Source organism: Strigops habroptila, chromosome 3 (assembly GCF_004027225.2).
Source record: "Strigops habroptila isolate Jane chromosome 3, bStrHab1.2.pri, whole genome shotgun sequence".
NCBI classification, from domain to species: Eukaryota; Metazoa; Chordata; class Aves; order Psittaciformes; family Psittacidae; genus Strigops; species Strigops habroptila.
In genome coordinates, this window is record NC_044279.2 from 26,438,878 (window position 1) to 26,583,056 (window position 144,179).

General features: G+C 40.9%; 1 protein-coding gene across 2 annotated transcripts; it reads right to left on the reverse strand.

Moving 5' to 3' along the window:
• Positions 1 to 2,290: 2,290 nt before the first annotated feature.
• On the reverse strand, positions 2,291 to 92,949 carry MET (MET proto-oncogene, receptor tyrosine kinase). Of its 2 annotated transcripts, XM_030478386.1 has the most exons (21): positions 92,881 to 92,949; positions 73,277 to 74,491; positions 58,652 to 58,843; positions 46,930 to 47,064; positions 45,363 to 45,536; positions 39,385 to 39,545; positions 37,598 to 37,700; positions 37,253 to 37,389; positions 34,658 to 34,822; positions 33,563 to 33,662; positions 24,792 to 25,010; positions 18,871 to 19,017; positions 16,765 to 16,921; positions 15,805 to 15,945; positions 13,176 to 13,406; positions 10,729 to 10,809; positions 9,933 to 10,114; positions 8,248 to 8,357; positions 5,576 to 5,741; positions 4,532 to 4,668; positions 2,291 to 4,405 (listed from the first exon to the last, which is right to left on the reverse strand). In XM_030478386.1, the coding sequence occupies exons 2-21, from the start codon at positions 74,474 to 74,476 to the stop codon at positions 4,195 to 4,197; spliced, it is 4,149 nt and encodes a 1,382-aa protein (XP_030334246.1). In that variant the 5' UTR covers positions 74,477 to 74,491; positions 92,881 to 92,949; the 3' UTR covers positions 2,291 to 4,194. The 2 variants fall into 2 exon arrangements, with proteins under 2 accessions (XP_030334246.1, XP_030334248.1); XM_030478388.1 differs by lacking the exon at positions 13,176 to 13,406.
• Between the last annotated feature and the right edge of the window lie 51,230 nt (positions 92,950 to 144,179).

Below are 144,179 nucleotides of genomic sequence, written 5' to 3' on the forward strand. Positions count from 1 at the left end.
TCGGAATACTCAGTTCATGACCTGTTTGTTAAAAATAATGGAAATTGGAATTTCTCAGTAGATCTTTTGTTTAGCAAGTAAAAAACCCATTAGCATTTGTATTTCATTTATCTGCTATGACCTTTTCCTGTGATACAGTGTTATGGCTGAATTGCAGAAACAAAATTTCTGAAAGGAGAGTTTCATGTTTAGGTTTAAAATTGTTTTGATGCCCTTTTGCAGTTGCTCACCTGTACTGCTTCTGCCACTGTAACAAGAATTGCAAAGTACCTTTCCTCTTCATCTATTCACATAGCGCATGTAGGCCCATTCTTCATAATTGAGTTTGACACCAGAGACAGAAAATTAGCAATATGCAAAGCCTTAGCAATCCGGTGGTAGTGTGTACCATTTCCCTTGATTTTAGAAACATTTAGTATTGTTGGATGTATTAAAAATCTTCCTTAATATATGCAAATTATTTAAAATAGTTAATAATGCACTAAAAAAGTTTGTGTGAAATCAACAGGAAAATTTCTGTGGGGTGAGAATATCCCGCCCTATTTTTTTAACCTCTTGGCTTTTGTGTAGGGTATCTGTTATGCAACGTTTTGAGCATGGGCCGTGTTCCCTGTTAATATTCATGTGGGGAGAAGGCTGCCAATGGAAGTCAGCTGAAGATCTGCTGCAGTGTGTACCTGGTATAAACAAAGCTTTTAGGATGAAAAACTGAGCATGGGAAGCTTGAGATTCTGTTGACCCTTTCAAAAATGCAATATATAGCGTCCCTTAGAAATCATGAGGAGTAATCAGAGGAATGTGTTACGAATCTGGTATTTCAGTTCAGACCATCATTTGCTGGTTTAGACTGAAGTCCCTGGTATTAACAGGGAACTGTGGTAAAACCTTGGAGTTTTTTTACTGACTTTTCAGGGAAATCCTGAAAATGTATCAGGAAATAAATTGGATGTCAATAATTAGAATAAAAAACTCAAGACTTTTTAGCTGGTTTGGGCTTGTGACACAAGAAAAGAATATTTGCATCCTTAGCTGCTATTTTCAATGCCTTTTTTCCTCAAAGTACATTGAATTGAAACTGAGCATACACATTTTATTTTAAGAAGCAAATGTGTCTGGAGAAAATGTGTTTTGATATTGGTTTGCTTGCTATTTTGAAATTACAAGGGCATATAAATGCTGTTTTTAATCAGCTGAGACTGTGTTAAAATATTTCAGTGAGTCAAGTATAGAATGTCCCGCTGAGGTAAGATGCTGGAGAAACGTGCTTGTAGCATCATCTGCTTAAGGGTGGCATGAGACAGAGGGTGTTGCAGTGTTTGTGGGGTACCCATTCAAAATACACTTCAGGGAAGTGAACTTGTGGATTCAGTGGGAGGCATCTAATGTAGCTGGGAGGAAATATGTGGCAGAAGAGGAGGGCTGGCTCCTGTTCCTTAGAAGAAACAAGACCCCTGGGGGCTGCCATGCCTTCTCTCTTCAGGTGTCACAGCAACAAAGCATGTCACAGAGATGAAACATTTGACGGATGACTATGAGGGGCATAGGTTCAGGTGCTTGAAGTTTCTTGTGGATCATTACTGGTTAGGGACTCGGATGCTAACAATTTGGTAGCAAGTGCTAGCAAGTGCTAGCATCTTTGGTGGGCCATGCAGGTACTCTTTATGATGCCTAAATTTTGAGCACCAAATGTCATCCCCCAACTCTAGGATGAGTTCTGAAGATGAAGAATTTTCAGGCTTTGCATGGGTGCAGCCTGTGGTTAGGCAAGAGACTTTCTATTCAAACAGACTATGCCATATTGTTCGCAACAAATATTCTGCACCTTCCTCTTATCTATTAGTGGGTAGGAGGCTAATGAACCACGTGTTTGATTTATTGGTGCGTTCTCCATATTATGTTTCTGAGTTATCTCCTCCTTCACGCACAGTTCCACAGGTTGCTCTTCCCATGTCAGTCAGAAAAAGCATACAGACTTCTATCACCTTAACAGTCAAATGTTAACAGTGTAATAGCACTCGGAGCATAAAGTATTACAATAATTCCTTTTAATAACATGTTTATTAGGTCATAACAACAACTATAAACATAAGTACCATTCAGTTCTTTGCAGATATATGAACTTACTAACATCAAATCTTTACCAGAATCACGTATTCTTACAGGTGTCCCAGACACAACATTAACTTTATTAAGCAAAGTTCATAAATAGTAAAAATGTCCTCTATTTCACATTGCATCGTTCCTCAAGCATGTATGTACAAGTTTGGAGTATCTTCCCCAAATCTATGTGTCATAAACTTCCTTAGCTGTTTTAACAACCATAGAGATGATTTTTTTTGCCTGCAGCAAAGCCTTTTGTCCTTGAGCAATCTACAATTAGTATTGCTCTCAGCAGATATGAAAGTTCATTTCTGAAACGAAAGTGGTGATGAAGCACAATACAATATTATCTGCTCATAGTTTGCCTACACACTCTGCCCTCATTACAAATCCTTCAGTTGTAACACTGTCTCCCAAGAACAATGTATCTCCCTTATATCAGTTCTGTATCTGCACTACCTCTCTTTGAAGAGCTTAACATGGTTGGCTCACAGCAACAGAGACATTATACTTAGGGTGGAGTGTGTTTGCAGTCGGTTCTTTTCCTTTTTAATATTTACACAGTAATATTTTCTTAAGGTTGCTACGATTTATGAATCATGTACGTTGACATACATTTTCTGAAATGTTCACAGTGCAGTACTTTGTGGCCTAACCAAACTTTGTAAATGTCATTAAAAATAAACTTTTTTTTTAATATAAAAATAGAATACTTTATGTGTTTACACCAACAAACCCAGTTCTATCCTATACTAAACAAGCTATACAGTAGTATGCACAGAATTCCACAGGAACAGAAATGACATGTGATGCTTGCCCTACAGCTTTAGCACTCTTCCCTACTGAATGAAAGTTTTATTTACTATCTCTTATCAAAGTTGTTTCTCTGGTCATAATTTAGAAATGAACGTAGGTATCCTAATTTGCTGGGTTGTGTGATCCAAGAAGAGCCTGGTGGGGGGGCTCTGTTTCTTCTTTTGGTCAGTATTCTCAGCTTGTTTGGGCTGGCGCAAAGAAGTTATCAGCATTCCTGCTATGGCAGTGTCTTCTGAGGTCAGGGCTGGCTGCAACGCCTCCATTCCTTACTCACCTCTGACAGCAGCTCCACCCAAGGGTAGGTGGCAGAGCTTCAGCTGCTGCCATCTGACTCACCCAACAGCAGCTTCATAAGGCTGCCAGCCTGCCTGTCTCCTCTTCCTCTCCAGAGTAATGCAGCCTGTATTACTGCATCACAGGGATTAGCCTGGCATTGAATATGGATGGCTTCAAGTTTTTATTTTCAGAGAGTAGATAATTCTGAATTGAGTGAAATGGAGACTTTGCATTTTTCAGTGAGAGATCTGTCGATATAGGCTGTTTGATTCAAAACAGTGGCTGAATGTTGGAATAAAGTTGACACTGGAATGCTTTAAGCTAGATGATTTTCCCTTCATTTTATGTACCGTCTAACTACACCAACGGACTGGCAAGGCTGACATACTTATTTTACTGCACACTATTTTCTGATGTTGATTTCTGTTAAGACATTTACCATGACGTTGGCTCTCCTGGCTGCCTATGTTCTAAGAAACCTTGTTGATGTAGTGCAAAAATCCAAAGTTGGGACTGTGCGGGAGGAAAATACATTTTAAACTCTTGCAACTCTCATTGTTTGTTTTAGCCTTTTGTGTGAAAACCATTTCTGCACTGCTCATTATCCTAAAGTACATGCACAGTAATAGTCCTTCCAGCCGTACTGATTGGTATTCTACTTTCTCCTTCATGGCATTAATGATGAATCTTTGTTCTTGGGTCTGAGCACACATTAATGAGAGCCAGTGGGAACTAACTCTGGAGGGTAGCACACAGCTTTTCCATTTGGTAAATTGATGCAGTTGTTGTCCAAATACTTGGGAACTACTGTGATGGTTTATAGAATCGCATAGCCTTACACAATCTGATATCATGTCCTTGTACTAGTGCAACTTGGGCAACAACATAAACATGTGCAACAGTGTTCTCACAAAGACCGGGCAGTAAAAACTAGTGGACAAAATGTTTTGCTTTTTGTTCATACAACTAAGAATGGATTTTCCTCTATTTCAGACCTACCCGTCATGTGTCAACATCCATATCTGTGTTGTCTTGTGGTGATAGAAGAGAAGGGTAGGGCACAACGCACTTCACGTTGACATAAGTAGCATTGACATGAACATAGTGTTCCCCAATAAAAGTGGAGAAGATTGTTGATATTTTTGAAACAAGTTCAGAAAATGATGGACGCATCTCAGGTTTTGGATGCCAGCACTTCAGCATGACTTCATACCTGCCATTCAAATAAAAGAAGTGTTCAATTATGAAATCGTGTAAAAAGGAAAGAAGAAAACCCTTTTTCCTCCCACAGTCCCTCTTACTATAACGTCAGAATCAGCTTTACAAACTGTTTACTTACAGTGGGTCAGGGCAGTATTCAGGTTGTAGCAGCCTTCTTCCTTGTAGTAAGTAAACAGTTATATCAAAAGAATTTACATCAGGATAAGGTGGTGCCCCTCTTGTCATAAGTTCCCATAACAACACACCAAAGGACCACTAAGAAAACAAAGAAATAAATAGTAAGTTATAGGGTCGGAGGGCTTTACATTCCAGTTTTAGAAGATGGTTTGACAGATTTAAACATTCAAATGCATGGATTTTCCCTTTGAAAAGTTATTTTACTGCATTCAGCTTTCTTTTAAGTGGGCTAATAAATGCTGTGGGGACTTGAGGAGCCACTTAAAGTAGAGCCAGAGAAACTCAGCTAAGTAAATGAAAGAAAATAAAAGCCTATAGGCCAGCTACTTAGCTGGTATAAATTGGCAGACCTCATTTGAGGTTAATGGAGCTCTGCCGATTTACATGAGCTGATCATCTGACTAACCCTGTGTAAATACGTACTGAAGAGAATATACGTGGTGAAAATTCTACGCATCACAGGCTAATTTGGATCTGGATTGAAAGGAGAGCTGAAATACAAAGTGATCCAGCCAACTAATGACTTCATCTTATAATTTTTTTCTTCATAAATGGCTAGGTAATACTTGAGATTGCTGTAGGCAGTCAGTAAGTATTTATAAAGTAAATAAAGTCTTTTTGAGAACTATTAAATTTTACGAATCTCAAAGTTAACCTGTTCTGTCAAGCTTTCCAGAGCCCCTCCTATAGCAGGGTTCAGCTCCAACTTGGCCTCTTGGAATGTCCTTTAATTTCCCCTGGAGTGGAATTAAACTCTTGATTCTTTTCTGAGCCGTAACAGATATTCAGGTCAACAACTTGTTGCTTTGAGATTGGCACAAATACCCTTTTGGGATGTGGAGAAAGTTTCTTATTCTTACGTGAACTAAAGTTAGATTCAAATATACATTTTGGTTTGGAGTTAGTCCATTATTTAAATACTAAAGAGATGCCTCAGGCCATGTAAGAGAAATTAACAGGTGATGCAAATATGTTTGTACTTTACCACATCTGACTTTGTTGTGAACTTCTGAGTTTGTAAACTTTCTAAAGCCATCCATTTCACTGGCAGTTTAGCACCTGTTTTATTGTGCACACTGTAGTATTCTTTATCATAGACATCTCTAGCAAGACCAAAATCAGCAACCTTGACAGTGAATTTTTCATCCAACCTAGAGAAATGACAAGAAGTATTATCTGCAACTGAGCAGGCAAGATTTACAGTGATGGTAGATTATAATGACTTGTATTTTTGAGACAGTGACTTTGGATCTATTAACTAATGTAATAGTGAAAAAGTGCAGCGAAGTATATTTGACACCCATTTAACACAGTGAATGAACTCAGGAAATTGTGGATATTGCTTTGATAATACAATTTGAATTACAGTTCTTTTAAAACAATTACTTTGTATAAGAAGTTTTTTTGCTAATAGCCTATACATCCTGATTAAGTCTACATCGTTTCTTCCTCTGCTGTTTTTTCCTTCTGTATCCCTAGAAACCTTTCATCTTTATCTCCAAGACAAGGCACCACCTATCCTATTTACTCTCAGTTTTGATAACGAAGGACCCATCATTATCTCCATGACTGCCCATATATGATAATGTAGTTCCATAACTAAGGATGTGCTTGGTGTCTGCACTGGGGAATAATGGTGCATAAGGAAAGTTCTGCTGGGGTTACGGCTCAGCCATACCAGAAGATCTCCCTAGCTCTGCTCCTCCTAAGCTTGGTGTCTGTCCTGCTAGGTGGTATCATTGTTAGTAAACAGACAGAGCATGGCTCTTGGCATGCTTAAGCCTAGCCTTCATTATACTTGGAGACCTAGCCACAGCAAACACCTGCTTTGGGGCTTTTTTATAGAATCACACAATCTCAGGGTGAGGTTGGAAGGGACCCCTAAAGTTCACCACCACCTCTCCCGCTCAAAGCAGGGTCAGGTACTGCAGGTTGCCCAGGACCATGACTAGCTGGGTTTTGAATATCTGCAAGGATGGAGACTCCACAACCTCTTTGGTCAACCGGTGCCAGTGTTCAGTCGTGGTTACAACAGAACTGTTTCTTTCTATGTTTAAATGCAATTTTCTTTCTTTCAGTTTGTGCCCACTGCCTTTTGGCCTTCCCCTGGCCACCGCTAGTAAGAATCTGGTTTCACCTGCGTTACTCCACCGTATTAGGTATTTATACACATGGGTGAGATCACCCTGAGCCTTCTCCAGGCCGAACAATCCCGTCTCTCTCAGCCTCTACATGGCATTTCTTGAATTTATGAGGCTTCTGTCTGGACAACTCTCTGATCTGCTCAAGTCCCTCTGAATGGCACACAACCATCTCCTGTATTTACTGATGTAATAACTAAACCAGTACCAATGAAAGGAGAAGGAGGGAACTTCGACAGGTCAACAGGAGGCAGTACATGCCATAGCAGCTTCCTGCACCTCTTCCAAGGTAGTGGAATAGAGACAAGGGTCCATGGGGATTGCATTTGCATCCTGGCTTCCTTTCTGATGGATATTGCCTCTGTGGCAGGGACTGTGCTTCTGAGTGCTCGCTTGCACATGGCCACTAGGGAATGTGGGTCTTCAGCCCTACATCTTCTGCTCACATGGCAGCAGCTCTCCAGGCTCTGAAGTGCTGAGCCATTCAAAAGTGCAAAAGCAGCCATTCAGTTGGCCATGTGAAACATCCTGACAGCCGTTCCCTCCTCACCCAAGGAAGAGACAGTAGGCCAGAGGGAATGTCCTGTTGCCACTATTTGGACTTTGATCAGATGAACCGGGACTTTTATCCAGCAACCCAATTCCTTTCTTCTTAGGAAACCTGAAAATCATGTTGCTTGTGGCTTTTTTCCTCCCTTAAAAAACCAGCAGCTGTAAGAAAACATTCCTTTTCAGAGGCTGTTCAGCTGCACAAGTGTGCACCCTTTGAAAAAAGAGTAAGAAATCTGATGTCACAGGTAAATAACCTTTCTGCAGCTAGAGTTCCAGATTATGACAGGCTAAAAATAAACTAATGTTTAATCCTGTACCTCATTAATTCACAACATAGGTGATGAATTAGCATAATAGTATCAGCAACTCCTATATCAGTTAGTCTGTGTGTGAACTGAACTGTCTGGCTACCCAGACACTAGTAAGATTCTTTGCACGCTCTCATTTTTTAATGTTAATTTGTGTGTGCAGTTGAGCTGAAGGAGGCTCATACTTATGTAATGAAAGACTACTGGCAAGAGGTCTCACTGGTGTTTTCTTTGTGTTCCTGGTTTTCTCACAAAGTTTCCCTGTGTTCCTCTCCCTCCTGCTAGGTGCGGCAGAAGAGACGTGCTGCTTCTGAAGAGGTTGGGTGGAAGCACAGCAAGTTGAGACAACCGCAGTTTAACTTCCCTTAGGAGACGCCTTTTAAACTCTCTCACCAATGATTTTGAGAGGCTACACTTTCACCTCAGCTTTTCTTATTTCCCACACTCAAAAAAAGCTTATGTGTAAGAAGTGAGCCCTGAGCAAGCTGAGTAGCTCATCAGTATGCAAGACAAACATCAGTATAATTATGGAAAAGTGAAAAAACCACACTATTTTGACTAAAAAAGCAGAATCCTGGAAACTTTAATTTCTCTCATCTCACTGTCTTACACAGAAGAATGTGATAATGTGGCTGGAATTAGATGTTTATACTTACATACAGTTTCTTGCTGCCAAGTCTCTATGAACAAACTTTTTGCTTGCAAGGTATTTCATCCCTTTTGCGACCTGAAGGCCAAATCCAATTAAATCTTTTACTGTTGGGTTCTGTAAAACACAAACATTTGTGATATAATGAATGCAGAAACCCAAGGAGCAGACTGTTTTTTGCTGTGACTCTCAGGTTTTGACACACCTATCTGGCCACCAGAATGACCAAGACAGGTTTGCGCTTGTAGTAAAACTGGTGTAAATTTCGGTCAAGTTCTCACCTCCAATGAGGAAACACATTTTAAGAAATCAAAGAAGCTACAGGCTCCAGAAGCGTGGAGTTTGCAGCATAAGCAGCATGTCCGGGGCTGGGAAGTGGAACAGTATGCTGAAAGCTCAGCATCACAGCTGATACACAAAACTCACATCTGTGAACCTGTAGTAATAGCGTGCAACTCAGCAGAAGGTGCTAACTATGAACTTGGCGCTCATCAGCCTGAAGTGACCAAGAAAGGAGAGAGTCCTATGTGGGGCAAAATAAGTGCAAGCTGTCACCAGTATGATACCATGGAAAAGGTAAATGAGACTTTAGCAGTTACCAGAAGATTTTTCACAAAGATTGGTAACCCTTTCTGCTGGTCTACAAGAGGAGACCTTACTGAAAATAAGTATCAAAAGAAGTATAAACATAAACCTGTAATTCTTTCATCCAGCAGCGCGAATTGTTTTGTAATAGTAAGGTCCCACAGATTTTTGTGTTGTTGGCATTGCTCCATATAATTTTCTTCTCTGTAACAATCTGGTTCAACTGTGGTCATTATTCTATGTATTTCAGAAAGGACCATGGCACTATTGACAGAAAAGGGCCCTGGTGCTTGTAGAATGAAGGAAGCTCAAAAGGGAAGAGGTCCCTCCCTCAGAAGGTTTTAACTCCCCCAATAATCTGTCAAGATGCATTTTCTTTTTAAATGTGTACTGGCTACTGTTGACTGCCATAGTGACAGGGGCAAAATCCTACAGTTCAGAAATCACTTTCTATTGTCCTAGCACCGTGAAATGAGTAAAATACTACAGCATGAAGTGGGCTTACACTACCAGAGGCAAGACCTGTGGTCTCATACTTGAGAGAAAGCATTGAGGCACGTTTGAGAAATCTGCAGTCTTTCAATAGAAGCAGGTAAAATCTCCAACAATAGAGTACTTGTAGTTTCTGCAACAATTGCTGGTTTTCTTTAAGATAAAATGAAAAAATATTGATAATAACAGGATTGTGGCACTGGCTGGACATGGAGATCGCTCACCTAGGAGCTGGAAGAGCAGATGGTGATGACTGGCACAGCTGTGCTGAAGTCGACAGAGATACGCCAGTTTAAACCAGCAGATGGTTGGGCCCCTTGACTTAGATCTCATAAACACATTTGTTTATAAAGAGGCTTATGGATGGGAAATGAGAAATAGTTATTGCTGATAATTTCTGGGAAACATTCTAGAGAGGAATTTGAGGGGGAAGGGAAGGAGTGGCAGCGCCGTGGTTGGGCTCAGTGCCAACCTAAGCAAGTGCCAAAGGTTAAGGTGTAGTAACAGCAACAAGTTATGGATGTAACGTAATTATCAGAGCTTGTAACCTGTGGTGCTGGAGCAGGGCATGGCTAGGCTCGCATTACCATTTGGTAGACCTCACCATGTACTTACATGAGTCTCATTCCTAATGAAGTTTCGAAGATCTCCATGTTTCATGTATGGAAGAACAACTAAAGGAGATCCTTCATTGGGCAAACAGATGCCCAGAAGAGACAGGACGTTGGGATGAGTGAAATCTTTCATGATTATTCCTTCTTTCAGAAACTGAGCTACTTCTTCCAGGTCTGTTATCCCTGAGAAAACCAGTAATAAAATGAGTTAATTAAAAGAAACCCAAACAAACTACATTTCATTTCTGTACTGCATGTCATTGCACAACAAAGTGATAATGAGAAGCTACAAACATGCTTCCCACCTCCCGTATTACAATGAGGTTATGTGCATTGGTTTTCTTACAGTGACCAAATATAGTTTGTTGGTGATTTTAATTCCGTTTCTCCTTTTCTTATGATGAATTAGTTAGAATTGAATAACAACACTTGAGTAAAGCCTTTAATAAATGTTGTTATAGTATTTTCCTGGTTTTCCAGCAGCTTCGCCCACTCTTTAGCAATTTAACTTCCAAACCCAAATCTTCAGTAGTCAGAATAAAAAATGACACTGCCTTTCTCTCATTCTCCTGTGTCCTTTTCTTTGTAGCGGAAATATATGGGCATTTCATTTGATGTACAAATATATACCAATGCCTTGTGGTAAATTGAGGACACTAAAATTGCTTCAGAGATAAACCTGATCCAGCTGCAACTAAGAATCTTTATTTGTGAAAGTACAGTTCACTATAATAATTAGTTCACCCTGGTTACCTTTGGAATTATGATAATGTCTCACTATTAAACATGTAACTCACTATTCAGTGACTTCACAGCACAATGAATTTTCCTGCCATCGTTATCCAGCAATGTCCCATGGTACACACACCCAAAATGTCCTGTGTAAAAAAATGAGCAAGATTTAATAAGTAAAATTATCTTTCTGGTAGTTTCCACTGGGTAGCAATTACGCCTTCAAAAAGTGATCACACTCTGTTTCTGTCCAATTCCCAACACTTGTAATGTATACTTCATAACTAACACATAAAACCATCATTACATAAAATGAAAACTCTATTTGCAGCATAATTGGTATTTCTTAACCTAGATAGTATAAATAATAAGACCGGCGCCACAACTGCTTCATGTTCTTGTAATGACTATGCACACAAAAACCATGCCAGCCCATTCCCACCATACTCTCCTGTGAGATATATGTCAAAGGAGGGCACTGGAAGGCAGAAGGAATCAGTGAGGAGCTGACCTGACCACTGGATTGGTGGTTCCCAGTGGTCTGCAAGCCCATGCTAAGTGGTCCACTGGATTGTACAGCGCTGTCAGTGGAAAGTTGCACAAGGAGGGTCATTGTGGGCTTACAGTCTCTCAGGTCTTGCTATTCCATGGAAAATGTTGAGTGATAAAAGTGGTGTGTTGGCCATGAACAGGTTCAGAATTGCTCTCCTGATCACAGACTGACCACATCACTAGGCAGCAGTCTATGGTCTCTGCTGTGGCCTAGTTCTGACTGAGAAATGTCACTAAAAAATGGTGAGCTAAAAGAATTTGATGAGCTGAAAAAAATTGCCTTCTTTCTCACAGTCTAAGCAGTGAAATAAACTGCCAGGAACACAGAAATCCTTCCTGATCCTGTGCTTTCCTGCTAAGCAAATGGGGTAGTCTAAAGACACCTACTGTGGGGATACCTATGAGAAGTCAGGTTGACCTGCCTGGGAAACAGAGAACTTCGAGATCCAGGCACGTGCATTAATTTATCCAAATCAAATAATGGTGGCTTTCCTTCAGAGATGTACTATTTACACGATACTTTAAAAATATTAATATTGGCAGTTAGAAAGCAAAATAGGTTTTAGTCAAGTGTGAGTTCTGCAGAGAACAAGACTATCTGATTAATTCTACTAGTTTCCAGTCATAAGTGCTGGTCAGAGCCCAGCTGGCTTTGCTTTTGGCTTGGGATAAAATTAATACAAAGTTTATTTTATAAAAGCAACTAAAATCCCACCAGACCACAGATTGTTTGGAGCCTGGGCACAAATGCTACAGCTTGGGTTGGGTGTGTCTAAAATATGTTTGGGTTTGGCCCATTTCTAGTTATGGAGGAGAAAATTAAAAATGGTTAATAATATTGGTGTCATTCTTGATATTTTTCAGCACTTAAAAATGGGAAATTGCTTGGACTTTTCTGAAACAAGAAAGAAAAGAAAAAGTCCCACCCTTGCTTTGGGGATGATGAAGTGTAATACATGGAAGGGAAACACACAGATTGTTTGTTTAATTTATGACTATTTTCCTGCAGAAGAGGCATTAGGAATATAATTATAGCCAATTTTTTATCAGTATTCTGATACTTAACAAGAGACCTCTCATGCATGATCTGTAGAAGTACTGAAAATCCAGTTTCTACTTGGCTTACTAATAGGTACTTGATTGCACAGAATTTAACAAATGCTCCTAACAGAAATACTGGCTTGGGCTATGAAAGAAGGAGGGAACCTGCTTACAGAGAGAGATAGGAATGATGGGAGAAATTCAGAAAAATAAGGGACTCGCTATATTAGGGACAAAACTAAGGGGAAGTGAATCGGGAGCTATGCATTACTGCAGCTAGGATGAGAAAGAAATGAGGGGGAATGGAAAGACTATGGTGGGAGGAAACAGGCAGCAAATTCCTCAGAGCTGGGGGAAACTTGCGGCGAGAAAAGCAGTGTATGGCCCATGCAATAAATGGCCCATGGGGACATTTACTGGCTACACTAGTGCCTGCAGTTCTCTGTGTTGTGTCCTGCAGCTCTCAGGCTCCAAGTTTAAGTCGCTAGTGTCCTGTCTCAGCATCCCTTGCCACTTAGGTGTGTGCTTTAGGTTTGTGCAATATTCTGCAGCACCCTCGCTCCTGCAACTGTAGCCTCAGGGATCAGAAGCCCTGGCTGAGCTTTTCTGTAGCCTTGAAAGGGATGAGAGTGCGGCAGCAGAGGGGGAACTAGCAAGTCTCTGAGTTTAAAGGAGCCCCATCAACTGGCAGCCTCCTCCCTCCCTCTGGTGTCTTCTCCAACTGATGAAATGAACAACCCTTCATCTGACTTCACAGAACAGCCCCTTGGTTCCCCCCTGATTCGGTGCATGGGATGCAGTGCTGTAAGAGGTAAAAAGCTTGAAAAAGCTCAGTGTAAACACCTTATTCAAAATGGTTTGTAATGAATGGGTGTGCAAAAAGAACAGCAGTTTGCCAGGTCAGAGTCACAGTACCCACCTCTTCCTATTACTTCGCTGAAGTGCACGATCAGGCTGTCAGCACCAATAACCACATGCTGCACTTCTTTGACCAGGTCAGGATTTAAGGCACTGATGTCAATGTGGACATTAGTTTGGAGAAGTGGACTGGCTAAATCTGAGTCTCCGCTAGACAGGATTGGGGAGAGGTCAGAGTGAGGATATTGGGCGGGTCTGCACGATCCATTCTGAGACATGCTTGGAAACTGATCTGCAAGATGAACAGGAACCATTATAATCCTTTCAGACTTCTTGGAAAATGAAGAGGTTTACTGCATTGGTAAGCAAGGTTCCAGTTTATCAGTTTGGAAGTGGCTTGGCTTTGTGGAAGTTTTGGTCACAAAGGGAAAATGAAAATATGCATTGCTAACCTGCCAAACTCCAGGAAAACCATGTCACTAGAAACTTCTGCTTGTCTCAGCTCTACTTTTATGAAAGCAAATGGCAAAACTTCTACTTTTCTGAGGGGATGGAATGAAGCCTTGTCACTTCTTGCCAAGTGTAGATTATAGCATTTCTAGTAATTGGGAGTAACACGGAAAAATGACAGCAATATGGCAGGACGAAGTCGTGAACAATTAAAAACATGAAACTTTTTACTATTGTCATGTTCTAATCTGGTAGGGAACTTTACATGTCATGAAGGTTTCCAAACTGCTGGTGACTAGCTATATTTATCCAGTGGTAAATATTCAACCAGGGAAATGCCTAGAGGTGATTCATATCCTGTAACTGCTGAAGATAATACAGTTGGTGCTACTCATGAAAATAACATGAGCCAGCTGATTCAAAATAGCAGAAATTAAAATGTATCAGTCAAGCAAGGAGTATTTATTGAGAAAATTATTTTTATCAACAGCATGTTGTTCAGGTATTTTAAATTGCTTTTGTTTAAAAGATTTTCTCCTAGTATTTTGTGTAATAGAATCAAAAAAACCTAAGTTTAATTTACACCAATTTCATTCCAGAAGGATTCCGGTGGAGTCAATGAGCAGAATTTAGCCCAGGGTAAAAAAGAAAAAAGGAAAATACATTTAACAACAGAAATTATCAGATATTTTATCACAAAAAGATGTTGTACAGACATGTTTCATATATTTATGTATAAAACTTAGGAAATCTTCATATTGGCTGTTATCACTCTAGGTGCTGAGAAAAACTCAAGTGCTGCTTTATCTAGAAGCAAAAATACACTCTCTTACATTTACAAGGCCACATTTATATCACCAAGGGCAAGTACCTATTTAATAATGACAGTAAAATACCCTAGCCATGGTTGTGAAATAATTTTTACAGCTGCTACATGTGAATTTGCATGTTTTCTAATGTTCCTGTCATTTTATTCTTTGACAGTAATTAACATAAACATTCCTATAGAAACATTAAGTGAATGCATCTCCTGCTTGGGTGTGCTCTCTGCTATGCCAGTGCACAGTGGCCCCAGGACCACTGCAGGTTTACCTTCCACCAAGTGTCTTTGCATGGTTTCGTTTCATGTACCACTTTCCCTTCTGACCAGTGGCACAGGTTTCCTTTTCTTTTGGGAATCTTTAAATCAAGACATTCCCTGTGTAAGCTGGCAGCAGCAATTAAAGAATCATAAAGGAAGCTGGGAATGGGCCTGGCTCTCAGACAGCTCCACAATTGGTGATTGCAAAGGTGGAATAAGGATTTGGAGTGATTTCTAGTGAATTGTATACAGCAGCACCTGAAATAGCACAAGACTTTGTCTCTACCAATACTAACAAATATATGTGATACCTCAAATATCACAACATGGTCACTCCTATTAGTTAAAGACTCTTTAACAGTAATCACAGAACATGGCCTCCACATGTCTAAAGGATATGTTCAGCCTAAAGTGGTATGATCAGTGCAGCAGAGTACTCTTCTGGAGAACACCCACTCTAAAATGGTGTTACACGGCACAAAAAAGTATTCAGCACAGGGTTATTCTTCCCTCATGCCCACAGGCCTGAAAACGAACAGTGTGTTTTCTGAGACTGGCATCTCAGCACACATGGACTTCTACTCAATTTGCTGCAGTTTTCACATCCCTTTAGCTTTATTTTTAAAATCGACACTTCTGTGCCATGCAATGTACCATTTTATAGGAGGGGCATGAACAGAAGAATATCAGCTTACAAAGCTCCATGTCCCCTTGCTGACAGAACTGCTTTCTAATGACTGCATGAAGCCACTGAGACACTCTAAACCTACAGCCACTGGGATATCCTTAAAATCGCTTTTTTTTCAGAGTGGATTTGTGCATGGTGTGATAGACCTCATGATAACACAAAATCATTAAATCCACTAGCTCCTACTAAATCTTGGAGCATACTTACGGAGAGTTTTTACTAATAGTATTTTATTTATTCCTCCAACCTGAGTAAGAGAAAAATCCTTTTCACCTTAATCCTGGGAAGTACCTGAGAAGCTCAGTTCAAATAGCAAGCCTGTGAACACATGGAAGTCCTGAACAATGAAGACACAGACAAACCAGATGAGAAACTGAAATTCAGATATTGATCAAAATATCTACCATCTGAAGACATATGAAAAGCAAGACGTATAAAACACCATCCATAGGATTCGTAATAGAGGTGTACCTTCTAGAAAAGTTGATCGGTAGTCTACAGATTCGCTTGAAACCATTTCTGTGGTTGGACTTACACTCCTCGCGCTCACCAGCCTGTCCAGGTGAGGAGTGTGCACTCTGCCATCATAGCGCACTAGCTCGCTTCCCAGATCTGAAGGGAGAGGAGGAAGAAATATTAGAAAACCCTTATGTTTCCTGTGCGTCAACATTCATTTAGGTATTTATTTAAGTTTAGATGTCCTGCTCTGCTGGGAAGAGGGTTGGGTTCTTGCTGAGGCAGATATGTGCAGGACCTGAACTTGAGCTATTTGTACAGCACAAGATTTGCTGTAACTTGTGTTAAATCCCCCCGCTTGGCCACACTGGGAGATCCAAGAGACCTGTGAAGCCTCTGGTGCCTGCTTCATGATCTCACTGTGACACTGCATCAGAACAAACCCTGGTTATATATCAGCTTCCCCACTCCTCCTCCCTTGCACAGTGCAGCACTTCCCGCTGGAAGGAAACCCCGACATGGGGGCCAGAGAGGAGGCACACTCTGACCAAGTTCCTGATTTGGGTGAACTGGAGACCAGGATGCCGCAGCGCTTTGTGTCTCTTGCACAACTTAGGCACAGCCTGGACGACTACAATGCAACTAGATGAAGCTGAAGTACTCGTGATTCCACACACGTCATTTACTCATCCCCTCTTCCAAGGATGATTGGTGAAAAGAAGTTGCTAAGTTTTCTTAATATCTCAGAGTTCCTCCCAGATCCTTCTCCTTCAGGCATAGTGTGTGGCCCTTCACCCAGTTTGGGCAAGAGCCAAGGGCTGAAATGCAACTAAACATTGGACTTGATTGTGAAACCTCTGCTGACAGGTTACAACAGGGCACTGCATGGCAGTTGAGCAAAGCATGAATTGATGTCAGATTTTAAAATCTAAGACATAATAACGGAATTATTTAATGGAATTGACTATGATGGACCTTTAATTTGTTTCTTCTTCCTTCTCCAGATGAAAAACATCAAAAAGATAAATATTAAAACTGCTGTTGAAACAATTCCAGCAATTAGTCCTGTGAAATTCTGATCTTGCTGGATTAGTACTTTTCCGATAACTGTTGACAAAACTTCTTGCTTCCACTGAAAAAAAACCAAAGAAAAAAATAGTATAATAGTATGATGATTTCAAAAGACAAGAACTAGATTATTAGTACTAAAGCATGAGATTATATATCCCATATGTATTAAATCTTGATTTTGTGATGCTGTGCTATGATAAGACACTGGGAGTGGGGAAATTGTTATATTGGTGTATGCAAAGGCAGATTTACATTTTGATGATTCATTACTTGTCTTCAAGAGCTCTGGTAGTGACACAGCTATGTGTGTGCTACACCACACACACAGCACGCACACACACACGCACTCTGGATAACAGTGTCCCACTGTTACTTGTTAATTCTAAATGCTAAATTCGTACTTTTACTCAAGTGGTGCACAGAAATGTATGGGCCTATGGATATATGAGCTGAGATGTATGTTTAAAAAAACAGCCCAAATGTCTTTAGTATGTGTCCTTCTGGCATAAATATGCTGTAACGTCAAACTCTCTGTTGACAGCGTGCCTGCATTTTAGTTCCCAAGGTCACGTGAACCTGTCCCTTGCCAGCTTCTCGCTTGTCGACAGTTTAAAGAAACAAACCAAAACAAACCAGAAAAAACAATCCCAAAAACCAACAACCAAACAAACACCAAGCAGCAAACAGGGAAAAGCTGTTTTAGGTCACACGGCGCTAGCTCAATCAGTTGGAATGCATTTGGCCATCTTTTCTCTTCCTCCTGTGGAATTCATTCCTCTGGGTACTGTAATGATGGATTTGCCCGTCAAAAGAGCAAATTTTCTTCTTCGCTGGGCAGACTGCAATTTCTGAGGCTCCTTGCCAGTAAACAAGCAGAAACCTTATTTAACCCCTTTATGTTGTGTTCTTTTCTACATACAGAATACATGTCACACTTATCTTTTTTTAGAGGTTAAGGAAATCTCACATCATAAAACTGATTTAACATAGTGCCAGTCCTGGTTGCATATGTAAAAATATGAACAGGTACAGAATGCAACATGTGCACAAGTATTTTATGAAACTAGGAATCTACAGGTCTGGGAAACAGATACACTATTAACTGTATTAATAAAGCAAATCAGCTATTACTGTTTACTTAGATTGTAGTAGCACATAGGAATACTATTTATGGCCATCAATAGGGTGGAATACCATCCTATTGAGATGAATGCCATAAAGACGTAGGAAAAATAGATGGTCCCTGCTTCATAGAGCTTACACAGACTTTAATCCTAATCATGCTTACATGACTGGCAAGTCTCCACTGTTTTCAGTGAATCAGAGTCCATGATCAGCAAATTTTGTAGTTTAAAGGTAATCACATTCTGCTGTGATTTTCCTTTCATTTTATATTTAAAAAAATACAAAGATACTGGAAGATTTGTGTCTTATTCTATGAATCAGAAGGTTGAAACTGCCATTTATATTTGCAGTAGCACTCTGAATGACTCTAGTGAGACCACCTTTAGAACAATAGTGGAACTCAAACATTTGTCCTAAGTGTCTGCATCTTACAAAAACAATTGAAATGAAATTGAAAAAGCAGACAAAAAATTCTTTAAGAAAGGATCTGCTCCTCTTGACTGCAGCAGAATGTTTTGCTGAAAAAAGGGCTTGTGAGGTCCACAGTAAACCTCCTCCATTACAGCTTCCTGTTCTTCCCCATGTGTTTCTTCTTGTGTTTAGATTAATAACTACCATTCTATTTCTGTGCTTAGTTTAGGTCCTACTTTGTGCCTAAGGCTCGAGAACATCTCTATACAAACAGGTAATAACAACAATGATGATAACATTTCTTTAAAAACAGTCAATATTATTTGAATTTCCATCCCAAACACCCCAAACAGGGATAGAGGTATCTCTGTAAACAGGCTTAGGCTTGAATTTAAAGTTTCTAGGTTCAATAATGACATTGAGAACGATAATAAAAATGGCATTAATATCTCATGCATGGTGTAGCTGCCTCACCTCTATATTTAGCTCACTGTTGGATTTCAGGAGATCGCTAGGAACTGTACACAGAATTGATTCCGATTGCAGGAGGAGGTTTTCGCAGCTTTTATTTCCAACTTTTAGCACCTCTCCTTTAACAGCTTCTGAATCAATATAATTTCCCTTGGAAAAAAAAAAAATCAATTTCATATTACATAACCATCTCGTAAAAGTTAAGGAGAAGTCCTTTTATTACCTTGGAAAATGTTTTTAATGGAAAAACAATTGTGGAATAAAGGACTAATGCAAATTTACATTGCCCTGTCAATATGCATGTATCAATATGCACGTAACTTCTACTTTTTTCATGTAAATAGAAGTTTGACAAACAGGCCAGAGAGGGATGATAAAGTTTGTGGATAAAATCTGCTGCCACTAATATTCATACAGCCCATACTGACTCCTAAAGATGTAAATGGCTGAGGGATAAATCCTCTTGGTCTCCCAAAAAAATGGCATTATATTATCCACAAACTAAAGGCATCTCAAAGATTTTGCTTTGCAAGTGGTTATGGTAGCAGGAATGAAGCTTTCAAAAAGAACTAATTAATTATAATCAGAAAAATGCAGAAATCTGTTAAAATTGCGTTCACAGACCAAAAGGGAACAAACCCTGGTAAAGATGACAGTAGGAAAAGTGCACTCCCTACTCATAAAACCTGCTTTCACATCCCAGACTTGGATGAAATATTATTCCTTCTGGTAGTGTCCAAAGAACAAGTTCAGGATCTTTTGTGCTCAAGAGTGCACCAGGATTTAAGAAGATGCTCTACCCCATATACAGCCCAGTTTAAGATGAAACAACAGGCATATTAAGCATGATTAAAAGCGAGAAGGGAAGATGGGGAGTTACACTGACACAGGCTGTTTATGAGGGCTGGATCTGGGAGATTTTCGTGAGAAGGGAGGAAGGTATCATGTCTGACACTGCTATGAGGCCCCACACACTGGAAAGAAAACAAGAATCCCATTCTGAGAGGCAAAAAAAAGCTTACTTTGGCACATGTTTTAGGTCTGCTGCAGAATCAGACTGAACCCTGGCAAAATTTTAATAAACATACAGGACAGCCAGTTTAATGTCCTATTTTGACTGGCAAAGCCACACACCAGGTAAACGCTTTTAATTGCTAGTAAAAAAAAGTCAATTTTGCATTCTGTTTTCTGCCTACTTGAAGCCATTCTGTTTGGTGTTAATTAAGTAAATATGCAATGGGCCAGGGAGCATATGATTGACTGCTTATTGCTTATTAGTATGGAGACTTGCTGCAGATTGTGAGCCATTTGTGTTCAAATCTTTCCTTTGAACGTTGTACCTCAGAAGACTTGAATTTGAGTTTTCCATCTTCAGGATAAATACGTTATCGTGGAGAGCGCGGGTAAGTGGCCTCTTTTTCTTCTACATCAAATCTTAGAATTTTTTTCTTCACCAAAGATGAAGAAAAGGTGAAAATTATACTGTTGTTTTCTGAGGTGGTCCTTAGCCAGTTATAATGAAGATAGTAGCTTTTACTTACTACCACTACCATTATATTACCATTAATATATCACAGTTTCAAACACATTCACTATAATATCAATATATTAAGAGTCTCGAAACTCTTTGAGCAGTAGTTTTTCTCTGACCACAGAATTTCCCTACAATTTTAAGAAAAGTAGAAAACTGGTTCCTGTGAGAACTGGGAAACAGTATTTCCTACTTTTAAATGCATATTACTCTCTTCTCGCTGAGCAATGCCCTTGATCGCAAGCTGGAGAAGCTCACTGGACTGAGTAGGTGTTGCAAACCAAACTGATATATCAACAACTGATAACTGATATATCTCACAACTTTAGAGAGATGGGAATAATTTGGGTTAAAGTTTAGAAGCAGTAGAAAGGACAACAAATCAAGGTGTGGCAATTCCGAGATTGGTGTCAGGAGAATTTTTGAGTCTCCTAAGCAGAGTGGGTTGACTCGGGAAGAATGAGGAGTTACCACAGCTGCAGAGCTTCCTCTTTAGCTTGCTCAGAAATACCAGAGTTTCCATATTGCACACTCTCAGACCAGATACTGAGAGAAACATAATTTTCTGTGTGAAGTGGAAGAAGATTGAAAATACAGTGACTTATAAATAGACAAGAAAAGTTCCTTAAGGTTGTTTCATAAAGAATGTGTTGTACTGGCTTAGGGATAGAGTAGGCAACTTAGTAACTGTTGTCCTCTGAGTTTTAGGATGGATGTACCAGAGGACAGCCAAGATCTCAGATGTGCTGTGTAACATGAAACGACAATTGTACTACTTATTTATCTAGCAGAAGAATATATTTATAAATACACTTTAGCCACCTATCGGCTCATTCCTAGGCCTCCTCTGGAAGCAGTCACAGTATCCCCACACTATCCTGGTGCACAAGCACAACCCCAGGCCAGGCCAGGCCTCTGGGCAGGCTGAGGTAGGAAGCTGTTTGTTTCCTTATTTATTTGTTTGGGTTTTTTCACAGCTAGGCCACACTGGGCTGTCAGCAGTCCAGCTTGCAGGTCTGGGTCAGTGGCTTCTGTGGGAGGCAGCAAGTAGATTCTGTCCTTTTCAGCAGACTCAGGTCTTCAGACATAGCCAGCAGCAAAACACCAGAACTTCTTCTGCCCTGAGAGCTTCCCATGTTGGCGGGAGATGGGAGCGCTTCTGAAGTGCTGTCTTCATGGTATTGAAGCAGAGAAGTGTGTGAAGCCACTGTGCCATGACCCCTCTGACTGGGGCATGGGGGGCACTGAGAGACTTTAAAGAGCCACATACTTGGCAGAGGACGACAGTGGTGATGTGGGACCTTGAGAGGTTTGGTAGTGTGGAAGACAAAAGGGCTGGCACTGAAGACATGAAGGGCTGGCATTTGCGGTACACAGTGCCCTGTGTTTTACATGGAAGACTTAATGTTTTCTTGTGTGTAACGTTTTCTTACAAAATCATCTTATGGTCATCAGGGGAAACCAAAGAGAACTTTTCAATCGGTACCCACTGTCATTTGATGGAAGCCAGATATGTCACACTAGATTAGTTTGATTGAAAAACTTGTGATAAAAGCTCCCTCCGCCCCTCTGAAACTAATTAAGAAAAAGATAAAAGAACTTTGGTATGGTAGAACAGACTGTTCACTGTAGCAAGCTGCCATTTAATTTCATGCTGAGCTTGCTTAATTACTGCACAAAATATAACCATGAGGCACGTAAACTTCTGTGTGTGTGTTTCCGAATGCGGGTACGGGACAAGGGAAAAGTGTTGCCAATATGGCTTGTAATGATCTTTTGGCTCCTGATTATAATTTCTGAAAGTCGCCTCACTGTTTTGATAGAAGCATCCCACTATAGCTAATTCTATTTAGAGGAAGATGTTAAATTGGTGCTTGTTCATGCTTTGTTCTAGGAGACCAGCTTTCACTAATGTTATTATCCAGTTGGTTGCTGGGATATAACCAGGGCATTAGGTTTAGGTTGACATCTGCCTTGGGTACCATGACTACAGGTGACATCAATACTACAAAATTGTGTCTTTGGTCAGTTGTCAGTGGGACAGTCCTCAGCCAGCCCTTCTCAACTGAATGGCTTCTTCCCAGCAGTATAGAGCACTAGAGACTTCCCTTCAGGAGAATAAAAGGTTCAAGAATAAAAGAAAGAAGAGAGTTAAAAAATCAACTAATTTTTAACTCTCCGTGTCTGGGAAGGTTATGGAGCAAGTCCTCATGGAAGCATTTCCAAGCAGAGGAAGGACAAGAATGTGATTGAGAACAGCCAGCACAGGTTTCCCAAGAGTGGATTTTGCCTGAGCAGCCTGATCGCCTTCTATATGGAGACGACTAGCTCTGTAGCTGAGTGGAGAGCACTGGATAATGTTTACTTTGATTTTAGAAAGGTTTGCAACACAATCTTTCCTAGCAAGGCAAAACATATTTGGATGACATGGACTGGATGGATGGGCTCTTAAGGTGAGTGAAAAACTGACTAGCCATCATCTCAGATCTTAGCAGCCTAAAAACTGGCATTTGTCAATGGCTGATACTGGGACCAGTACTGCTTAAAATCTTCATTGACAACCTGGACAAAGGGACAGGATGCACTCTCCTTGTGCTTTCAGATGACATCAGATTTAGGAAAATGACTGATATACTGGACCACAAGGTGAAATAAGGCAGCAGAATGCCATTGTAGTGATGAAGGCTTACCACATACTTTAGCAACAGCAAGGCTGGTAGATTGAAAGTGATTGTTCTCCTCTGCTCAACACTTTTGACGCCACACCTGGAGAACGGTGTTGAGTTTTGAACTCCGCAGAACAAGAGAGATACTGACAAACTGGATGAAGTACAGCAGAGGACCACTAAGCTAGGAAGGGAGCTGAAGCACAGGATGCACAATGCAAGGCTAGTGGAGCTGGGTTTTTAAAGTTGTAAAATCTCAATTCTTGGAGATTTTCAAAATTCATCTAGACAAGGCCACATAGGCAACCTGACCTAATTTTTAACTTAGGCCTGTTTTGAGCAAGGGGGTTAAACTATAAAGACCTCCAGAGGATCCTTCCAATGTAAATTATTCTACGATTCTTCTCATATTAGTTCTCTTTCCAACTGGTTGATATACATGACCTGGAAAATACTGGAATACACTGCTGTCACTGCACAGAGGCACTGAGCCATGCAGCAACTGTATATTCACAGCTCTCTGTTGACCTGCACACCAGAACTCTTTCTAGCATCTCTTCATAACTGAACAAGAGAGTTGCTCTGCATTGAGGAAGGAGTGATTGTACGGTCAAGAGTTCCTAGTAGAAAATAAAACAAAAACAAAAATCAGACTGATTATTCTTTGGAATTTGCCTAAAGAACTTTGTGGAGACAGATAAATATTCAGAGCATGGCTGACAGAAGCTCTGAAGTAATCCCCTGTGATTTCCTGCAGCTCAGAAGCTGGCCCACTGGACCATAGAATCATAGAATCATAGAATAGTGAGGGCTTCAAGATTTCATAACTGTCACAGGGGAAAAGAGTTTTGGCTTACAGAACTATGGAAGAGCTACACGAAGAGATGACCCCAGTGTAATGACTGATTCTCTTCTGTAAAGCATTTTTTATAGGTCATATGCTATACAAATTATAGATATATATAAAATACATGTAGATAATAATACATTTTCATAAACTTTCACTGTAAATTAGAAATACCTATATTTCTAAGCACTAGATTTCAAGAAATCAGACTCTCGCAGAATGCATTTAACTTTCCCCACAGCACTGTTTTAGAGAGCAGCCTGTGCCTGCGAGGGCCCCGAATTCCTAAGAGATGTTTCTCAGAGCCGTGTAGGCTATTCTCAATGCTCTTTTAAGAGGCTCTCAGCATCAGCTTTGCATTTTTCATGGATCTGTAAATATTTAGGCTACAGTGGTGACTGATCTTCATAAGTGACTCTGTGCACAGGCCATAGTTTCCCTCAACTCTAGAGAGCCAAAGCCACTGGCCAATTTCTAAAGGCAATTCCATGTCTTTCATGAGGAAGGACACAAACCCATGTGGCAGAGAGCCAGAAATTGCACGCAGACCTGAAGAACACTTCAGGTTCTGGCCTGCTGGCCATGTTCAATCCTCAACTGGTGATGCAGCTCATCGCAATCAGAAGCTCAGGCAGCATGGTCCTCCCACGAGGATGAGGAAGGCCCCTCTCCCACCCCATCTGATGCCAACAACCACCCTGGTATGTATCTTTGTTTTCAGCTCTGCATCTTTAAAATTGTGATGGCTGGGGGTTCGGGTGAACACAGTACTGAACACACTGCTCTCTCTGCCCTTGCTTCTCGGAGCTTCCGTTATTTCATCAAAATGTCTGTTCCATGCTATGCTGCTGAATAATTGAAAAACTTCAACATTTCTTACCTTAATTTCCAGAACATTATGGTTGCCTCTTGAGATGAACACTGGCTTTTCAAAATGCTTAAATACAGGATTATTTACATAATCAAAATCAAAGTACAAAGAGCTGACACCATCAAAAATAAAGAACACTTTGGTTACAAAGGGTGGTTGGAGATTGAAGGCTTTCAGTGAAGGGGTTGTACAGCAGATTATCTCTGAGCTAGAGCGGTGGCTACATGCCTGTAAGAAAGAAAGAAAGAGGTAATTGCAGTAAGTACGTGCATAGGAAGTCACTGATGAACATAACCGTTCTTTAACAATACACATATATTGAAAAAATAAACAGCAGGGGTCTTGTTCTTTAACTAAAGCAAAATCTTGATCAGTGCTACATGGCATTTATTTAGAGCTGGGACAAAACTATAAAAACTACATGTCAATGGTGTTTGCACTCTTGTTGAGGAAATGTTCAAGTAAACAAGCTTCCTGGCCTGATTGTTCACAGCACTTTTAAAGTAAATATTTTGCAGATAATTAATGGAAAATGATTTCCAAAGCCAAGAACCATCAGGAAGCTAGCCTGGTGTACTGAGCAGCCATAATTCAGCTTACCCAGCCTATGTCAGAGTGACTGAAACATGGATTTCTCTTCCTTTTTTGCTACTAAAGCAAGAACAAGGGACCAGAGGAGAAGGTAAATACAGGGCCAATGAATCTGTGTGAAATAGAAGAAAACAGAAGTAAAGCACCATTTACTGACAATGTAGCTAAGTCACTAAGATTCTGGAAAGGCACTATGAACTCTGTGAGAAAGTGCTTTAAAGCCAAAGCCACCATGGGATGCTGGGTCATGAAAGCTCAGCAAAGCGTATGTGTAAGGCCCCAGACGTGTGGCATTTGGTGCTTAGGTACACGAGTGTCATGCAAGTCCCTCCTGGAGTGTTGACTACAGGACGTGCTTCACACTGCATCTCAGACCAGCAGGGATGAGATGTTTGCCCCTCAATGCAGTGCAGGAGCTGCGTGACAACAGGCATGAAGCCACGCTTGCCCCACACTCCGCTCCGGAGGTGCTTCCTGGGGGAAACTGCTGGTGCACCCCACGCTCCAGAAGTCCTGCCAGAGCATGCTTTGTGCCATGGGGGTGTGATCCAGTGTGAAATGTCTGGCCAAGGTGCTTCCCTCTATCCCATACCACCTTGACACAGGACTTTTGAGACACACAAGATGGACCCAGGTCTTTCCTAAAGGGTTGCTGTGTTGCAAGCAAGGATAGAGAGGATTTGCAGGCATCCTGATCTGAGGCTGAGTTTAGGCAGTTGCAGGGATAATATGAATTCTTGCAGATGGGATTCAACAAGCCTGCATCCAGACAGCTGTGTTGCAGTTGTCTAAACTACCTTTATAGTCAGCAGAGGGAAAGAGGCTCACCTAAAGTGGGATTCATCTGATCCATTTTAGACAACAGCTTTAATTAGATTAATGGTGCTCTAGAAGGGTCATCTTCCTCTCTCGACTGTGAAGATTTCTATATAACTAATTTGATTATAATGTCAACAGCACATCTACAAGCATCAGTGGGAGGCATGGTGGGTGCTGGGCAGCATCATGCAAACCGCAGAGTGGCTTGTTTGTGACTGTACCATGTACTCCCTTCTCTGTGCCTCCCTTTCCTGGTGCCTACCATGGCTATGGTTGAAGGACTCTGGCACAAACGGAGTTGCTTCATCTCCACAGAAGTATTTCTGTTCAAATTGTACAAACCTTCTGTAAGTAGTTCCCTGACAGCAGAGATTACACTTTTTTTTTTTCAATATAAATAGAGTGGCTGACATATGCCCCAGTAAGAATGGGGCTTAGCTCCTCGTCATCATAAATCTCACATTTGTTCCAGAAAGAATTTTCCTGGAAACGCAGCAGTGCTGTTGAATACCTCTGTGCATCTAGAGAAGGCAAAAAATATATATTTTTCTGTTTTGTTTTTCAAATTAAACTGGTTCGCACTATGAAATGTTGCTGAAGGAGCTGTGAAATTAGTTTAAATTTGTCTGTAATATGCTAAATTAATGCAATGTAATTTTGCTGTTTCAAATCAGTGACATAACCATTCAAGTTGTATCAGTTATATACCCACATTAGTGTGAAAAGCAGGATAAAGCTGTCTACAAATCAGCACCTTTTCTTACCGACACAGCAATTCATGTTTCTGTGCATAATATTGTGAAATCTTGAATCTGCCAAGGGAAACATTTTCAAGGCTCTGAAACTGAGCACTAGAGTTTTAGAACTCTACTACAAAGGTTACCTGCCTGTGAGCTGTGAGTTCGTCACTCAGTTAAGTAACTTGTTGCAGCTCTCAGTGATGCTCATGGGACTTGCACCCACGTAACAAACAGCTCATATCAATCCCTAGCATGAATTCAGAAATATTTGTGCATCCCCCATGATAACAAGGTAATCTCTGAGACATAAGACAAGAAAGATTTTCACTCCATTTGCTTACAGTATTAGACTGTTCTCTTTTGAATACCTTGTTATACACCATTGAACATAGCTCAGGCTTCATTATATCACATGGACCTAGAAATTCATTTGAATCACTATGGTAATAATAAGATGCATCATTAGTATAATGGATGATCAAGCCATACTTTTCCATGATACATGAATATTCATAAAGATATACATCATAGTGTGTCGATTCTAAAAAGGGATTACTAAAATATATATCGTTATAAAACCAAATATGTCCCAAGAAATCATTATATTTATTTGATTAATGTAAATTCATTAGACTTTTTATCTACTGTAGAGTAGTGATGTCCCTTAAATGAATAGCAGTGGTATTCATAACTTTGTTTGTGGCTATCTATTAGAATCAGATACTTTACTTTATCAGGCTGGTCTCTGAAGTGGAAGCTTTCAGAAAATGATAAAAATCTAATAATACTCTTTGGAGGGGATGCAATGTGACTGATTGGTAAGGTCAAGAAAAATCTTATTTGCGATGCCCTTATTGGTACATGATTTGACATGACATTTTTACCTTGAAATTGGTTTTAGCAATTGAAGAATATGACGGTTTAGTTTTCAAGAAATATTGGATTGAGGATCTATAGGAAAAAACCCCTAATTCAATCTATTGCCTTCTCAATTAAGATACTGCCTATCACCCAGCACCTTTAACTTTTATTTAATTAGGCTTTAAAGTACATTCACTTTAAAAGCTAAGCCTATATTCTTCTTGTGACTATAATCTACATCTGAAGACAGTAAGGAAAAAAAAAAGTAAAAATTATAGAGCATTTCACAAGCATAAGTAAATACTATACCCCAAAGGGAATAATAATCTATTGCGCAATGCATATGACTCATCACTTAAAGAAATGTATTCTTGTTTCGTTTGTAAAATATGACCCTTGAGGCAATTAATTCAAACCTGACCTACATAATCTGAACCTCCGTGCCCAATTCAATTTTTTTTTTCATCTCATAGAACAACAAGAAAAGTATGAGGGAGGATCTCTGAGCTTCAGAGGTCTCCCAGTAGCTGACCCAGGTAAGAGAGGGGCAGTTGGATGTGTATTACAGGATCTGCAGCAGTCAGAAGGCAGAAAAGGGCCAATCTGTCCTTTCATAAAAAGTAAACTTTTGGATTTCAGTGAGGAATGAAAGATGAATGAGGTTAAAGACAGACTGAGAGACTCTCCGACCGTCTTTGCCAAAGAACGATTTCTAAATAGAAAAAGATGAGAATTCAGGTCCAACTTCAGGAAAGTTTATTCAGAAGGCTTTTCTGTGCAGGTGAGAAACTGAGCAGTGACACTCAAGCACTTCAAGTTTTGCAGAACTCACTGGCTTTTGCTGCCATTTCAGGTAGTACAATGAATCGCCCTAATGGATTGGTAGCATTTGTATTCTTGTTGTCTTCTTGGATGAAGGCATGCGAGATGATGCTTCTAGTCTGTCAGATCACTGGACCAGAAGGTAGAGTAAAACCTCTCTTGCTCCTGGGTCTGAAAGCCAGCCCTTCTCACAACATGATCGGTACTGACCAAGAGTCTAAATTCCACCCTGGGCTTGGGATGGTCTTGCTACCACCACATCCCTGGCATCCTGGTGATTTCAAAGCATAGGCTTTTCCCTGACACCAACTGCTGCACTCTTTCCTTGGCAGGAGATGTGCATGAGATGCAGTTTTGGCACACAAACAGAGGCCAATTGTTCCCCTTTGTGAGGGAAACTTCACTGGGCTTCTGCGGCAGCTTTATGGCACAGAGTCAAGACAGATAGAGCATCCAACCCTGACTGTCTTTGGATAGGTAGTCAGGAATATCTTCAGTAAACACACGCTCACCATCCACAGTTTCCAGAGAATTTCTTCTATCATTATTTAATAAATCTAAGGAAGACACTAGCGAGTGAATTCTAGGCACTTTGATGAGTATTATATGTATGTTTTTTTCATGGACTTGTAAATATTGAAGGAACGTTAGGGTGTTTTAAAATTCTCCTGCAATACAGCAGGAAATGGCATCTATCAGGGAGCAATTAAGAAATGCTAAATATCATTCAAGAGACTACTTACTGAAGAAATAATTAAAAGTCTGTGGAAATAGATGATCTTGCATAACTACAGAGTCAGTTTTTCAAGATCATGCATTTATGAACCTTAGGGAGAAGCTTGCTTCTCCCTAATTTTACAACCATGCCTATCTTGGGATATTCATGGTTAGAAGAGATTAAGCAGTTGGAATTTATATCCAAATGCTACAGCAAAGGATTCTTGAATGACCATATATTCACTATTGGGGAATCAATGCAAAGTACAGGCTTTCAGAGAGAAAATATTGGCCTGAGGTCTTCAGAAGCACAACTTACAGTAGAGGTTAGAAGACACTTATTTTGTAAACAGGCTTCTGATCAAACACCACTCCAAACTGTGCAAAGTTTGTTTACAGGCACAATGCAAAGTGAAAGGAAGGAATGAGCTGGTTCTTTCCTTGTGCACCTCCCAGAGGAACTGGACACATGAGCAGAAGTGAGAGGGTTTCTGTATCCTTATGCATTATCTAGAGCTCTCGGGAATTTATGCAGCACTGCCTAAATTTTTTGTTCCTAGTCAGAAGTCATGAGTCAAAAGAACTCATAATATAGAAATTAAAAAGAAACACATTGCAATTATTGAAACAGATGGTTCGATAAAGCTAAAACCTTTTTTTTACTCATTGAAATATCAAATTCGAAGAAGGCAAAATGTATTATTTTGATAGTGCTAACATAAAATGTAATATAAACACAAGTAGTGTGAACACAGTATTGAACAATTTTAAGGAAATTTAAATAAATATGAAATGAAAATGATAAAGCTGAAAGAAGGCATTTTTGCCTTTTGGAAGAAAAAAAGTTTCAGAAATACTGAACTTCAAACATGAAAGCTGAAAAGCTCAACTTAAATGTTTCTTCTATAGGCGCCTGGCGTATTGCCCCCAAGACTTTACAGTCTCAGTGAAACTGCATTTCTTACAGTATGTTGTTCCAGAAAAGCTCTTTTACCAGTTGTACCACTCATTTCTTCCACTGGGATGGAAAGAAACAGGCAGAGAAGAGCAAATGCCCCAGGGCACATCAGCTGTCTCTGCTCCCTGAGGCTTTGGGATGTAGAGCATCCCCAACAGCTCTTGCTGCTTACAAAAGTGACCCTGCACTCACACTGTGACTCCATTAGGGCTCTAGGCCACAATTAAGCCTGAGGGACAGACAACTTACAGGAAAAGGTGAAACCTCTTTTAAATTGAGCACTACCAGTTTTAGGCAAATGGGAGAAGGCCTTGGAGGTGGCGGAAAGAAAGAGGAGAGCTCTAGGAAACAACACTTAGCAGGAGAATTTGGAGTGGTTTGGTTTGTTTTAACTGGAGAAGAGAAAGACTGAATCATAATGTAGTGCAAATATGAAAAATTAGCGGGAGAGACTGGTAATCTGTTGTTTGTGTCCACTGAGGGTTAAACAAGAAGATAGCTAATTAGCAGGCAGGATTTGGGTTAATTATTAGAAAGGAGTCTTTCCAAACCACTAGGTAAGCAGGTAGAGCAGCTCTCCAAAGCTTGTTTAAGCAAGGTTGTGAAATTTCTTTCACAAGGAGCTTTATTAACAACCTAGACAAATACCCATCAGGCAGTGGTCTGCATATATTTGCTCCTGCCGCAGGGAAGCAGGGCCAGGCTAGGTCTTTGTGGTCCCTCCCAGCTGTACTTTCCTTTGATGCTCTGGGATGTGTTTCAGTGCTGGCTTTGTTTTTCCCAAGAGCCAGAGTTTCTGAATGCTGACAAAAGCAGCTTCTCGGAGGAGGCTGGTGAGAGAAAACTGAGAAGAAAAACGGCTTAAATAACTATTAAAAAAAATGACTCAGTTAGCTGTCCTCTCCCCAGCTAGGGAAACAAAGAGATATATAACCTCAGCTATAAGACTTCTTGATCATCTGGTTTATATTGTACTGTTTGTCTGGGTTTGTTTTATTCAGGACCACACCTGTTTTCTCCTTTATAAATAGGATAGCCAGTCATTGCAGTGCTCTGGATCCCTGCAGGAAATAGTTCCTCATCATTGTTGATTCTTGTTTTGACTGGATGAAAGTTTGTTTTTTTGGCATCTCGCTCATGCATAGGGCCCAGCATCTCCAGAGCAGGATGGGGCAGGCTGCACCCATAGGCATCCTCCACAAGCAATTTCCTCAGTTACACAGTGCAATCTTGCTTTGCCACTTAGAAATCTTCCCCTCTTCCTGAGAATTAATATCCTTCCTTGAGAAATAAGCTTGAGGCAAAGATTAGTGGCAGAACAAATGGCAAGCAGAGCTGGGCTGTCACAGAGGTAGGGAAAGCCACTGAGTGCCAGAAGCCTTTAATTTCAATAGAGCAAAATATATTGCTTAGGCAATGTCAAATTGTAAAACACTCTGGATTAGATATTCCACCCTTTGTGCAGGGAGAATGAATTTGTGTACAGTTACTTTTACACTGGGGCAGATTCTTAGAGATCAGCAGTGGTAGGGGACAGATATCCTTATAGAAAAGGGGGAGTCAGACCTGCCTCTTATTGTGTGTCTGCAAATATCATGCACACTGCAAGGTATGACAAGATAAAGCGAGATAATTCTGACTGTCTATGTCCACTTGTTTTTTCAACAGCAGATTAAAAGGCAGGATGGCAGCAAACCACTGTTCAAAGTAAAGGTTGATCCCGAATATTTGGGGAAGAGAATAAACTTTACAGTGTTCATTGCCTGGAGCTGCCAGTCACTTTCGGATAGTGAATTTAGTTGTTTAAAACTTCCAATACTTTCAAATTCTGAGGAAGTCCCAAGTGACAAGCAAGGTATGCAGAACCGGGGCCTGAAGAGGAGCAGCATTGCATAGTCTCACAGAAGAACAGAGAAAGATGAATGATCTTTACTTCAAATGAAAGTCTGCTCAAATCTGTATAAAGCAAAATCCAAAGAGCCGATTTCAGCAATGATCTTTTATTTGAACATCTTTTGTACTTAGAAATAGTCATGCCCACATTACTTAAAACCTAATAAATTGTGAGTTTGGTTGATTTCACTGAAATGTTTTGTTTTCCAACTCATGGATAAAGTGTCTTTTCAATAACATCGAACATCGTATTTCATTGCAAGGGCACTGATTTTCAGATTAAAACCTGAACCCATTAAGTTATAAGCCACGATTATATCCAGCTGAAATTCAGGTCCTGACACTTACAGTATTATACAAATTAGGATCATGAAGAATATTATGACCTTGAAGCTATAAAAGATTGCAAATTTGCAGACATACCATTTAAAATGCTTTGAGCAAACCTAGGTCTAATACTTAGAATTCAATACAGGAAACAGTGTATGATGATCATTAGATATAAGCCAGGAATATAAGCAGTCACGTAGCATGTCATAAAGACTGTAGGTCAATTTAGCTCCGATTAGGCTAAACAGACCTTACAGGCTAAGAAAATGTTGGAGGTGCAAGACAAATGTGTAAGCAAAAGCCTACAGGAAACAGTTTCAGTACAACTAGCCAATAAATGTCATCACTGCCTTATGAAAATTAATGTAGATCACATACATGGTCATACCTGAACACTTAGATTTAGACACTGTATTATCAATGCAGGTAACAAAAGAAGGCTCAGATCCCTGGCTTAATCTCTGTTCATGCAGAGGTACCCAACTGCAAAAGCCTTAATGTGTCTTAAAAGTTTGTGGCTGAACTTTGGTAGGTTAGGAAGGATTTTCCCCAGTAGGTAATTTGGCAATCAGAAATTCTTCAAAATAATACTTACTTTTGCTTTTACGTATTTACTTTTCCTCTTTCTCTGATGCTTGTTCCATTTTCCTCCTATATTCACAGCCACCATTTAAATACATTTCCTACCTATCACAGTAGCACCTGAACTTGCCATGTAATGTGACATACCTGTATTGCATTGTTTGTGTTTAGTCACTGAATTTGCATTGTTAAACTGCAATATAAAAATCTTGTTATCGGATACTGTAAAAACCTTATTTCTTTGGAAGAGGTTCCTTGGAAACTGTTGTTCTATCGCCAGCTTAATTTCAAATTTGTTGCTGAGTTTTGCCTATGCAGTGGAAACAGTCTGTGCAGAAAACACCAACATGTCAGTGGAAGCCCTGAAGTTCCAAGGCAAAAATCAAGGTTTTTTGACTGAAAATTCTGTGCCATTCACCACACAAAGATCACAAGACAACAGATTGTCTTCTCCAAGACTGACTCACCACAGAGAAGTTCATTCCCAGTTTAGGTACAGTAATCACCATCTGAGGAAAGCACACTGAGTTCAAGTTGATTCCCTGAGCTGTGATTGTGCTTCCACCACTAGGAAGGATTAAAAAAAAAAGGAAAAGAGAAAAGAAGATGAGTAGGATAATGATACATCTGCTATGATAATCTTAATTACAAATTATGTTTTAGAGTAAATGACAACATAAAGCCAGAATTAGGGATATATGTGGTGAATGCAAATACATGGCTCTTAGCAGTAAGCATAAAGCCTGAATTAGGGCTATATGGGGTGAATGCAAATATATGGCTCTTAGCAGTAAGCATAAAGCCAGAATTAGGGATATATGGGGTGAATGCAAATACATGGCTCTTAGCAGCAAGATTATTTTTCTGGGAGACAAATTTTACACTTGCTATAACAACTAATCAAATACAAGAAAAGAAAAATAATTTTTAAAATTGTGGCATGGCAGGATATAAAACAAATGTGTACATTTTAAAGGAGGGTGTATACTTGTGCTTAGCATTTGCTAACTTACATAACTTATTGCTTTCAGCAGTGCTGAAAAAGGTGTCTTTTTTACTGCTGACATTTTTTTGGCAAAGGAAGATGGCTTGGATTAGAGCTACTGAGACCATAAATATGTCACTTAAAAACACACATATGCTACCATACGTATATATTCATAATATTTATGTAGGCCTGGATTTAGACTGTTTTAAAATCCATTTGCTCTCCTGAGTCCTGCTGACTTGTCACATTAAATGATTTTCCTCACTCATCAGTGTGATATCCAGACGCAGTGTAGGAGACACGCTTAGCTGTGCAGTACGTATCTCAGCAGGACATCACAGGTACACTCAGCAGCAGCTAGGAGTTAAATCACATAAAGAAAAGAGGTGCCCTTCCCCCTTCTCCTTCACCTCTGAGAGGAAATGATCTGCCCTCTGCAACTGCACCACAATAGAAGCAATTGGCATGGCAGATAGAGATAAAAATGCAATTTCTTTTGATAGATTGCTGTGCAGCGTAGCCATTCTTCTTTCATTCCTTACTTTTCTTATTTCTATAAGAAACTTTTACTCACCTAAGAAAAGATTTGGCAGGATGAATTTTTAAAACAACAGGGTCTTCTCTGTATGTGAAATGACCGCTCACGTCTCGAATGGCTTTGTCGATTCCCACCCTCACACGATATTCTTGGGGAATTCGTTGTGCTGGAGTGTAGCACTCCACAGTGCTCGCTGATACACTAGAAGGACAGAAAAGGGCTCGCTTGTCAGCATTATAAAACATGTACTTGGTTTAAAACACTGCCCTTTAGTGAGCCCCAACCTCGCCTAAGGATCCACTTGTAAAAAAATGTCACCAAGACCCCCACTGGATGATCATACTGCAACAAACAAGCATAGTGTGAGGGAGAAACACCAACACTGCTTAGGCTCAGCGTTGACTAACACCTTGCCTACTGGAAGGTGTTTCCTCAGTGCTTGTGACAGCCACATCAGCCCCTGCACCCTGCAAAGGCAGCTTCCAGCCTGCAAAACAGTAGCATACTCCAAGTTTAAGGAGAATGACTTGTTCTGCTGTAACCATGGGATAATGTCATTCTCTTTCAAATCCACAGGGTTTACTCTGTGTTAAAAACGTCAAGAAAAGGTGCTGGTGGAGGATGTACCAGCATGTCCTGTCCTGGGGGCACCTGCTGACTGGGGGCACTGCCGAGGGGTAGGCAGAGGGCAAGACGAAGGGAGAAGAAGGTGAAAATGCAGGAAGAACTGGCTGAATTCAGCACAGCAGCAGAGCCCCTGGGATATTCACCTTTCCCTGGCTCTCTCATGCTTGGCCCTGGAAGTCCTCCTCCTACACTGAGCTCAGTGGGTGAGTGGGCAGCAGAGGGGTGAAGGATCCTGAAGCTTGAAGCACATGAAGTATGGCCGCAGAGAGCAGGGCACATGAAAAGCAAAGATAACAACTGATTGGAAAAACAAATGTAACTCTACCAGCTGGTTTCAGTGATTTCCAGGAGCCCTCCACATGGGGCCATTCTGCAGGGATGTGAGAGATTGCCTCCAAATTAGATAAAAGGGGCATTTGCTGGCACTTCTGTAGCTTTCCAGGAAGGTGGGGTTCACCATGTGCTGTAGGGTTCAATAGCTTGTTCATATGTATCTGGAAGCTTCTTACCATCTTTTAAGGGAAAAATAAACCCTTGATCTTGCTGCCCTCAGAACTGTGGAAAGCTGCCCTTTTAGGTAGAGAAATAGCTGCCTTGAGAAACTGGCTAAGCCCTGTGTAGAAGTCTCCAGGGCTGGTGAGAAAGAGGAGTGCTGGGGATGCTTACTGGATAAGCCCTCAACCACAGTTCGATACCTAGAGGTCCACCTGACCAAAGCAGATGTCTGCCTCTGAGCTGGCTGTCATCTCACCCCCACAGCAGATTTCTCAAATGGATCAGACGAATCATTCCCTAAAGGTTTATATATTTATCCATTAGCTGACCAGCTGAAATGATGACATCAATAAATGCCACCCTAAACTGTTAAGCAGCCATTGAACAGAAGTGCTGAAGATAGATCTTGGTAGTGATTAAATATCAGACTTGAATACCAAAATCCCATTCTTGATTTAGTCAGTCTTAGCTGATTTGATCAAGAGCATACAATAAATCATTTAGCAGCAAAGAATAAAATTTATCTCTCCTGACTTTGAGTCTGATGTTAACTAATAGGCTATTGCTTGCCCACCTTCTCTGCAAGTGTGATGTTTCACCACTATGACTTTCCATAATCATTAAAAGAGACTCAAAATTTAGAGGAATTGCTGGACATCCTCTTCCTGGAACACAGTGAGCTGGATTCTGCTCTTTGCCACAGAGGTGACCATTCTGGAGCCTCCTGCTGTACCTGAAAACAGGACCAAGCAGGATTTGCCCCATGGTAGAATGGCTACCAAGTTCACAATGTTTCTCTGCCCTTAGCAGAGAGTATGTACTTAGTATTTAACATTTATATTCAGCTGGGATTGAAGGCATTTCCATACAGAGGATGTCAAAGATTCTTGACTGAGCTCCTACTGGATCCAGTACAGTGCCACAAGAAATTCCGGCTTAATCCTCAAAACGATTTTATGTACACCAGGAAAAGTCCCAAACTGATGCTGGTTTGGAGGCTGTTCACTGATAGTAGTGCAGAAATAGCTGCTCATCTGCATGGGATACACATTCCCACACTGGTCAGGTTTCCACAGAACAAACCAGTAGGAAATGGTAATCTGCACCCACTGGATGCTCACTGGGAGCTGCTGCACAAACAGCAGCTCTTGCTAATACAAAAGAGGGGGCTGACTATATGGAAGTTGGGATGACAAAAATGATGGGAAATAGGCAGTTTCTAGTCCATTAGAAGCCAATTTGCTACTTCTCTATGCAACCTTTTAATGAGGTTAATGAAGGCTTCACACAATAAACAAGTCTTCCAGGGAACCGTTGTCCCTTCTAGAAACCTTTCAGACATCCTAACCTCAGGATGTAATCCGGAACTGAATGCTTATTGCAGTATCATTTGTCTGTTATGAAACACAAGGGGAGGAGGGCAATGCACGTTTGCATTTTTTTTACTCCAAGACATTTTAATCAAGCCATTCCAGTGTTAAAGCCATAATTTTTTAGTAAGTACATTACCTTTGCAAGGTGCACAGCTTCTCACCAACAAAAATCCTTCTGTTTTTTCCACTGTTCAGATATTTTCCAGATATAGTTAGCAATGTTCCTCCAGATTTGGGGCCATAGGTGGGAGACATACTTGTTATTACAGGATTCTGGGCAGGGGTAAAAATAAGAACAGTGTTAAATTATTTTCAAAATGTGAAGAGGAAGACTCTTAAAACATTTATTAGCATTTCCATGAAGTAATAATAAAGCAAGTAAGAATGTAGAATTACCATACCGGATTGGACTCACGAGGAACCTCCTTCCAGCTAATATTGAAACTAATTTTGACAACAAAGTTTGAATCATAGTGCTTACCACATACGAAAATGTATTGAATAGTGTTTTGCCATGTCCAACAGAAACACTACTGGATATATTAAAACTTGGATTTTTTGCAGCGGGAACTGTGCATTCCAACCTTTGGAAAACAAGGAAAAAGATTGGATTACATCTTTTTTTCTGGCTTGATTTTCTGTATTAAAATAGAACCACTTTAAACTCGTAACAATGGAGGATCCATACCAAACAAATCATCTATCTATGCGTGTCAGAAACATTTCAGAAATAACAGCTAAAAGAAACGTGGTCGTCTTTTTTAATACTAAATACAAACATTGTGGTGTTTATACTTGGCCAGAGAAAATAATTTTAGTGTATCAAATGCATTTTGGATAAAATGAAGCATGCTAGAGAAAACAAATACCTCCCATTCAATGGCTGAGTTGGTTTTTGGAATTTTCCTTACGTGCCAAATTTTGGCAGACAACAGGATTAGAAAAAAATGCATCATATACACAAGTTTGTTGTATAAATTTAAATATTACCAAAAATCAAACTTGAGCTTTTGTGGCAGCATTTGTCAATGTATTATATTACATCTACAAAGTCTCACATATAGAATTACAGAATCAACTAGGCTGGAAAAGACCTTTAAGATCAAGTCCAATCATTACCCCAGCACTGCCAAGGCAACCACTAAACCATGTTCCTAAGGGCCTCATCTACACAGTTTTTGAACACTTCCAGGGATGGTGATTCCACCACTTCCCTGGGCAGCCTGTTCCAATGCCTGTGCACCCTCTTGTTGAAGAAATTTTTCCTAATATCCAATCTAAACCTCCCCTGGTGTAACTTGAGGCCATTGCTTCTTGTCCTATCGCTTGTTGGTGTGGAGAAGAGACTGACCCCCACCTTACTCCAAACTCCGTTCAGGTAGTTGTAGAGAGCGATAAGGTCCCCCCTGAGCCTTCTCTTCTCCAGACTAAACAACCCCAGTTCCCTCAGCTGTTCCTCATAAGACTTGTTCTCCAGACCCTTCACCAGCTTTGTTGCCCTTCTCTGGAACTGCTTCAGCAACTCAATGTCTCTCTTGTAGTGAGGGGCCCAGAACCGAACACGCGTGCTAGTCTGCTTAAATAATTTTGTTTGCATTAAGACTGTTCAGAATAGTAGATGGGAGAGTCCTCAATACTTCTGCAGGGTGACCTTTTTGCCGAACGTATATGAAAATTGGGAAGCTGTGCCATGATTTGCACGCTGCTTTGGTAGTAGACAGTCATATGCTTTGAACTGAGAAAGGATGTTCATTGAATCTCGTAACCAGAAAAACCTCTGTTATTATCTCATTGTCCCAAATACTTTTTTCTTCCTGAGGAGGAGGAGGAGGAGTGGTGCAGCTGAGGGTCATGAGCCACTGGATGACGAAATACCCGCATCTTCTCGCATTTCTCTCCAGCAGCTTCACAGATCAGGAGGATGGAGGTGACATAACTGAGCCCAGTGGGATCCTGGCCAAAGGAACCTGCCTCCTTTTCAAACCTTTGAATAGTTTCATTCTTGCCGGCTCCCACAGATGTTGAACAGCATTTTGCAGACAAACCAGAAAAAGCTGCTCAGGAGCTATCGGCATTAACTAGATTTATTTGATCTCCATTTCGAGCCCTTTTTTTCTTGGGGAGCTTATCAAACCAAGGGGTTGTTTCCTGTTTGAAATCTCAGAATCAGAGATGACACTTTCAGACTGAATGTTTATATTGAAAAAAAAATCCATACCACATAAAGAACAACTGTATAAAAGGAAATTCTTATTTTAGGTTTCTTACTTGTTTTTGTTGCTAGATTTTGCTTCCAGGGCACAAATTTGTCCTCCAATATGGACTACTGTATTTTTTAATTCAAATTTATTTTTTTTGCTGAATCCGAAGTCCCATCCACACAGAGTCAGTTTTGTCCCGCCTTCCAAGGGAGCACTGCTCGGAAGAATCTGTTAAAAAAATATTGTGTTAGTTAAATCAGGTTTTCTTGAACTTCAAATGAAGTTAAAGAATGTGCAAAGGAATAATTTTAGAAAAGCATTTCTTCTGGTAGACTATGTCCTACCATTCATCTTAATTGTTCTTCATCTTTCATTTGTCACATTATGAGCTTTCTCTGACAGTAGCAATAAATAACAAAACCTATACTAGAAAGCTTTGAAGGATAGCATTTAGGGGCACTGGACAAGCTGTGCATTGTAATAGTCATTTAAATCCTGCCGTTCTTGTCTTTCACATCTTATTTCTGGCATGTTAAACATACAATGTACTTATTTTTTTAGAAGCTGAATGCTGAACACAAAAGAGCCCCAAAATGACCATTTTTTGTCAGCTTGATAAAAGTTGGGTTCAGAGTGAAGTAGCTTCAAAGACACCATAATCCGATATCGCATTGGCTGAGACAAAGTTAACGTGACTTCTGCTGTTCTTTCCTTAAATCTTTTACATTTGGTCACCTCTAATTCTGAGTTAAAAATAAACTACCCCTCAGAAACACAGAGACAATCTACAAAGGAAATGTTTTTTTTTTGTTTTTTTTTTTGTATATTGTAAATTGTCCTGTTAAATATAACAATGGTGGGAAAAAAGTAAGAACACTATAGAAGTCTTACAAAACTCAGTAAAAGTACTGGTCAGCACTGCCATTAAAAAAAATAAAAATGAGAAGACATTGGTTCAGGGTTTATGGGGACTTTTAACAATACTGCTTAATTTTGCAAACATACCAGTACCACTGGACAAACAACAGAGAATGAAAGATTGAATTTATACTTGTAGCCATAGTGCCTAAATGTCTTCAACTTATGCTTTAGTGATACTAATTTTTCCCCTAAAATGCAATACAGCTGTGCCTTTCAAAGAACCCGACTTAATTTTCAAGCTGAAAGGAAAGTGTTTGAGAGATACTTGGCTATTATTTCATCTGGAAATCCAGTAAGACAGCACATTTCTTTTCAACTCTCTTGTAGCTATACTTCAAGACTCATACAAATGAACTATTGTAGATAGAAAGGCAGCTGAAGAATACTTCAAAAGAATTATACCATATATTCTATATGGGGAAATTTACTGCCCCCATTAGAAACCAGACAAAGAGTCTGATCCAAAATGCACTGAAGCCAGTAGGAATCTCTTCCATTTTAATGAGCTTTGAATCAGTTCTCAATAAGTGAAGAAGAGGGAACCTATGCAGGAACAGTACTTTTGCACAAATCTCATAAAAAAGCAGTGATGCTCGCACAGCCCCCTGACACACAACACTGCAGCCAAGAGCGTGGAGCAGTACCCCATGGAGTCTGTGCTATTCCCAAGTTTAACTTTCCCTTATTTCTTTGGGGTTTTTTCTTCAAAATCTGGATTGACTTCAGATCCTAGTTTTCCACTTTGCCTAATATCTCAGCACACTATCTATTTTTGGAGTAACAAAACCCTAGCAGAAACTGAAATTGCTCTGTGGGGGTACAGGATGTCTCGACGTTTTGTACAATAATGCATTGACGTGTGGCATTTGAAGAGTTTGAAATGTAATCCACAAGTTAGCAAAATAAGGGTGTTAAAATCAGGCTTCACTAAGCCATACAGAATCAAAACCGAAGGCACTTAACTGGTTTTGAGTGATCTTATCTGCCAAAAGAGACTTGTGATAGCAGACCATGTGCCTTAACTGAGGAAGAGTAGAAGTGTTTACTACATTCTGCCAGCAAATTTAGGAGGCAAGACCTCTAAGTAGATAGCAAGCTCTGCAGAAATTCCCCCAGTGTTTTTATTCATATGTTAATTTTTGTTCTATTTGTTCTGTACAATGAAACCTCTGAAAGTTAAATGTGATTTCCCAGACTTGTTCTTGGGAGTTTACAGGCATGAATAGTGAACCAATAGTGAACCTCCTGGACTTTGAACAGAGGTATACATAGGCATCTTCTGTGTGCTTATATTGCACAGGAAGTAACAGAAAGTAAACAAAACCCAAATCAATTATAAATGCCATGAAATTCAGGGTTCAAAAGTTCTCCATAGCAAGGAAACTCCACTGATAACATGGATCAAGTCCTGCTGCAAGGCCTGCCATTCTGCTTGTCCCTGCTGCTCTCTGGACTTTGGGTGAAGGCAAATAAAGTTAACTTTTCTTTTTCCTTTCGGAAAAAATTAGAGCATTGTGTTTTCCTTTTGTTTATGTTGACAGCCATTATGCTAATATCCACTCACATACTTCATAAATTGTTGGAAGAAAGTATCTATTTATTAAAGTTTCATCAGCCCATTCATTCTAATTAAGAGACAGGAACATGTACAGGCCACATGTGAAATTTCCAGCAAAACCTCCAATTTAAACAGGCAGCAGAAGGCCTGATGTTCTCGATATGTCTGAGACAAAAGCCAGCTAGACCAACTTAGGTTAAAAACTTTAAAACCAGCAACAAACCATGGCAGATTTTTGACCACAACAAAGAATCAAAAGGGAGACCAATTTATTTCTTCTTACACACCGTTCACCTTTCAGTGTGACCTGAACGCCGCAGGCAGATGCCTGCAATTTGTTCCAGCACCAAGTGATCTTCAAGGAGACTCCCTTGAGTCCCCCAGCTCTCCTCTAGCACTGCTTGCCCAGGCTGACAAAACACGCCGCGCTGTTCGCAGAGGCGGTGGATGGGAGTAGGGTACAGTGTCAAGGTGTGGGGTGGGAGCCCATGTCCCAGTGCCAGCCCTGCTGTGCTGTTGGTAGCAGGGCGATGCCTGGGCAGAGCCCTACAGTGCAGGGCTGCTCCCCACCACCCACGGCTCCAAGGAAAGTGCTTAAAGTAGGGCAGGGAGACAAAGGTTTCCGCAGGAGAGCACCGGGTTTCCTCTCTGTCATCCCTCCTGAGATAAAAATCCAATTATATTTTTTCCACTGTGTACCACTCTGTGTAATAACCCGGGAAAACTTTGTTGAAGACTTAGCTAGTTAACGTCCACAGGACCAGACCCTTGGAGAAGATCCCTGTTCCCCTCAGGTTAAAGCGATCATATGACATATCTCAAGCAATCTCTCCTTCTGAAAGCTGCAAAATATTAGGGGGATGTTCGGACTGAATTTCAGATACTATGCAAAACAGGTCATCCTCTGTTTGTTAGGAACAAAACAAGCTTGTTTCTCATATTTTATGCATATGGGTTTAAAGACAGATCAGAAGATGATGAATAATCTGTTTCATATTTTTTTCAGTAATCATGTTAAATGTCATGGTCCAGTAGAGCATGAAATCTGTCTTAACAGCTAGCAATCCAAAGGGATTTAAGTACTCAGCTGCATTTTTTCCCTTACGAGCCCTCTAGAAGCAACTTCTACCAATGTAGGCATACTGTAAGTCGAGATTCACTTTAAGATCCGTCAGTGCCACAGATGCATATTCATTACAAGGGTAGACTGGGCTTGGCAGGGCTGAGCCACATGAGGAAGGGGAGCACCCGCTGCCCCACATCCAAGGCATGCTCCCCTGGATGAGTCCTCCCAGTGACTGCATAGGGACTGCAGAGGTGGCCCTGGGGACACACCTCTCCATCTAAGCATCTCTGCATAGGCTCCAGGCGCTTGGTTCTTAAAACTGCTGAGTGTACAGACTCATAATTGAAATTAAAGAGGGCTATATGAGCTCAGCACCTCTGAAAATCAGAAAATAAGCAGTTCAAAGCCTTAGAAATCTTTTAGGAGGCACGGCAACATACAGCTGCTGCTGGAAAGTTTTTCCAAGAAAAAAACATTAAGGGATGCTCCTTGTGCTTGAGTGCAAGGGCAGACAAAACAAGCTGTGCAGGACAGGTAAGTCACTTGGGCCTGCAGAGGTCTTTGAAAATGTATCAGGACTAATTCTCAGTGTATCCCTTTGAATTGGTCTCATTCAAAGTAAGGCCAGAAAGGACTATTTGATCATCTAATACAGCCTTTTGAAATAAATGTGTTCTTGTATACAGGGAAAGTAAACTATTCATATTCTGCATTAGCAATTTTTTTACATCTCCTTTGCCCAAAAGTAAATGGCAACAGAAGGCAAGGCAAACACACACACACCGCTTTCCATCTCTTTTATGTTTGATTTCTATGACGCTTCATTGTTCATTGAATTTTGCCTGTTAGTCCTAAATTTTATATCTGAAAGATAAATATGGAAAAAAAACCCCAACTCATAAACATGTGTTTCCAGATTATTAGCTGTTTTGCCTGCCTACTCTTTAAAAAGTTGTTGTACATAACATCATCTGCCTGGTTGAAAGAAATACATGATTCTTAAAAAAAACCCCTTTTCTCTCCCTTTCTCTCTGAGATTTTAGCATGACAAACTTTCTTCTCTGTTTATTAGCTGTATGGCTATAAAGGAAATCTATTTTTAACTACACGTTGTAGTTTAAATGCACTAACAAAAGTAAATGGGTATAAATGCTACCAGAAAGTTTTATGCTTGTCCTTCTCTCAGTTTTCTGGTCTGTTAACTGCCCTACAAACCTCCGCCTTCACAGCTCTGTCACACTTCACAGGGGATGATTCAGTTACACGTACAGCCGGCCGGTATGAATCCTGCATTAACCATAGCTAAACTAAAACAGGAATGCACCAGCGCGGCTCTCAGCTCATCCATGCAGTTGTGTTCTCGCACACTCTTGATGGGCTTTGGCTGGCTGGCAGCAGCCTCCCACTGTCCCCTGTCCCAGGCAGGGGTGCAGCTACAGGCTCATCCCCCTCAGTGGCTGGGGATTCTCCCCATGGGATTGAGGAGCCAGGGAGGGAAGTTACGAAGAAACATCTCCCCCAGGGTGGTTCTTTGATTAACTGCTCTGTCACAGAGCTGAGGTAGGAGACAGAGGGACTTTTCCCTACACCACACTTTCCTCTAGCACTGGAGCTGCATGGAGATGGAAGAGGAGCAGGGCTGGAGAGCTCCTGCATGGGGTCAGGCTGTTGCAGCTGTGCGTGGGAAGTGCTTTCCTCTACCTCCTCCCTTTGACAGGGGTCTGAGAGGAAGACTGCTCCTTTTTCACTGGCCTTTCCCATCAGATCCCTGCCAGGCTGGCTCAGACCCATGTTGTTTCCCCCCCAAGGGAGCAAGCTTTGCAGGGCCAAGGCTCTCCTGGGGCAAGCCAGGATGATCAGACAGACCTGTCCACCACAGAATCATAGAATGGCTTGGGTTGGGAGGGACCTTAAAGATCATCTAGTTCCAACCCCCCTGCCATGGGCAGGGACAACTGATCAGGTTGCTCAAAGCCCTGCACAACCTGGCCTTGAACAGTGCCAGGGATGGGGCAGCCACAACTTCCATGGGCAACCTGTTCCAGTGACTCAACACCCTGACAGCAGAGAGTTTCTTCCATATATCTAACGTAAAACTACCCTTTTTCAGTTTAAAGCCATTCCCCCTTGTCCTATCACTACTTGCTCTTATAAAAAGCCCCTCTCCAGCTTTTTTGTCAGCTCCTTTAGGCACTGGGGAAGCTGCTGTAAGTTCTCCTCAGAGCCTTCTCTTCTCCAGGCTGAACAACCCCAGCCTATCTTCACAGGAGAGGTGCTCCAGCCTTCTGAGCATCTTCTTGGCCCTCCTCTCATGAGCCCGTCGCATTCGGTGAGAGTATGTACATCCAGCCAAAGGCTTTACGGACACTGTGTCTGAGGGGAAGTCAAAGAAAGTAGATGCTTCATTTATCATAACTGCATAGAAATAAACAGAAAATGTCCACAGAGCACAGACCACATTCTTCCCTCAGAGACAAATACGTGAAATCTCCCGTTTTACCTCATAAACCTTAGGCAAGCAAGTCTCCTGGGTCCAGGTGCCGCCGGGGCAGGCGGCAAACCGGACGCACTGCTGGCCACACCAGCCACACTCCATGAAGGGAGGTGCCAGCAGGCACTGGCTGCAGGACCTGAAGTGATGGCAGCCTGGCCCCTTCAGCGGGATCTTCGTTACCTGTCGATGGAAAGACATGATGCACAGATCCTTTGAATACATACACTAAGTGGCAAAGAGAGTCTCTTTTTATGCAGTGTGCCACGGTGCTACTCAGATTTCAGATGTGCAAGCCGCGGTTCGACTTCTCTTTAGCTCAGTAATTATAGGATCTTATAAGTAATTTAACTGACATGATTTTAAATTCGCTTGGGAGAAACCCTAAAGGCATCTCACTGTTATATACAGTTACTACCAGCATCTGGTGTTTACAGCAAGATAGCATTTTTTGCTGATGGAAAAAGAAAATAGCAGTGTGCTCCTCCCAGTTCTGCATTAGTTCGTGGAAAAACAGTGTATCTCAGTATGCCTTAGTTCATATGTTTGTAAAAATAGGCACAATGGGTATTTCAACTTTGGCAAGGCTGTATTAACGTCTGTGACACGTTTCCAGCATTTGACTGCCCATGTACCTGTTTTTTAACACCTATAATAAACCCCTCTATATTATACCTAAAATATGAATTAAAATGTATATTATCTAAAATATCAGACTATTCATTATAATAGTCACTCTAAATAGATAACAATCATTTTTAGTCAAAATAATAAAATTAGTAATTACTACCTAAGTACATCATACTTTACAGCTCAGTCCCTTCCTTAAACTTATTTTGGATATTTTCTTGAACATTAGTCTTATAAATATCTCATACATTTCTAATAAATGATTAATAACCATCTTTACTAATGGCTCATGTATTTCTGTAAATTCTTATAGAACTCAAGGGGTCAAATTATTGCTTACGATTATGGTTTAGGATTATCTGTAACATTATCTGCTGATGTTTTAAACCTATTCTACAATGCATATCTACTTCTGACAATAGCATATTTATGACAGCTCTTCATCTTTTATTAACCCTTTGTAGACTACATGCTAAAGTAATTTTCAAGCCTTACTATGAACACTGACTCCCCATTTTAAACAAACCCATGTAACTCTTGCACACACACATCTCCTTCAAAAGTTATGATGTTATGACACAAACCAACAAAAGCCAGGAAACTGTGAGCACTATTCTTTTCTTAAGCCATTGTGTGTTTTTAATTTGCAAGCACTTGAATTACGGACAGGGTTTCAGCCTTAAAATTTGCATTTCCTGGCTTTTGTTGGTTTATATCACAGCTCTTACACTATTTAAACATTTCTCAATATTAGGCCACCGGTTTGTTTAATACGGGGGGAAAAATCTTGGAGGAAACTTATCCCTCCAATGTTCCCAAGGGAATGGTAAGGCTAGGAGGATGCAGAGCATAAAGCAGCAGCATGACTAGTTGCTCTTACTGAAAGTTGCTGCTCTGAAGGCAGGTTTTCACAGTGCACAGAAGGGTTAGATTATGAACCACTCACCTTTCTCCCGGTCACTACCAGGGTATAGCCATCATCTGCTAATGAATTCTCAACAACAACTTGGGGAGAGACAGAGTGGGAGTCAAGCTGAAAGCTGACATGTGGAGCTGTGGGTTCTGAACGGGAAACCACTATCTAAGAAAGAAAGAAATTGGGAGAATCAGCAGGCAGGGTGTGATACAGATGCATGCTGCTCAGCAGTCTCACATTCCTACCACTTCTCTGCTTGCATTAATTACTTTACATTACATTGCATAATATTTTGCATAATGTTCCATCATGATCTGATTAAAGAGCTATAAAATCTACTTTATTTAACACAGCAAAATCATGGCTGTTGGAGGATCCTCAAAATACATCATATTTATTAAAATATGAAGGACTCATTGCATGTTTTCTAGTCTTTAATTTCAGGTATTTATAAATCAAGCCTAAAAAATGAAGATGGGTCACTTAGCCAGCCCTGTACATTGAGGAAAGAAGAATTTTATCTACAAGGTCTATTTAAAAGAATCTTAAAACTCCAGGCCTTCAAAAGTCAAAGGTATTTCCATTTGTTTTCACTTTGGACCTTCAGTTTGAAAAGTAAAGTTTACCCTGTGTCAACCATATCTGGTCTTGATGCATGTGGGGTCATTAGAATGCAAAGCTGTGGCAGGCACAGGTCGTCACTGTGAGCAGCGCTACAGAGCCACAAATACATGGAGCTTGATTCCTTGAGCTGGTGATGTGGCTGTTGCTGTAGGCAAGCTCCTTGCAAAATGTGGCTGGGCACCTTGAGGTCTGGCTCCTGCTGATTTCTGCGGGAGCCAGGTGTGCAGGACAGAGTGCTCAAAGCACGTCTTAAATAACAGGGAGAGCTGGAGACTTACTTGGAAGATGCTCCACAACAGGAGCCTAATTTAGTTGTCCTGAAGCCCCTTTGCAACAGCCTTCTCTCTCTCTCTCAATTTTAGGAGATCTTAGGGAGATTAGTCACACCAGTATGAAATTCCCCTACTAGTCATCTCTCTGTGTCTTGAGTTACCTAAATACTTCTGAGAATTTGGGCCTACTCCTGCAAACACACGCTTAACTTTACTACTGTAACTTTGTTGACTTTAATGGGATGAGTCATGGCTGTTAAGCAGAGGCATAAAGCATCTGCAGATTGGGGTGGATATTCGATAGCGAGATTTTATAGGCTTGTGCCTGCAATCCAGAAGGATGCGCGCCCAAATGTGATAGCATCAAGCAACAAAGGCAGAGGATTGTTTACATGAGGGAAGATCATGTTCATGTTTCAAAAGCTGCATCATGTGTAGTTTACTTACGGAATTTAGATAATCAACATTTGCTGAGAAGTTGAGATTCAATGGGGTTCATTATTTAAAAAGACCGAAGCCATTCTGGAAATAACTTGTATGTCAAATGTTTAATTTTTCACTATAATGAAGCTTTTCTTTTGACTCCGAAGGCAGCATCAGAACAGCTAGGACATTGACTTACATGATTTCACTGGCTTTTCATACTGCCAAGGTCTTTCAACAAAATAGAGAACTCCAAAACTAGACTTAGAGATGCTGTAATTACAGCTGATGTTTTGTTGTAATTCAAGACTTAAATAAAATATATGAGGAGTTAATTCATGGCAATATTGCTTCACATCCCAGAGGTATTTATAGTTTGGTGTTACAAGAGACTTTTCTTTTTCTTTAAAATGAATCTGGCTTTATTAAAGACTCTGCTGCAGGTTTGTTTCACAGTACAGAAAGTGTAGGTTTTTGAAATCAATAAGGCCTGATCATTTTGGTGACACAGAAGTATGGTCTCTGACTCAGTGTATTAGGGCATGAGCTCTGTTTTTATATTCAGAACAATGAAAAATAGAATGGACTGCAAAGCTGCATGAAAAAGCTTGATTAATGTTGGCATTATGAGGAGAGGTAGCACCACAGCTGCAAATATCTTTTTAGTTGATCATTAGCCATGTCTCATCTCGAATACCCACTGCTATAAAATGCTAAGAATTCTTTTCTATCATTAATCCAGGCTTCCTCTTATTGCCAAGCATTCTTTCTGATTGAGCCACAGTGTTAACCCTTTAAACACATCTGCATTGCAACCTCAGAGCAACACATGAAAATTTGGATCCTATCTCTACAATCTTGGAAAAATTATTCAGTACTTTAAATACTGACTGACCTTTATTATACTGAGGCTGATAGTCAAATCACCTGCTCAAACACCAAGTGAACAGACTTTGACCTCATGACATACAGGGAGCTCAAATTACACTTCCTAACTCATTTGGGACTATGGAATAAAAGTTAGGAGTTTGCTACCAGCCTACAGTGCTGCCATAACAGATACTAGATACAAAAATGCTCTTTTTGGTCTATATAACTGTGCAGTTTTTGCACGCATCAGCCCAGTCTCTGAAATTCTATCTTACCCTTATCCAACATAATCCTGAAGAAAAAAACAATTTGAAGACAGCTTCTACAGCAGGAAGAAGAGGCTACTTACAGCTTTAGAAACCTCTGATTTTTATTGCTTGCAACTGAACTGGTATGCATACAGCGTGGCTTTAATCTACCGTAGACACACCATTGTATAGGGGCTACATCTACTATGGAAATGCTTCACTCCTACAGAAGCATTTCTCTTCACAAAGACTATAAAGTCCTGATTTAGTTTTCTGTTTGTTTGGTTTTGGTTTTTTTTTTTAGGGGGTGATGTTGGGTTTTCTTTACATTTTAATAATTAATTTAATAACCAAGCATTCTCCAGAGCATTAGAGAAAAGAAAGGATATCTATGTGCCTGCACTGAAGCAGTTAGGAGAGAGGGAAGGTCTTGCACAGCTTAATAACTGACCAAAAGAGAACAAACAGGTATTAGCAGTAAACGGTCAAGCCTTGCAATAGTTAGAAGTCACCAGGTGTCTGTGCTGGGAACTGTACTCTTCAACATATTCATAAATGAGTTGGAAATGTCGCTGAGCACCCAGTGACAAACTTTTCTGATGATCTGAAGGTATTCAAGGTGGTAAGGATGACGACAGACTATGAAGGATGGCAGAAGGACTTTACAAGACAGCATGTCAAGGCAATAAAATGGCAGCTGAAATACAACAAAGAAGATGAATTTAAAGTGGCATATGATAGATAGTTCCATGAAAGCATCATCTCACTGCTCAGCAGCAGTCAAAAAAAAACCAAACCAAAACCCCAAAAAAACCCAAACCCCAAACTAATAAAAGCTTAAGAATTATTAGAAAAGCATTAGAGAACAAATCAGATAACATCCTGATGTCACAAAAATCCATGGCTTGCCCAAACCTTGAATTCTCTGTGCAGTTCTGGCTGCCTCATGACAAAAGGAGTATGTTAAAATGGGAAAAGGTTCAGAGACGTGTAACAAAGATGATGAAAAGGCTGTAACGAACGACTGAGTAGGGTAGGTGTGGAAATGCTATGAAAAAGGCATACAGAATCATATGTGGGTAAAGACTGATTATCTACTCTCTTCTATAAAAGTACTAAACGCCATCAAAAGACAAAAGTGAGAGTTGGGTTCAAAGCAAACAAAAGAGTAAGACTTCCTAGAAACGTGTGATGACCTATGGGACTCCTTGCCGAACGATGTGAATGCAAGAGGAATACGCATTCAAAGGGAAACTCCACACGTACGTGGAAGGAGCTAAACAGACAAAACCCAATCGCTCAGGAAATCCCCAGAATGGAAAATAGTTGGAGGCTTGAAGCAGGAGGTATTACATATGTTGCCTGGGTCCCTGGGCATCTACTTGTCACCACTGCTGGAGACAGAGCACTGAACTAGATGGACCCTTCATTTAAATCCATGTGGCTCTTCTGATGTTCGTGCAAATGACTCTCCTGAGAGTCACATTCATTACCCATAACTACAACCACATCCTTCTCAAAGCAAACACAATAGTTATGTCCCTCTAAGAGAAAACCAAACAAGTATGTGGTCTTTCAGCATAGCTAAAAGCACTTCCATGAAGATAACAGTGAACAGTTAGTTAATAAATATATTTATTAATATCCTTTATATTTTAAGTCAGTGACCACTTATGTCCATGAGTATGAAAATAATTCATTTAACTATTATTTCATTGCAGTCAGCTAGTATTAATGTTAAGTAAGAAGACTTGACTTCAGGTTTGTTTATGCACAATATGGCAAATTAAGACTGTAATAACTTGAGTTAAAAAACAGCATGCAACAAGTTCTTCTAAAAATCATTCTGATGCTCAGTTCTGCCAGTCAGCAGGATTGAATTACAAATGTTACTGTCTACATGTTGAAATATCTTCTGCAAAAATGAGAGGCCTTCTAAAATCAATCCCATCTAAGTATCATATTGTTATTTTTTCCCTGGATGTCTGGCAGGTGTATGCCATTACCCAGCAAGAGATAGGCTCAGGGTTAACTTTATTGTGTAATGCCTCAAATGCCCTGGGATATGCAGTGTAGCCTTGCAAAGGGCACATATGTAGCTCTCTAAATGCAGTATATCATTCTAATCCATGGAGAGTATAATGGATCTCCTCTGAAAAGCGTAAGCTTTACTACTCAAACTGAATATTAAAACATGTGTGCTCTCAAAACAGTTATCTGGTACCAGGTGTTAATTTTAATGTGATGATATGGATTTTGCATTACACAATATTTTATGTTTTTTTCTGGCAGCATCAAGATACATTCTTTACCACAGAAAGCACTGCTATTACAAAACTTTTAAAAGTTGAGCTATAGATATGAAAATGTTATTTATCAAGAGTTTGACAGTTTTCTGTTTGTTTAAAAATGACAAAGTGGGAAGGATTGCAACTATTCACATGCCTATAAATGCACATATGCAGAGTTTGCATTTAGCCTTAAATAGGTCAGGCTGCCAGTATTGAAAAGCCAAGGAAGTTGTTGGACCACAGAGGAAGCACGGCAGTGAGCACTGAGGACAACCTTTGCAATGACTCCATGGGCATCCTATCACTCCTTCTCCTTCTGGCTCTGTAAGGTTTAAGGTCTATGCTCATGTATTCCTTGACCTCCTTGCACTTGCTTCCAACATGCCACTTGCTTGCCACTTGCACTGGTGGGTTTTATATGACTACATTTGTCTAGTGGGACAGGAACTAAATCAAAAGAAGTTTGATCATTTTGAAGGTAGAAATGGCTTCCAATACGCTATGATATAAACTGGATCTGAACAACCACGCTGAAAGTTGCAAAGCTCTGTACTTCTTTGCTCTGCATCAACTCATTTTGCTGATAGGAACCATGGCTCTGAGCCTCAATTCCTGGAGTGGTGAAGACTTGTCACTTTGCTGTTTCCAAGAGGAGAGCAATGCTGAAGTCTTGGCTCTCTTCCTGCTGAATTCTAGGACAAAGCTTTCCAAGCCTTGACTGCAGTTACAAATAAAAAGAAGATGTGATTATTTTTGTCTGTACTAATTTTTGTAGCATGCATTATGTTCCCTGGCATGTAATCTATGAAAGCAGCTATGACACATGCTAATTTCTCTCTTTTCAGGGCAATGAGATGTGTGTTAAAGTTTGGTGGCGGTGGTGGTATTTGTTTCTAAGTGTTACTGGGATATGAATGTGACTATCAATTGTTCTGTCTACTTGGATGTGAAGCCAACAAGTTGAAGCTCAGTGTGTGAAAATTTCCCAAACCATTGATCTGTGAGAGCCCCATCCCTATTCCTTGTCAGACAGAATCAGGGGCACCAAATGAAATGAAAAGGCAGCAGCTTAAGGAAACCCCAAAGGAAGCTCTTCATTATTCAAAGCAGAATGAAACTATGGAAGACATTGTCACAGCCTACCATGGAGGACAAACCAATAAGTAATTTCAAAAAACAATAAGCAAAATGGATGGAAAAGAAGTCCATAAAGAACTATCAAATGACAGATATGGCTGCAATTTCCAGCTCAGAGGATCTCTGGGCCACTGTGTGCCAGAAGCAGGAGAGTACTGGGAGAAAAATCACTGTGTGCTTTTACTTGCCTCATACCTCTCCTTTACCCATCTTAGCCCCTGACAGACAGGAATAACTCTGCTCCTTGAACCTTTATTCTAACCCCATACATCCTTTCTTAGCTAAAATCTGGTTAAAAATACTGGGATATAATTGGTCCCTAGAATAAGGCTTATTATTATTCTCTATTGTTTCATGTCTAACAAGTGCAGAGAGGCCCTGAGAAAGGCAAGTAGCCCGTTGCGTGACATGCTCTACTCCAGCAATGCCTGTCTGTGCCACCATGCTTTGGTTCTCGTGCCCTAAACCATTTTCAGTCCAGAATCTGTTCAGACATGACAGTGCATTACCATGTTTTGCTAACACTTGGCTTCTCAGAGCCAGAGCTGGCTCATGTCCAGCTAGATTGGACAGGACTGCCGCCAGCATGTGGCTGACTGCATCTCAGGGAGTATGTATGCCCATGGGAAAAACCCTTTCCTTACCTCCAGAAGCAATCAGATGGATGTCCTACTGCCCCATGAAGATGAGAGGGCACATGGGGGAATTTCTCACTCCACAGTGCTGCCCCACTGTGCACTGAGTTTCACTGGTATAGTCAGAAGGATGAGATGGCCCTGCTGCCAAAATTGCATCTGAAGAGAGTGGTTGCCCATAGTAGTGGTAAAACACACAGTGAAAAGTCCTCTATCCCTCTCTTCCTCAATAACATCACCAACAAGCACTGCATTTGCTTGGGCTTTACCTCAGTGAGGCCAGCTTCAAGCGTAGGGAGAACATGCAGTGTTCTGCTTCCAAGCACAGCGTTATGCCGAAACCCAGCCTCTACACACGTGAAGGGCATCGATCTCTTGTTCATTAAGGCCAGACCAAATGTGAGCTTTTCAGAATAAATCCTGTAAAACTTTCTCATATCCCACTCTCCCCATAGCTATCAGAAAGATTTCCCCTTCCTGAAGAACTTTGCTCTTTTCTTCATCACTCAAAAGTCACTCTCTGAAATAATACTAAGCTCCAGGCAGGGGAAAAAAAAGTCACACTGGTACCGAGCAAAACCAGAAGACATTTTATCTCAATATATCATTGGATTTTTATTTTACAAACTATAATTTCACAAAATTCTGGCTGAATTGAAAGTGTCTTTTCCAGTTGTGAGTTGTATTCTCATCATAGCTTCTTCGGCTTGAGCAGAGCAAGGCTGCTCTACACCAGCTGAAAATCTGATTCCTCAGCTATAGCAGTGTGACTGGGTGCTGTTTTCTAATCGAATAACCACTGTGAAATACCTGATTCACTTTGCACCCAACAGCTGTACTTTCAGTCTGTGTTCCCAGTCACACTCTGAAAACAAGCACAATAAGAAAGGCCGAAACAGCTGCAACTTCTCAACAGAAAAAAAAAGAAAAGGAGGGGGGAAAAAAAAGCTTGTTGTCAGGCTTCAGCTTAGAAAGGAAGTAAAACCATTTTTCTTTTCTGTCTCATGCATGTCAGCTGCCTTAGAAAAATTATTACTGCTCTGTTTTGTAACAGAAACCCCACAATATTTGGTAAACTACAAACTCCAATCTACTCATGGCCAAATACAGATTTAACATTTCTGATGGAGCCAAAAAATGCTCAGTATGTCAATGGGCTGCAATTACTCTCCAGGAGTGCTTTGGAATTCACCTCCTGGCCCCAATTATCCTCTTTAAAAGAACTCATGAATCTTCTGTATTTGGACCATCCACATTGATTTTATTTTAGTTTTAGATTTGGGCTGAAAAAACCAAACATTTAGTGAAGGAGGTTGTATTTCCTTTCCAGGATTAGTGATTTTCAGAGCTGTTTAAGAGACTAATTCTATTTAATTGAACTAAAAGCACAAGCAGAAAACAACAGGTGACTAAAAACATACCTGCTTTTGCATTCTGAATATTACTGGCTCCTCAGATGACTTCTTTAAAATAAGCAAAATATAGGCTATAGTCTGAGTTGGGCCTTTAGCACAGTTTTGATGGCTAATGCCCTAATTTTCAGTGGAATCACTTGTAAAGATAGGAACTATTAATTGTGATATGTCTCTAAATACTTCAAAATTCCAGAATCGGGTAGCTATCATCTACGGAAGGAAAACCTTTGTTCTCAGGAAATACATGCTAAACCTTCTGTTGACTTCTGCAGCAATGCTGTGCTATAGTCATGTGGTAAAGAAAGAAAAATGGATGGAGATTGAAATAGAGACAGATTAGGGGGCAGTAGGAAGGCGGAAGGTGATGAGCAGAAGAAATGCAAAAGGAGATGGAAAGATGGCAAGAAAAAGGAAAGAAAGAAAAGAAGGAGAATCAAGTGGCTGGCTGCTAATCATGTATGAGCAAGAATATGAGAAACATTTTCAAATAGATTTCTCTCAGGTTCAGTACCAGTAGCTTGCTGCTGCACCCACTGGCTGCTACAGCACAGGCTCAGAGCTTCAATTCAGTTTAGGTGACATGATCACTATGTTTTAAACATCTCCCCCACCCCCAAATATTTCATAACAATTAAAGGAAACCTTACATTAATACAGCAAAAATGTGAATTAAATGTTCATTACTTTCACCAAGCTGCTTCATATTTGGGCACTTCAGGGTGCAGTTGTCAGAGACAGAGCTACTGTACTACTGTTTCTTTTAATCGCATGGATGACTGCTAATGCTGAAATTTATGTCACAAGCTAAATTGTCTAAATATGGTGAGGTTTGGTATTTCAAAGAGGATACAAGATGAACTGAATTCACTGGAAGGGCTGAGCTTATTTTCTAATTTTAGAAACCTATATACGAATACTCTTTTCTTTTGCTTTTAAATAGTTGGCATGAAAAATTGTTCACAAGATATTAATACAGTATAACCAGTTTTAAAACAGGTTCCCTGATAGTTAGAATTTTGCAACTAGTGTTCTCTGAAAGCATACCTATCTGAAGGGATATAGTCAGCTCTGAATAGGTACAAGTTACAAGGAGATTGCACTGGAAAATTTATTATTTGTATGTATAAACAGCTGAAAATATGAGTGTAAATGACTGTGCAAAAGTGAGATGCGTAAAAAGGGAAAACCTGAGGCTTCTTTGCAATATGTTCCAGCAGATTTGTGAATGAAACAAAACAGAACATCATTACATTTCTTTGCTGAAAATGTGGGGAAATGTTTGGGGATATCTTTTTGATAAATTAAGTCACTGTTAGATTATCCTGATTTTTTTAACCCATTTTACTTCAGTAATGGTTAATAGCTCAATTTTTAATGATCTCCATCTCATTGCAGTTAATAGCTATATTTCCATAGAAACACTGCAAACCTGCTTTAGCTGGGCATTTGTTAATGAACATGTTTGAAAGCATTTCCTAGATAACTATTAGTGGGGGGGAAAAAAAAACAGATTTAATGTAAGTGAACATTAAGTTCTGAAAAAACCTGTGTCTGCTGTATGCTACAGACCTGTATCCTTTCCAAGATCATTTAAAGGCAAAATAAATACTAACCTTTTTATTTGGAGGTAGCCTCATCAAAGGTACTCAGTATGCTTATGCTCCTGCTGGCTTCATCACCCTAAGCTTCTACTTTTTACAATATGAGCCCAATGCTGACTTCCCCCTGTAGCTAAAGCCAATCTATTTCAATGATGAGAATATTTCTGCTAATGGCAGTGCGCAGTTTACACAATAGCCGTTCTTTTGATCTGTAACTGAACCTGGAATGGGAAATGTATTCTGGAAATGTTTTAATTGTTCCTTGAGTTGGGCAGATGTCTGAATGAAGTGTGTAGTGCAGGACTTGAATGAATAACTTAAAGAATGCTACAAATAAAAATAATGCTGCATAATGCTGCCTTGTGCTCTCCACCAAACCTCCCTAAAAGCTTTGTGACAGCCCAGAAGAAAAGCTGTAAGACAGTAGTTGTTATTAATTGTATTTTGTAGATAAGGAAGTGGCTTCAGAAAGGTTAAAAAAATTGCTCATGTTCACTGTGTGAGCCAGTTATCTATATTTAAGAACAGGGCGTAGGCTGGTCCTGTGCTCAGTGTGTAGCTCTTAGCATTTGACCTTCCTGCACTGAAGACAAACTGCAGCTTAAAGTTATGGAGGTCATCATGGGAAGTTCAGGCAAAATTGGCAGGGTTGTCCTTGAACATTTTATTAAATTCTTATCTTTTAGGGGGAAAGAAACATGATTTTCTCCAGTTCTTCATCTGCCCTTTGTGGTAAATCTCTTGACCTCCTTCCCTGCAGGAGCATTATGGATTTTGCATTATGGGGCAGGTTCTGTGTCCTGCCTGTACAGGAGACAGAAATGGAGGTGTAGGATTCCCTTTGTTCAGAAAGGGTGCATATACTGGGGACAGTATGTAACCCTACTTACTGCATGTGGATAGGACAGAAAATGAGGGGAAGGGAGAGAAGAAATGGAAGGCTTGCTTTTAAGAACAGTTACATGCACCCAAGTATTTTCTAATGGAAGGTCATGGGAAATGGAAAGACTGGAAGAGCATAGCAACTGATGGCTTTCTCCTCGCATTTCAGTTAATGATGGTTGGGGGGCAACACTACTAACTTTGATGACTCTCTGCAGCCTACAGAGCAAGAAGGGCCAAAGACTGCCAATACTTCAGGAAGCTCACTAGAAGAAAAATAATACTAGCAGAGTAAAAGGGGACAGGTCCTTGGGTGCAAGAGGGACCCAGGCTGAGAAGCACATCCAGCCTGGACTCTGTGGCAGGCAGAGAAGCCAAGTTCTCCAAGGTAGGCGTTGCAGGATGGTGCTTGAAATAAGATGGGTGAATAGAGGGAACCCTTACTGCTTTCAAAGTGTTTTGTCTTCTGATGTTTGATTTTGACTGCTGAGTTTTAAAAACACTGTTGTCTCTATGGGTTAGATTTATCTTGTTAGTTGCTTACAAAGAAGACATGTAACATAATCTACCTGCCTAGATTAGTTACATCCTCAGTGGAGGGAGACAGACTTCTCGGGAGGGTTATTTACCACTTATTACGGAAAAGCTGTTTTAGGACAGGAAAAATTGCTGTCCAAAAGAACAGAGTGAGACAGGAATGAGCAAGAGCCTGAAAATCCAAGATACAGTCAGAGAAACTTGAAAGTAGGTAGAAGAGGAACGAATCTCAATTCTACAGATCAGAGTCACAGGCTATGGGTACATTAGCAAGTAATTTGGTGTCAGAGGAGTAGATCAGCGTACAGAAACAAGTAATGCTGAGGCTCCTGCTTCTACATTACAAGCTGTTTTGGCATTTTACACTGAACTGGGTTTAATTTGATCCTCTAGACCAAATGACCATATGAAGTGTATATCTGAAGCTGTTTGAAGAATCAGTCAGCGTTTTGGACCTTTCTGCCCCAGCTGGGGTTGTAGTATATTTGCTGTGTATCCAAGACAGAGCTTTCCATTTAGTTTCCTTTGAAAGAAATCTGGTTTGTATGGACCAAAACTTCTCTGTGAACTGAACCAGCTGGACTAAGAGAAGATCATGGTAGAATTTGCTCCAAAATCATGTTCCAAGCCACAAAGCCCATGTAAACACTTAAAATGAAAGTTCTATTAGGCACTTTGTTTATATTCCAGAAGCTCTATTTTACTCAGCAATATCTCTAATGCCCTGTTAAACTGGGCTAATACTGCTCCTCATTTCTCACCATCCTGCTGAACTCTAGTATGTATTTTTATTGTGAAGGTGTTGTAGCATATTTACCTGCATGAAGCGGCCCTCTGAAGTTCCCAGATTAGCAACGGTAAGGTTCCCTTTGGTGAAGACAGATATTGAAGTTAACAGGACACTGCTGAACTGGCCCATGAACAAGTCAACCCTCTGCAAAGGAGTCGTAACTTCTAGGCGATATTCATCATCTTGTGCTCTGCAGTATGAAGCATTTCTTGAAAAAGCCTGTTTGAAAATGAAGTACAGATGAGTACTGTCTTTACGAGTAGGAATAGATCTTTGACAGAGTGAAGTCATTTAGCACAAATACGTTTGACCAAAAGTATTTTTAAATGTTTCAAACTTAATTGCTTCATCAGTTATGATGTTCCATAAGGAAGGCAATGACTTCTTAATGTTACAGGAATGTTTCTTTTTTTTTTTTATCCTGTCTGTTGGTTATAAGACATAGGATCTTTATTTAACCAGATGAGACGTGTAGAAGAACATATATCAAGGTAGCCTTTCTCTTAGTGACTTATGTAATGCTGCTTCTCCAAGGGTCTCAGAATTCTTTGGCTGCAGAGCCTGCCCAGTGACACACCTGCACCTAGAATACTGATTCCCAGAAAACAATTCTCTAAAAATGTCACAACTTTTTTAACCCTTTTTTACACTAAAATAACAATTTCCAGTACTCTTCTCCTCCTATTCTCTTTTCAGCACCTTTTTTCAGTGATAAGACAGAGAAGAGGAGAAAAAGAGAAAAGGGAGATAAGCCAGGAAAAATATGCTTCTGATTGTATACTTAAATGAAACGAGGGAGAAGCCAGCTTTTTATAATTCCGTAGGCTATTGTATTGATCATCTACGCTTCGTGCACTATTTTGTCCAATCTCTGTACGTCTTGAGCATACTATAATAGTTGTTGCATTTGCAGGATTTTTCTCTTTCAGTTTGGGAATAGAGATTACATGTTTTTAATTTTCATTGGAAAAATTCTTGCACAATACACTTTCAGTTATCTCTCTCGAGAATATAACCTGCTGTCCTGACAATTCAATAGTAATCTATTAAATGATAATTCCATTACTATTGATACTACATCATCTGTTTTCATGAGATCGTACAGATAATAACCAGGAACACTCTGAAGGATCTCTAACCAGTTCAAATTTGGAAGTCATCTAGCATGTTCCCACTGTGACATACTTTATGAATAAACAGGTAGGGAGATTATAAAGGATCTTATGGTGGTTCCCTGTGCAGAAATCAATGGAAAGCTTTGTTTTTCCTGTTTTTTAATTGATCTGCTGTTGTTACAAATACGTTTTAAAAATTCGAATTAAACTTTTTAAAGAAAGTCAAAGTCTTTCCACTAAATTCATTAGATCTGGAACATACCCTAAAAGAACATGTAAAAGTAAAATTTTATTTTCTTATTTTCTAGGTTCAGGTGTTTTTCCCTCAAAATACTATGAGAAAGCATGCAATGATCCAAGAATTTCTTGCTGGCTTAACTCTGTTGAATTCTGGAAAAAGCCCAAGGCATCGAAAATGCTATTAACAAAATGTTAAACCTAATAGCGCAGTCCTTTGCTGTTGAATCATAACATTTCTGAACTGTGCACAGCAACAGCACTGGCAGTTGAAGTTTTCTATGATCTCTAGGAGCTGCAGCCAGCACCGGTCCCAGCTTTTCTCCAGGTGCCCTGTCCATTTACTGTATCATTTAGATAAAAACAGGCGTAAGACCAAACAAGAGCAACTGAAATCTCTGCGCAGTGCTTTAATGATGCACAAGGAGGGCTTCTAGATTAGATCTGATACAGCAGTGACTTAACAGTTTGTTATCCACACGCTAAAGGGTTTCCTTTATTAGTTTTGGTATTAGTTGTTAATGTATGGTGTGTTTTGGACTAATACTTTTCACTAGGAACACTGAATACACTTTAAATATTATTTAACCCAGTATTTGACTGGGTTAAATCATTATCAGACAAATTTAGCTTTTCCTTGTTCTGGCCACCAAACAAGCTAAAAGCTTTATTCTTTTGCACTCATATCCTACCCAGTCTAAAAGTATTTCTGAAACATCTGTGCAAAGATTACTCATACAATGAGTATGAATAGTTCAAGTGCAGAAAGATGTATAGTTTTCATGCTTTTTGAAATAAGGCAGATTTGTGAATTTACCCTTCCCCGACCTGGGATCTCTACTCTTTGCCGTAACTTCCTTTTCTTCCGTAAGCAAATGACTTTGGGCAGAGATGTTTATATGCTAACCTTAAAAAAGTACTTCCTCCCGCATATTCATCTTGACACAATTCGAACATCCTGACATGCCACATGAAACCCTCTTCAAGCTCATTTTAACAAGTGGTTAAATTTTCCTGCTTGCCCTGACGCCTTTCCTAGCTTCCCCGAAGTCAGTTCAGCCACAAAGTCAGCTCAGCCTTCCTCAGAGATGTCATAATTTTGGGTATCTGCCCAAGACCTGCAGATTGTTCCACATATGGCTCTCTTACAAAACCTGGCACTTCATGGATTAACCATAATGTAAGGTTAGCTGTTTCAGAAATAGGAAGACTTTGATCTTTGAGTAGGAATGCAGAGATTAAAAGGCTACTTAGAAAACTAAAGGAAGATGGATAACATGGAAAACTTCGGCAAAGAAGCTGCTTTAAATTAACTCTTTGAAGCCTGACTCCATCCCTTCTTTCCTCTATCTCAGTATACACATAAGTATCCATCTGGCTGCCAACGTGGAAAAATAACTGATGTCAGATGATGCGCTCTGGATATTATGCCAAGTTCCAGTGACAAATCACACAACTATTGAAATGGACGATTAGAGTGCGGGTAAGTGCTTGGGTTGGGCTATACTGTTTCTCTTGTAGGACAAGAGGTGCCAATTGTGCCTGTGAGTCATAGTGAGGGCTTTGTGAAACTGGTGTAGGTGTGCCACTGGAATGCAATGAGGTGTGAGCAAGCCTTGTCTTTCAGCTGAGCCCAGATGGGTACGGGTTAACCAACATATCTTATTTGTTCGTAGGGGAAGTCGTGGTGTTTTGGAATTTATCCTTGATTCACTGCATGGAAAATGAATGCACCCAAAAAGCCTTTATAGACATCGCTGGGCTGGGTTATCAGGAGCTATCACTGTTCAACAGTTAACTGATGACTTCTGTGTCATAATCAGTGAGCATAAAAATAATATTTTGGACAGAGTTGCATATTTGAAGCCAAAAGTGCAAAGCAGGGAGGAAATCTTCAACTCACTAATGAAAATCTAAAAAAAAATACCCAGTTAGGTCAGTGTCAGAACCAATCATACAGTCTAGTCTCTAGCCTGAATACTAGACTCTGGGGAAAAAAACTCGAAACACCACCACAAAATTTTAACCATAGACCTTTTGTGAGCAAAAAATTGATATTTGCAGCAACTGCAATGTGGAGAAACACTCTTCCAGGCTCATCCTTCCAGAGCTGGCCAAAACCTGTTCTTCTTAGTTAAGTGCAAGGCTCAATTATGAAAAGATACTATGTGTAATGTCCTGATGTTAAGTTTAATGTCTTGAATAAACTAGAAATTAATGTCTTAATCATAGCAGAACATCTCATACTGCCTTGTGAACTATTTGGAGGACATCATTAAAATTAATATTTAATCTGACAAATTGGAGAAATGGTCTGAAATTAAGTAGGTAAAATTTCCTAGTGTCAACTGCAAAATACTACAGTTACAAAGAACTCAAGTGAAAGTACGAATAAGCAGGAGCCTTATTTCCTGCTGGTTTCTTTATACGACTTTTAACTTGTTGGCTGTCAGGAATCGGCTTCCTAAGTATTGACTTTTGTTTTCTGCTATGGATTCTGGGAGTCTCTCTCAAGAAAAGTAGGCACCCACAAGCGCTGACAGCATTTCTCCTTTGAGCATTTCCATGGCATAACATGGAGCAGAAGGAAATGAGCTACTGCTAAATGAGATGGACCCCGCTATCTGTAAATGGTAAACATTCTTTTTCAAAGAAACTGCTGTAGAGTGAATGGATAGATGATTCTACATAACAAATTGATTCCCAAGATGATTAAAACCAGAGAGGGTGTATGAGTTGCTAATCTTTTCTGTTGTGGAGGTCAGTGAATTAAGATAAATAATAGAACTACAGTTTTCAGCAGTGTGTCCTATTGGAATCGGACACATAATGGTGAAGAATTTACATGCACAGTAGACTCTGAACAGGAAAAGTAACTGTGAGGAGCACAGAAGAATCTTATCAGATTTTCTTCTCTAAATATTCTTGTGTATTTTTAGCCAACACAGTTTTGCTGTTCCATAATATATTTTAATTTTCTGGGCAGTTTGCAGTATTTCTCATCAGTTGAGAAGTGCATTTGATCACTGCTTCTCTCCATGTGAAATACAAGAAGCGAAATTCTGTCACCAGTAACTCAACAAAGTCAGGGTGTTGCCTGAAGAGGATGAGTGACTTGATCATCATCATGTTGGAGGTCTGTTAGAGGGCTGGATTTAGATCCTATATTGTCTGATTCCCAGGCCCATAGCAATTAAAGTGAGGGATGTTGTGAGTTTGACCTATCGTTATCTTTGAAAGGAATTGCACCTTAAATTTCATAAACCTCATAAATCTTCCCAGCTGTCACATATCAGTCTTTTTAATTGCGAACTCAGTTAAAGATGACCACTAAGGTTCTTGTACTTACAGCTCTTTGACAAAATGGGAAAGAAGAAAAATAAGCAGGAGAAACTTCCTGACTTCTCATACATTTACGTACTCTGATCACTTCATGCCTTCTTGTGTCAGTTCCCTTGCCAAAGGGACTATCTCCCTCCTCCTTTCTTACATGGTTTCATGCCATAGCTGGCCAGAGTGAATACAGAATAATGGAGAAGAGGAGAAACATATAAATAGCTGTCTACTATGTTATCACAATGGAGTATTTTTTGTCTGCAATTTACAAGACAGGAAGTTTGTGAAATGGACAAAATTTTACCACTAACAATTGAAAAAAGTCAGTCACATTTATTGTTCTCACTATACACAAGTGTCAGAGGGTGTCTGAATTCTTTATGGTTATGAGCACATTCAGTGATGACATATGGAAAAAATATGGACACATTTATTTTTTGGAAGTAATTGACCAGAAAAAAATCTCTTGTGAACAAACTCCAGCACTGTACAACAGGCAGAAGAGAAGCCAGCCAGAATTGAGGAACATGAGAAACAGAAATTCTTTGGATGTAGCATGTTGGCTTTTGCCAACATGATAAACTGCAAGTCTACAGGGAGACTCCTCACCCCATGGGTCACCATAGCTGCAATGTGATTTCCCAAAACTTGCTGCTGCATTTCCAAGAGAAGCAACTGTGGGTAACGAAACAGGGTTGGCCATGCATCAGTGCTAGTAACATGTACTGTTCAGTAGCATATGCACATGAAGAGTGTTCCCTATTGGCACCAACGTTACATTACATTCATATTCATTTCACTCTGTTTATCAAATATTCTCAAATAAGAGATCAAGTCTTTTGTATCAAACTATTGCACATATTCGCACTGACAGGGGCAGTTAAGACCTTGGAAAGAGGGATCCCAAACAGACGTGGCAGCTATTTGCAGCTGGGACTGCACAGAATCCAGGCTAGAGCAGTCTCTGGGGATATGCAGTGCTTAGCCCACTTGCTGCTCTCACAGCACAGAAAGACAGCTAATTTCCATGTTAATGTGGCAGTGATAGGTACTAAGTATGCTGAATTTCTTTCTTCTTCAAGCCCTATTCTTTTCAAGAACTCCATGTTCTTGAGAAATGTAACAGAAATCACTCAGAAGTCACATCACAAGAGAAAAGCATTTGAAAACAGTATTCAAAATGCTATATGCTTTGTAAAACACATTTCTTCACAGTAGCACCAGACATCATTACCACGCACTTCTTGTAATCCTAAGGAAAGGAAAAAAACGAATAAGTGAAACAGCTTGATTTTGCCAGTGGACACAAATTTATACGCTAAACACTTCCTATAGAAGCAGATGCACCACGTTTCTGGCTTCTTCTTGACCAGTGAAAGACATCTCAAGGGTGTAGGTGCTGTGAACTCAGTCCATTGTCCATGAAAAACTGAACATGCCTGGAGCAGGGGACTGGTTTCTCCTGTTTCTAAGAACTGCTAAGGCACTGAAGCTTTACTCTAAAAGGCAAAAAAGCTTTTTCCTCTTTTTGTTTTAAACAAAGAATTGTTTCCCTCTTCTTCCTTCCTCCTCTTCCCAATATTCCTCATGTATTTGAAAGCAATTCAAAAGTGGGATATTTTATATAAAATATAGAAGTATGTTCCCTTTCTGAGAATAAACTTCTCAAATCTCAACTGTGAAGTCGGAGACATGAAAAAAAATCAAGCAACTGGAAACAGTCCTTTAAGACAGAAACAACCAGGCAACCCTAACTACGCAGTGGCTACTACTATGAGTTGCTACTGCCTGGAAATGGTCCAAGTTACACAGGAAACCAACTCTTCAAAACACTACTTGTTGCAAAATAAGGAACAATTTAGAGGGAATCACTGAAGGATTAATTATCTTTATGCTATACTTTCCGTTTCAAGGACTTGATCTAGAACTCGCTGAAGTCAAATGGAAAGATTACACAAATTTTTATGACCCCTAGAGAAAGAGAATTTTTTTAAAGAACTCCATTGATGTAAAATTTTCATAGAATCACAGAATGGTTTGGGTTGGAAGGGACCTTTTTAAAGATCATCTAGTCCCAAGCCCCCTGCCATGGGCAGGGACACCTTCCACTAGACCAGGTTGCTCAAAACCCCGTCCCACCTGGCCTTGAACACTGGCTAGGAATGGGGCATTTTACATAGTATCATCCCTCTACTTCTTAATACTCATTGCTTTGATCTACTTCACTGCTAAAACAAGAGGAGGAAAGGAGGTTACTGTACTGATGCTCCACTTTAGGTAATAGGTAAAAAGACATCCATGTTAAATGTAATTAGTTAATACAAATTAAGATGACTACATGTTCCGTTGTCAAGATCATTCAAAGAGTTATTTGCTTTTGTCATTGAACAGTGCTGCATTAGTTCTCACAATTTGGTTAGTGCATTAGCACTAAGTAAATCCTATTGATTCAGCAGATAAAATGGACGTAAGTAATCTTTGTATTTTGCTGATTTCCCGTATATTAATTTAGCATTTAACTCAGTATACAGATTATCAAAGGAGAGGTGTTGACTAATTACATGTTTTGAAGAAATAAAATAATGCATCGGAGCTGTTGTGTTGATAAAAGCAGTTTTGCTGTAGTGTACATCAGGTGCATTTTTCATAGAAGTCCTTATTTACATGGAAGCTGTCATGAAATAGAAAAGCTGTGAATTCCAAGTAGACCAGTAATCCTAAAATAATGCTGAGTGTGGAGACTCTTATTCCAAGATTGCATTGTGCAACAACTGCATGTCTAGCCAAAACAGTGGTGCAAGAGATACATGGGATACAAAGGAGTCCAAAAAGTAGGAGAAAATCATGCAATTTGCCCTAATTTCCACAGGCTGTGTATAAAAGCATGGTAATATCTGCCTTAGGAAAATGAAGCTCTTATTACCACTTCCCCCAAGATCATTACTCTCTAACATTTCATTGTTTTCACCCACTCCATAGACCATGCAAGTAATACTTCTTTGTGACCTACACTGGCTTTCTGAACCATTTATGCCATGGATCTTCTTCCCTAGCTGTATTTTTTAATTTATTTATTTACTGTGGGATTTGACTCTGGTTTTACTTGTATGTTTGGAAATGAGGAGTAATTCCACTCTGATGCAAAAGCTGTCTGAGGTCAGAAAGCCACATGCCACCTAGAAAGTTCAAGTAACACAACACTCTCCTGGATCATAATTACCTACTGTTGCTTTAGTGAGCAATAATGATGGCAATATGTGGTCCTGAGTCAGAACAAGTAGAGTAAGTAGAGAAACTGCTGAGGTAAGGTTGGTGCTGAGTGAGCTGAAAGGCAGATGTCTGCTTTGTCAGGATTTATGTCTCTCCATCATTTGGCAGCAGAACCTGAGGAAAATTCATTGCTTATTTAGATGTTTCAACTACCTACGAAAGCCAGGTGGGATGAATCCAGGACTTAGATCTGCATGAAGTGCACTGCAGAATCAGCATCTCTTTCTCTGGAACACCGAATTGTTTATAAAGAAATCCAGGCAGATCTCTCAGGAGGGGCAGATAGTCCCATTGCAGAATAGCCATCAGCAGATTAGACAGGAACTTATTCTGGGGTAAAGGAGCCTTAGAACTTGGTTTGAACACAGAAAAAGTACCTTAGATCTGAATATTACACATCTCTAGTAAGTGTCATGTCCATGTTACACACCTCCTAGTCTACGTTTTGGACATCTCTTCTTGGGAGACTGTAAAGGTTTTAAAATTTGAAAGGTTACATAGGACAAGAAAATTATTCTTTGCCCAGTTCTAGTCTTTAGAGTTATTTAAGGGCCTTCATAAACTGAGACGTGAAATACACATGACCAGATATCCACGTTAAAAAAAATAAAAATTACTTTCTGCCTGAAATGATTTCTGCGCAATTCCAGAGAAAAGCAGAAGAGTCACTATTCTGCACTAATAACCAATAGGGAACCCTGTCTTCAGTGGAAGAACCTGATTAAAAAGTCTGGAAATGGAACATTATTAGTAAGTCTGGCTAATAAAGCAGTGCCCTTTGCAGAAAATGGTAGTTTAACGGATACTACTTTTTCACAGAGAAATCCAGCTTTCATCAAGAAGACAATAAATCACCAAGCAGCAGCACTGGGAGGCAAACAGAGACAGGACCCTAACAGGACATTAGGAGAAAACAAAATGTAGTTTTTGCAGCACTTCGGGACCAACAGGTGAGCCCCCAAACTCCATAGCTTGTGGGGCTCGGAAAAGTCTTTAAAGACACCTACCACTCCAGGTGGTGTGGTACTTTCCAAAGAAACTCCCAGACGTGCTTTTTCCTTGCCTTGCCTTTCTCTTGGGAACTCCCTTGTGATGGTGTCCACAAGGCCAGTCCCAAGGACAACATAGTCCACATCTATAGTTACGTGTCTGCTGAATCTGGCCCAACCTGAGTTAACAACACCCATATCCATACTTCTGCTCATACCATACCCCCTACACACTCACCCAGCTCTCTACTCATACCTGTACCATACTCATATCCATGCCTCTTATGCAGCTTAACTGGAGTTGGGACTCTTCCTGCAATCCCTTACACCATGCTATTTACCCCAGTTAGGTCTTGCATGGCCAAGTATCTAGATGGTCATGTACCTATTGGTGGTGGGGAGCTGGGTGGTGAGCACACCCTGCGTTGCACTCCACCACATAGGGCAGCACCCTTGGGGTACTGTCTAGGCTTTCAGCAGGCAGGCAGTAAGCGCAGAACAGGAACATGGATGCAGCCTGTCAGCTTCCTGTTATGGTTTAAGTCTGTTTGAAAGGGTGTCAGTGCACATTGCCCACCACCCAGCCCCTCTTCATCTATTCTCTTCTTCATTACCCAGTCCCTCTTCATTAGGGACTGTAGTGATAGGACAAGGAGTAGTGGGTTCAAACTTAAACAGGGGAGATTTAGGTTAGATATAAGGAAGAAAGTCTTTACTGTGAGGATGGTGAGACACTGGAACAGGCTGCCCAAGAGAATTGTGAATGCTCCATTCCTGGAAGTGTTCAAGGTCAGGTTGGATGGGGCCTTGAGTGACCTGGTCTAGTGTGAGGCACCACTGCCTGTGGCAGAGGAGTTGGAACTAGATGATCTTAAGGTCCTTTCCAACTCTATCAACTCTGTAATTTTATGATTCTATTTTTCTAGACATCAGAACTCCATAGAGAAGCCTGCACAAAGTCTGTATGAACAGGAGCAGGCTTTGTGCCCAGGCAGCGTGCTGCATGCCATTTGCTACAGCATTTCCAGAGGAATAAATGACTGAACCAATCTGATGGATTCTGATGCCTGACTTTTATGGAAAATATTCAGGCACATTCCATTCACAATATGAAAAACATCTCCATGCTGTGAGATTATCTAAATAAGCCACATCAACTCTTCCTAATCAGAGAGATGTGGTGTTATTTTTAAGCCTGCCAAAAAATTTTAAGCCAAATGGTGTGGGATATTACGGTTAAAGGGCCTCAAAAGAGTTATTTGTCTCTATTTTATTAAATATTCCTAGACATACCCTTAGGATGACAGATCAATAAGTGCCTTTGCGGTTTCCTGATAGAAGGCAGCAATTATTTTCTTCCATTACAATATAAGCATAACCCAATTTTACTCATCTATCATTTGTGTAATGATAATAAAGAAGCATCACCATGTGTTTATTTTACTGTCACTTTATCTTTTGTTTTGGTGATCTTTTGTTTTCATTCACGTTCTTCCAGTTGTTTGTGCCTTTCAGTTGACAGGAGCTGTGACCAGTTGGTCTTGCTTTAGGACACTTGTTGGGAACATAGTAGCAAAAGCCTCTGTTTCTCTTTTCCCGTAAGGTGAATGGAGTACTTTAGGCTTTCACCTGAATTTAGATGCAGAAGAAACAAAGCCACAGGATCTTTACAGAGCTGAATTTGGATTTAATTTTTAGAGATGCTTTTCCATGGAAGTCGATAGTGATTGAAGTGATGTATCATAAGAGACACAGCAAGGCTAAACAAAGCCCATAAGATCATGAACAAACTAATGACAATTGAAATGTATAGTTGAAATTGTCAAGGCTAAACAACCTATTTCTTCACTTAGAGAATCACGTTTAATCCATAATAGAGGTGCACACTACTGGACTATGTCTTCAAATGAAGTAAGCATCATCTGTCTCCCTCTCTAAGTAACTTCTCTGCTTTGAAGAGTACCATACCAGGGCTGATGGTGACTAACTGTGACCAAATAAACTCTGCTAAAAGCCTACATCCAGTTTTCTCTTCGTTGTGGGTGAAGAGATTCCTGAACAGTGATTCAAAACCCTCCACAGCAGCTACCTTTGTCCTGATTCAGGCAATAAAACCCCGTTACTATGACTCCAACTTTTTATTTTAATTCAAAGCCAGTTCTGTTTCCTCCTTGCTGTCACTGAAGTGACAGCCAGCTCTTCACTGAAGGAAATTATTAGGAAGTGCTAACTGGTCACAGCTCCACTGAGGTACATCTGATATCAATCAGATGCGCCATCAGATTCACTTTTCCTATCTCTGACTCCAGTGAGCCCAGGCTTTGACTTAACATGTATTTCACTTAGACACAACTGGAAATGTTTTATTTTTACTTTGTAAAGTTTTCCATGAGCACTGGAATAAGTAAAGCACGGTTGTTTCTGGACTTATATCTTGTGGTTGGTTGACTTTGCTGTCTAGCTAAGCCCTGATGGAGACTTCTCCCATGGGTGAGTAATACCTGATTTGGTCCCTGTGAGTCCTTTTAGTGTTTGTAAAGGGGCTCCTTAAACTTCATCGGTTTCCATAGCCTGAGCATATACTGGATCTGTCTCTGGATTCACACGTGGATTCACATCTTTAAGATTTCTTATTGTTGCGGCTGCCAGAACAACTGCCAGAAAGACAGGTATACATCAGCATAACCACATAACTTTCCTTTAGGAAACAAGGCTAAAAACTAACCAATTTTGTCAACCACATCAAGATGAGTTGATTTATTTTTTTTAATGCTTAGAATATGAGAAGAATGAGTTGAGGAAGTGTTTTGGATGTTTTATTCTGGTTTATTTTGGCCTAATTCTACCTTTAGAAGCCTCAGACTAAATAGTCCTGAGGGACAGCCACTTAAAAAGACGGACTACCCAAACTCCACAAAATTATGTACAATTGTCTTGTGGGACTTCTTTTGATAACATGAAATGGCCTTCATCAATCAAACTCTCACTGTAAATTATCAGATAGCAGTCTCTTGCAAACATTGCTAAAGGCTCATTTTTCTTTTTAACGTTGAAGTTAGCGGTATACCATATTCACTGCTGCTCTGTTTTTACTGTCTTAGGACTTAATCTCACAGTGGTCAGTGCCTTTCACTTGCATCAGTGGTCTGTGGTTTCGTTCTTTCAACATCAAAGAGAAAGAACATCTTGGGTACATTACAAAAAGCAAGTTTTGAATTTTGCCAAAATAAACTGTGACAAACTCTCACAATTTATAAAAGCTTTCTTTTAAGTTGAAGGTGACTTACAAAAGGGGAAAAATGGGTTATGACCTCATGTACGTTTTTATAATATACAAAAAAGGGCCTAAAAAAAGTTGAGGGGTTTGGGACTCTCTCTTTTATTATTATTTTATCTCCAGCAAAATCAAGGAAGACCAGATTTGACATTCCTGACACAACCATAAGAAATAACGTGCTTTCCTTCTTCTGCTTGCTCCTTCCCTTCTTTCACCTTCCAACCTTGCAGGTCAATTTTATACACCTGAGAAAAACAGGTGCATAAAGGATGCTTGGCAAATTCTTGCCAACCTTTTTAGCCAATTGAAACCTGAAAAACCGCAAAGGACACTTCTTATTGGAGCCATAATGAGTCCTCTAGAATAAAGCAAAGGAAATAGAACAACAAAGCTTGAAGGTCTTGATATTTCAGTGTTAAGCAAACAATCCTGACAAAAATTCTGCCTGCCTTCATACCATTTAAAGGAACCACAAGAAATCACAGAAACATTTTCCTGTCAGTTTAATGTAGCAGAAATAGGATTTCTGATGGCATTTCTTGAAAATGGGCAACTATAACAAACATGTCTGCAGTGTAAGACATTCAGTTCTGATATGCAAAGCAGCAGCAGCAGCCCCTGGAAAAGCTTTTGAAACAGGAAAGCACTTCCCAGCATGTGAAAAGTGGCAAATTATTCTGTCAATATTTTAATGGTATACTTTGCTATGAAAAGATCACCTTATGAGACGGGTGTATAGGCAAGTACAAAATGAGAGAAGTTAAAGGCCATGAGCTTTAAAGACAGTCACTCACAAATAAAATACCCCAGGAATAAGGAGAAAAAAGTACTTTCAGAGAAGAACAATATTCATTGTTAAAACGAACTGAAAAATATTCAAAAAAGGATGTTAAGACCTGAAATGAAAAATTAGGACAGCAATAACAGTGAAGGAAGATAAGAAGCTACTCTGCTAAACGTCTGCTAACTGGCTTTTAGTTCCTGAAAATTGCCTTTCTCCAAAAAAAAAGGGAATAAAATGCTATGCCTGTTGTGGTTGCTGTATCAGCATCCGCTGGTGATGCCTATATCTGTGTTGAATGCCTGGAGCCTGCGATCAGCAGCCGTCCCCCTGTGGTGATGATGCTTGAACTGGGCCGGACCCCACCTTGAGCACATTCCCACTACTGAGGAGGCACCACAGCAGCTCTTTAATGGATGCTTCTCCCCAGACCACCCTGTCTCACCCCTGGCAGTGACAAGCAGTCCTTCTCTTTCATGCAAGACGCTTCCACCTCCATCAGGGTGTGTGCCAGCATCCCATCTTGGTGCCCTATGCTGGGCAGCTGTGCTGAGGAGGACTCTGGTGTCATTGGGGTGATGAAGACTTGCAGCGTCCACCCTCACCGCAGCCGTCCCAACAATGGGACACGATAGGTCCCATCCACCTTCACTGTTGCTCCATTCTGACACAAGCCTCATCTTGGCTTGCAAGGCTGAGCAGAGCCCCATCATAATGACTCTGGCCCTGCCCTGTGGTAGAAGACAGCATGTCACCTATGAGCTGCAGTTTTCTTGTATTTGAGAAAAGAAAGCTCCCCAGAGAGGATATGCAAGGCCCTGCTGCATAAGCAGGTACAATTCAAAGCTCTAACGTTTCACGTTTCAAAATAAATGTTAAAAGTACCTGACTCCCAGATTCTGTATTTCCTTACAAGAGCTGACAGCAGCACAGACACTGGCCAGAAGGGAGGAAATAACTTTTGTACTACCTTCACTTACAGTATTTCAGATGGTTGGACAGCAGCAATCACCCAAGCACACGGTGCACAAAAAGGCAACCCTCCCATCCGAGACTACAGGTATCCCCATTTAGATACATTTTCCATAGATATTTCTTTCACTAAGAAAACTGGTTTCAGTGGGATTGTTTCTGTATCAAACATGACTAACTGCATTACAATTTAGCTCTTCATGGCATGTTCCAAATAAGCTCTTTCAGTTTTTTTCTAAGGAGGGCAGTGATTCAGCATTAACATAGTTTAAAATATGAGAGAGATTTTCAGGGACTCCTCAGTGCACATGGATATGAATGTTAATGAATACTTCTCTGAAATATTAAAACAAATAACTGCCTAAATATTCCATTTATCTGCGTCACACTCTGTCAAGAAAAACAATTACTTACAAATTAAAAAAAAAAAAAGGATTTCCCCACCCCCCAGTTCCACTAATGCTTTTTTAGCTCCATAATATGGACCTCAATGATTTTCATACTCAATTTACAAGAACTAAGCCTTGCAGAGATGAATCATCAGCAGTGCTAAGTAATCTGAAATGATCAGGGGCTTACATTCTGCAACTGAAACTGATGGGATGGCTACTTGGCAATGGAGAAAGCAAAGAGAGGAGAAGAATCCCAAAATGCAACAAATTAATTGTCACTTACCCTGTTCAAGCAGTATTTGCTCTCTTTCCCGTAAAAGTGCTGGAGACATTTCATGTTCTGCTTGTCGACAATCTTGTTGAAGAACTCGTCGATGGTTCGCACAGAGACGGCACAGACAGCAGATCTGTTGGTTGGTTCAGAAGAGTCTGGTTTGCTTTGTGCAAAAACACCGTAGAGAATATCATCGTTCAACCCAAGGCCCATTTCATAGGCTAGAGCTGCACCCGGCTTGCTTACGTAGGCAGCTTGCAAAATGTTGAACACCTCCTTTCGGATGGACCTCCTTCTCCGCTTTTCGGTAAAAATACACTCAAGAGGCATTTCCATGTACGAACGCATCTCTGAGTCTAAAGTGCAGAAGCGGATAATTCTAGTGTGAAAAGCTTGGGAGTCAAGAGATTCTCTCTGGACAGTCAGAAAATAGACAAAGTGATCATTTTCAAAGGCATGGACATACCTTATGGGATATGAGTCACGGAACTGAGGGAGGATATCTATGTAAGACTGATCTGTGAGAAATTCAAAACCGTCCTGTGTTTCTTTTAACCTTCTAACTGATATTGAATGCAGCACATGGGGAGGTTGAAATGTGGATGATACTGTATTTCCAACAAAGAAGTTGACAAACCTGTCCTTTTCAGTCACCAAAACTTTGGTTCCTAAAGTGCTTACAACACAGTCAGGACAATTATCAGGCTCTCCGTCCACCCGGGGTGAATACATGCAGTGCACCTCACTTTCAATGTCAGCAGGGTTGTCAGGGTGAATGATGTGGCGGTGGCAGATGCCTCCGGACACACTACCACAGCTGATGAGCTGATCATCATAATAAGTTTCTAAGAGCAGTGCCATGTTGACATTATCCTTCCATACGCTGTTAGAAAGATTGGCTTTATCTCTGCAGTCTTCACATGGTGCACAGTCAGGGTTCTCCAAAATGGGCCCAGTCTTGTACACAGAAATGTTCTGGAGGGTTTCATTTAGTACATAAATCTTGTTGATTGCTCCAATATAAACATGATGCTTGTATAAAACTACATTCTGAATCGGTGTTTCTGCGATGAAGTTAGGAAGATCATATTTTACACTCAAATTCATCTCTGATTTTTTAGCTGCTTCTTTGCATTGTCCATGGCTCCTCTGCAGCAAGGCAAACAGGAATACAATAAACCCAGAAGGATATGAAGTAAAAGGCTTCATTGTCAGAGATTTAATCTGTCAAAATATATTTAAAAGAAAGGAGTGGTTATATTTCATATACTAAAACATCAATTTATCAGTCAACAGAAATCGGTTTCTAGGCTGCATTTATTAGTGGAACTATTTCAGTTTAAGAAGTGTTGTAATGTTGCTTAGCGTCATTAATAGGCTTGTGCTAGAAACTGTTACAATTACTGTTTTTCGTGGGTACACATTTCACTGCTTTTAGAACAATTCACAAAAGGATTTTCTTACGATAAATTTTGCAAAACCCCTCTGTGTTTGTAGAGAAGCAGAAGAGAGATGACTGCTTCCACACTGGCAATGAATCAGATGACTGATAGGGTTTAGAACAAGATGGTGCACAGGTAGCTGAAAGCAAATCTGCTCAGGCCACTCAGGACACGACTGCACACAAAGCAGTTGTAGCACTTTGGTGTGTGGATGTAAGACATTTGGCAAGTTCCTCAAGGGGCTGAGCTGGTTCTTAGTGCAGCTGCTCAAAAATAATAAATAGAAAAGACATGAAATTACGTGAAGATTTGAGCTGGAAGTAGGCTTCTTTATTCTGTTGACATTTTTGATTAACCAAGAAAGAGATTTTTCTCCACCAGACCAAAGGAAGAAACCCTCTTCTCTCTCCCTTGAGATCCCAAATCACTGTCTTTCATGAGGGCCTAGTTTGGAAAAAAGAATGTTTTTTTTCAGCCAGCTCTACTTCTTGGAATAGTCATTTTCCCTAGTGTTGACAAGGTTTTGTAATATATTAGAATATTTTACGCATCATGTGGTGCCTGACATGCACAAGTTTTATTTTAGGTCTTGTACCACAGCAGTAAGTCACCCTGGTGAACCTTTACAAGATACAGGCATATCACTGTATTGTAAACAAAGGGATATCAAGTGACTTACAGCCATTAACTGATGAAATCAAACAACCTAGCATTTTTCTTTCTTTTTTTTTTTTTTTTTTTTCCACTTCTCCACACTATTGTTTGATGTGGCTTGAAAAACCAAAGGCAGATGACTAGTGTGATATTTCACCCCCTCCAAAGATCAATTAAATGAACTGTGGTTATGAGCGTTTCGGTGCAGTGTCCACACTATGCCTTGTCACACCAGACATTTTCTGCTAGTGCCATGACACAGTTCTTAAGCCAAATTTAGCTGCTTCATGGAGAAAACAATTATACATTCTAACAGCAATATGATCACATACCCGAAACACATAGAAGTGTTTCGGAAAACACTTCTAGTTTGGCTATAGTTAAGCAATTGCTGCTAAAAAAAAAAAAAAAGCTTATGAACACTGAAAGGATTTAAAATAGACAACCTTGAAAATGACAAACTAATAAAAGGAATCTGTACTGATTTTTTATTTCATTGAGACTAAGCAAAATGAAAAGATGAGTACAGACCAGAGCTGTTTCGGCTGTGTATAAATTCAGTGTTTTCACAAGATTGGTTAAAACAATCCATCAATATTTCTCCTGCCTTCCTTGTGACACTTTATTTCAGTGTCAACAGAACTCTTTTTGTGGCTTACCTCATTAATTACACAAAATAATAGGCTTTAGAAACAAAGAATTGTTCTTCTTCCCTGTTATCTGATAAGAATCATGATTGAGAGCTGGGGATAAAAATCAGAAACTCATGCTATTTGCAAGTATTAGCTGGTAAGAACAAGTTACACTTCTGGTATTGAGAAATCAAGATTTTCCTTCAAATCAACAACATTTTCAGATATTAGTGATAACAGAATCCTGGAAACAAATCGAACATGGATTTAAGTTAAAAAGAAAATAAAATAATTAAAAAAAAAGAGCTGGGACACTGCTATAATTAGAAAATAGTCCTAGTACACAGAGCAGTGATTTCTGTACTGTATAGGGCAGGGAACAGTTTCCTCACTCTCTGAAATTTTTTGCTGTTACAGAATTTTTCCTGCTCCATGCTGGGATGAAACCAAGAGCTTTCAAAGTTCATGTGAAACACCCAGAAGTCACACTGGATCCAAGAACAACCAGGTTCATGTCCCTACTTTGCCAGGGAATGCCAGCCAGGGAAGGTCCCTGCAGTGGGAGGAGTGGGAGCCTGGTCTGACTGTCTGCCTCCTTCAGCCAGCACTGCGTTCCTACAGATTTACTTCTGACGAACCAACGTGTTCTGACAAATACTAGATTAAGCAGAAAATCCCAAAAGTGCTCCATTTCTGACACAACGTGGAGGCAGCTATATCGCTTACTGCAACAAGTTTGAACACATGTAACAAAGGTGGGACTGCAGTGGAGAGAGAAAACAATAGGTGGGACAATACATGAGGCTGATGGACAACCAACACAGGAAAAAAGATGCAAGGTTACCTGACAAACACATTGTTGCAGTATATTGTGGGCTATGCTCATTTTAATGTGTTCCCAAATAGATTTTCCACCCAGTATGCCCACTGGTCTTCAAGTTTACAATCCTCCCCATTGTTTAAGTGTCCAAAAAAGAGAATCCCTTGCTGTCCAACGGTAAATGCCAGTGTGCACTGCAGAGAGATTTAGTGCCATAAATACCATCTGACTTGTTCTTTCCCTCAAACCACATCTTGGGATGTGAGGCCAGTATTCTCAGATAGGCTACTCTGCCTACACTTGGTGAAACAGTGTTGGTTTGAATCTGTGCTCTGGAGACAGAAAATTCCTCCTTAGACCCCTTTAGCAAGCAAGATTGGAACTGAAAAGCTTAACAGCAAGAGCAAGGGTGGGATTCAGTACAATGCAAAGGATGCCAGGAATAATAGGTACTGTATTTCACCACCTCAGGAAGGAAAATATGAGCAATAAATGAAAACCAAGTCATCTTTGCTCTCATATTTGAGGTCCAACATTGTGTCTTCCTTTGTATACTTCTGAAGCACTCCAAGCATCCTCCCAGACAGAAATCTGCTGATTTGCACCTATGGGAAGTTCAGGCTCATATTTATGGGCAGCTCTAGGGAAGATGGTTCCCCACAATGCATGTCTCCAGCACACTGTGAATCTTTCCTCTAGGTGCCTGAAATCAGAAGGCACGTGCTCTACCGTGAGACATTTATAGCTTAGGGAGAACAAAGGAGTTATGTGAAAAGTACAGTGTGCAATTCCTTTTTTTTTTTTGGTATTTGTTTTTTCACAGCCCTCACACCATTTGAACTCCACTGTTCCTCAGTGAGACTCCCAGGAGGTTTGGTGCTTATTTTTACCCCCATTTGACCCCAGGGTCTTTCTCTATTGCACTGCTGCAACCTCCAGCACAGAGCTGCTTTTTCGTAACCTTCAGACCAGGTCATTGCAAACACACTTCACCTGAATGCCTCCTGAAGTAAAGGGGAACTAGGGAGAGTTAAAAATTCAGTTCCGCCTCTCTTCAACAGTCCCAATTCTCCTTAGCACATACCCAAACGTAATTTCAGTGAACTTAAGCCTTAAGAGTTCTCCTGAATTAAACCCAAAATACTTAGGCTATAGATACACTTTTTGAGTACAGGTCAAAGAACTACTTGCTGTCTATCACTTGCAGAAGGAAAACAAGTAATCCCTTTGTTTCTGTAGTTGGTTTGAATGACAGATGTTGTTCATTCTTTTGTGACCTTCCCGTGACTTGTGTGTCAGTGTGTCTTTCATGTGTCTACAGAAGACTTGTAAGCTTTGGCCTGTGATAACTATCAGCAAACAATAGCTGTGGATGGATTATTCCTTTTGTAAGAGATATTTTCAAAGCCTGTGTCATGATGTGCTCATTTTTCCATCCCTCAGCAGACAGTAGCTTGTGTAACTGATGAGAAAATGGATTTTGGTCAACCGTTGCAAGCGGCTACTAATGATGTGTCATATTACTGTGCTTGGCAACCTCAAGTCCTATGGCTGATGCTTCCCACCAGGCTTGGTCTTGAGTGTTTGTGCACCATTAACAGCTTCCTAATGGCAATCTTTTTCCTACAAGTTTCATTCTCCCTAATTATGGCCTGGGTGATAATTTGTAAATATTGAACATTATGTCTCTCCTTCACACTGTTTGCCATTGTACTGACAAGTCAGGCCTGGTCTTATTGTGGAATAATGTTCAAGCTGTCATATGCAATGAAGCCAGAAAACAGAGTCATGCTTGTTTTCCTAGTCTTCATTTCAGCAACTCACATGGATCTGCTCTGATCACAAAGCACTCCATAGATCTGCACAAGCTAAGACAACATACTGACATGAAAGCGCTTTTTAAAGTTTCGGGCATCTCATTTTTCCTTGTTTTACTACAGAAAAGGAAATGACAGGGTCCTGTGTACCCCACATACAGTGTGTTTGTATAACAGATTATAGTCTTCAGATAGGTCATTTCATGTTACGTAACAGCAGAGCCATACTACTTCATATTTCAAAATCACTACTCTCAGCAAATGGTAGCCTTTTTCCCTCTTCAAAGAAATATTTGATAGTATAGTTTTATATTTTTTCCAGTGGGACAGTACATCTTGCTACTTTGGGCTCTGACAGATTTGTGCTGGCAAATTTATGTAGGATATCCCTAGTGATAACTGCTCCTGAGAGTTCAGTTTGCTTTTCTATCTTGATCTGAAAACTGTGCCAGTTCAGGACCTGATTCCCTGTGGATCAGAGGCCCTGCCATGGAGACAGCAGCATCATTTAAGAGAACAGGGCAAATGAGAGGTGGAGATGATAACAGCTCCATCCATCCAACTTTAATCTGTTGTTGCAAATCTGCCACAGCACTGGCATCAGCTTCACCAGACTGAGCCCACAGTGGATGTCTTCATCAGACTTTTCAATTACTAATTGCACCTATTCTCTATGTCCACAGATTAAAAATGTTCTTAAGTCAGAATTGCTAGCCTGAATTAGCTAACTTTAGTTAAAATAACATAGAGAGAATAAGGACATTTGAGAGAGAGTAAGTGAGCAACAAACATAAAAATGATCCATGAGTTGAATTCAAATGGATAATCTGAGTTCAAATCCATGTTCCCTTGTATTCAGCACTAGTTTCAACTCTCGTTTAGGGTACTCATGCTGACTAGGGCGGGAACATAATTTTTCCGCAGCATGGTACACACATTAACACGATGCATTTTCCCAGTGCATAGAGTCACAGGACTGCGTAGCGGTGATTTAGGTCATGAATTCATTTGTAGAAGAGTTGAGATGTTTCTGTGGTACTCCAAGAGGTGAGTGTGCATGCAGATGGCTGATGGTGAAGAACTGGCAGGCAGGGCAGAGCCTAGGCAATTGCTGGAGGATCTACCATTAACTAAATCCTTCACATATTCAGTGCAGCTGTGTGTCAGAAGAAACTGCTTTCATTAGCATGTTCAACTGATCTGTACAGTTTCTTGATTTCTTACAATATTCAAACATAAAAAAAAAAGGATCTAAATTCTCCTGGCATAAAATATGCTCCTTAATATATATGATCCATTACTGGGTCTAATATACCATTGTAATTTGCAGCAGCTACCAACTGAAGCATTTTCACTGTCTGCCAGGTTTATTTTTACCAGGCACTAAAACACAACACCACTAACCCATCCTTCGCAGTGGAGAATATTCTATTCTTATACTCATTTAGCATTATTTTTTGTAGGTGTCCTGCACTGCAATGAAGCACAGAGTGTTTTCTTTGAAACTTGCTTCAGACCTTAACATCTTGAAGCCAACTCATGTCTTGGGTCTGTAGCACAACTGGATTTATTTAATCATTTTCTGTTGTCATGGGCTACAATGGTGCTACAGGCTCTTTCACAACGAGCCTCAGCAAACACTCACTGCTATATTACAAATGAGTGGATCAGATCAAGAGCTATAGATTGCTCAAAAAGACTAATTTAAAAGCTGGTATACAGCATTTGTAGTGATTCAGGGAAATTTCTCATGTGAGGAAGTGGTACTCATTCTAAGGGCTGAGGAATTAATTCCACAAAGAACAGGAACCAGAAAAGAAGTTCAAAATACACAAAGAATAATTGAAGAACAGGGAGGAAATACCCACAATAAGGTAGGTCCGTCGTTTTTTGTTCATGGCTTATATTTCCAGATGGATTTGTATCTTTAAATACAGGAGGACAGCTTTCCACATCTGCATGTATATGGACAGGGGGATTTTTTTTTTTTTAATTATTATTATATTGTTTAGTAAAATATTATATTGTGAAGCAGGAAAATAGAAAGTGAACTTTGAACAACACAACACTATTGATCCACTCCATTCATCTGAAATGCAAGTCAGCAATTGTGGAGATTCATTAAGAAAATACCTTTGATGCTATTGTGGCCCATTATCACTACAGTGGTAATAAAATAAATCCAGTTCTAGCACAGACTTAAGCTTGGTATCTGCAGCAAATAATTCAGCCTGACAACTGACACGAGAACATCTTATTCAGTCCAAGTGTTTAGTCCAAGTAGAAAAGGAGCTCTGTGTGTGTGTGTGTAGAATTACATGCTGTGCTTGTTATTTTACATGTCATGACCAATAACACAGGGTAACGTTGGTCTTCTGCTTTCACTAATTCACTAATTCACCAATTCACTAATTCACTCCCAATCTTTTGTCTGCTTGGACAGACTAACTAATATATTTTCAATGCATAAGCAATGCAAAGACCTTTATTGACTATAGACAGTTGAGATAAATGCAGACATGTGCCCTGGTTCACCAAGGAAGTCACACAAGCTCAGGTAAAGATGCAAGTACACCTTACAGTAGGAGAAAGAAGTTTTCTGGTACTTCTGAGTCAATCCTGTTGATCAACTTTTTGCATGAATGTGAGCATTTTGTGGTTGTATGGAATGGGGACAGCATAATTTCCTTGGAATGTAGTTCCTCCTTTCGTGAAGAGCCAAGTTGGCAAACCTGGCTGCAAGCACAGTTTTAGCTCAATCCCTTAACTACTCTCAGCACTTGCTTAAATTTTCTACTTTATGCTTTTTGGTTATAACATCCATCTACCTGAATTCTTGTATTGAAATGCAGAGCAGATTTTGGAAGCCTTTCCTGTCTTGTAAAGCTAATAGCTTTCCATACTGTGATAATTAAAGGAATGGCATGGGTCATAAAATGAAAAAGATTAAAAGGCAGATAGCCATGAGTAACCAAGACAGCATACAGATTTGATCTAAATGTTCCAACAGCAATTATGAATGATCTTGATGCAGGGCATTTCCTGCAGTTTAATTGTCATTTGGTGATAATGGTTCTTAGGAGTCCCTGAGACAATAACTCTTCATAGGCAAGCATTAATCTCTTTTACGTTTGTTTTTTTTTTAATAAAACAAGTTCCGTGCATCAATAGATGGTGATGATAAAGTAAATTATATAAGAACTGTACCAAAGGATATACATGCACACTAAATTATCCAGTTTTCTTCCGATGTCATAATAAATATAATAAATACAATAATAACAGCAACTAAAACCCAACAAGTCCCTGAATTCCTCCAAGGTGTGGTACAAATACCTAGGATACCAAGCAAAAGAAATTGTGCTGGCTCTGTTCCTTTCTCTGAAAGAGCTAGCAGGACAGTGTCAGGCAGCGGCTTTTCTGCTCCACAGGCACACATAAAGCATGCCATGGGGTGCCATGACTTCACCCTTCTCAGTCAATGTGTCTCCAAGAGCCACAAGGCAAATTAGTGACAAAACCTGGGGTCAAGGATTTCCAGTAGGTTGCTGATGCCTTGCTTGATACATTGCTCGTCAAGCTGTCACGGTCAAACTTTATGCAGGGCCCCAGCGAGATCAGCACATCTGTACGCGTGAGCTGGGGTCCCGCAGTCAGAGAGCTCACCCAAAGGCTGGAGTGAGACTGTCAGCTCCCCTTTACTCAGCTTGTTGGGGGTGGCTTATCCAGGTAAAGGAGAAACTAGGAAAAAGGTCTGTTTGTGGTCCTGCACAGAGGCCTTTAGGTTGCCTCCAAGCCCCCTCCTTGCATCTAGGAGCTTTTGTGAGGCTGCTGAACCAGTCTGGCCTGGCACAGTCGGCTGGCCTGATACTGTGATTTGTCTACATGTATTATATTTAGTGCTGAAACTAGACTGTACTCTTTCCATGCCCAAGCTGGCTTCACAAGCAGTATAACCATGATTGTGTAATGTTGTGTTTGAGATAACTTACTCTGCCAAACACTTGGTGGTCTTTGCCCCAAGTAAAAAAGCAGTGCAAACTCTCAGGGCAGCTACAAATAAAGCTGAATAGGTTCTGTTTGTAAACCAGCAACTGAAAGTAATGAAGTCTGTATTTATGCCTTAGCTTAGCAGAACACATCCTTTACCTGATATCAAAGTTAGTAACCTGATGGTCTACTTAGCTTCATAGCTGCTTTTTGATAATCAAAGAGGAACAATGTCAAGGATAGTGTTCATTTCCCATCTGTGTTTGGTTAGGAGGTTATGACCTTTTCTTTTAATGCTGACCTCGCTTTTGTCACTGCAAGTTTACATTATTGCAATGCACTTTAACTGATGCCCTACTTTCACTCACTTTAGAAACTGAGTTAATAATGGCTCATTGGCATGACTGCCGCTGTGCTATGAACCTGTGATTCATGATATGCTTCCAAGGACTTTACGGTATTGGTGTTCATAAATCCCGAAATGGCCTGGGACCAGCCTATCTGACATCCTGGCTCTCACCAGAGGCAACGGTGTCACAGCTGCAATCAGCAGAGTGGCTGATCTGGAGCAGCCTCAGCTCCCGTTTTTTGGCAGATGTCCCTCAGTGAGGGTCTGTCAGCCACAGCTTTTGTTCTGAAATATTGTGCTGACCTTCAGGAGATGCTGAAAAGCTCAATAGTTTGAAGAAGGTGTTCAGGATGGCTGAGCAGCCTGAGATTTTACATGCTAATAGGGTCTTGTCTTTTTTTTTCCTGAACGAATTTTTTAGCTGCTTCAGTTACTCTCTTTCAGCCTGTCCCCACCCCTCATTCTGGGCAGACCAGGAGAACTTAAATTTGCAACTGGCTGCTCTCAGAGGTTTTCGTTTATACAAGACCTGGTACTAGGGTTTGGACTTGTTCAGATCCTGGAGTGTCTCCTTTGGAAATCTGGAGCCAGATTCAAGGAGTTTTGTGAGATAAGCAACGAGTCTGTTTCCAAACTTCAGAGAGTATTTACCTTTCTCATAGGGGTGACATGAGGATAAATTAGCTTACTCTTACAAAACACCTCTAAAATATGAAGGGCTTAGTACTGGTGTTTACAACAGGCACGACACAGCAAGGCTGAAGAGCAGGACAGTGCCTGCCATAAAGGGGATGATTTAAAACCATGGTCTTCACCCCCACAAGAACAGGTTGGCTAAAGGTCTAAATCTGGGACTAGGGCTTGGCTTTGCCCCTTTCTGCCACCTGCCCTCCCTTGGGCTGCCTGCACCCTCCTGCCATGAGAAATCCAGCATCCCACCCTGATGGCCGTTCATTGCTCTCCTCCTCCTGTCATGGTGGGAACATGCAGACAGACAGTGGAAGGCATGCATGTGAATCCTCCCAGGCAAAGTGGTCCTCATGCTTTGGAGCGGAGCACGCCAGGATGAAAACAGAGGATTGACCATGGGACTGGAGGTTGCCTGTCAGCAGTGGGACCCGTCTGTGGTGCCTGGCTCCATCCTGTCTGGGCACTGCAAACGAGCTTAGCTGGGAGCTGTTAGCCAGCCAGGACCAAGGGCCTCTTACTGCTACATGCGATTTCTTCTCCTGCGGAGCTCAAGCTCAGGTGAGATCCAAGGAATATTCAGCACAAAGTGCAGACACTGGTTAATCTAAGCACCTGAGAGCTTTGTGGCCAGCAAGTGTTAGCTTTCTGGATCACTTTCTTGGACTTATGCCCTGAACTCACTCTAAACCCCATTTTAGATGCCAAAGCAGCCTGTCTGGATCTTACCCATAATTTTAAGCTTGGTATGCTTATCCAAAAGGAAAATAAAATGGCAGTGGTAAAATTGGAAATGTCAGTTAATGTAGGACTTCATATTACAACAATTGCCTCTGAGCATGAGGTTTTGTTAAGCAGTTGATACCACTTAATTCAACATGTTCTTTTACATACCTGCTCCTATATAAAATATTCAAATTATATTGTATTGCTTATTAGCACCACGTATGTCATGTTCAGATAAAAAACTGGACTACTCGTGCCATTAATAATTACTCACTTGAGCAATTTAAATTTGAACAAGATATAGCTGTTGGGGGTGACGATGGGACAGATCTAAACTCTTATGCACCCGGACCGTCACACAAAAGCCTGGTTTTGGACCTAAGGTTTGTCAGGATAAGTTACATTCCTTTACTGTGAAGCTGCCACCTTTTCCAAGACTTGACTCCACAGTCTTTATGCAAACAATATTCTCATTGATTTCTGTGATAGTTGAGCTGACTAAGGACTAGAAAACGGGGTGCTTAAAACAGCCTGAAAGGCAGAAGATCTGTTGACATGACAGAATCTCAATATTACCTCATTTAAAATGAGCAATAGACAATACAGGCTAAATACTGAGATGTAGAAGGCATAACTTAACAGGGATGATAGGTGCAGAAGAGTGAATCTTAAAAAAAATCTTATATATTGTTAATGAAGATAATCATTACTCTTTAAGGAAAGACTGAATTAACCTACACTGCATTTCCAAGTAACTAGCTAATGGACACAGGCATTATCTTTTCATATGTCTTTGAAATCCCTATAAACTATGCCTAGTCAAATATTTGACTGATGGGCTTTTACCCCTATTAATAGCATGTGATGGAGGTCTTGGTAAATAACCTGCCTTTAGACTTGCCTTTTCCAGATGGGAAAGGGGTACTTTCTTATTCTTTAGCCACCTCTTACTGCTCCTTGCTGCTTCCCAAAAGGCTTTTTGTACTGTGAAAACAATTCACTGGTTGTTAACCTTGTTTTTGTGCCCTACAGGGATTTTGGGTGCGTACTCTCCCGAGATAAGCAGGAAGCCCTCCTGCTGCAGTGGGGGTAACTTTGGAAGCCATGTGTGCTTATCTGCAGGCAGAGGTTGGCCCAGCTTGTGTTTAGTTTACAAGAGAAAGTGTGGTATTATTTGCATAAAAGGAGTTCTTTCAAAGCATGCTGTATGAAAACCACTCAATTTGAAAACAAACAAAGGAAAAAAAACCACACAGCAATTTTCAGGAAGCAGCAAAGATGCCTCTGAGCTCTCCCCCAGCTGATTTTATCATGGCAGCTTACATCTGAAGAACAAACACATACTTATTTTTGTAAATGTGTTTTCAGAAGGAAAGAAAACTCTGGAGAACTGGTAAACAGTCCTTCTGACTGATAATGATGATGCACGGTGTTTTCCCTTTTTAGCCCTGCAGGAAAAACGTGGGATTCAGTTCTGCAATTAGAAGGTCATTAATGATTTTTGTGATTTCATGCACTCCTTGCTGACTTTACCTACCTCCTGTCTGGCTCTCATCTCTCCCAGCATCTATGAGCATGCTCTGCATTCAGAGCTCCTCCTCTCACGTAGCCTCCCATAGCTATCCAGGAAAAAAAGATAACTGTTGTTGGTCAAGTCTTTCTGAAGTGGAAAGGGGAGAGGGTGGGAATCATCCCTTTCTCAGGAATGGACATGCCTTGCAATCCATCTCTTTTGTATACATAAGGTCAGAATACTAAGGACGAAAACCCAGTGGAATTTGATATGAAGAATAGTAACTGAATTCTATGGAATTTAATGCAAGATAAAATGTAATGAGGTTTTAACATATTGCTGTTCTGAAGCACGAACAGAATTGATATTAAATTTCATAGGATAGTTCAAAAACATATAGGAACGTTCCTGTGCTGAGTATATTCAACAGGATTTTCCCATTGTGGAGATCTGACTGATAAGCCAAGGTGGAGACATGGCAAGATCTGGACAATGTAAGCGGAGAGGACATCCCCAGACAAGTTGCCATTTAATCCTCTGAGAAGGCAAAAGGACACAGTGAAATATTGCCACTGTGCCATATTCTCTGGTGATTCGTATGCAAGACCAGTGTTTGCAATATCAGGAAAACCGGACACTTGGGAATTTCAGATTCAGATTATGATATACTTAATAAACACTAAATACTAGGAAATAAGGAAAACAAAGCAAAGCATAGAAATAAAGCCATAGTACAACTGTGGATCCTGTACCCGTTCTCAGCACTTGCATAGTTTCCACTGAAGGTGATGGAATTTACTTGTATCCAGACACGCTGAGTTAAACTGAAGGCACATACATCCTGGCTGGGAGAACACCCCCATTTACTATTTGGAAGCACTGCAAACTTAACCAAGGATAAAATTCATTATCATGCAGCGCTCCAGCCTTGAACGCATACGGGAAGGCAACATCAAAGTGGATGCCAAAGTTTTTCCTTTATCAGAAGGGTTAAACAACAGTTAATATAAAGTTTTCAGTAATTTACTGTGGGCTACATTGCGTCTTCAAACACGCACAAGATTTTCCACTGATTTGAATGGAAGGTAAACACAGTTTTCGGGATGAAATTTGGATTATTTTCTCTGATGCAGAAGTGCTTAAACACATAGAGAGCTCCACACTGTCTCACTGCTTCACTGGAGTCCGATGCTCTTTGGTTTCTACCTACTCTTTAAAGCATTATTAATATTGTGATTGTATTTTTTTTTTAACTGCAGCTTTGGGCATTTATAAGAATGATATTGAATACCAAGTATTAACAGAAAGCATTCTTCCCAGGAAAAATATCAGCCTCTAATCCAAAGAGCAAAAGCAATAAACCTAAAGAGTTTAAGCAAAGGTTTTGCAGGACAGTAATAGACAACATTTAAAATTAGTACCCACTTTTTAGAAGTAGACAGGAAAACTGACTATAACTCCAGTAATTCGTTTAACACTTTCAGTGACATTAGAAAAGAGCAATTAATCAACTTTTGACACGAATTCAATTACTAACACCTTTCATTGTCTTCAGCAAAGCCGCCTCTCTCTGCTTTATCCTGCTTTCTCAGACCTAACTAAGAGAATCTGGTATTTCTGGATGAGAAGAAACATGTCAGGAAGACACATTAAAATGATATAATAATACCCATAACAGATATGGAGATAAATAATAACAGATAAAAGGATATATAATTCCCATAACATAAATCGTAACACAATTTTGGCTGTATAAGTCTTAAAGATAGACAGAAATCCGAGCCTCAGTTAACCCAACACGTATCTGAAGACAGATGAAGCTTGTGAAGTTATTTCAGTTTTACAGAGCAAAACACGCTCTTTCCTAGTCATGCATCTGGGACAACCTGCAGATTTGGGAACTTTCTTAAAAGCTGGGGTTACTTGGAAACCTTCTACTTTTATCCTCATAGGATCATCCATGGTGAGGGTGTGAATGCGGAAGAAGCCAACTATAGTGACTTAATAAGCATCTCTAATGGTCCTGAAATTGTAGTGATTTAGTTTGGGCCAACCAATCCAAAAAGCATTCTTACTCATGATACGGAGAAAATAACATGTATGTCTCCAGATGTTCCCATGGCAGAGCAGACCTCTGCCAAGCTTGAAACCATGCTAGGTAGGATAGTTTCATACAGAAAAAAAGTAAATGAATGGTGAGGTTCAGCATCCAGCTCAAACAAACTAAAAAATAAACAAAGAAACAAATATTTTCTCCCAAAATAAGTTTGAAATTCTAACTGTAGCTGGTAATTATTTTCATCTGCTCTTCAGACATGCTCAGAAAGGATTTCTGTTTCCACAAAATTTAGACAAAAATAAATAGTTCCTGCAGGAATTATCAATTTGTAAAACATTAATGAGAAAAATTTCATGTGGAAAGAGATGCCTCAATCTTCTATTAAAGTTGAAGGAGAGGAAATCTTTTTGCCAATACTGTGCAAACACACATAAAGGCAGAGTTAAACTCAGCGTCCATGGAGAGTCAGTGGCAGAACTCCCAGGGATGACCATGAGGCCACAGTCTTGCTCATGGTTCCTATCAGGCAAGTAGCACAACCACAAAAGGAAGTATAAAAAGCAAAAAGTTGCTTAAGACCCACATGTGTTATAGGTTCGAGCCACTGCAGTGGGTGATAGAGGGACTGGAATTCAGCTGAGGGCAATGTTCTGCCAGATGCGGGCAGAGGCAGCAGCGGGACAGCTGGGGCTGGGCGCGGACATCCCGCGCTGGGGCCATGTGGCTCTCAGCCCTAACAAATGCTTGGCATAATCAGTACATTACTCCAGGTTTCTCCCAGTCCCAGACAGTTGTTTAAAATGATCATCATTTGAAGCAAACCAGAAGCCTTAACACTCTATTTAATAAATAACTATAACTTTACTGCCTAAATTCAGGGTGGTCCAGCCTCGTTACTGTTATAGGCAACATGCCTTTCTGAGTCTCATAACACCAACCCTCCCCTCTGAAGGGGGTTCAGCTATGGCATGTAGGGTGTGGAGGCAAGCTATAATGTCACAAACCTAGGCACCCCAGATATCAAGAGACAGGAGTATTATATATGCCTTATTCCTTGGTCACCTGCCCATGTCTACACAGCTGAAGGCCCTTCAGGTACTGCATGCAATCCTCCTGCAGCTGGGCTTTTGCCTGGAGGCCACCTGTTGGGCTACTCTTTGCTCAGAAAGATTTTTACGAGACTCTCTTCAGACACAACCAAAGCTATGATTCTAGCCATTTTATAAAATAAATCATACGTTTGGCAAATTTCGTATCCTTATGCTGAAAGATCATCTGCCTGAAGCCAAAAACTTCCTGTGTGGGAAGTGAAGAGCTTACATGGTATAAAATTGTCAATAAAAGTTAATTACTTACGGCCTAAATCTAGCTATCTTTGTAACTGTGCCACCTCAATTAACTAAGTCTGCTTGTAGAAGTGTAACTGTGAGGCCCCTATGCTTGCTTCATCATCAACTCCAGAGCCATGCTATTTTGAAAATAAAAGACCTGTATCCTGTCCAAAAAATAAACTCTGGAGGTGACTTGCCATGTTGCCATTTTGGATTACAAAAAAAAAAAAAAAAAAATACTCGGCCAACACACAAGGGAAGGCTTAATTCCAGCAAACACACACATAAACAGGAAATCTCTCTCCTGACAGAAGGTATTTTTCCTTCGTACAATGGGGTTCAAAGATGTGTCATCATATAGTTTAAAACAATTGCTAAGGAACCTTACCATTTCCAATAGTTTAGGATTAGAGATGGCTTTCATGGCCTGTCCGAACTTGCATGGGAAGCACACAAACACAAATATATGCTGGCTTAGGCCAGTGCAGAGTTTTTAATCAATAAGCATGTCTTGCTGGGGGACAGGGAGGGAAGGGAATCAATTTTCAGAAGGCAAATGGTAACAACCGTAGATTTAATCAAATTGCGGATGCAATCCCTTACTATTCTCAATATTTTTGAAAGAAAGTATCTCCATGGCAAAGAATGAATTTCAATAAATGTCACATATTTAGTTATATTGCTGATTTTTTAAATTTATCAAGCTAGGTCACTGAGCCTTCACAGAAATGATACCCACACATGTCAAAAAGATTCTGATACTATTTAGTTGGATAAACGTCAAAAAGAAGGAGCTATGGCAGAGGAAAGCAACTTACATAGAAATTATTATTTCTCTGTGACTACAGGAATAAAGATATGCCAATGTGACCCTTCCAAGAGAGGTTAAAGCTACAATGCACACAACAAAATGGATAGCTATCAAATACCATGGAGATGGCCACAGCGTGAACACTTGAGCAAAATGAAAATCTCCTGAAAGCATTCGGCAATTTTCCTTTCGCATGCATCTGCGACCAAATTTATCATGAATTCAAACAAGATCCCTTCCGCTGCCTCCCATACAAAAGGCCAGTTGCATGTTCATTTTCTTGGGACAAGCACAAAAGACTATCATAGAGCCGTAGGGTGCAAAAAAAAAGCATTCTGTTTAAGTATTTTGGGCTTATTAAACTCCTCAGCATTACAGAAACTCTTCTGTTATTAACACCTGCTTGAAAAATGAAATGCTCTGAGGCATTTGCTTCCCCAGAGACTGGTGTGCAGGGAGAGGTGGAGGAGAGGGTTCAGGGCATCCATCACCTCCTTGCTTGCACACAGCCTCTCCCTAAAATATGAAGGTTATAAACCCCTTAAAATTTGAGGGTCATAAACACCTCAAATTCTTCATCTCCACTTCTATTCTCCACTTTGTTATTTGGTATACTCAATCACAACTAATTCAAGGAAAGTCCATCTGAGCCAAGGGGACTCTGTCACCATCCAGCCACATCAAGTGACTGAAAAAGATCACAGCATGACTAAAAGGTCTCAGAACAGATCAAAAAAGTTGGCAATCTACTTGGGAACACTGTTTCCTTCAAAAGAGTTATATCCTAGACCAATTTGGTCTGATAACTTTACCTCCCCTTTATTTTTCTAATGTTTAAAATTGGAGGGGGGGAAAAAAAAATTATCTACTTGTACAACATCATAGTTTTCCTGAAGGCAAATAGCTTGGCAATTTGCTAGGTTTGTTAATGCTAAAAGAAACAAGTTAGCACACATACCATGTTTTTGAATGCCTTTGGAAATTAGATTGAAACACTGATTTGATTTCCTAAAAGGTATCTTAAACAAGGCAAGGTTAAAGATTTGGAGAGTAATGAGAATTTGTGTGACTTCAAACAGCTCTACATAAAACAGACCTGATATTCTGGGGGGAAAAAGGTCACCTAATTATTCGTTTCCTGAAGGCCCTGTCTATACTACATTTCCCCTGGGTAAGGAAACTGATTTAAAAATGGCTTCTGCGAACGTGCTTGCATCAGTTGCTATGTATGAGATACAGATTTGTTAAAAGCATTGCCAAGAAAAACACAATATTTTTACAAGGGGAGAACAACAGAACCTGCCTGGCTTGGCTATGGCAAAGAGGTGCCATCTGCGGAGTCCTCCACGAGCCATGGTCCTGCCTCCTTGCTGATGGCATGCTGCTCAGGACCACGTGGTGTGACCATCATTGGTGAGCTGCATGGGTTTAATCACCAGCTACAATCTTCATGTGGGAGATAAAATCACAGGCTGTGGCCATGGTGGACAAGATGCCCAGGATGGTGGCTTGGATAAGGGTAACAGCCTAGTGAAACATGAAATTGTGCCTCTGGCTCAAAGGCCAGCCAGTGAGGCAGCAACAGGGAGGCGGGAAGCCTGGACGCAAGGGTTTCACAGGAACCAGCCATGAAGGTGTGGTTGCCACCCAAAATCTTAGGAAGATTTGTTTGAAATATCACACACTGCAACCAATTCCTTCTCTTTTGCACCAATCGGATCCTGGAACTCCCTCCTGGGTTTTGTGTTCTTCTAGTTTCAGAGAACACTATTCAGCTACTCTCTCACTTCCTCACTCGAGATGATGTGTGTTTCTGTAGTGCTGAAAGAGCCCAAGCAAGATCTCCCTTACACTAGATATTCCACAAACACACATGAAGATGCAGAACCTCTCCTTGCTTTCTGCCTGAAGTGAATAAAGTCTAGACACACCACCACCACCAAGCACTTGTAGTACAAAGTGGATCACTCCGAAGTCTAGGACTCCCACTGCCACAGCTCGCTGGCTACCCTAGTGCAGCATGTTGCCGGCATCAGGTTCCATTTGCGGCTGTGAAGGCAAGGCTGCTGCTCCTGCACTGCAGCCAGCTGTGCCAGTTAGTCTCTGAAGTCCTGGAAGCCAGATTTGGAAGGCAGCAGCCTTTGAATTTCTCTGAGTTGAAAAACACAAGGCAGTTCCTTGCAGATCACAGAAGAATAAGAGTAGCTGGGTTGGCCCCTTCGATTGCATTGGACCAGCAGGAGGAAGTTACAGGTCACTAGCTAAGGTACCGGAAAATGATAAATACAGGAAAATCAGGATGGGAAAGGCAGTCCTGGGAGGACAATGTCTGCCACTCAGTTTTGCATTCATGAGCTGTTCATTGAACCTCTGCTGAATTTTGGCTTCCTGGCTAGCTTGCCCTGACTCAGTGTGCTCCCGGCCATCTACAGACTGCACTGCCACCTCCCTCGGGCAAACGGCACCTCCACGAAGCACACTCCAGCCACATGTGCAATTTAGTTTACCAATAAAGAACTGCCATGCAGTGGTTATCCTTTGGAGGAAGGAAAAAAAAAAAAAAAGCCCTATAGGAAAATAAAGACAATTCATTCCCTCCCCACCAAACAGGCAAAGAAGCTGACTCCCTTTTCTGTAAATAGAGAGATGAATGTTTTACAAAATATCCCTTTCTCCAAATGATTCAGTTCTCATTAGAAGACAGTCAGAAAAAGAATCCAACAGTGCTGAAGAAGGATTAGGGCACACAAAGAACAAGCGAGACAGTAATTCTCTAACTTACTTTGTTTTCAACGTGCAGCTCCTGCCAAAGGCTGGCTTTTTGCTCTCACAGTGTATGATCTGTAAACATTTAACCAGCTCTTAGAGAAGCATGCGAGACACTTTATCTTGCCTGATTATGAATCCAAACCTCTCAGATCTCCAAAAAAAAAGGGGGGGGGGGGGAGAAAAAAAGACACCATTCTCTTTTTGCTGGTGGACAATGCAAAAAGCACCTGTAGGATGAAAGCAAATGAACTACCGCATACAGCATAGGTTCTTTGAGAAAAGCATGCATTGCAGCTTGAATAACCTCCTACAGGTTACAAACGCACAGTTTGTTAAACATCGCCGTCACTTGATTATTAAGCCCTATTTTAAGATGTATGTGTGAAACTTCCAATTTCTCAGGAGTGCACGGAGTATTTATAAAGCCAAAGACCACCTAGTTTAATGCTGACATACAAACAGTGCGGAACGCCATTCTACAGTGCAAATTATTTACCGTTTTAAGAAAATTATGTTTTTAAAAATGGGAAAAAATATTTAAAAAAAGGCCAAACCGCAATATGAGTGCGAGGAAGACTGTGAACGCTATACAGCCACAAAGTCCAAGTCCCCAACTCAGCGAACGCTGCGGGCTCACCCCGAGAGCTCAGCCTCACAGATGCGGCTGAACTGGCCACCACAAGCCTACACCTCGGAACCACCGCTCCCGAGTGGGCACTTCCACGCCGCGCTTGCAGACTACCCCTCCACAAACAGCCGCAGCCGCTGCTGCCTCCGGCCCCGCTCCGCGCTCCTGCCGCGCCCGCGGAGCTTCCCGCAGGAAGGGGCGCAGCTCAGCGCGGTCAGCCTGCGCCGCCGCCACGGAGAGCAGTCCGGGAGCGCTCCCCGGGCTCCGCCCGCCCTGTCCTGCCCCTGCCCGCGGCGGCGACTTCGCGGCCGTCCTGCGGTGGGGGCACCCGGCGGAGCCGTGCCAGGCAGGGGCAGCCCCGCACCGCGGCTCACCTGCCCCGCGGCGCCCGCCCGGTGCGGAGCCTGCCTGCCCCGGGGAGGGCAGCGGCAGCCGCCGGGCTCCCGCGAAGTTCCCGGGCGGGGCGGGGCACGGCGCGGCACCCGGGCCGCTCCCCGTCCTCTCCCCCGCTCCCGGCTCACTCCACTCCCGCGTCCTCCCCGCGGTTGCCGCTCCTTACCGGAGCGGAGCGCGCTGCGCGCCGGCACCGCCGCCGGAGGGGCAAGCGCTGCACCCCGCCGGACTGGCTCCCTCCCGCGGGCCTCTCCTAGGCACCCGAGCCGGCGCAGGCGGGGCGGAGCGGGGCGCAGCCCGGCGCACCTCCGCGACCCCACGCCGCTCTGCCCGCGCCCTCCCGCCCCGCGGCTTCTCCCCCCCACGGGGCGCAGCCTCGCCGCCCCGCAACGCCGTCCCTACCTGTGTCGGCGGGGGCTGCGCGCCCCGGCGGAGCAGGGGCCTCCCGCCCGGCACCTGGGCTGCGGGGCGGCTCTGTGCGCCCTTCCCTCCGGCGCCTCCGCCGCGCTGGTGGCGGCTCCCAGCGGTAAATCAGCCGGTCCCCTCGGCTCCCTCCGCCCCTCCGGCGCGGTCCTGACCTGCCTGTGACTCACCACATCGCAGGAGCCCGGGTGCGCGGCGGGGGGAAGGAGGGAGGGGGCGCCTCCTTCCTTCCCTCCCTCCTTCCCTCTCCCCTCCCTCCGTCCCTCCTTTCCCCCCTCCCTCCCGGCCAGGCTCCCCCAGCCCAGGGGCAGGAGGGACGGCTGTTTTTCCCCAGGCGCGCAGAGCCAGGGGGGACCTTCGGGGACCGTACCCTGCACCCGGGAGCTCTCGGCTGCCGGGCCCAACAGGTGTCTGCGCCAGGCGGATGCTGAAGCCTTACGCTGAGAGGACAAGACCCGGGCACCTCCAAGATTCTCCTCGGAGCCCACAGGTTGTGTAGCAGCGAACAAATTCAGCCCATATTGCCCGTGTCATGATGTCAGCGCTGGCTGTGCACTGAGTGTTGGTTCACGTGTAATCCAGAGTAAATGACCTCAATTCATACGGACCATCACATAGCTACCTCCCCCCCATATGTGCTTCCTTCGGGTACTTAATGACACAGGTTGGGGTCTCTCCCTCACTAGGTTTGCAAAGCAGATGATGTCCTCGTCTTCCAGAGGTGCTGAGAAACTGAGTGACTAAGCAATGCCATGTACGCTTGTGGGGCTGCTGAGGGTTTGCAAGTCTCAATACTGGGGCCTGCACCAGAGAACCCCTCTTTTTTGTGGTAATAAGTTTCAGCAGCTCCTGATTTAAACCAGATTTTAAGTGGAAGGTTCCATATTCCAATCGAAGTTATTGGAGACATCTATTTTCCCTTTGCATGCCTCCTTTTTTGGCCTCAGCTCTGCTGCCCTTAATCATACCATTTAAACTGATGAATGTTTTGCATGAGTAAAGTACAGGGAACTGCAAGAAACACTGCTTGGTTTCATGATTAACCATGGGAAAAATGTCAGACCTTACATCAATACGTTTTGAAAGGAAAATTAAATAAAGTATTGTATGTATTTGGTTTAAGCCTGGGATGTCACCATGATGTGTGTACAGACAAAGCTGTACATCAGAACAAAATGCTTTTAAAAAGCAGTTAGCCAGCCTTCCACTAATCTGCATCAGCAGTACTTTCACAATTTGTTTATCTGTCTCCTCTTTCCTACGGGCTTTTTGGCACTAGTAATAAAGACATCTAACCTAGCTATATGCCAATTTTCTGCAAAAACAAATGTGTGATTGAGGCAGCGTGTAACCTTTTACGTATTTAACTTGTGAAATTCTTACTCTACAGTATCTTCTGACAACAGATAGCAAGACAGCCCATTTCAATAAGGAAAGTGTAGGATGGCTACAAGTGAGGTTATACTTATTACCTCCTCATTTCATTGATGTTAGCAGCACGCTAAAAATTATACTGAGTGAAAATAAAGCCAGTACCTTCTCCTCCTCCCTGCTAGAAATCTAACCAGTGATACAGATGTTCTGACTGATCTGATCTCATTTCTTGGAAGTACCTGGAAATCTGTCCATTTACTTCAATGACTTTTGCTTCAATTAATAGTCAGTAGTATTTAGAAAACGAAGACTGAGAAGTGGCACACACGGTGCCAGCCCCTAGAGGGAAAAGCATGTTTATGATTAGATTGCACTACTCCTTGGGCTTCAGCTGGTGATCAGCTAATTGGTGTGCATCCATATAGTTACACCAGAATTAGAAGAATCTTCCTTATTAATTTTGAGGGAAAGTGGTAAAGAAAAAGATTTCAGTTCAGTGTTCATCCTCTTAAGGACAGCCCCGCATGTTATCTGTTCTTGGTCCGCTCCTCAGTTCCCTGTGCACCTGCCCAAGCTGAACAGCCAGAGCCCAGGCTGTTATCAGTGGGACAGCCTGTGCTATTCTAAAGCTAACAAATGGATTGTCACTAACATAAAAAGGAGAAACAGATGTTTCCTTTCCATTTTGACCATGCTGATGCCATGTTATTTTAGGTTAGCTGTATGAGACAACTACACTGCAGCGGGGTGTTGATAATCCTCAGATACTCCCTTCACTGTGCTTCCAATGATATGTCCTCACCATGAACCGCTTCTCCAAGGCTCGAAGCACCTTTAAGGTGCAGGAACTGGTGAAAAAGAGACTATGACCCTCTTATTTCTCATCCTGATTTTCTTCTCACTTTTCCTCGCTTGTGTCTCCTGCCCAAAAGGAGCTGCTCCTCTGCACCCTGTTAATGCATCTGGCATAAGTATGATGGTGTGGCACATTTTAGAAAGCTGACGGCACTGGAAAAAAACAATTCAAAAGTGTAAAGGAGAGTCTGACGGGTGATCTATTCAGCAAGAGAACTGGAACACACTGGAGAGAGTACTGGCACGTGCTTCCCAGCCCTGACGTGTTTCGAGATAGGGAGCTGATGAGAAAACACTATCACTTGTCCAGGGATACAAACATACAGTTAGAAAAATGAATTGCAAGGCTATGTTTAAGTTAAACTTTCAAATATAAAGATGAGGAATGAAAACACAGGACGATTTATATTTCCATGCATTGGCAGCAGTGCACTCCCAACACGCTAAGGGGCCTCATTCAGTCCTATGGATTTGGTTGTGACTTGTGCTCAGAGCCTAAAAAATGGTTTATCATAACTGCAGGTAGCAAAATGGAGTCCAAAGACCTAGGTACCCAATTTCTACTTAATTTCAGCAAGGAGAAGATATTTAAATATTTCTGTAAATCTGATCTAACCACCTTTTTTTACGGAATCAAAAATGGGCCCACTATGCATTTCTGCAGGACCACACTATACTAAGTAGCATCACAGCTATATGATACCATCAGTGGATTTGCTCTTTGCCCTCTGCTGCAGTCATTCACACCTTTGGGAGCACATATAAAATGCAAATGTCATTGTGAGACTCCAGAGACTTCTGCCTTAGCAGGGCTTACTCATGAGTAAATGATTTCACAAAGAGCAAGGCTCTGGAAAGGAATTAATGTAACGCTTAAGAACACGCGAGACAAAGATCTCTAGACCTGAGCTTAGTAGCGGTGGGTGTCAGGTACCCTCCTGCCACAGCACCTGGCAACGTGGACTGACAGTAGCTCAGTCTGAGTCTCCCTGGAGGGTGATACACAAAGAAAAGAGTGTTAGATGACTCCATCCAACCCAACTGCCATACAGACCAGTGATCCAATGGTAAAATATCAGCGCAAGAGCCTGCTGGGGCAATGTGTAACTGTAATTCCTGCAGACCCATGTTTACTGGAAGGCAGCCTGGCTGCAAATGCCAGGGGCAGCTCAGCGAAGGGGTTGTGCCTGAGGCACATTTCCCTCTGACTACTTTTGTTCCTTCAAGTCACTCTGACATCATCTATATTTCACTGTCTTTCCTGGGCTCAAAAGGCAGATGGTGACCAGGGACAGAGGGTGCTAACGGGGGTATTGGACTCTGGAGAAAGCATGCTTTTGATGGTTGTTCTGCCTCTCTGGAAACCAGGCTAAGTATCATAGTCACTACTCATATCTGTACGCTCCAAAGATTTGATCCTCACTATGCTTTATGGCTATTTATTAATTATGTAGTCATTTATTAATTAAGCCCATAGATTTTGCAAGCTAAATAAGTAGTTTCTGTTTGTTTGTGAGAGGGTCAACAATGGCACCAGAAGAAATTTCAGCCTGTGGCTGAAGGTTTCAAAAGTTCCTTGCAAAGCCAGAAATAGAAGACCATAGTTAGAAATCCTAATCTCTAACCACTAAGCTACCCCAGGCAGTTCTCCATTTGCATGGAAGTACAGACAGTAACCAAAGGTGTTTTCACTCATTGCACAGGTGATTTCTTGTCTCTATTTATTGACTGAGCAAAGGGAAGTCCTTTGCTTAACTTGACGGTGTTTTTCTCCTTCTTTGTCTTTCTGGTTGTAAATGAACACCACAAATGAGTGATTCTGAAATCTGAATAGCGCAGGCATCAACTAACTGGACTACTTGAGGATGGAGGAAAATATGGAGATGGGATTAGTGCATCTGAGGTCTGGACTGCCATTGTCTGTGTCCCTGTTGTGCCAGCCCCAAAGCCTCAGTGACCACGTGGGAAGCTGACATATGAAGTTCAAGAATCCAGCAAAAATTAATCACTCAAAAGAACAAAGATTAGTTTACAGACAGATCAGCTCTTCAAATCCATCTGCTATGCAGTAACATGAGTGCTAGTGCCTGCAAAAGGATGAAGTCAGAGACTAAGGAGGAAGGTGTCTCACAGCAGCTGAGATTTACACTAGTTTAAACTGAGGAGGGACATGACCTTTGGGAAAGCAGCAGGGGAACTGGGAGGAGATGGTGTGGATTGCAGCACTGCTCCCCACCTTAGCCTTGCCTCCCTTCCTAATGGTGTTGAGATGCCTGGTGAGATTTGCTGTTCGTAAACAGAGAAGGACTGGTGAGTGACATGATGGTTGGAGGCATCTTGGGCAAAGTGATCATGAAATGATTGAATTTTCAATCCTTGGAGAAGTCAGGAAGAAGGTCAGCAAAATCTCCACCTTAGACTTCTGGAGGGCTGCCTTTGGCCTGTTTAGGATGCTGGTTGGCAGAATTCCTTGGGGATCATTACTACTTTTGAAAGACCTAAGCTTCACTAGAGATAATCAGATGCCTAAAGTTAAGCACATATCTAGGTTTGGTGATGCCAAGAGCCATGGGCATTTGCAGCCTGGTTTCCGCAGTTGTGCTCATCATTGTAGGCCATGATGCAGCTCCGCAGTGTGTTATTTGCACAAGTATAACACTTGGTGAACTCCTGCACGTTGAAAGAGAACCGTCACCTTCATATTTCTCCTTTCACAGAATCAGCTAGGTTGGAAAAGACCTTTAAGATCACAAAGTCCAAAGTCAAGTGCTTTGTCTGAAAGCATCTCAGAATGCTACTGCCTGAGGTAATGCTGTAATTATGCTGCACTATCTCAGAGGAGTGAAATTGACAGATTCGAGGGGGAAAAAAATTCCCTTTATTTTCTGCTGACTTACTTCTTGCATTTATAGCACTTTGCCTGTTACCAAATTAACTCGAAGAATCATTTTGTTCAACACATGAGAGAGAGGAAAGCAGTTTAAAAAGAAATTATCATTGTAAAACTTCCATAAAACACCAAGGAATACAAGAAAAAAATAGATCCTGTATCAACTTATATTTCCTTGTCATACTGTTGACCAGGCATCAAGTGTAAAGAAAGGAGAGGTGTAGAGAATGTTTGTTAGTGAAATCAATTGCATACAGAAGTTCTTGCGGACTTGGAAGTTTGCATCTTAGTTCTCTGTAACTTCCAAAGTGGAGGTCTTTGGCAAAACCTCAGACTGATGTAGTTTACAGTGAGAATTTGCTTGGCATGCTTAGTTTTGGAGAACTGTGTCTAGGTTTCATCATCATCTTTTCACCACCTCTAGGGGCTTATACACAGAATTATTAGTTGATTTGGAAAACCTGGTCCTTTATGCACATATGAGTGTATCAAATTTGTCTTCTACATGGCCAGGAAGAAGAAGAACACAGTTCTAATAACTCATAGTGGCTTTTAAATTAATGTCATTAAATATGAGCTATTTTCCAGATGTGGTTTAAAACGTGTTGCATTTTATGTACAATATGTATTCTGATACTTTTTTAAAGATAAAGAAATGTATTCTGTGGCAAAGCCAATTTATTGTAAGTTTGGCCTGGATTTGGTTCATTATCATTAAAGAATCTGCATTTTTAAGTTCACTTTAGAATAACGTTGTTGATTCTGTAGTGATGTAAGTATATGGTATTTGCCAAAAGCTGTATTTTCTAAGGCCGGTTTAGGATATGGCCCAGCTCATAAGAATCTTGATAGGACACTATTCCTTTCAATAACTTTCATAATTTAATTAGACACATGTGTTGATTATGAAGCTAATACTATGGAGAATAAAATCAATGTTAAAATCCCATTATTTTAAATTAGGCAGGAGCACACCCATAATGCGTAGCCAGGAAATATTTGTGTCCTTAACAATACATCTATACTGATAGCAATATGTTTCTTACAAAAAGAAAAGTAAAAATCAGAATGTCCTCTTACTATTATTAAGATTTTACCTTTTGTATTCCTTTGGGAGCTAGTAACATTGCTGCATAACATCCAGAGAGAAGGCACATTTAACACACCAGCAAAGACTTAGGCGAGTTTAAAGTTTAACTTTGAGTTTGGGAACATTTTCAAATCAAACGAAACCAGGAGTTTCTAGGTAGTACTGAGCCAAACCAAAAGTGATTACTTCAGCATTGTAATTTTATGTTTCACTTTGGTCTATCTGCTGTGAGTTTTTTAACAAAGGCAAAATTCAAAGTTAAAATGTGGGTTTTGTAAGAACACCCTCCTGGTTTCGGTCACTTTCATAGATTTAATTTTATCTCTAAGAAGGAACAAAAGCACCCCACCAAGAACTGGGCAGCAGGAAAGAGGGAACCGGTAGGAAAAAACCCATCCAGCTCAGGAGATATAACCGTATAATGAGTACATCAGACGTGAGGAACTGGAAGGTGATGCTTTGTTTAAAATTAAATCACAGTACTTGCCCTGCCTACCTGCCCAGCCTGCTGCAGAGGGCCAGGGAACACTCAGGCATTGTGTGCTGCTCTTCACCCGGCTCAGTGGTAACTATGCATCTGTGCCAGTCCCCTCATAGATATGGTGACTGTGTCTGCCCTCGGTTTGGCAGGGGTGTTTTTAATAGCATGCTCATTATACAGAAATATTTTCATTTGACAGACAATTTAAATGATCCTATAAAAGCTGCAATTACCATCAGGACAAATCCAGTTCTGATTGACTCCCACGTTAGCTCCCAAAGTTTGACTCCCAAGTAAGAGATAAGAAAGGTTTTACCTTTTTTTCCTTCTTTCTCATATACCCTCTTCCCCCTTATAGCTGTCTCCCATGCTAACATACTGAAGAACATCTCAAACTCATGCTGCCTTAATCCTGCCCCAAAACCACTGCTGAGAAGTGCTATTAGCTTCATTTTACTGACAAAGGACTGAGGAACAGAGAAAACCACTGTCTTATCAAAGCTAAGACAGGAAGGAAACATCTAGAGACTCAGAGGGAGGAAAGTAGGTCTAATGTAGAATTATCTTTCCGAAGGCCCAAAAATCTTAAAGGAAACATTTTTTGCTGATGCCTAAATAGATCAGGGTGGTAAGATTCATGTGAAAGTAAAATTAGAAAGACATCTTTGAAATTGAGACCTTGAGTTATGAAGCTAATCCTGCAACTATTCCATTTGCCAATGTTGTGTTGTTAATCTGTGCATTAGTAGCTTATTTTCTTAGCTGGTTGCTCACATAACTGCTTGTTTGTGAAATCTATGGATTTTTGTCCACAACTGTTTCTTGAGAAATGGGGAAGAAATCAGAATTTTTTGAATCATCTGCCTTGAGCATCCTGGTCACCAGATGAAGAAGATCACCTTGGTCAAGTCAGCTTATTAGGTCGGCTGGCCACTTGGAAACATCCTGGTCACTTCAGCCTATCCTCTCAGCCCCCTGACGAACTAAGGGTCAGTTCCTTGGAACTCTCACAAGTAACATTGAAGGCAATGCGGGAAGACTGGCCATTTGTTGGGGGCTTTGAATTTCCTCTGAATGTGCAAGCCTGGACAGATCTTTTACATCTTAAAGTAGTTTTTAATGCTTCTCTCAGAGCTAAAATGTATTGCAAACATTTTGCTGGTATGTGTTAGTGCTCTTTAATGACAATAATGATGTAATAACTGATAACATTATCCTAAAAGGCTGTGATGTGTCTCACTGCACACATCCTATTGGCATTAATCAGGGAAGAGGCCTAATCTCAACCCAAACATGTCAGGAGAGTAGCTGGGGTGGAGGTGTGGCTGGAGATAAAAAGGAAACACTGCTCCTTTCTAGGAAGGAAAGAAAGGTCTCCAGCCCCATCACCCCACTCGCTGAAAGGTGGCCTCTGAGTTAAGGGCGGGTTTGCCTCTGCTCCCAGCCTCTCCTCTCACCTGGGCAAGACTCAGGTCACTTCATGTGCCTTTTGAGATGCCAAGGTAGGGATCTTGTCATTCTAGTTTCCTTTTATAGTAAACAGCAGCACAGAGAAAAATGTCTGAAAACGTAATTCAGCACATCTAAAATACAAATCACTTTGTTTTTCTTCATACACTACATTCAAGATGCAGGACACCTAATGCGTCCTATCTGGGTCTCAGTTATAAATGGGTAGTCATACAAGAAGAGCCCAGCTTTTTTGCCTGGGGTGCTATGAGAGAGGCACCTAGGCAAAGGTAAGGGATGGAAGTTTCAAAACCATTTAATTTAGATCAAGTCTCCATGGAAATATTCCTGCTAAGTTTTGCTGTTTCTAATGTTGTCCAAGACATTTTGAAGCAGGTCATTTTGGTTGCGAGGGAGAAAGATAAAAACATAAACTCCAACACTTACGCAGCTCCTAAACTTCTCCTAAATTTCTTGGCTCAAGACTGCTGATGTCTTTTCTCATTATGAAAGGCAACTTTAGACCTCACTGTAGAGTTCTGCCTCTTTTTTTGTCCTTTTTTTTTTTAAGATTAAAGATGCAGCAAAGTATACAGGGATAATTTCATTAGTTGTGATAATTAGTAGTTTCATTAAAGTTTCATTAAAGGTATGGCGAATGAGATGCCCTTGGACTACTGATCTACTTCTGACACAATAGTTTTGGAGACAGTTCTTAAATAGACATGAAGAGATGACAGAGATTTTTGCTCATGGACCACTTTGTTTCTCTTCTACTGTTTGTATCCTGGCAGTTCTAATAGTCTGATCAACATTTACTTTATGTGGAACAGGTTACCATTTTCAAATTTGAAAGTTTCCAGTAAGGAATTTCCTAATCAATCCTTGATGTTTTTTCATCAGCCTGAGTGTAAACCTCACATGCCTCTTTCCTGGATGGGAAGCAGCTTCCGTGCCTTTTGCCGGGATTCAGAGATGGTTCTGCCTGTCCTCATTCCCCTTGCACAGTCTTAGAGCTGAGCGCCACTGCTCTGAATACCTGTGGATGGGTTTGAAAGGCTACAGAGATCTCCCTCAGACAGAACCCTCAGTTTAGAGACAGGCCAGGTGTGAGCATCTGGAGGTAGGTCTGAGGTGCTGGCATGCTCTGGGCTTGCGGAAGGACATGGGTGACAAAGATTTGATGAAGATTGAAAGCTGTGCCTTAACCAGGTTTGACCTGAGCTGCTGCAGATGGGAGGTGTTCACAGAGAAGCTGGAAAGCTGACTTGGACAGAGGGGTGAAGTGTGTCTTGTGGAGGCTGAGACTCATTTTAGATGTCTGGATGTTTCCTGAACTGATTAACTGTATCAATTACACCTCCATACCCAACTCACACACAGACACCTGCAAGTAAGCACCTCCACATGGATGCCTTCATCACTGATCTTAGCCCAGAATGGCAAAAGAGCTGGGACCACAGCCGAGATGTTACATATGGGCAAGATTACCCCAGGAGAGAGACTAGAGAAGGGGATTAAGAGGCAGAGCCATGTGGAGAGATAGAGAAGGAGAGCAGAAGAGCACACTGAGGAGTGGTCACGAGAGAAGGAAGAGGTACAATCACAGCCGTGAGTTTTCAGGAAGAGGACCTAACACATAGCCTAACTGGTTGTTTTGGAAGGAGGTGGCAGGTCGAGCCCTTGCTCCAAGAGCTGGATAGGAAATCCCAGTGCTGGCTCTGCTGAGAACAACTCCATTTGTATATTCATGGCCCCACATCCCTGGCATTTACTGAAGGGCTTGCTAGAACAAGGGTGGAAAGCTCACACTGGATGTAGGAAAAATTGGAATTGATATACTGTGTTTAAATAAGATTACACTAATTAATCATCCTCCTGGGAATCCGACAGATCCTGACGGATGCAATCTACCCAATTACATTAATCTTCTCAATGTGACGGCAACTCTGCGTGGGCCACCCTGCTCCACCGCGGCACAGAGCCAGCAGCCAGGGTGATGGCCACAACCCCAGCCCTTGGGACAGAGCAAAACAGCCTGTGAGCTGACTTACAGCGGGTGCAAAGGCAATGGCAGCCAGGGAATTCAAATGAAACAACTTGCTAAATGCTGCGTGACATTTTCCTTCATTTGCAATAGGGATGTTGTATTTCCTGGGGAAGGCTAGAATAGGACAAGGGTATCTCTCCCTTTAGACATTCTTAGTAGTTCTGCATTCTCAGTGTTTTTTAAAACATAATGAAGATACATTTTCAGGAACATAGGGGCATATTTTGTATTCCATTTTTAAAATATGGAGCCTTTTATTAAAGATATCTCATATAAACAAACACAAGCCTAACATTCACTAGTTTGGCTAAATAACAATGTCAAGGCTTTCTAAATAAAATTGAAATAGGGAGAAATTGCCATTAATTTTTTATTTTACTTTTACTACTGTAAATGAAAGTATGTTCTGAGGACCGTCTGATTTCAGGGTGTGATGTTCTGATTTTTGTGCAGGATATGATCACATTTGAATTCAGCATCCTTCACAAGGCTCTGTAGGCACCCCAGCACTGAATACCCAGGAACAGGACAGATGCCTCACGGGAAGCCAGATGCTCATTTTTACACAGTAGTCTCTGCTTTTTCTTAGGAATATAGTTGTGAGATTTTGCAAATGAGGGAAATGTCTCAAATACTTCAAAATTTTTCAAAACTGAGGTGATAAATATCACAATGGCAGGTGGATATTTAAAAAGAAAATTTATGTTTCAGGGTGCAATACTAAGAAAACTGTGACACTGCCACCTCGTGGATTCTGAGATAACATCTAGATCATATTTTACAATCATTATTTGCATAGTGGCATAAATGTATCACACTTCATGGCCAAATAATAGCCTTTTTCTTACCCACCGAATTTTGAAATCTAAAATGCATATTTTTGTAAATATTTAACTTATAATGGTACAGATGAGCATCTTACTATGATTTATGTAAGCAACTCCATACATTCAGTTCCTAACTCTTCCTTTCTGTTTGAAAATTAGAAGACATATTCTCACATAAACAGTGCTTTAAAAAGCAACACTGGTCTAAATTTGCCAATTAGTTCCTCTATAGCATCCACAAAAACTAGTGTTGCATTGAGATGTAGCAATTCTTGCAAAAATTCTTGCCTGGGATTTAATTCTTCTAAAATTGTTGAAGGCTGCTAATAAAAGACTTCTCCATGTGTAATTGTTGTTTGTAATATAAACTGAATTTCATAATTCACCTCTGAGAAAGTCTGGGGTATATGCATCTGAGGAATCCTTTCACCTATGGTCTTTTGGTATTTAAACAACTGGCCTGACAAGTTCTCTAGTCCGTTGGACCCAATGAATCAAGAAAAAGTAAAAAAACCAACAGAATCTCTTTATTCCTGAAGGATCTGAACTATTACTTCAGGACCTCATCAGTGACTGCCTAAAGAATGGAGGCACGAGGAGAAAAATACATATTATAGCAACTTCAGTGCTGTCCTTGCTTTTTGAGTTTACTGAGAACAGCACCAGGATGCCCAAATCCCATACATGTGGCAGCCAACATCTGAAGTAGAGCCTCTCGTAAAACACTGCTGCAGCTTGTTGAGCAGCATGAATCTGTTCTGAGACTGAACTATTGGCAGCTGTAATAAAACAGTGATATCAATATTTGTATCAAGACAGGTCTTCCCTTTAGGGGAATGAAAAATAGTACTTCAGCATATTTAAAATCAGCTATGAGGACATTTGTGAAAGAAGAGCTGTTTTGCCATATAAAGACAAAGCAGAAGCTAGGGGAAGGGCCTTAAAATCCTTAAAGAAACAATGCCTGAGGACTGCTTTAGTAGAAAAATGGTAAAACAGACACCAGCACTAAAATAAACTCCATTATGGTTTATATTTAAGGCTAGACAGCGATTCATACTGTTTCACTAGACTCAGCATGCTGCAAAAGGCACTTGAAATAATTAACACTTAAACTATTTAGATTTCACATCATCAAACATTTAACTTTCTGTAATTCCCTCTGCAGCTGTGATTTATTTGCATTTATTATTTTCTCTATTTACCGGTTCTCGGTTGCTTTTTAAGTTGCTCATACTTCCTTCTTCTGTAAGTCTGAACACTGGCTTACTGTTTTGGTTTTAGCTCTTGAATCTTACTCATGCTCACACTTCTGCTGGCTAGTTGAAAAAATGCATTGCATCAAATATGGTCCTCAAATTGCTGAAAGGAGTTTTCTGTTTATTTATTTTAATAATTGCTTTTGCCTTGTTTGTTATTCATAACATGCTTACTCATTACTGCAGTTTGATTGTTTAATATTGGCAAGAATACCACTAAATATATTTTTCCTATTTCCCTCACAAAAAAAATTCATTTTGTTTTGATAAGGTTTAAGAAAGAACACATGTGAAAAGGAAGTCTCATTATATTCAAAAGCTTGTATCAAGAAGTATAGATCAGAGTGACTCAATATGACAAAGTAAGTTAGTGAATTTGTGGAGACAAAGGCCCAATAGATAACTTGAGAAGAATGGACCTGGGAAATATTAGAAAATTCACCAGCTTTGACAAAATACACTTTGAAGGTGTGATTACACTGGGAAACTTCAGAAAGTATTTATAGCCATGGCAATGAAGAGAGATCCAGGAAGAGACACTGACTACATAAGCGTATAAAACTTGCTACATTGGATTAGGAAAAAAGTCCAAAACACCCATCAAACTTCTGACAGTCACCATAGCACAATGTCTGGGGAAGAAGCACAAGAGCAAGGAAAACATAGAGGGACATTTCCCCCAGTTTTCCTGCCCAGTTTCCAACAGACTATGTCTGAAGAATTTTTGAGCTTACTGTTGATTCCTCAAGATTTTGTTTCATTACTCTTGATGGACATTTCTTCAATCCATTTTTTCTATCATGTTTTGTACTTGTATATACCTCTGGCCTTCAGTGTCCTCTGCCAGTGAGTTCCACTGTTTAGCTCAAATCTGCATGGGGAAAAAACCTCCAGCACTTCCTCCCGTATGTTTTAACCCCTCTGCCTTCTTCTTTTGTTTGATCTCTTCTCCTGTAATTTTAGAAATGCTGACTGTTTTTCCTTTTTTTTTTTTTTCTATGTGATACTTTAATTTCTTTGTACCTCTTACATTTTCCCCTCATTATAACTTTTTCCAAGCTGGCAAATCCTGACCAATTTAGCCTTTTTTGAACATCATCCTTGTCATTGCATTCAAAACCTTTTTCTTTTTCCACCATGTTTTCATGTCAGTCCCAGAAGACCCTGAAAACAAAACTCTTCCAAATCAATAAACTTTCCTTCATAATAATGTAATATTTCAGATTTTGAGAATATACAGGTTTCTTCTGGAGTATGTTTTCGTTCAAAGTTAGCCTGAGAATTCGTCACTCAGGTTTCAGAAGCCAAATTAATACAAGCTGGGTGTGAACTGCACACCCACATGTGCATAACTTTCTTCCTTGTTTTTACAATTTATTTTATTTATCTGGCTGCATAATTCCCAGCCCTTGTGCTTTATCAGTGAGTTCGGGGAGAATTTGTTTATCCCTCAAGGGAAATTATGGGAAAGTACTGGCAGACTATCAGCTTTCAACAGAGTTAGTCAGCATCCTTGCTGCAAAATACCAGGTTAAAAAAAATAAATGCGTCTAACTGTAGTCTGCAGTGGGATAATTTACTTGCTCTCAAGGTACTTCTACAGGAGGGTAACATTTTTTGTCTGTGTGTGTAGGTGGACTTGAGAGTTCACAAAGAAGTGCTTTGGTTTATACTGTTGTGTCTTCACAGGCTATTGTGAAGATATTTACTAACCTCTGAAAATGCTGCTATTATTACCCTTCCTTGGTATTTGAGAAGATCGCCCAGAGCACACTTGGGTTAAAACCTGAAATAAAGACAAAAGCTGCTGGTCAACGCCTTGCCTTTGAACAGGGCAGGGAGCTCAGAAGAAACCAAGTGCTTGGATCTGCCTCCTGTTGATACTCACCAGGGCTGTTAAGCTGACATAGGCCCCCGGATTTCATTGATGAGCTGCTTTTCACAGAGCTCATCACCTCAGAATTCAAAACATAAAGCTCGAGCTCTTGTAATTGCTGAAAATGAGATTTGCCTCACCTAATTTTGAGAGTGTAAAAGCCTGGTATCTAATGAAAACTAGTCAAATCCTGTCTGTAGTCTATGAAGAGAGATGGATCCATCTGAAAAGTGATCATTCTGCCTACTTCAGCCTTCACTTTTAGCTTTTTCAGCAGCCCAGACAACAAATGTAGAGCTGACTCCTTAGAAAGTTAGCATTGATGACAGATGAATCCCATCCTGAGGGCTGTTGTAAACTGGTACTCAGTTGGAAAACAAACTCACTTGTAAAGGGAACAAACTTACTTCAGCAAATGAGAAACCTAAGGGGAAGCCTGACACATAACCTAGCCAGTCCCATTATTCTCAAGGCAGCTGGAGTCACCTTGTAATTGCTATCCTCACTCAAAATGCAAAGTATAGGAGTGGAGAGATGGTCATTACTCAAAATCTTAAAAAAGGTATAATCCAGAAAGATGTAAATTTAAAAGATGTCAGAAATGATTCTCAGAGAGCAGATATTAAACATCCTACATAGCTCTACTGTCTTGCAACTTCAGCTTTCCGTTGGCATTTTTCAGACTGGTCCGTATTTTCTTCCCAGCAGCTTACTGGGTGGGCATGTGGACGCATGCTCTGGCTGAGTTCAGAGGCTGGATGAAGTGAGCAGCATCCTCAGAAGGCTCCAACTCTTTGCCTTCATTTCCTTCCCCCAGAGGCACACCTTACCTGTCAAGGAGTAGGTTTGGTGCAGGACACATGGAGGCTGTGTGGCTGTGCTGCAAGGTGAGGCTTCACGTTGAATGGAATAGTCTATGTGAGGCTGACTTCTCCATAGAGTGGTGGCTCTTGTCTCAAGGCTGACTCCCAGCACTGCAAAATAGAAATGCACTGGCTAATGCAATGCTTCACATAAACTGAAGAAACTACCATAGTATTTTTGAGAGTGGAAAGATACTATAAAAGAGTGTTTGGAGGCAAGACACCACGATAAATTCCAGAAAGAACCTAAGAAAAAAACCCCAAAACCTAAGAACAAAAATAGAGAGAGAAACTGAGAAAATAAATAAAACACTGCAGGTGAAAGTGAAAGGCAAACCAAACTGTAATAACTGCGATAATATTTTGAATCTTACAACTGTAATTAACCATTCGAAGAGACATAATGGTTTTTTATGAAAGCAGGGAGGACTTCCATGATTTGGCAACCATAAAACTAGTTTATTACGGACTTTGATAACAAAATTTTTCATAATCGATAACTGCACTTTAAACACTATTTTGGAGAAATCCTAGAGTTGGAAATAATTTAGGAAGTGCATTAGAAAAAGATTTCATCATTTTGCTTCATGCAAGTCAGCTTTGGTATACCTTGTAATACTTAATTTTAAATGGAAAGTTTGTAAATTTGTATAAACAGAATCTTTTTAAAAAGTAAGTTTTGAGGAATGAATTGGCAATTTTTGTAACTTACCTTTTCATATAGAAACAACTGTTTTTCTGGAGGCAAATATACTGTCTCCCAAGTAAACTTTCCCAATTTCCCCAAGAGAGTATTGTTTTCTGCAAGGATGATGCAAATATTATTAAGATGGATACCATGAGCTGATTACTGCTCATTTTTAAAATTAGCCTAAATATTAGTTGATTTTTTTATTACTTGAAATAAATATTGAAGTATGAGAACAGGAGTGATTACTGACATCTCAGCCTGACATTGCCATTTTGATGTTCTGTTTTAGAAAAAAGTCCCAGCTAATAATTATGCGTTTATAACTGACACCTTCCATGATACAGTCTAACTTGTGCTCTGGAAAACACAGGAAAACACACACAAAATAAAATTATGCAGTATGTGTTGTAACTGGTCTATGCAATCACACAGAGCTACCTCAGGTCTCTTCTCTTTCAAGGCGGCTGCATGAAAAGCCGCCATTGTATTTGACACTGAATCCAATCTTTTCTTTAACACAGGAAAGGCAATCTGTAAAAAGAACACCTCTCTTTTTCTTTTTTCTCCTTTTTCTTTTCTTTTCCTTTTCTTTTTCTTTTTCCTTTTCCTTTTTTTCTCTTTTTCTTTTTCTTATCTTTTTCTTTTTCTTTTCCTTCTCTTTTTTCTTTTCTTTCTTTTCTTTTCTTTTTTCTTTTCTTTCTTTTCTTTCTTTTCTTTTCTTTTCTTTTCTTTTCTTTCTTTTCTTTTCTTTTCTTTTCTTTTCTTTTCTTTTCTTTTCTTTTCTTTTCTTTTCTTTTCTTTTCTTTTCTTTTCTTTTCTTTTCTTTCTTTCTTTTTCTTTTTCTTTTTCTTTTTCTTTTTCTTTTTCTTTTTCTTTTTCTTTTTCTTTTTCTTTTTCTTTTTTTTTCTGAGCTCCTCTGAAATAACACCAGGAGACCTGTATGTAGGCATTCCATAAGAAGGTTCACAGAGTGTACTGTAAAACACAGTTTGGGATTAGAGGGATCGTCGTCAGCGGGTTAAGATACCAGTGTTGCTTTATTTGAAATTACCTTGATGCTTAGTTCTCCAAATATACACACACACACGTATATAGATATATAGATATACGTACATACACTTTTTTTCCCTGATGAAGAGAATGGATTTCACTAGATGCCTGCTGAAGTAATATGACTTTGTTTGGCTGTGAAGACCAGAGAACCTTTTACATTATATAGATACATAATCTAACCCTGATTACATTCCAGCTGTAAAGATGCAATTGAGTTCATGGATAAGACTTTGTCTGCTACTGGCTATCCTGTCTAATCTTTTCACAGAAACACTGTTCTTGTTACTTTAAGAAATATGGGAGGTGAACATGTATTATTTCATGCAGTTATAGCATAAGAAGTTCAGAGATGTGAGTTGCTTATAGTCTTGAAACAGGGAGGGGTTGTTTAAAATTTTACTCCCTGAATCAATGCCACTCTACGTATGAATTTTTCTTTCTGAAGTTAATTACATTCTCCCTAACACTGTCGAACCAATGAACTGCAGTGGGAGACAGAAAAACTATTTCTCAGAGCAAAAGGATGGTCCCTCTGGAACTGCTCAAGGGAGATGTGAGAAGGTACAAGGTGTGACAGTGTTTCTGAGGTATGAATATGTTTACTTGAAACTGGGCTTAGACTCTTGAGGTGGTTTCAGAAGACAGCAGTTGATGGATGGTTATACCCAGGACTGAACCTTTTCCTCATGTTTTACACAACACAACTTAATGATCAGTGTTCTCGGCAATAAGGAACTGCCCTTCTTGTAATGAGCTTCATTATGAACTGTAAATTTGCCAGGAACCTTAAGTATTTTGACCTGTTATAGTCCATGTCTTCTTAGCTCTGCTGTTGTCTGTACTCAACATAACTAAGCTAAAACTGTCTTGGAAACATCTCTCAGAACTGGAAGCACTCACAGTGAGTATAGTGGAGACGTATCCTAGGGTTATAGCATCCCCAAGATATTCAGAATTCAAACGTTCTCATTTCTCTGGATGTTTTTTAGATTGATCTCATGCATATGCAAAGGATTTTAGGAGGACAGCGCAGTTTGATTGTGACAGTAAAAATACACATTTCTGTGTTATATCCATCATAACATGAGCCTCTGCTCTTGCTGGCATAACTCTGCTTTGGATAATTCTCAAGAGAAAGGGTAGGACAATAATCAATCATATCATCATAAGGAGATGGATTGTAGATAATCCTCCAGAGACCCCTGGCACAGGAGTTGGCAGAGACCTAGCCAGTGCTGTATGGCTACCTTCCAGATTATCCCATCTCTGGCTGCCAGGCTTCTTGCCTGCTCCTCTGAACTTCTGCAATGCACCCAAGGCTGAGTTACAAACTATGCGTGCCCACTGCTTCCCTACTTCCTGGGAGTAGGGATTGCAGGGTGAAGATGGTGGGACCAACAAACCCCCTCTTCAGAAGTGGTCAGTGCACCTGGTTAGGAGTGTTACACGCCACTGATGTATCTCTGTGCATAGGGAAGGCAGAAGTTAGTTGACTGCATTCTTTGAGATGGTTTGATTTTGCTACTATAGCCCCTACATACAATTCACATGGATGGCAGTATTATTTATTTTTACGTAGGATGTGCATTATATCCAAGACGTATTAGCTTGATTTCAAACAGAAATTAAATCACAAATTGTACTGCTATAGATATATTTTCTATAGATATATATTTAAAACCCCCCAATTGTGCTGAAATAAAATCAAATGGAAGAGCGCAGATCTTCAGCAGTATGTAGGAAAATTGTCTGGAGTTTACATTCTGAAGCTGGGAGTCAGCCTGAAGATGGATAAAACAATACATGACATATTCTTGTTGATTCCAGTCAAGACAATTTCTTCTGCCTAGTCTATTTTAACATGTACCTTTATTTTTTCTCTACTACCAGCTTTATTCAAATGCAAATCTATTGACTTTAGCAGAGTTCTGATATTTATCTCGTTTCCTCAGTGTATTTTCCAGCCTTACGTATGACTTTTCTCTCTAGGAAAACCCAAGGAAGAAAAACCCACCAAGGTTTATTATACGCAAACTGAAGCTCAGCATCTGCAAATTGCTGGAGGCTGAGGGGGCATTACTGGGTGCTGACCCTGTTTCAGCACCCTTTCATAGGCCTCTGAGCTAGCTTGTTGTCAGATAGATAGAGTACTGGGCTGGGTGGACCTACCCATCCGACATGGCACAGCTTTTCTTATATTCTTCTGATTGCTACTCTACTGTTAAATTATTTGAATCCTGTCTTAGGGAGACTAATCTAATTAAGCTGTTTTTTAGAGTTTGAAAATACTAACATGAATTACAAACCCCAGCATAATTAATAATTAGCTTTTTTTGCTAGTAAAAGACCAATAATCAAAATAGAAAAAACTCACAAAACTCCCTTCCTCCTTACTGCGCAACGTTATATGGCTAAACACAAAAGAGAAAAATAGTCTTTTCACATGTGACAGAAGAGTTCCTACTGGATTTATCACAGCAATACTCCTTTGACTAGCCAGAAATCATGGAGGCATTCTACGGAAGAATTTTTGTTTCTAGGGAGAATGGTTAAGGTCACTGGGAAAACAGAGAAGAAAGCTTGTATTCATACTGCTGCTACTAGATCCTCGGATTAACATTTGGGGCTTTAATTTGAGCAGTCTCAAATACCATAGTGCTTAGAAGCAGAAGTACAAATATTTGCACTTAGAATTAAGGCTTTTATTCTTTTACCAAAGTGTATGTGCTTGTACATTTTTAAATATAGAATCACATATGAGATAAACCTGGCAGCCTAGGATGCTAGAAGATCGCAAGGTATCATCTCCAGGGTACCACCCTGTGGGCTGGAAGGTTGGCAACCTTGGCTAAGTTAGAAACTGGATTTCCCCCGACCTCATTTCTCATAGCTAATCTAGAGAGCTTTCCTTCTTTTTTTGTTTGGTAGCCTGGCAGTCTGCGGGCTCGCCTAAGGTGAAGGGGATCAGCACTCAGATCCCTCCACTGCCTGGTGGGATGGGATACCAGATCTCACACTTCCAAGGTGTTTCTGGCTGTTTCTCTTGTGCATATGCTTCTGCATAAATATTTAGCATTGTAAGAATGGTAATTAGAGCTTTCACGTAGACTTTAGAAAAGATAGTCTCTGCCTCCTCTGAATGTTTTACACGTGATCAGAAGCATCCTCAGATGGGAAGAACTAAGGGCACCTCTGTTTAGGTCCCAGCAGTCCATTTGACGATGTTGGAACGTCAGAGGCAGCCACTGCTGGGGAGAACACTGGTGTCACTGGACCATTGATCCGGCTGCATATGGCTTTCTTGCAGTTTTATTTCTGTTGACAGGAAAACACCTCTGCCATCCCAAATAGGTGCAAATAGGTACTTCATCAGAACATTAATTAGGGTATCAGCATATTCGTCACAGCATGGTTTCTATGGGATTAAATGCAATCTCAGTTATAAAGTCAGTTCTCAAAGGATGGCCAAAGACCACAATATTGTGGTGCTAGGTATAGAGCAGTGCTACTGGGATTTAAATGAAAGATGTGTGTGTGCTCAAGGAGTTCAGTGTTACCAAAATGTAGGTGGTTCTGATATACCCATCTGCAGAAATGTAAAAAGGCGGGAGGGTTTTTTGTGTGTATCTATCTCTAGTGTTAAACGGAGGTTTGGAGGAAGTTAATTTGGGACTTCAGGAGTCAGGTAGGAAACTCAGTCGCTGTTGTGAAGACAGTAATCGGAGGCAAAGAGCTTTCCCACACAGTGTAAGTCAGATTGAGCACCCGTTTGCTTGGACTGCGTGCATGCCTGGTTCACACAATTGTACCTGCTCAGCTGTGGGCACCAAATGATAAAGAATAGCTGTCTGACAGCCTGCTTGGCCTTTAGCTTTTTTTCTAAGCCTACAAGGCAAATTTGGCCAGCACAGTGGGAGAGCAGCTACACCCAAGTAAACAGTCTGATTCAGAGTCTCGTTCCTTTGCCTAAATGAAATATGCACAGGAAGGACTTGGCAACCCCCAGTTTGGAGATCACAGGAATCACAAACAGCAGCTTAGTGCAGAAATACACTGTACTGGTGAGGAAGTCTTTTTTCTTTTTAATTTTTTCATCCAAGATATAATGATCTTTCTGAAAGCATGATGTTTGTTCACCCTTTCTGGGCTGGCAATGCTGGCACTCCTGGTTTCCAAAGCCATTCCAAGAAATAGCTCTCTCATCACCAGGATGTCTGTGGCCTCTCCCAGACTCCGTGGATTATTCAGGGTACATAGCACAACGGGGTCTCCTGGGGGCAACACCATGGGGGAACACAGCACAGTGCCCTGCAAACTGCCCCCCATCACCACCAGCCCGGGCTAGGTTACTTTAGCAGAACAACGGGCTGAGCTGTATTTCACTGTCAGCGCAGTGACAAATGGTGGCCCACTGAGATACTGAGACATATGTAACTTGGCTGACAATCAATGGCAAAGGTCACGAGTTGTCGTCTTACATCTTAGAGCTCAATAAGATGGTTTTGTGCCGTATTAGTCTCTGTGTATTAAGTTTCAGCAAGGAGGGGGCAGGGGAGGAGGAAAGAGATTTTTATCTGGAGTTAGGTGATGTTAAATGTTCTGAATAATCAGATAAGATTGTGTGTGTCAAACTCCCTAAAGAACAGATCATGTTTTCCGATAAAGTGTCTCTGATTCCCAGTGCCTCCCTGCCCTCCAGTACATACATGCATGTATGCACACACACGCACTTTTAAAGTGCTTTCAGGGCTCCTTAAATAAGCTCAGCTGATAGCTCTGGAAAATGTCATTATTTCTCAGCAGGGCAATGAATACATGCTCTGTACATTTTTTGTAAGTCTCATAAAATGGCCAAGGTAGGTGAAAATTCACTTTCCATGGCTGATTTTTTATTCTCATTGTGGAGTTCTTAAAGCCTGACTGAACACCCATTGCCTGGGCAGTGTCCCAGAGCTTACACCACAATGACTGCCGCCACTTCAGCTCCATTTACTTTCAAAAGTCCTATTGAGTTTCCAAAGAGGTGTGCAAACCTTACCAGGAATAGGTGTATAAGGATACCCAGAATGTTCTGGTCTCATTTGAAAGGAGCTTTGGCCAAATCTGAAAAACCTCATGCAAGGATGTAATTATGCAGGGGTGTCCCCATGGGCTGCAGCTCCTTCTGAGACTGGAGGAAAAGCCAAGAGGAGGACTGGCCTTATGCCTTCTGCCTGAAACCAAGTCCACCCTCACACCAGGACTTAGCTTCTCCTTAAGGAAAGAAGACGTATTCCTGAGCAAAATGGCATTTTGAATATTTCTTTTATTCATATCCTCTTACTTCCCTGGCTGCTGTCACATCAATGTTTTTAAATTGGGATCTATGGTAATTTATCAGGCAGAATGACTGAAAGCTCCGGTAAGCAAACAAATGACAGAGGTAGAAACACTGGGGAAATCACAAGAAAATCATTAAGATGAAGAATGTTTTAAAGACAGTGTCACCACTCCAGAGGTCTACCAGCCTGGGAGCTCTGCAGCTTAGCTGTTTTAGCTCATTACAACCCAGTAAATCTGGTGACAGTAGAAAGCATAGCTAGGGATGGACTTGCTGTCACTCTTTCCAGACTGGTATCTTCTACAGCTGAGTAAGCATGTCTTCTTGCACCCTACTGCGTGCAGGGGGAAACATGGGGAGCATCAGTTCCTGTCTGCAGATTGCAGAGGAGCTGTTGTGTGGAGTGATAACTTCAGCATCCTTCTTCCACAGTGTGGGCAGTAGACCAAGCAGGAAGGCTATGTTCTCCTTTCCCACAGATGTGTGGGTCGACGGCTCCCATGTGTAATGGGGTGATACAGTCTCTCATGTGGTCTCATTGTGGTTTACTCCTCACATATCTGCTTGGCAATAGTTTTCCTAGCTCTGGGGCCTGATTACTGTGGAGAAAGGTGGGGGACTTTGGCCCAGCTGCATGCTGTGGTGGGCTGTGACAGGAGCCCCAGGACACATTGGACAAGTGCTCCCCATGGTCCATGCTCCCTCATGGCCGATTTGGGGCACCCATGGGGCAGCTGCACTGTGGCTGGTCATGGTATGTTAGGAAAACTGAGACCCCCATCCTCTGCCAAAAACTGATGAATGAGGGAAAAAGTGAAAGCAGCCAAGCACATTCGCTTTCATATTTGTTTTTCCAGTGCAAATACTTTGTGAGTATGAATAGATGAATGCTAGGCATGACATTGTTATCCACTCCTTCAAGCTCTTACTTGTCTGTGAATCACCAAACTATTAGCAGAAGAGCCATATATGCTGAACAAATCCAGCACCCGATGGATATGAACAGGTATGCAAGGCCCCGAGTCAGGGCAGGATTCCACAATGTGATTGGAAAACATTCTGAGATGGTGCTCATTTGTAAGCAATTCTTGTAAGAGATGCTGAACAGGAATAAAGTCAACCCCTGCTCTTTCCTGATGGGAATTTTACACCTTGTATTGATGCACCCCTGAGGAATTAAATACCATTTGAAAATATCTATACATACAGGCTTAGCGCTGCCAGGGGAGCAGAAGGAGGGCACGGAGGCAGTGGGCTCTCCTCTTCCCCCAGCCACCGTGCAATGAGACGATGCCAGCAAACAAAGCTGGTGCTTACAGCTCTCCCAAGGATAGTTTAAAATAAAGAGAAAGATAATACTTTTGAAACCAGGGCCATAATTACTATTTATTTCAACAGCAATTTGCCCTATTATGGTGCACAGCATTTGTTACCTAGGCAACAGGTTTCTGTAGAGGCCCAGCTCAAATTAAAGTAGAACAGGCAAGATCTAAAGTCAATATCAATAATATATTTTAAAACCAAAAGACCAAGGAGTCAGCAATTTCACCTAAGTGTTTTATTTTTATTGTTGTCATAGGCAGATACAAGCAGTACAGTTTGCATCCAAGTAATAGTTTTCTCTACTTGCCTGACTGATCATATACATTTGCAAATAAAGTGATTTTACAGAGTCCTGCTCTTTCCTGAGGAAATAATTGTGGACATGGATGAGTGACGTGCAATAAACTTCTGCAGCTGTGTGTAGAAGAAACACCACTGACGTGTCTAACTTGCTATTTTATTTTCAAGCTCTTGCTCAAGCCCACCCTTCACACTGTTTATGAGCAGGTATGTGCTTTGCTGTGGGCTCAGATGGGTATCTGGTGTATACCCGGGAGGAAAGCTTGGGTCTGGTCACCACCTTGGTACCTGTGCCTTCTTGGGTGACCTGAACACATGAGCATGAGGAGGTCAGGGTCCCTGGGCCTGTCTATGGCCAGAGCTTGTTTGTGGGTTGCCCTAAGCACGGGTGCGTTGAGTGAAACAATAGGCAGGGATATGCATAGAAGGCATCTCTCCATGGAAATGCTTTGACATGAGGCTCCGTGTCCTCATGCTTGTCTGCAAGCCTGTTTTGATCTCAAAGCATAAGCAGAGGCCTAACACTAGTTTATGAATTCATAAACAGGGTGGGGTTTGATGTTTTTCTCATCTATCAGCAGATAAATTAAAGGACTGAACCTTTACAAGTGGGATTTAGGGAATAGTGTGGTGTGATATACTTTCAAATGTAGCTTTTGGGGAAGAGAGGGTTGTATTTTAGGACTTTTTTTTACCTGAAAGAAGACTGGAAATGTAAATCAATGAAGGTATAAAGTTTTTAGGGAAGGAGTCTGACTCCAATAGATCTTTTAGAGTCCAAGACAGAATGAATACAGAAAGATAGAGCTAAGTACTATGAACTATATGAACTATACATATATTAATCTCTCTATAAATTCTGCTTTAAAAAATTTTAGGCAGCAAACACTAGACAGCTTGGAAATGAACCATTGATCATTCTAACCTTTTTTATTGCACCTTTTTTCATTTGATTTTTTCTTTTTCCTTTGGGGTTTTTTTTTTTGTAAGTACAGGACTTCTGTAAGAAATCTGTCTTAAAAGTTTGAATGGGCCTAGAAAAAGTAATAGGAAGTTTGTAGTCAATAGCAATGTAGGAAGGCTCAGATATTCCTCTCTTTTAGACAGCTCTGCAAATATAATCCTTTAATGGGGGATTTTGCCTGCAGATTCTTGATTTATTATATAGATTTGACTAGCTATTATAGGCTTTCCTTTTTGGATTTGGCTTCTGCTCTTGGCAAGCCACCATTTTTATTACTTAACCATTCCTTAATGTACCTCTGTCAGCCTTTCTGCATCCCAGCGCTGCTGAAACGTCAGGACTGTTGTAGCAATTATGGACAGACTCCCTGGCTGCTTCGTGGCCATCTGTCCATCCTGGTCGCCTGTCTTTTGCACTCCTCTTGGTGCCAGCCTGCGGTGCTGGAGCTTGCTGTCAGGACAGTGACCCATCTTCTGGTGATGCGCTTGAGGGCTGTGCTGTTCCCTTTTATCCTGCCTCTTACATAGTTGGTGAGAGTGCTGAAAAATCACTGAGAGAAAAGAAAGGTCCTGACTGTTACAGACAATGGGCAGCAAATATTTTGCTGGAAAAAAACCATTAAGATGCTGCAATATGACCCTAAGGTTGTGCCTGCTTTCTGAGAGCCTTTACGAGTTCACAGCTGCCAATAAATCCCACAGTGGTAAACAACCCCCGCGCCTGATGTTGAGGGAACGAGAGCTTTTTAGTAATCTTAAAGTACTTTGACTTGCTGTGCTGCACTCATGTTTTCAAACATGCGCTTGTGGAAATCGTTTCAGTTTGTGCTGAAAACCTTAGATGCTTTTCTTGCTAATATGCATCTTGTCTGTTGGTTCAGTATTTCTAATAATACCAGCAATCAAATGTGGGAAAGACTGTTCCATCTTAATGGACAAAGAGGTACACATGTTGAACCATTCGCTTGTTGGCAAAAGAAAGGGTTTTTCTCAGTTATGCCAAAAATAGGCATTTATTAGTTGCTAAGTTTCCCCTGAATCCTTCCTGATCACCTCCTTCACAGGGTTTTAGGGAGGTGCAGGACTTTGGAGGTAACAGGTTTTGGACGAGGTGTTATCACTGGCATGCGCGACTGTTAATGATTAGCAAAAGTCCCCTGGTTCCTTATTCTGAGAATATCCTGGCCATGCCCCAATTTCATAACATGCAAATTCCCCACTTCGGTTTTAATAAGCCATTGAACTGTGTGTGCCACTGGACTGTTGTTTTTGGAGCTGCTCAGAAATTATTTTTCTTAATGAAAATTATGCTTTATGATGAAAAATGAAGATCATATTTTCAATTGAAAATGGTTTTGTTTTGATACCTCAGGCGTCTCATGGGAGCAGTAGTCTGCATGCTTTGTATTCCAAAGCCTTCAGCTGTGTGGGCTTCCTAAACAAACTGCTCCTCCCTTGACATGCTGTATGAGTTCTCAGCTGTAGGACTCGTTATATGATGTCTAGTCCAGCGAGGAAACCTGGGCAACAGAAGGGACTGGAGACAGCTACAGCTTTCATGAACCACCACAGGGACAATCCTAAAATGTTTTGGGTTTTTAAGAAGGAAAAAAAAAAGAAAGAGTAAAAAAAGAGAAAAAAAAAGATTTCTGGTAACTGGCTTTAAGAAAAAAGAAGTAAGCTAATTTAGATTTCTGGTAATCTGCTGTGGTACGTTGAGCCTGGCTGGATGCCAGGTGCCCACCAAGGCCATGCTATCTCTCCCCTGATCAGCTGCACAGGGGACAGATCACTCACCAATTACTGTCATGGGCAAAACAGACTTGACTTGCTCCAGCGTGGGATCCCTCCCACAGCAGACAGTCCTCCATGAACTTCTCCAACATGAGTTCTTCCCATGGGCTGCAGTTCTTCACAAACTGCTCCAGTGTGGGTCCCTTCCATGGGTGCAGTCCTTCAGGAACAGACTGCTCCAGCGTGGGTCCTCTGCGAGGTTACCAGTCCTGCAGAAAACCTGTTCCAGCCCGGGCTCCTCTCTCCACAGGGCCACAGGTCCTGCCAGGAGCCTGCTCCACTGTGGGCTTCCCACAGGGTCACAGCCTCCTTTGGGCAAACCCCTGCTCCAGTGAGGGGTTCTCCCCAGGCTGCAGGTGGAGATCTGCTCCACCGTGCACCTTCATGTGCTGCAGGGGCACAGCCTGCCTCACCATGGGCTGCACCACGGGCTGCAGGGGAACCTCTGCTTCGACGCCTGGAGCACCTCATGCCCCCCTTCTGCACTGACCTTGTGTCTGCAGAGCTGTTTCTCTCATGTATCCTCACATCATCTCTTTGCTGCTGGTGTTGTGCAGCATTCTTTCCGCTTTCTTAACTACGTTATCACAAAGGTGCTACCAGCATTGCTGATGGCCTCAGCCTTGTCCAGCAGTGGGTTCATCTTGAAGCCAGCTGCATTGGCTCCATTGGACATAGTGGAAGCTTCCATCACCTTCTCACAGAAACCACCCTTGTAGCCCCCCCACTACCAAGACCTTGCCATCAAACCCAATATATCTTCTTTTTGAAAAAACATGAAATTTTGTCCAGTAAATGTCTAGTTCTCAACAAGAAGTTAATTTAGCTGAAAACTTGTCAGAAAACTGAGATAAAAAGAGTTTGCATATCATTAACTGGTTTCCTTTTCTAAGGAATAGTGCTAATTGTGTCAGAGAGCTGAGCTGGGCCACACCAGAGGAAGGTTTTCAAGATGCATATTGATGGAATTATAAATGGGTGCGCTTGAGATGTACATATACAAAGCGATGAACACTGTGGAAACTGGGAAATGTGAACTGCCCACCTGCACTGGATGATCAGACTCTTCTGCTGCTTAACAAACGTGTAGCATAAGCACTTTGCCTCCTGAAAATACTGAGCATTTCGTACTAGCCACAACTGCTTTCAAACAATTTTAGGCTGATTTTCAAGGTATCTGGACCAGAAGGTCTTGCATGGGAGGTTTTTTAAACTTGCTTGGATACTAGTTTGTTAACACTTGACATGACTGCCTCTTGAATGTCATCTGTTTTCCCGTCTCTGTTACTATATGGCATTAGATTTTTTTAAAGAATAAATGTACTGTCTTTGTAAGTCAGAACCTGGCTGGTTGTTTTGGCTGTCATATGGCAGCAGCAAGTCCTGACGCTACATTCTTAGTTCTCAGGCACCTTCCTGTTTCAGCTGGCTCTTCAGGTCCCTCACATTGCTGATTGCACAACTGGGGCTTTCTTATGCTTTTGTGCACTTTGTCACAAGTCTCTGGATTGTCTGAGTTTCTCTCTGAGGATTTTCCTCCTCTTGTTGTTGCAATGGGCTACCTCAGCCAGGCTTTGCAATGCTAAAAAGAACAAGATGGGGAGAAGTTTCCTTCTCTCCAAACTGTTGATTTAAAATCCATTGGTTTATGGTATGATCAGTACCGACTTTGCTTTGTTTATGAGAATCAAAGATTTTCCACCTATAATAAAATGGCCTGTTGGGCCCTATGGCTTTGCCTAAATTCTTTATGCATTTATGATTTCTGTTAAACTTTAGTCAGCTGAACTGCTTGGTGAGGTATCTAATTTCCTAGCTTCCCTGTGTTCATTTCTTTCTACGCCCTTTTTCCCCCACACCTTTTAACCACACAGCAGCAAAAAAGGCATTCTTTGGTTAGTGGAAGTCAAGCATAAAATTTTCAGAGTGTCAGGCCAACTAAGGACTTCTGTACTACTTTAAAAGTAATAAGAACTGAGGAACAGTGAATTCACAGAAAACTGATGGGATTTAGGCATGTTAGTTGATTTTATCCTGAAAACAAACTTTTGTGTCTTCCAAGATACCTTACGTCTTTTGTCTCTCCCTTCTCCTGCTCCTGTGAAACTGATGGAGCAGACATGATTCACTGACTGACTCCTTTGATGTCAATTGGATGAAAGTCACAGCTGAATTAGGCTGTAGGCTTTCAAAGTGACTTGCTGTATTATTTTCTGATTGCCTTAGTTAAGCCTCTGTAGATGCCAGGATAATTTTAATACAACAACTGTCTTTCTTATCGTGATATTATGTAATTAGAATGTACCCAGGAAAAAAATGCCTTCAGGATATTTCTAGAAGCTGCTCTCCTACAATATTCATTTTGATTGTTAATGTGACAGGTAAACCTGTTTACCTATAACGCAGTCAGTCTGGCTTCCTTTGTTATACATGACTATATCATGTAAGACCTACCTCTGATTCAAAGAGCTTGAACTGGCTGAGGGGAGATAACTGAACTAGCAGTTCTACTCTGAAATGTAAGCATCTGCATGGCAGCATTAGTTCCCGTGTTTGCTAACTTTTTGGCACGTGACCAAATCTCAAATTCAAAGATGCTGTTTTTTTAAAGACCTAGAGGTGGTGCGTCTGCATGGGCAAGTCAAGTTTGCTTCTCCCTGGCTCCTGTCAGCTGTATGGATTCTGCCTGCGTAACCTGCCTGACAGTGCTGCAGCTCCTGCATCCCCAGAAGCAGATGCAGCTGGGTGTCCCTGTAGGAGCCTGTAATGGTTCTGCTGAACTACATGGAGTAAAGAGTAGGAAATGCATATTGTGATCAGAAAATAAGCAGGTACCCACCTACTAAGTGGACCATGGTGCCTTCTGAATAAAAAACTTAGTTGCTGTGCAGACACAGTTTGAAGAACAAATGAACCTTTCTGGTGGTTTTCATTTATTAGTCTGTTCTGTCCAACACAGATATGAATGTTGATTCTTGCTTCCCAGAGGACTGCAATGATTGCAAACCTCTAGGCATTTTACATGTTTATTTCATCTTTTCCAAAAAATTACCTAAAGCTTCTTGGAGATGATTAAAATTAATCAGTTTGGTTGTAATTGAACTATGTTTTAAAAATCACATCATATATCTTTACTCCTAAGGTAAATTTAAAAATAATCAGAAAACATAACTACTGAGTCTATAATTGAACAGTATTTATCTTTTTAATCACTTGCTGGTTATGTTTGAGGCTTAACATCTATGAGTGAATATTCACAAAATATCATCAGTAGTTTCTTTCTAGACTCCTACTTTAGTGCACAAAGCATAAATGAATTCTTACTTTCAACTGTTAATAACCCAGCCAATACTCAGTATTTAGTATTCTGGATCTGTGATAGAAACATGTCCCCGCACAGGCAAGTGTCTTTGACTTCAGTACAGTATTAAATAACTAATGTTGTGACAATCTTTCAGAAATGTCATCACTACTGCTTGTCACATGGCTCTTCAACACGTTTACAAACGGTCCAACAGCAACGCAGCTTGTTAGCTCAGCTTAAATAGCGGCTTCAAAGCTGTAACTTCATTTACAGATCAGAAAAGACTTTAAATTTCTGTCAGCGTGGTTTTACAAACCATTAAACAAGCTGCTGGGCACACGGTTGCTCTCAAGAACACCAGGAGGAGTAGCGATGCCTCTCAGAAGAGGATCCTGTGCGATTCCCCCACCGCAGCCCCTCCGTATCCCTGCTATGAGTGACAGCACTGTGAAGAGCTGCTCCTTGGGGAGGGTTTCTTCCAGTTAGATAAATATATAGGCATCCACACACTCTGCCTCTTCCTATTTATTAAAAGAAATAATAATCTGAAAAGCCTTTCTACCCATATTGTTGTACGACAGCGAAATGGGATAACTGCCTGTGGCTCTGATGTATTATCAGATTTGAGATGCGATAGACTGGGCAGCGGATTGTTGCTAGCCCACTCCCATTTAAGCTCGGTTGACAGGCTATTCTTTTCCATTAATATGTTGATTTTTTTGAATACAAACAACAAAAAAAGGAATATGGGATGAAATAAGGAGGTGGATGTGGAACTGAAGTTTCTTTTTATCACCAGCTAATTCACCTTTCTGCTTTAAAACCCATGTACAACCTCCAGTGGCTCCGAAGATGGACTTCTTACAGCATCGTGATGCCTGCTTCATATTTTGCCTGTTTGAATGAATAAATATTTAATCAGGGTATTATTGCTTATTTTCCAGATACTACCTTGCCTGCAGCTATGGCAGCAGGCTTTTAGAAGAGTCTTTTAAACTGTAATTAAATAAAACAAATATATACAGAAAGAGTGTGGAATCTGTTCATTGAGGACAAGAGCATTTGGGATGCAAGAAGTGCTATTTTTCTGTGTTGACCTCTAATAATTTGCATAAACCACCTGCCTTAGTTTATCCAACTGTTAAATTGTTATAAGAGCCCCTTTCTTCCCCTAAGGGTTGTGGACAGAACTCATTGATGTTTCATAAACACTTTCAAATGCTTTTGCAAGAACAGTCTATTCACAGTGGGTCACACTAATGAGATCTACTGATAAAAGGTAAAAAACAGGTATTATTAATATTATTCACTTTCGAACACAATATTTTGATGGAGTATAACAATTGTGGCAACTTTACAATGAGAAATTTATCACCATTTGTAATTAAAACAGCGTTTCTAATTAAAACAGCATTAATTCTACAGTAATAACATTAATTTTTCCATTGAGAAGCCAATCCAAATTCTGACACTGATAGAGATTTTGTAATTAAATTCTTTATAACACATCCCAGCTCTGACTCTGATTTTTATCCATCTCAGTGCACATCTCTGCCAGTAGCTTTCCACAATAATCTAATAATTTCTGAGAGAGCAGCCATTCATTTATAAGCCACCCTCCTCACCCCCAGTGGTATAAACCTTTCCTAAGAATCAAGCCTGGATTTTCTTCTCTCGAGCCTCGATTCAGAGGGCTATTGCCTATTTCCAGTGTCTCCTGCAATGGGCCAGAGGCATCTGTATGAGCCAGGTGTTGACCTTCTGGAGCATTTCTGGGTGGCTCTGCCAGGACCAGGGGAGTGTGGGACACCAGGCAGCAGTGTGCCTCTAGCGAAGGCACGAGGTCAGGGTGCAGCGTGGCAGATGTGCTGAGATACACAATAACATCCTCACAGTGCAATGAAAAGCCAGCTTAATTACTAATGCACAGACACAGACAGGAGCTAGAGCTTATCTTCTTCCGAATCGTGGAGATTTAAAAGATTTGCTACATTACTTAAGTTTTCGAAAGAACTAGCTGCATTTTCAAAGGTGAAGCTTCTTCCAGACAGACACTTCCAAGTGTTTTTTTCCAGGATACCCTTAACTTTTCTTTAAAAGGATCCCTGATGGTAATGCTTAGTGTCTTGGAGAGGATGCTCAGTTCTCCAGAGCTGGGCATGAGGTACAGACTGCACATGCTCAGATAAGGTTTTAACCTGCTCCAGCCATAGTTCATGGAATTATGGCAACCAGGATTTCATAAATACATAAACCATACAATTATATACTGTCATCCATGTTTTTTTCTCTATTTTCAGTCCTGGGACTGCGTAATAGATGTTAGCGTTGTTTACAGAAGGTTCCCCGATGAAGTGTCCTCTGGAGAGAGGTATCTATGCAAAGATTTCCTCTCTATCCTACAAATTTTAGAGACAGCTCTAAAGCAGGAAAAGAGAATGAATTCCTATATTTTTAGTTAATGGATCATAGTGAAACATTTGAAAATGCATGTGACATGAAACAGAAAAGCTGAAATGATAACAGTGAATTGTTTCCACACTGCAGAAATCAATTTGCAGCTAGCTTTTTAATTTACATTTCCAATGAAATTAAAAAGTTGCTGCAGAATATTTTGATTTATCTGAAACTCTGCTTCTGATGGAAAAAATACAATAGCAATTGCAATACTGAATCCTGCTGGTGATTTGTGAGGCTATTTGACCTCAAAGCCTCTTTCTTGAAAATACCTTTTTTGAGGAGGCTTTGTTGGGTGCAGGCAACACACCCAGCAGTTCAGAGGGAAAGTTCAGCTTGGGTGCATTGCATTGTCCTCCAGCAGACCCTTTCTCCCCCTGGCAGGGTGCCTGGGAAAGAGCCTGCAAATGCAGGCATCTAATTTAATAACTCCAAGGCTACTGTATATATGTATATAAAATACTTCACTGTGGATTTTCCTCAACTCCACATAATCAGTTTTTGCAGTAGGAAGGATATGATATTATGAAGGAAGCAGAGGATATTATGTGACAGAGAGAACATCGTGACTGCCCAGTGATGTTTCCTTCATTAATTGCTTGGGAAAAAAATATCTTGGCTCTTTAAGAAGGCAAACAGGCCTAGATTTACAGGGTTACCATTAAGCCACAAGGTATACATGCTTGAAAGACAAAAAATAAGTTTAAACATAGGTACTTGGAAACAAGCTGGTAAAAGGTTACACTCTCCAGAATGAATACTACATTTGTCAGGTGTCCCTATTTGAAGAATTGCTGAAAAACTGTAGTTTTTCTAACTTAATGTACAAGTCATTAAGTTTAACTTAATGTACAAGTTACCCGTGAACCTGAAATAGCTTTCAAGAATTCTGAAGGTAGTAGGTAACACTGATGTTGCTGCTTTATGAAAAGTATTGAGGTACTAAAGAGGTCACTTGTTTCGCTATTGACCTACAGAATGCTAAGAAATTTAAAAATGTGTGCCTACAGCTGGCCTAGAAATACTTTTCTTTTTTTTTTTTTTTCTGGAGAGATTGAAGGCTGTGAATTTCTACTACAATGATAAGAAGAAAGTAACAGACCATAAGGGACATCTACAATCTTATAAACTGTGGAGCATTAAAGGTCAAACAGCCCACTCCTCCCCAGTAAGCTGTGGGGATACAGCTGTCCAGCACTCACAGTGGCCCTTCCTTTCTAAACTTCTGCTCTTGTCTTGAAAGTACATAAGGCTTTTCCCAGCTACATGGACGGCTTTCTGGACCTTTGACTTTTAAGTGAAACACAGACACAAATTGTTCCTTTGCAAATCTCCTGACCATGGAAAGAAACTTTTCTTGCAAGCTTTCCATTTTGCACAACACTTCTTGAAGGTCTGCCAACTGTATCAACAGCAAAACAACACTGAACTGTGTTCAACAGAAGTTAAAAATATGGTGTGCATGTACATTGTTGACCCTTGTAACACAGCTGTGGCACAATTGCGATGAAACATATTCCATTTGGTTACAGGAGGTCTACAGTTCCCACTGACGCCTGGAGGTGGAAGTACCCTTCAAAGTATGTGAAAAGTGATCCAGATGCAGCAAAACCTCCACCAGAGCAGCTGAACCCTGCTCTACTGAAGAGATGGAATGAGACAGTGAAGGGCCTTGACTTTGCCCATGGCATTCGCAGAGCCTGAGAGCTCCCCTGTGAGCTGGAAGCCACTGACCTGGCAAAGCATTGTCAACCAAAAGTGACAGCTGCTCCTGTCACCTTGTATCTTCTCCTCAGCTCAAGGACCAAAAGTAAAAGGCTCACTGTAGAGAAGATCCAGGGAGGGTGTCTTCTGAGTGTCTGACAGAGCCTGGCCATTACATTGCTATTCTCCCTATATACAATAGAGGGCACAGACAAGTGCCTTTATGCCATTAAGACAAGAATTTGGGGCGCCTTCAAAAAATTGGAACCATAGTGTGAATGTATGTGATAGATGCATTCACTGCTAGGAGGTGCTAGATCTTTCTCACTGATACACTCAAGAAGGGCCAGGATCTTCGTTCTTCTCAAAAATGGAAAGCCACCAAGCGATATTACTTATGTTTTAATAGCTCTCCTATTGACAATCTATCAGCTTATGAAGGAAGTTTTGCTGGCTAGTCCTGCCACCAAGATCAGAACCACTTTGCCAAGGGAACAGGCCTGTTCTGTATGGAGTTAAAATTTTATGGGCAAGATTTTTTTTTAATTATACACCTTATACTCCCTTAACAACAATAGCACTGATGGGTTTAGCTGTGTGGAGGAACACAGAACTGTGCAGCTTCCAGTGTCACCCACTGCAATCATGCACTGCTGGCTGCACTGGTGAGCAGCCACCTAAACCGCATGTTCTGGACAAGCATGTGCATCTGGATGTGCTGGAGAAGGCTTCCCAGGCCTGCTCTTCCCCTCTTCAGCATCTACATTTTTGTGTTAAGTTCCTCTGTGACGATTATATCCTTGCAGCACAAGCACCCATTTTTGCTTAATTGAAAAGAGTGATTACACACTTGATGATTTGGAAGCTACAGGCTTCCAAACCTCACTACTAACTAGTTAACAAAAGAGAAAACCTAGTGCAGTACTACTTACTGTTGCTTTTTGCTGCCAGCAAGTCCAAAATAAATCCCATCTGAAGGCATAGCTTTGGACTGAAGACTGGCTTTAAAATTCATCTGAAAAATACATAAGAAGACATTAAAAATGATATCCAGCCTCAGGTGAGAATACTGATGCCAATTTACATGCATCTAGAAATGTGTGAACTGAGTGTACAGTGTTTGCACTGAATAGATCTCTGCTTCTGTAACTGAATTAAATGAATAAAATAAAATGGGTTTACCCTCTTTGACACTCATTTTGCAAATCTTTTTAGGATCAAATCTTTTAAGGTTCTTAAATCACCTGCAAAACCTCCATCCAGTCTTTCAGGTCCTGGGCTGCTGGTGTCCCAAGCAGACCTCTTACAGACAACATCACTGGAAAGTCTTTAAGCATGACCACATCCTGGAAATTACAATTCGCACTGAAGTGCTTCAGAGTATTGCAGAACAACTTATACCTTGGGAAGATAAGCAAAAGGGGTGGTTGCAAGCTGCAGAGTGCATCATGAATCAGTGCTGATGACAACTGTTTGTCAAATGTGTTTTACACTCAACAACAAGCAACTTCCAAAACTGTCTGTTCACAGATCTCAATTTAATTAGCCAAACGTTTTCTATAATTTCTTTCAACATTGGCATCATGGTCTTTGGCATGATTCTTATGAGGAGAATAAGGGTCTTCTCCCCAACAATCTGAGCTCTCTGCTATGTTAACCAGGAGATCCCTCCATTATCCTGTATTAATAGTTCCAAAGTCCAGGCAATGAGGTTACCTAAATCCAGTAAATGTGTACTAAATGGCAATGCTAACAATTTAACAATCTAGTTACAAGCAATAAGTTACAAAAGAAGTAAAGTTGTCTCTGTCTTAGTTTTCCCCTTGATGGTCTCATTATTTTTTGTAGTTGGGCATAGCCATTAATGGCCTCAGCAATAAATCCGGCAAAGTGAGATCTGAAATCATCAAGGTAGATCTGCACTACTGGTTTGTCTTGTTATTTTCCATGTTGACTTCTGCTACCTTTATTTGGGTCATGCTCCCTTAACTGTAACTGTTTCAGAGTCTAACAAGTGATATCTAACTCCAAAATATTAAATCTTGACCACATTCATGCCAGATCGGTGAGTGCTCCAGGCTTTACAAAATGATGTATCAAGGCCTTCCAGGATTACAGTAGCTTAAAATCAGAAGCATTTGAAAACAGTAGCAGTAAAACTATGGTTTCTTTTTATTTGTCTCTTGAAGTTTTGGACTTTATTTTTCAGGTTTTTCCAGCAGCCCTATGAGGGCCAAAGAGTCCCTTTTAAAAAATAAAACCAACACAAACCACCAGTTTTTATTTAAATGTACAACATGAGGACTTGGGAGCTTAAGGAGCAATGACAAGGAAAACACAAATAGCAATCAAAGCTCAAGACTGGTAGCAATGTGCCTGACACAAAGATCCTTCATCGCGACTTCTGGATGTGTGTACTACGATAATAATCAGATTAGTGATAAAGATCATTGCATTTTGTATTTCCTTTCTCTTGACAGCTTTCATGTCTGATTCACTGTGGTGTTTATTTAGTCCAGGGATGTTCAGTCAGTGTACAACTAGAGTAAAACAGCCATGAATCATGCCCTTGAAGTGCTCTTTACTGTAGCCACTAACACTTTATAATGTTGTCTAGAAATCCAAAAGAATGATTTAGTCAAACCATTGCTTATACTTCATTTTTATTAAACCTGGCTTTCTGCCTAAACTCTTGGCATTTTGAACAGTGAACTTAGGCTAGAATATATTGCTTTATCCTGAACATTTGTAACCTTTATTGATCCACTCAGGTAAAAGCACAGAGTAAAAGTTCTTTATTATTGATGGGGAAAATATTACTTCTCCATTGTTTTTCAGTCCACAAGCATCTGTCACTTTTCCTGGATAAATCTCCTTAAGTCTTCCTTGTTCTGTGCCTAGAGATCCCATCCATGGTTATTTTGTGGGATCCAGGTGGTTTTCCATATAGGATTGTAGAATAGTTTGGGTTGGAAGGGACCTTTAAAGGTCATTTGGTCCCACCCTACTGAAATAAGCAGGGACATCTTCAACCAGATCAGGTTGCTCAGAGCCCAGTCCAGCCTGACCTTGAATGTTTCCAGGGATGGGGCATCTACCAGCTCTCTGAGAAATCTGTTCCAGTGTTTCACAGCCCTCAAATACTTGAAATAACACTGGCTAGCAGCCTCTTGTCCATATCTAACTTTTGAATACAATCACTTTGCACAAATACAGCTTATTGTGGTCACTCCTCAGAGCAATATGGTCTTTTCCTGCAACTTTGGGTTCCCTGCAGCAGTACTGCCCCAGGTTGAGCATTGTTCTGGAGAGTGTAACAGACTGACCTTCCCAGTGTGTGCATATTTTCCAGGGGAAAGTATTGGCAGCAGAGAGCGTTGTGCACAGCTTCGCTTTCTGATTTTGTCACCACTGACTTTATCACCCCTGCCCCTGCTCTCCCGGGGCTGTGAGAGCTAAGCTCCTCCCAGCAGCGGGGAACCAAATGCCTACACCAACCTCAGAAGTTGTGGGTGCAGTATCACAGCAAATGATTTTTCAATCTTGTTTTTGTGCCTGGTACCTGATGTCTCTAGTCCTGCATCTGACAGTTCCAGTGCTCTAAGTAATGATTTCCATTGCTGCCGCATGTCCTGTGTCCCAGCCGTGGCCCAGAGAAGCTTGCTCGGTGCCTCCACCCTGCCAGGGCTGCCATTCCAGTGCCCTTCTTGCTCTTACAGCTTCTGAGGCAGAAGAAGCCTCTGAAGGTTTTCGGTCAGTGCATGGCTGTCATGTCTCATTTTGCCTAATACACATCAAAGTGATACCTTCAACAAGTGCATTTTCCTATGCCATTTGCCGATTTCTACTTTCTAATTCCACCTGCTGGGACCCAAACTGTCGCCACATCAGTCACCAGGGCACAGAAAATTTCACTGGCTATTTTCTGTGTCTGAGAACAGTTTTTTTTACTCATCAGCATTTGAAAGGATTATAGATTATTATTTATCTTTGTGTCTTCTGCAGATATGAGTATGCCTTCAGGCTTTTTATATTAATTGCTCGTTCCTGTTTGGGCCGCATGTTAAATTTGTATCTGTTTCATGTTGAGGGAAATATTCATCTTTTCATGTTGAGGGAAATATTCATCTTTGTATAAACAAGTTGTGTGTGTCTGTGTGCATGCGAGCAGATTAATATATTCATCTCTTCATATATGTGCAGCATGTTCCTGTCTGTTACACAAAGATGAGCTAATGCTGTGGTTTGCTCTTCTGCATGTTCTATCTGCATGTTAATACTCCCCAGCAGCCTGCTGTTTGAATCATAGGTTAGGTAAGGAAGGCAGCACTGCTTCCCAGTGAAGAACATTTGTTTTAGGTTGCCGTTTTCAGAAGTGAATTCAAGATGATGCTCCAACATCATGAAAGAAAAAAAGAGGTGTTTCACCTGACTGAACTATTTACTCAGACTGGGAGATATTCTCCCAATGCCCTGAAGAGCATCACTGAAGAACAACTCTGGATCTAGTGGTTGGGATCCATCTCACCTATTGTTGGCCATCATAAAGTCAGACTAGTCCAAGATCATCAGCTTGGCTCTGTTTGTAGTCAGTAAAAAAAATACAGGTCTAGAGACTCCTTCTGTAGACATCCCATCCTATTATAGATGCTTAAAGCAGTTGGGAGGACATAACTATCTAGGGACAGGTGTTAGTAGTCAGGCATTGAAGCTTGCTGACTTTTGCTTTGCCAACATAGGAGGAGAGCTTTACTTGCATCTTTGATGAGGTGAGTCCTGGGGCTCCAGAAAAGCAAAAATAGCTGAACTGAACCTAGCAGTCTTTCTCTTTGTGTGTTCCATGACCACAATTTTCCTTGCAAGCAGGTTTTTCAAGTCTGGACATGGCCCACACCGGATGAAAAGCACTAAAGGGAGTGGATTGTGTGTGAACTGTAAACAGCACAGGCATCTTATAGCATAGATCCTGGAGGGGAGCTTCAGCAGAGGAACTGTGGACACAAGACTAACCCCAAAGCCAATGAAATACAATTCCCTTGAATTTATGGGCTTACATCTGATCCTACAAGTGAATGATGATTATCTTGCAAATGATGAAATCATCTGATTTTTAGTGCAGGGCAAGGCTAATGGCTAATGTTCATATTGCACTGAAACTGCTGGGCATACAAGCAGAACATCAGTGCTACAGCTACCTTTTGTAGCTATTAAGACATAAACCACACAGATTTTGACTAAGCAAAGCTAGAAGGTGTTTATTATCTAGTGGAACTGGAACACCAAAAGGGTCATGTAAGTCTAGTAGACCATTCAAATTTGAGCAAAAGAGAAAGAAATCAGCTTTCCCTTTTTTGGCTTTGTTACGCTTGAGACAATCAGTAACTTGATGCATCTGCGGAAGCACACATTTATAAAACAGAAAGGTTTTTGATGAACATCAAGTTGTTGATATGCATAAAAAAATTACAGAAGTGGACTTTTCCTGTGTTCTAAACCTCTCTGATTAAGTGGGATTTTTTCTATATGATCAACTTAGAGTTTGTCTCTGCACAGGGTACCAGATGACACAATTTGAGGGAAATAACTGACAATGCTTATTTTAAGGGCTGAGAATCTTCTTTTTTTTTTTTTTTTTTCCCTTTCTTTCTGTCAGAATTTCACCGGGCTTTGGGTGGAGCTGAATCCATTCTTATTCTTTGATAAGAATATTTTGCATTTAGCTGATCTTACTATTCTAAATATGGAAATGATTCAGATTAATACTTTTTTTAGGGCTGTAGTGCCCAATCTGTTTTAGGCCTCATAGCTGTAGCTTTTCATTATACTCTTTTTCCCTCCACTCCTCCATCATCCCATGACTCCTCAGTGTCCCTGCCTTGGAGATCTATAGTACTATTTTCCTCACCATCAAGCAGCATGTTCTTTTTCTCTGAGGTTTGAACCTGGGAGTGAAAAAGAGAGTGAAGAAACAGAATAAACATAAGAATTGTCTCTCTTCTGTCTTTCAGTCTCAGGAGTACCTCTGCTCTCTCTTCTATATCTTATCTTCAATGCTGTCATGGCTCACTAAGAAGGCTTGACTCATGGCTGGGAACTACTGCTTTTGGTGATGACTTGCTACTTTTTTTTCCCTCTCTGTTTATCACGTCTGAGCTAACTTGACAACTTTCAGTCACTGCCAGATCGTCAACACCGGTCCCAGACTTTCCCTGTGTACAGAGTGAATGTGGTCATAGCTTTCCAAGCACAGCATCTAAAAGCCCATTTTTCCCTGCTTCTCTCCTCTCTGCACCAAATATGCCTCAGTCCTCTTCTGGAGGGATGGCATCAGTGGCGGGGTGGCAGGAGGGGGGATTTGGCTCCTTTGCCCACTTGCCTGTCAGTTGAGATGCCAGTCTGGGAGTGATGCTGCTGTTGGGATGTGGCTTAAAGCAGAACTGGAATGGCTGTTTCCCATCTGGTTCAGAGCAGCTGTCAGATGGCAACGAATGCCAGTACCCAACGGCAGGAGCCTGTTTTCGTTGTGTATACGTGTTGTGTTGTGCATGTGTAACTTCTGAAGCACCCCTGCGCTGGAAAGGGGCTTCCTTCTTTTTGCTAATAAACGCACAGAACGCCTCATGTAAGGGTGAATATTACCCAGTGCTGTGGTTTGCAAACCATAGTTTGCATTGCTCTGGCTCACTAGCTAAAAGGCCAAGTTAATGTGTACGTGTCAAAGTAATTTAATTAACTATTAACTAGAAATACATTTTATTTATATTTTGCAAAGGGACCTGGGAGAGATGCTGGCTTGGTATCTTGACTAAGAATCAGAAACGACTGCAACAAGTCCTTTGTTTAACATGTAATGTGACTCAATAACTAAAAGATCAGCTATGATGTTTATATATGGTGCTTACATACGAAGCATGCATGTGATGCAGGCTACCTGCAGGGTAGTCTTTCTGCAAGGATATAATGTTTTCAATAGTTGTAGAAGTATCCGGAAGTCTGTAGCAAACCTACAAAATGGGAACATGTTCAGAACTTTCTCCAAAAGGATATTTTTGAATAAAAAAGAATATTTCTTCCCTGCTGCAGGTCTGTGTGGATCCCTGCCTAAGGAAAAGTGAGAGTTATTTCAAAGCTGAGTATGGGAAAGCAAGAGAAACTAAATAAAAGGCAGATTGTGTTAAAATCTATCACTGCTTGCTTACCATTCTGGAAAAGTTTTCTGTGGAGTTTTAGTTACCTCAAGAACTGACTGAGTAATGGGACCAGCTTTCCAGTGCTTGTTCTTGCCCATCTGGCCAAGGGGCTTTGTGTGCTTGGCCAGGACCTGACAACGTTCGGGACTGCTGGTGTGTGGCATTTAACCAAGGAGAGCAGCTGTTGCTTATTGTAGAGCCAAGATCTCACCCAGTCCCCAACTGTGAGCTTGTCATATAACCTACCCCCAAAATGGAGATAATGTTTGCCCTTCTTTAGAAATTACTTTGGGATCTGCCAAAGAAAAGGGCCTATTCAAATGCAAAGCCTGATGCTTTTATTTATTAATAGATATTGTGCCAGAGTCACCAATCTGCTCCTGATGCCTAGTGACGCTCTGAAAACAGAGGATCTGCTGGCTTGATTTAACCCAGCCGGCGAGTTGAGGCCTAGGGCTGCCTCGTGCTATTGGAAGAAGCATGAAACAGCCAGATGTTAGCCAACAACAACTCAAGCTCAGTGTTATCCTGCCTGTTACTCCTCTAAAACTCAAGCAAACATTGGAGTGCCTAAGCTCACCGGCTGGCAGCAGTGCTGCTTCCGACGCACAAGACTGGGCTTCACAAAACACTCTTATTCCCTTAAAAAATCACACATTCTTACAAAAGAAAAAAAAAAAAGGGCAGTTACAGGTAAAACTATCATCTCCTTCCAGGAATAAATTTTATCTACTCCATGGGACTCACAAGGGAGGCTGCTTTGTGCTGCACTGGTAAGCACAGCACAGGAATAAAGCGGGTTCACATGGTGGGTTGCCATTACTACAGCACTACCTGGTGTTTCTGGAGCCTCTGGCTCAGCTCAATCCCAGCCAAAATTTCCACAGAAGACAGGCAGAAAAAGAAAAAAAAAAAAATCTCTTTTCAAGCTTGCTCTGGCTTGATCCTTCTGCTGTCAATGATTAGCAGGTGGGAGGTCTGCTTGTCTAATTTTCTACCTTCCCTGTCCTCTTTTTGACTGCACTTTCCTGGTGTGAAAAGCCTGGTACTGATTTCAGTCAAATGACAGTTTGCATTGCTGGATCCATTTTTGCTGTCCTCAAGAATTTTTTTAATTCAATTACTTTCTCCTCCACGCAGGTGACTTTTTGAAACTGCTCTATGAGAATGAAGGCAGGGGGGACATTTCCACTGGTTGACAGTTTTACCAGGTGAAATGTGAGTGGAGGTAACTTCACTGACATGCTTTTACAAAGTCGGTTCCTGGAGCTGGTATGTTACAGCCTGTTTATTTTGATTTCTCATATTTAGACTTGAGTTCTCATTTTAGAATATTGCCTGTAGTCACTGAAGCATTTTTATCCCAGACATCTCGTAGGCTGATGCCTAATTTTAAATGCATCCTTAACCCTCCCTGTAAGTCCGAAGGAGTATAGTAGAGCCCTGCTGCTAGATGTGCATCGGGGTGTTTTGATAAACAAACGATGGGTCTAAGCAGGATCAATTTCCTTTTTGAGCTCCAATTTAGCACCAGGAGGAGGTACAGCCAGGAGGTGGCAGCCTCGGCATTGCAATGCTCTGCGGCTCTCGATTCTTAGGGCGTTTTCCACGTGGAAATTCCCCCCCCTTAAGCATAAAAATAAAGCATTGCGTATCGTGTGTTGTCATGGATTTAAAGAAAATACAAAAGGGTATTATCAGAGGAAGATTTTCCCTTGCCTCTGAACTGCTGCTCCACCTGCCGCTCTCATGGGTGAAATGTTGCACCACGGAGAAAGGGAGTTGGCAGCAAGATGAACACCATGGGGGACTTGGTGAGCTCATTTTAGTTGACAAGAGCCTAATTTTCAGGTGGTTTCGGTCAGTGTCAGTCAACAACGTTAGAAGAAGAGGGTCACTGGAGCAAATCAGGAAAGAAAATAGAGCAAGCATTAAAATAAGTCCTGTTTGCCTTGTTCTGCTTACTAACACCTTTTAACAATGTTCTCCCTCAATATGGGGTGGGATTTTCCTTGGCTTACTTCAGTTTCCATTGAAGTAACTTGGAAAATTCCAACAGCTTTGGTGGAAACAAACTCCAATAATCTGGGATTCTCGGAAGTGTCCTTCCTTTCCAAGAAACATCATTCTTCTGCAATCAAGAGAGCTCTATCTTTCACAGAAGTTTCATGCTTCTTCACTTTTGATGCTGAAAATGTATTGCATCAGAAATAAAGCCCAGTGCAAATGGGATTATACACTGAGCTTCTTACTCAAATAGATTAAATTGCATGTAATTTTAAATATTTTACATTAATATTATTTGGTCCTCCATTTCATTTCTTTGTCTGACATTTGAAATTTATTGGACAGTCCGAGTTACCCTCAGTTTAATTCATTGTCTTCAAGGAGTTGACATATATAGTGAATTTAGCTGGCTGTCTTTAAATAGAGATTGCTACTTCGTATTAGCAGATTCCTGAAACTGTAAACACTTCCTTGGTTTTCATACCTCTGCAGCATTGCTGTGAATTGACAGAATCACTCAGAAAGCAAAGCTATTTTCGGGTGTCTCCCTAGTCAATAAGGAAAAATGTTCCTCTCGCAAAAGAAAACTGTTTCTCTTCTGCATGAGTCATGACTCTGCTTGTATGCACAGAGCAAAAGATTTCCAGCTTCTCAGGCTCCACTGGCATTCGGGATAGGCTTCAGGCCGCCAAGATTCACATGTGGAAACTAAATATGGTCATAGGGTTACACTCCCATTTTTTGCCCATTACTCAGGCTCCTTCATGGTGTATTTCAGTGCCTACTCCCTCTCTGCCACTGTGCATCTCCCTCTGCAGTGTTAATTTACGCTGTGGTTAATGCTAGTAGGATCTTAGACAGCACCAGTTGCAAACAACTAGTCTGCTTCATTTTCTGCTTAGGAGTACTATATAAATAAAAAAGACCCAGTATTAATCCTGGGAGGGAAGCTAAAGGCTAGATACCTTTATAAAGGTCCATGCTAGAGTGTGTGATCTTCAGTCTTACTCCAGCTTTCAGCTGTAGTAATCGCCAGTTTTCGTGGTAGAACTTTCCAAAAATAGAAAAACAAGAGGGAGAGAACATGTTGTTTTTTTTAAAAACAAAACAGCCTGTGTATTTTCAGCAACAAGAAGTCAGAGGGACTTTTTTATAATTATATACAGCAACAGAAGGGTTCTGATGTCATGGGAGCCAGAAAATTGCATCCTAAACTATACTATCATGGAGGTTAATCAGCGCACCAGCACCATTTTCAGGTCCCTGTGAAGGTGTTCAACCCCTGCTTGGGACTGGTCAACACGTGTGGCTGTGGAAGAGCAGTGGTGAACAGAAATTACTGGGATGTATCAGGTACACACTGCTGTGACACAGTGACACATCTCTCAGTGAGGCACTGGCTTCCTTCACATCAGCTCTCCTGGGGAGCCCTCGTTCCCTCTCAGGCACTTTGTAGAGCTGTGTGGGAGTAGCAAGGGACCTGATCTCTTCCTTTGGGCTTGGATTTGACTTCTTCAAGAGCTTTGTGTTTTCCATTTGTCTCAAAGCTATGCCATGCCTGGAGGCACAAACTTCGAGGCACCCTCCAGTGGACAGCTGACGTTTGCTCTGGTCTCAGTTTCCACCTTCAACTTCCATGCAGGATTCATTACAGAATGGTAATGGCACTGTGACCAAAAATTTCTATGAATCAGGCCCATTTTCAGTAAGGCTTTTACATAGTGTCAAATGCATAAGTTTTCCCAGTAATTTATGTGAGACCATACTTGACTAAGACAAACTTATGGTCAGGCTGGATTACCATTTTGGTTGGGAGATATTTTTACAGCTGATAATTTGCTCTTTCCCTATACAACCTCCATGTGACTTTGTGGCTTAGTCCAATATTTCTGTTACAACCCAAACCCAAGATTTTTTATACAATAGCTGTGGTGACTACACGGATAAGCAGCCTAGAACTAGAAGTATCTTATGCAAATTTTTCAAACAAACTTTTTAGATGATGCTCTTTTCTGCCCCTTTTTTTTTTTACATTTAACTGCCAATAAGTTGACAGCAGATGAAATGCGATATAAATCATTCTAACTTTAATTAGATAAACAGCTAATTTCCATGAGAAATGCCACACACTAGCGAACAACAGAGTACAGAGTGTGATTTCACATCTGATTCATCATGACTGCACTGGTACTCTCTGGCTATGGGAGGATTTTCATGGCAGGAATGGATCCAGTTTCAATCCTAGGTCCACACAACACAAGTTATCAGAAAAATGATGTCAGTGTAGGAAGAAGTAAGAACTAAAAAATCCTGCAGTTTATTTCTTTACCATGAGAACCAGCCCTTTGAAGAGACATGGGATAGACATTTCTGCAGGGCAATATGAAAGTGCTTTTACTTCTGTTGTGTGTACCAATATTTATTCTGGAAACAGATAACTTGTTTTGTAAGAACTATTTCATTTCATGCCCTTTTCCAAGACTATTGACCTGTCTTTACAAATATTCAGACATGCCTTATGCCAACTATTTGCACCTGTTACATTCTTTATGCAAAATTAAGTCACTGACTGTAAAGCTCCTAAGGGACTTACGTTCTGCCTCAGAAAAATCAGTTGGTGTACATGCATACTGAAATTTGATAGTATGTGCCATGAAAAGGGATCAGCATGGTTGCTCATCTGGACTGCAGCTATCCACATATCCTTGGTTGACAGATAAACTGTTATTTCTAAAGATAAAAATGTAATTTCTTAACAGATTTTCATCAGTAGCAGTGTTTGGTAACCCAGCTTAGATTTGGGGAGCAAGCTAAACATTGCATTTGACATACTCAGTGTTCATAGGGCCACAGCAAATAGCATCACAAACTGGAAGAACTGGATCTAAGACATTCGTATTATCTGATAACATTGGTCATTATCTGATGGGTATTTGGAAACCTATTACTAGGACTCAACAGAGAGCAATAAAATGGTTAGCTTGTGGTTTTTTGCCACTTCCAATGTGTTTTTGTTAAAGGAGTAAAGTCTTTTGCTTCTAGCTGTTGTTTGAAAACAGAGACAAAAACGAATATAAGGTGCACCTAGGAGGAGGTAATCAAATATTATTAAACAGGGAGAGGGGAAGCTAGAGAGTGATTTTACTTGCATAAGCTTTCTATCCAGGATCATCTACATAACTGCTAGAAGCTCATGCTAAAATGGAGGCAGAGTAGGGCAGAGATCAGGACAGAAACAGAGCAAGGACTTGCTTTAAGCCCCCCAAATTTCTGAAGACATTATAATGAGCTAATACAGAGGTGGCTTTTGAGGGAAATAAATGCCTTGAGCTGAAGCTGCTGAGCATCCCTATGAGCTAGCGACGTGTCTGTGTAAATGAAAGGATTCCTGGATATTGTGGTGATGTAACCACTGGTGGTGAGACTGGGAGAAGGGCTAGCTGAAAATGACAGTAATGACCACAAAAGGGCAATAGCTGAAGCAAGTATCATATTTGTGGCAGTGAAACTGAGTAAAAGGTTTAGTGCAAAGAAGTACAGCATGCACCTTTACTCATTGCTAATACAACTGATTTATTCTTCATTGTTAATTCTTCCCAGGTTTATTTTACTTTCCCTTGTCTCTATATAGGCTTAATCTTCTGAATAAAAAGTTTTGCTTGTCAAGAAAGTCAGGGTTCAATGTCCCCAGTATCCAAGCTGAGCGGTCAAACTGAAGGCTTTTGCTAGTGCTAAGAGGAATCCCTCTGCATTAAAGCTCAGTTCTTGTTGCCGTCAGCAACAGAGTGGCTTTGCGTTTCAGTCTCAATAATCCATGATTCAACAGGTCATTGACAGTCAAGTTTTTTGGGTTTTTTTTCCTTCGTTTGAATTATTATCCACCAACATGCTAGTTTAAACGGTAGAATTTTTATTCTCTTAGCCGGGAAGAAGTAAACTGATACATGGAGAGGCCCAAGTTTTTTTAAGAAGTAAACTGATACATGGAGAGGTCCAAGTTTTTTAAGAACTCTGCAACAAAACCTAAAGAGCTGGACAGTGCTGGCTTTAACCAATCTGTTCTGAATACTGGTATTTGGTCAGACATTTCTACAACCTAGAGGAGTAAATCTGTGGCCTTCTGGTATTTTCAGTGGCCTTCCTCAAAGGATGTTTGTTAGAGATACGCAAAGAATTTTTTTTTTTTAACCATATAAGTGTTGCTCCAAAGACACTCAAATTCAGACCAAAAGATCCAATTCTGCTAAAATCTGACAAAAACAGCTCCAGGTTTTTGTCCCTAAGAATCTTTGTTTCACAGGCTTCTTTGGATCGTTTCAGAAATCGAACACAGATGAAACAGGCAAAATTTTAGCTGCTTCCACATGTAGTTGAATCATTGTCTAATAGGAACTAACAACACCTGCTCTTTTTGAGAGAAGGCAGCTGAATTGACAGATGTCTGTAACAGTTGAATGGGAGTCTATGCATCATGAAATACAAAGAGAAAATACCGTGCAAGCCAGAAGATTTAAAGTCAGGAGATGACAAACTATGAACAAACGTCAAAGGCACTTGTCTAAACCTACAAGAACTCATGCTCTATTCTGTTGTCAGTTCCTATTATTGGGATATTTACTGTCCTATGAGGAATATAGACTGCAACAGAGGATTTCTGTCAGTGAGATAGAGCATACCTATAAAATGCATAGTCTGGAAAGGCAGCATACTCTTACTGCAGGAAACACAGTCTAAGTACTGCCCACCAGCACATTGGGGTTGGGGTTTGGGATTGCATGCAGAGAGTTTTCATGCATGAGTCAAGCTGATGTTGGCAGCATGGGTGATTCGTCAGCCTGCTTCCCAGTGTGCTTCTCCAGTATGGGAAGCACCTTCCAGGCCCGGTTGTCTGCCCAGCCAGGCTCCTGTTGTGTGACTCTGATCATACATACCATGTCTGAGCTGACTTGCCAGTGCATTTAAATCCAGCTCTACCTGACCATATCTACGGTCATTCCACTTCAAGGCAAGTCACACTTAAGTAGGAATTTGCACGTCTCGACGATACCTTAATGCCTTGGTTCTTGCTGTGCTGTATTGGTACCTATCAATGCACTGTTCATATTTGCTCTCCCGTATGATTCTCTTTTGGTTCAGAATTTATCTGTAAAATGTTGCAGGTAGGAACTGAAGAAAGATGTGAAAAGTCACGCCTCTCCTTTTTTCCTTTCAAAAATCTCCTTCTATCACTTCCAGATGGAAATGCACCTGCTGTGCACAGCTTCTCATTCCTCGAGTATGAAAGCAGACTCCCGAGATTCTCTCATCCCCTTGCTCTCTCTATAGAATATACCTGCTCTTTCTGCTGATGTTCTTAATTTTATTTTTTCTCTTAGCACCAACTAGTCAGTTTCCATGTCACATTTTTCACTTGGGATTTTCTGCCAGTATGATTTCTGGCAATGTGTACATCTGGCAAGCTGCATCTGGAGCTCTGGTTGCGGGAGATCGCCAGGCTGAGTGTTTTGATGAGTAATAGTCACAGATGAACGCCTGTATTCTGATAGCTGCCAAAAAGTTACACAACTACTGATCCCTTGGTCCTTAAAGTTTCCTCTGAGCCCATCCTCTGGTGTAAAGCATTTTGTAGCTCAGAATAACTAGCCAGAAAAAGACTGTCAGTGCCTATGTGCACTGTAGGTGTATTCCATATCCTAGATAAAGGTTCAGAGGTACAATCAACTGAGAAGGTTGCAGCTATGACAGCTAAATTTAAGTTAATCCCTGGGTGCCAAAACAACCCCTGACAAATGCTGTCAGTTTGCAGAAAACAGACCAAGCTTCGACCTAGGTTCCTAGTGTTTCAAGCTGAAAAACAGAATTATCTCTAGAAGTCCTACAACTGGAGACTGCAATGTCTTTATTCCCCTCTGCACTGGCATAGTAGTCAGCATACTGAGTGGTGAGCAGCTTAAGTTTACACCTGGGAGAGTAGTGTGAGGAGTTTAAGTCTCCTCTATCTCAAGAAGTGAGATGCTAGACTACAAGCCTCAGAAAGGCATCATTTCCCAGCTTGTTAGTGATCCATGAGAATACCTATCATCTCCAGTTCCTTCAGGAGATGGTGGCAGCCAGAGAAACATCTTATTTGTGCATACGAGCACTGTGTAGGTGTGACCTGGGCACCCTTGCAGTGAGTTTTACTGGCAATTATGTGCCACAAAAATTCAAGTGTTGGCCGGGTTATGTAAATACAGGTTCTCAGAACAAAAGCAAATTACCTACTGGCATTGAGCCTAGGGCCTTTTGTGGATTGTGTCTTGAATCAACACTGAAACATGCCTCAACTCTGAGAGAGGACACAGGCTTGTATTGATTCTAATCACTCTCTTCCCACTTTTGCCATCCTTAGTAAAAACAGTTACAAATTTAGTGAGAATACTGTGCATTTATATATTGCCATACTTATCACATGTGCAACATTCTATCACTGTGCCTTCAGAAGGCCATAATAGAGAAAAGACCCTTGAAAACAGGATGTGCTGGTTGTACTATACGACTGAAATTTTAATTAAGCATTCTGCAGAAGAAAGCAAGATAGAAATAACATAACCTGTATCATGTGTCCCACTGTCAGATAACATGTTATTGCAACTTCATTCCAATAAATATATCTATATTAAAAAAAAAAAATCTGTATTTAGTTAGTTCTTACATCAGCAAAAATGGTGATCAGGCGTTGGAACAGGCTTCCTAGGGAAGTGGTGAA

What these genes read in the sequence shown, in the direction of transcription:
- MET (XM_030478386.1), bottom strand. Translation starts at nt 74,476, where the DNA reads ATGAAGCCTTTTACTTCATATCCTTCTGGGTTTATTGTATTCCTGTTT. An exon ending in CCGATCAACTTTTCTAGAAG is followed by an intron (nt 13,407 to 15,804) that starts GTACACCTCTAT and finishes TTCATCTTGCAG; the next exon opens with ATCAGTTTCCAAGCATGTCT. An exon ending in CAGCGAAGTAATAGGAAGAG is followed by an intron (nt 10,810 to 13,175) that starts GTGGGTACTGTG and finishes TTTTTTACACAG; the next exon opens with GACATTTTGGGTGTGTGTAC.